Below are 144,179 nucleotides of genomic sequence, written 5' to 3'. Positions count from 1 at the left end.
GGGGGGGCTAGTTGCCCTCCAATCCCTTTCGACTATTAAAAAGGGCACTAGCCCTTTGAATTTCTAATCGAATGAGCCTTTTTTAAAGTTTCTACGACAACACCTTCTACAAAAACCTTATATGCCCCAGGGCATAACTTAAAACCCTTGCCTTGAGGGTTGTGGGGGATTGTCCTCCTCAAAAACATATTTTCTATCTGGAAATCAACTACGCTGAACAAAATGGCTATCTCAAAATTTTGATCGGATGTGTTTGGGGGAATGATGGGCGTGGGGGGGGCAGTTGCTCTCCAATCCCTTTCGACTATTAAAAATGGCACTAGCTCTTTGAATTTCTAATCGAAGGAGCTTTTTTTGAAGTTTATACGAAAACGCCTTCTATAAAAACCTTATATGCCCCCAGGGCATAACTTAAAACCCTTGCCCTGAGGGTTGCGGGGAATTGTCCTCCTCAAAAACATATTTTCTACCTGGAAATCAACTACGCTGAACAAAATGGCTATCTCAGAATTTTGATTGGATGTGTTTGGGGGAATTATGGGCGTGGGGGGGGGCTAGTTACCCTCCAATCACTTTCGACTATTAAAAAGGGCACTATAATTTTGAATGTCCTATTGAATGACCCTTTTTTGAAGTTTCTATGACAATGCCTTCTATAAAAAACCTTAAACGCACTCAGGGCATAATTTGCAACCCATACTCCCAAAGTGTTGTGGAAGTGTCCTACTCAAAAGCATTTTTTCTATCATTTAATCAACTGTGCTTAACAAATTAGCTATATCAAAATTTTGTCTGAGTGGGTTGGGGAGAATGATGGGCGTGGGGAGGGGCTAGTTGCCCTCCAATCACTTTCGACCATTAAAAATGGCACTAGCTCTTTGAATTTCTAATCGAAGGAGCCTTTTTTGAAGTTTCTACGACAATGCCTTCTATAAAAACCTTATAAGCCCCCAGGGCATAACTTAAACCCCTTGCCCTGAGGGTTTTGGGGGAGTGTCCTCCTCAAATAGCTATTTTCTATCTGGAAATCAACTACGCTCAACAAAATGGTTGTATCAGAGTGTTGATTGGATGTGTTGGGGGGAATTATGGGCGTGGGGGGGTAGTTACCCTCCAATCACTTTCGACTATTAAAAAGGGCACTATAATTTTGAATTTCCAATCGAATGAGCCTTTTTTGAAGTTTCTATGACAATGCCTTCTAAAAAAACCTTATATGCCCCCAGGGCATAACTTAAAACCCTTGCCCTGAGGGTTGTGGGGGAGTGTTCTCCTCAAAAACATATTTTTTACCTGGAAATCAACTACGCTGAACAAAATGGCTATTTCAAAATTTTGATTGGGTGTGTTGGGGGGCATGAGGGGCGGGGGGGGGGGAGAGGTGCCCTCCAATCACTTTCCACTATTCAAAAGGGCACTAGCCCTTTGAATTTCCAATCGAATGAGCCTTTATTGAAGTTTCTACGACAACGCCTTCTATAAAAACATTATATGCCCTCGGTGCATAAGTTAAAACCCTTGCCCTGAGGGCTTTGGGGGAGTTTCCTCTTCAAAAACACATTTTTTACCAGGAAATTAGCTAAGCTGAACAAAGTGGATATCTCAAGATTTTGATTGATTGTGTGTGGGGGAATGAAGGGTGTGTGGGGGGGCTAGTTGCCCTCTAATCACTTTCGACTATTAAAATGGGCACTAGCAATTTGAATTTCCAATCGAATGAGCCTGTTTTGAAGTTTCTACGACAACGCCTTCGATAAAAACCTTATATGCCCCCAGGGCATAACTTAAAACACTTGCCCCGAGGGTTGTGGGGGAGTATCCTTCTAAAAAACATATTTTCTATCTGGAAATCAACTAAGTTGAACAAAATGTCTATCTCAAACTTTTGATTGGATATGTTTGGGGGAATGATGGGCGTGGGGGGCTAGTTGCCCTCCAATCAATTTCGACTATTAAAAAGGGCACTAGAACTCTCGATTTCCAATCGAATGAGCCCCCTTTAAAGCTTCTACGACGACCCCTTTCATATGAAGTACCTCTGGAAAAAAAAATAAATAATAAACATTGGAGCCGTATGGCCTTTACTATAGGCAATGTTACAGCGTTGCCTCTGATCTGAATGCTAAGGGGTGGGCGGGCAGGGCTGGCTGTATACAACAAAATGAGGAGTTTTTAGAAAAAGACCCAATAAAGCATTAAAACCTTATGGTCTTTTTAACCTTTTGTTTTCTATTGTCTAAAACTTAGTAACAGAAAAAAAATAATTAAAAAAACTAAAATAACTTTACAAAAGAGATAACAATTTACAAGCACTATATAAGGGTATCCTCTCATTTGCGCTACAAATGGGAGGATATTAGGGGGTCGGGTTTAATCCTAAAGGGTGGGCGAACGGGGCTGGCTGTGCACAACCTTCCCGTTGGTGGCCCTGTTTCACGAGGGTTGTGGGGGAGTGTTCTCCTCAAAAACATATTTTCTATCTGGAAATCAACTACGCTGAATAAAATGACTACCTTAAAATGTTGATTGGATGTGTTTGGGGGAATGATGGGTGTGGGGGTGGCTAGTTGCCCTCCAATCACTTTCGACTATTAAAAAGGGCACTAGCCCTTTGAATTTCCAATCGAATGAGCCTTTTTTGAAGTTTCTACGACTATAATAGTCGAAAATAATTGGAGGGCAACTAGGCAAGAGTTTTAAGTTATGCCCTGGGGGCATATAAGGTTTTTATAGAAGGCGCTGTCATAGGAACTTCAAAAAAGGCTCATTCGATCGGAAATTCAAAGGGATAGTGCCCTTTTTAATAGTCGAAAGTGATTGGAGGGCAACTATCCCCCCCACGTCCCATCATTCCCCCAAACACATCCAATCAAAATTTTGAGATAGCAATTTTGTTCAACGTAGTTTATTTTCATAAAGAAAATATGTTTTTGAGGAGGACACTCCCCCACAACCCTCAGGGCAAGGGTTTTAAAATATGCCCTTGAGGCATATAAGGTTTTTATAGAAGGCGTTGTCGTATAAACTTCAAAATTCGATTCGATTGGAAATTCAAACGTATAGTGCCCTTTTTATAGTCTTTTTCTCATAGTCTTTTTATTGGGTCTTTTTCTAAAAACTCCTCATTTTGTTGTATACAGCCAGCCCTGTCCACACACCCCTCAGCATTCAGATCAGAGGCAACGCTGTAGCATTGCCTAGAGTAAAGGCCATACGGCTCGAATGTTTTATCATTTATTAATTAAAAAAAAACATAGAATGTTTTCATAACAAACTAACACGATTAGTTACAAAAAATGGCAGAGTTAAGAAAAATGGCAAAACTATATGAGTCTTGAACAGTCTTGGAAAGTATAAACAAAATCAAATTGAATATTAGATATATAATGATATTAATTGTTGAAAGATCCATCAGTTCAAGACTTTTTTTCACTGGAAAATAATAAATTTGTAATATACGAGTAATTCGTTTTCAGTGAAGCACCAATGACGCAGAAGGCTTTAGGTTTTTACAGTTAAAGAAGGGGGCAGTATCCAAATTTTGCTTGTAGTGAAACTATATTTGTCTTGACCGATCTTGAAAAGAACTAATAAATTAAACGGAATATTTGATGCATAATGATATCAATTGCTAAAAGCTCATCAGTTCAAGATTTTACTGTAATTTTAATATTTATTTTCAATATTAAGTATAAAAGAAAACGTTTGTACTATAATTCGCTTTCAGTAAAGCGCCAATGACGCAGTAGGTTTTAGGCTTTTGCAGTGAGGCGATACCCAAACTCATGTTTGTAGTTATTTTTATTCGATTCAAACTTGATTTGCATATTCAATTTAAGTTTCACTCGTTTTAAGATTTATTTATTCATTTACATTAATATATATTGTATGCTTGTTCGCATTGATTGTTTATTTAATTTATGTTCGTTTTAAGTTTCATTTATACTTAAAACGAGTTATACTTAAAACGTCATTTATACTTTAATTTATGTTTCATTTATAAGGGCACTAGAACTCTCGATTTCCAATCGAATGAGCCCTCTGAAGTTTCTACGACGACCTCTTTCGTGTGAAGTACTTCTGGAAAAAAAAATAATAATAATAAAACTTTGGAGCCGTTTGGCTTTTACTATAGGCAACGCTACCGCGTTGCCTGTGACGTATTATTTTTTTTTCCCAGAGGCACTTCATACGGAAGGGGTCGTCTTAGAAACTTCAAAGGGGGCTCATTCAATTGGAAATAGAGAGTTCTAGTGCCCTTTTTAATAGTCGAAAGTGATTGGAGGGTAGCTAGCCCCCACCCACGCCCATCATTCCCCCACACACATCCAATCAAAAGTTTGAGATGGCCATTTTGTTCAGCGTAGTTGATTTCCAGATAGAAAATATATTTATGAGGAGGACACTCCCCCACAACCCTCAGGGCAAGAGTTTTAAGTTATGCCCTGGGGCCATATATGGTTTTTATAGAAGGCGTTATCATAGGAACTTCAAAAAAGGCTCATTCGATTGGAAATTCAAAGGGATAGTGCCCTTTTTAATAGTCAAAGTGATTGGAGGGCAATTAGCCCCCCCCCCCACGCTCATCATTCCCCCAAACACATCCAATCAAAATTTTGAGATAGCCATTTTGTTCAGCGTAGTTGATTTCCAGATAGAAAATATATTTTTGAGGAGGGTACTCCCCATCAACCCTCAGGGCAAGGGTTTGATGTTATGCCCTGGGGCATATAAGGTTTTTATAGAAGGCGTTGTCGTAGAAACTTCAAAAAAGGCTCATTCGATTAGAAATTCAAAGAGCTAGTTCCCTTGTTAATAGTCGAAAGTGATTGGAGGGCAACTAGCCCCCCCCCCCCGCAAGCCCATCATTACCCCAAACACAACCAATCAAAATTTTGATATAGCCAATTTTTTAAGTGTAGTTGATTTCCAGATAGAAAATATGTTTTTAGGAGGACAATCCCCCACAATCCTTAGGGCAAGGGTTTTTAGTTATGCCCTGGGGGCATATAAGGTTTTTATAGAAGGTGTTGTTGTAGAAACTTCAAAAAAGGCTCATTCGATTTGAAATTCAAAGGGTTAGTGCATTTTTTAATAGTCGAAAGTGATTTGAGGGCAACTAACCCCCTCTCACGCCCACCCTTTCCCCAAACACATCCAAAAAAAAATTTGAGACAGCCATTTTATAAAACGTAGTTTTAAGTTCTGGAAATTAGGTCTTTGAGGATGACAACTCCCCCACATCCCTCAGGGTAAGGGTTGTAATTTAACGATTCTCCGTATCCTTCATATTATTTCTTATGGAAGGGAGGTTCGTATAAACTTTAGAGAGGGCTCATTTGATTGGAAATTGAAAGTTCTTGTTCACTTTTTAAGAGTCAAAAGAGATTGGAGGGCAACTAACCCCCCCCCCCCCTAACGTAGTCTAAAGTAATTTATTTTACTTAATTAACGCAAGATTGCGTTAATTAAACTTGCTCCTAACGCAAGTTTATCGGATCAACCTATTTTGCCCCCCCCCTTAAAAAAATCCTGAATCCGGCCCAGGTGTAAGGGCACTATAACTTTTAATTTGTAATTCAATGAACCCCATTCCAAAGTTTATGCGACCACCTCTTCCACATTAAGTGCCCCTGGAAAAATAAATAAGTATTAATTCATTGAACCTTTATGGCTCTTTACTTGGGTAACGCTATAGCATTGCTTCTGACCTAAAAAGTTGAGTAGAAATTTCACATTCCATTTTTATGAATATCCGAAATTATCTGAGGGGAATATGTTTGGGGGAGCTTATTCCACGGCTGGGAAATTTCTGCTGGGTGGAATTTAACGTGGGGGAATCATCAGCAGGAAAAGAAAATGTTCTTGGAGGGGGGAGGAATTTCCCAGGGGGTGAGTTTTCCAAATGTGAATTATTCAGGGAGGGGACGACTCAACCCAGTCGATAATATTTTAGATTTTACATCTGAAAGTAACGGGAATGAAAAATCAACGGGAATGTCAGTGATAGCACTGCAGGTACCTTTAGACAAATATTTTCGTGGCTTTTGAAAAAAGAAATTTTCAAAAGATAGATTATTTTCATTTGTATTGCTTTGTTTGTAACTGCCCAATTAGGCATGTGAGGGAGAGACTTCCCCCCACCACTGTCTACGATAAGGTTTCAGTTTCTATATCAAGGATTAAAAATAAACGCAATGCGATAAAAGTATAACTCAAAATAACATATATAGAATAATATATGCACATAACACGGAACAATGAATCAAAATTGCATATTTTGAGTGTAGGCTCACCCAAATGATAGACCAGGGGGCTCACCAGTCCACAATCTATGAAAGCAATCCTGCAATAACTAAAAATATAAAGTATTTTTGAGTATTTTAGCGTCTTCCACAACTCAAACGGTCCAACATTCTACAGCCCAAAGAGTCTCTCTAATCTTCTAAATTAGGAACGGAGGAGATAAGTGAAGTTCAGCCCCATATTGGATGAGTCTTCAACGTCATACTCCCCCTCTCCTACAGTCTACGCTAAAGTTTTCTTCTTTATGCCAACTATGCTGCCCCCACTCGAAAGACTTTAATAAGGTATAGTTGTATATGGGAAGAACAAATAGTAAATCTTTTAAAAAATAATTAAAATTACAGCCATAATTAAAATATGGTTAAAATAAATACTTTTTGATAAATGATAAATTATTGTTGCAAAAAAAAAACCGAAAAATGGTCTAATCAACACGACCCTGTTCTTTCTACATCAACAAATGGAATTACCTAGCTACTGTTTTTAGAAGCTATTATTTTGATCCATTCATTTTTGCGTGAAAAAATCAGATTTGATTTTTCAGAGGCATGTAATTAAGCTGTCTATAGCAAAGGCCATAAGGCTTCAATGTTTTATTATTATTAATTTAAAAAAAAAAACTTACATAAAAATAAGTTTTCTAAGAAGAGTAAAGAGCCATATTGAACTCAGGACCAGAAGAAATTAAATCCTATTATTGTTAGAACTCAAAAAGACCAGAAATTACTGTTAAAGAATTAACAAAACCCCGAACGAACAGAAATTAACATAAACTCTCTTACAAACATAAAGATAACCGGTGCAAACATAAATAAATGAATAAATCTTATATTGCTTCAATATTTTTATTATTTTCCCCCCAGAGCTGCTTTATATGCAAGGGTTAAAAATACCATTTTGTCAAAAATAGTTGAAAGGTTAAGTAACAAAACTCTGGCGTCGACAAAACCTCCCAGGGCCCGGGGACAGGAAGGGATTCTCGTATAAACTTCAGAGAGGGCTCATTTGATTAGAAATTGGAAGTTCTAGTCCAGCTCTTAAGTCAAAATTGATCGAAGGGCAAATAACCCCCCACGCCCTTTTTCCCCACCCCTTCTTTTGAACTAATTCTGTTTATACCTGAAGCCCCACTGAGAGTTACAATGTTTTGTTACTAACACACACCTATTAGACGTCTTCTCTCCTCCCTAACAAGAAAAGAAACAGAGTGTAAGGCAGCGGCGGATCTAGGGGAGGGGTGAGGGGGCACCCCCCCCCCTTACGTAGTGTAAAGTAATGTAATTTACTTAATTAGCGCAAGGTTGCGTTAATTGAACTTGAACTATTTTTTCAATCCATTCATTGTTGTCAATCGCTGTTCACAAGTTATGCAAGCTGTCTATTGTTCGTATATAAGGTTTTTATCAAAGAGGTAATCGTATAGACTTTGAAAAAAGCCTAATTCGATTTCAATTGAAAGTTTTAGATCCGTTTTTTAAAGTCAAGAATAATCGGACAGTAAGCACCCTAACCCCCCCCCCCCACCCCACCCCCTATGCCATAAAAACTTGAAACTTTTGCAATCAAAAACGAACAAAAATTAATTAAAAAAACTTTCCGAAAAATAAGTTTTTCAAAGAAAAGTAAAGGCTATTTTAGACTTAAGCTCAGGTGATACAAATACCTGTTAAAATTCAAACTCAAAATGACCAGAAATTGCTGTTAAAGAATAAATGAAACCTAAAACGAACAGAAATTAAATAAACAATCATAGGAAAAAACATACAACAAGTAATAATATAAATGAATAAATAGATCTTAAAGCGAGTAATGCTTAGACTGAATATGAAAATCAAGCTTAAAATGAAAACAAATATTTTGCTATTAAAATATAAATGAAACTTAAAACGAACAGAAATTAAATAACAATCAATGCAAACAAACATACAATATTTATTAATGTAAATGAATAAATAAACCTAAAAACGAGTGAAACTTAAATTGGATATGAAAATAAAGTTTGAATCGAATAAAAATAGCGACAAACAAGAATATGGAAATCGCAACACTGTAGAAGCCTAAAATCTACTGCGTCATTGGTGCTTTACAGAAAATGTATTACATTATAAATGCTTTCTTTTCTACTTAATATTTAAAATAAATATTAAAATTACAGTAAAATTTTGAACTGATGAGCTTTTAGCAATTAATATCATTATGCATCAAATATTCAGTTTAATTTATTAGTTCTTTTCAAGATTAGTCAAGACAAATATAGTTTGGGTATCGCCTCACTGCAACAAGAGTTTGGGTATCGCCTCACTAAAGAAGCCTAAAACCTACTGCGTCATTGGCGCTTTACTGAAAACAATTCTTTCATTAATTAAGATTTTAGGGAATAAATATCAGCATATGTATATTAAATTGACAATGCACATTTTTTTTCAGTAAACTCATTTGAATTTTTTTTTTTCAGTAAAGTACAAATTATATTCTGGCTCTTAGAAAGCATAGGGGTTTTGAACCCTACTCACATTAATTTATGGTCGTTTTGAGTTTGACTCTAATATTTATTTTAATATTTTTGTGTTTTGGGTTTCATTTATATATTGATACTGATTTGGGATAGTTGTATGCTTGGTAGATTATATGATAGTCCGGACGCCAGGTGTTGAAAGTGTGAATCACAACACGACGGAATGGGGCTGCTACGAGAATTAACCTACCCTCCACCCCCTAAATTGACCATGCGGATTCAAAAATACCAATGGCACTTGCTTGCAAGTGGTGGAACACTCCGAAACTTGACATTTTATTATGTTTTGGTGTTTCATGCAAGAAAATGCATGTTCCTCAAGGTTTGAGGAGCAGTTCCCCGCTCAAATAGAAATGCTTAGAAACCAGAATGTTTTCACGACAAACCAACACGATTAGTTACAAAACATGGCAGAGTTAAAAACGAATGCCAAAACTATATGAGTCTTGAACAGTCTTGGAAAGTATAAACAAAATCAAATTGAATATTAGATATATAATGATATTAATTGTTGAAAGATCCATCAGTTCAAGATATGTTTTTCACTGTAATTTTATTTTCATTTTCAATGCTGTAAGAACTGGAAAATAATAAATTTGTAATATACGAGTAATTCGTTTTCAGTGAAGCACCAATGACGCAGAAGGCTTTACGTTTTTACAGTTAAAGAAGGGGGTAGTATCCAAATTTTGCTTGTAGTGAAACTATATTTGTCTTGACTAATCTTGAAAAGAACTAATAAATTAAACTGAATATTTGATGTATAATGGTATTAATTGCTAAAAGCTCATCAGTTCAAAATTTTACTGTAATTTTAATATTTATATTCAATATTAAGTACCACAGAAAACATTTGTAATATAAATCGTTTTCAGTAAAGCGCCAATGACGCAGTAGGTTTTAGGCTTCAGCAGTGAGAAGATACCCAAACTCTTGTTTGCAGTTATTTTTATTCGATTCAAACTTAAGCTGCATATTCAACTTAAGTTTCAATCGTTTTAAGATTTATTTATTTATTTACATTAATAAATATTGTATGTTTATTTGCATTGATTGTTATTTAATTTCTGTTCATTTTAAGTTTCATTTATACTTTAAAAGCAAAATATTTGTTTTCGTTTTAAGCTTGATTTTCATATTCTATCTAAGCATTAATTGCTTTAAGATCTATTTATTCATTTATGTTATTACTTGTTGTATGTTATTTGCTATGATTGTCTATTTAATTTCCTGTTCGTAATGGGTTTCATTTATTCTTTAATAGTAATTTCTGGTCGTTTTGAGTTTGGATTTTTACAGGTATTTGTATCTACTGAGCTTAAGTTTAAAATGGCCCTTTACTTTTCTTTGAAAAACTTATTTTTCGGAAAGTTTTTTTTAATTAATTTTAGTTCGTTTTTGATTGCAAAAAGTTTCAAGTTTTTATGGCATGGGGGGGGGGTGCTTACTGTCCGATTATTCTTGACGTTAAAAAACGGATCTAGAACTTTCAGTTTAAATCGAATGAGGCTTTTTTCAAAAGCCTCATTCAGCGATTGACAACAATGAATGAATTGAAAAAATAGCTCCAATAAGGGGGTTTAGACCATTTCACTTGCTGACACAAAGGCATCACGACTGTTTGGAATTGACCTTAATAGGATTTTGTTTGTCAAAGCAATTTTACATCTATCTCAGAGTGTATATTTTAACCTTATAATTTGATAATTATAATAGATTTTCTATGTGTTCTTCCCATAAAAACCCCTTCGCATAAGTTATAAACCCCCTTTAATAAGTTATGCCCCACGGCATAACTTACAATGCCTACCCCCGGGCCCTGGTGGGCTGTATCGACACCGGAGTTTTTTGTTATCAGAACTTTGAACTATTTTAACAAAAGTCTATCTCAAAATTTTTATCTGATGCATTTAGGGCGTGGAGGAGGGGGGGATAGTCACCCTCCAATCTCTTTTGAATCTTAAAAAGTGAACAAGAACTTTAAATTTTCAGTCAAATGAGACCTCTCCAAAGTTTATACGAGCATCCCTTCCATAAGAAATAATGGGAAGGATCCGGAGAATCCTTAAATTACAACTCTTGCCCTGACGGCTGTGGGGGAGTTATCATCCACAAAGACCTAATTTCCAGAACTTTAAACTACGTTTAATAAAATGGCTGTCTCAAAATTTTGATTGGATGTGTTTGGGGAAAAGGCGAGCGTGAGAGGGGGGTTAGTTGCCCTCAAATCACTTTCGATTATTAAAAAGGGCACTAGCCCTTTGAATTTCTAATCGAATGAGCCTTTTTTAAGTTTCTACGACACCGCCTTCTATAAAAGCCTTATATGCCCCCAGGGCATAAATTAAAACTCTTGCCCTGAGGGATGTGGGAGATTGTCCTCCTGAAAAACATATTTTCTATCTGGAAATCAACTACGCTAAACAAAATGGCTATCTCAAAATTTTGATTGGATATGTTTTGGGGAATGATGAGCGGGGTGGGGGGGTGCTAGTTGCCCTCCAATCACTTTCGACTATTAAAAAGGGCAGTATCCCTTTGACTTTCTAATCGAATGAGCCTTTTTTGAAGTTTCTATGACAACGCCTTCTATAAAGACCTTATATGCCCCCAGGTCATATCTTAAAACCATTGCCCTGAGGGTTGTGGGGGAGTGTCCTCCTCAAAAACATATTTTCTATCTGGAAATCAACTACGCTGAACAAAATGGCTATCTCAAAACTTTGATAGGATGGGTTTGGGGAAATGATCGGCGTGGGGGGGGGGGGAAGGGGCTAGTTACACTCCAATCACTTTTGACTATTAAAAAGGGCACTAGCCATTTAATTTACAATCGAATGAGCCTGTTTTGAAGTTTCTAACGCCTTCTATGAAAACTTTATATGACCCCAGGGTATAACTTAAAAACCTTGTCCCTACTTTTGTTGGGGGTTGTCATCCTCAAAAATATTTTTTCTATCGGGAAATGAGCTACGCTCAACAAACTAGCTCTCTGAAAATTTTGATTGCATGTGTTTGAGGGACTAATGGGCGTGGGGGGTCTAGATGCCCTCCAATCACTTTCGACTACTAAAAAGGGCACTAGCCCTTTAATTTCCAATCGAATGAGCCTGTTTTGAAGTTTCTACGACGACGCCTTCTATAAAAACCTTATATGCCCCCAGTGCATATATTAAAAGCCTTGCCCTCAGGGTTGTGGGGGAGTGTACTCGTCAAAAACATATTTTCAATCTGGAAATCAACTATACTGAACAAAATAGCTATCTGAAAAGTTTGATTTGATGTGTTTGGGGAAATGATGGGCGTGGGGGTGGGGGGAGGGGGGCTAGTTACACTCCAATCATTTTCGACTATTAAAAAGGGCACTAGCTCTTTAATTTCCAATCGAATGAGCCGGTTTTGAAGTTTATACGACAACGCCTTCTATAAAAACCTTATATGCCCCCAGGGCATAACTTAAAACCCTTGCCCTGAGGGTTGTGGGGGAGTATCCTCCTCAAAAAAATATTTTCTATCTGTAAATCAACTACTCTGAACAAAATGGCTATCTGAAAATTTTGATTGGATGTGTTTGGGGAACTGATGGGCGGGGGGGGGGGGGCTAGTTACGCTCCAATCACTTTCGACTATTAAAAAGGGCACTAGCTCTTTAATTTCCAATCGAATGAGCCTGTTTTGAAGTATCTACGACAACGCCTTCTATAAAAACCTTATATGTCCCCAGGTCATATCTTAAAACCCTTGCCCTGAAGGTTGTGGGGGAATTTCCTCCTTAAAAACATATTTTCTATCTGGAAATCAACTATGCTGAACAAAATGGTTATCTCAAAATTTTGATTGGATGTGGTTGGGGAAATGATTGGCGTGGGGGGGGAGGGGGGCTAGTTACACTCCGATCACTTTTGACTATTAAAAAGGGCTCTAGCTCTTTAATTTCCAATCAAATGAGCGTTTTTTGAAGGTTCTATGACAACTCCTTCTATAAAAACCTTATATGCCCCCAGGGCATAACTTAAAACCCTGGCCCTGAGGGTTGTGGGGAAGTATCCTCCTCAAAAATATATTTTATATCTGGAAATCAACTACGCTGAACAAAATGGCTATCCTAAAATTTTGATGGGCTGGGTTTGGGGGACGGATGGGCGTGGGGGGGGCTAGTTGCCCTCCAATCAGTTTCGACCTTTAAAAAGGGCAATAGCCCTTTAATTTCGAATCGAATGAGCCTTTTTTGAAGTTACTACGACAACGCCTTCTATGAAAATCTTATATGCCCCAGGGCATAACTTAAAACCCTCGCCCTGAGGGTTTCGGGGGAGTTTCCTCCTCAAAAATATAATTTCTAATTGGAAATCAACTACGCTGAACAAAATGGCTATCTGAAAATTTTGATTTGATTTGTTTGGGGAAATGATGGGCGTGGGAGGGGGGCTAGCTACACTCTAATCAATTTCGACTATTAAGAGGGTCACTGGCGCTTTAATTTCCAATCGAATGAGCCTGTTTTGAAGTTTCTACGACAACACCTTCTACAAAAACTTTATATGCCCCCAGGGCATAACTTAAAACCCTTGCCCTGAGGGTTGTGGGGGAGTGTCCTCCTCAAAAATATATTTTCTATCTGGAAATCAACTACGCTGAACAAAATGGCTATCTCAAAATTTTGATTGGAGGTTTTTGGGGGAATCATGGGCGTGGGGGGGGGGGCGAGTATCCCTCCAATAAATTTCGAATATAAAAAAGGTCAATATCCCTTTAATTTCAAATCGAAATAGCCTGTTTTGAAGTTTCTACGACAACGCCTTCTATAAAAACCTTATATGCCCCCAGGGCATAACTTGAAACCCTTGCCCTGAGGGTTGTGGGGGGGGTATCCTCCTCAAAAATATTTTTTCTATCTGAAAATGAACTACGCTGAACAAAATGGCTATCTCAAAATTTTGATTGGATGTGTTTGGGGGAATGATGGGCGTGGGGGGGGGGGCTAGTTGCCCTCCAATCATTTTCGTATATTAAAAAGGGCAATAGAACTCTCAATATTCAATCGAATGAGCCCCCTTTGAAGCTTCTACGACGACCCCTTCCATATTAAGTGCCTCTGGAACAAAAATAAATAATAATAAAACATTGGAGCCGTATGGTCTTTACTATAAGCAACGCTACAGCGTTGCCTCTGATGTCATAGAGAGTGGTTTCAGGAAAGAAGAAAAGGTTGACATCCATATAGTAGGGTACAAAGAGGCGTAACGCTGAATTAAGCAAAGAAACTGAATTTTTAAAACTAGTCCCAAAAAAATGTACATGGTACCTAAAAACTCTGAAACTCCTCAATGTATTTATTTTATTTAGGCTAAAATGATGTACGAAGGAGAAATTTTCATCAAGATCAGTACCAAGGAATTTTTTACACACTTGTTGGTGATTCGTTTGCTGTTGACAACCGATAATATGAATTACGTTGCTCTGATCCATCTTTATTCTAATATACTACAAGAATAAAGGATATGCGGATCTTAAATATATAATTTCTATTTATTTCCTAAATTTCTAGACAATCCTTGACATATTTACTCTCATCTACTATACCACCTAAAAACAATAGCAAATGCAATTTTTGATATCTTACTGTATTCCATTGGTGCCTCTGTAATACAAAGGTAGTAAATAGTTGATCAAGTAAAAACAACGAGTTTTCGTTAATTTAATAACATTTAATACGAGCTTATTGGCCCGTAGCCGAGAATTTTTTAGCTATTGAGAATTAACGGATTTTTCCATAGTAATGTTACTGTCTTAGGTGTGGACAAAATTGTGGCATTATCAGAGAATGAGGGCATAGAACGTTGGTTTAAATTGTTTTGCCATATCAATAACTGAGAAGCTATTACCTGATATTAACCTGTACAAATGATTTAGAAACAACATCAAAATTATAGAACTAACTACTGATCCCTGTGGAACACCACAAAATGTATCACCACCAGGAAAAAATTGTTGGCTCCTATCAGATAGAAAGCCATTCAAAACTGAAAATTATTTCTACAGATTCTATAGACAGAAAGTTAACTAGAATAACGCCATTGTCAACCACATCAAGGCCTTCATTAAACCTCGGAAATTGGTCCTACTCATTGCCAAACCGATTAAAAACAGTAGCAGTCTGGTAGTTCAATGCCTATTCTGTTTTCAATTCCTTCATGGAATAAAATTCAGTGACACATATTAAAGTATGGTTTAAAATTTCATGAGTATTACTGTAATCACATTTTGCTATTAGCCCAGACATCTCTGATAATACTGATTTAAGTCTATGGCTATCATATCTATTATTATAACCCATTAAAAATCGAGCGCCGTGCTCGTAACTTGAATTTTTTTGTAAAATTCTCATGAGGGAAACAATTTTTTTGACGTTAAGAAGGAAGCCCAACTCTATGAAAATTACACAGAGCATTGTCTCAGGAATTTTTGTATTTATATGGTCAGATTCTACGGAATTATTGCTCATATTAAAAAAAATTACTTATAAGTGACGCAGGTGATTAAGCTTCTAAATTGGAGTTATGATCCTTGGGCTTCATTGACTCTGTAGAATGAAAATAATCATAAAATTCCATATTTAATCAAAATAATTTTTAGCAATCGTTAGACACTAGCTCCTCTAATAATAACTTCTTCGGAACATCAATATTGCTATAAACTATTCTCTGTATTTTAGTTGCTTTTGTTTTCTTTACTCCAATATCACTACGAACCATTCTTCGGATTCTAGTTCGAAGTTTCCGGAATCTCCGGAAACTAAATTTCTTCAAATTCTTCTTCGTGTCCTCAGATTCCTAGTGAAATATGTCTGTTTTGCCTCCGGAAGATTCTTTTCAAATTTGTAGGGTTAAATTCTTTAATCTTCCACATCTTCATATCTGGGAGCTTCTACTCGGATTTTGAACAGATGGTCACTTTCTCTACTTTGATCGAGTAGATTATTATCAATCCAAGGTTTTTTACTTTCCGATTCCTTCTTTTTTGAGAGATAGACCATTAAGTGTCTGAAAGCCTAATCGAAAATTTATAAAATGACACCAACTTTACGCCTAAATGATGTGGGCCCCGCCCCTAATGAATATTCCACCTAGTTTTTTTTTGTTAAGTCTGTAGGCATTGCTATCACTATACAACCAGCAACTCTGGTTTGTTTTATTTAGTTGTGGCATTCATTGTAAAAAATACGAAGAGGTGGCAAAATGATCTGAAACAACGCCCATCATATGAAGGATGTCCCCAGAGAGACGTTAGAAGCTGCGAAACCGACAATAGTTAGAGTATTGCTAATCACTGTTTTTTATGTTGAACATATTCTAACGAGAACATCAAAGCAAGGGTACATACCACACTACCCACAAATATGAGAAAGCTGCAATTTATCAGAACTGATTTGATTGGTTAAATCGATATTGACATCACCTGTAATAATAACAGGCTCTTATGTAACAGCCAACTTAATAATGATCGTTAACGGAAATAGAGCTAGATGGAAGGTGATAAAACACTCAGTTTTCTCTATTAGAATTGCAAAAATAACGTTTAGAATTCGTTAAATAACATACTAATTGATGTTCGTTAATAATTGCTTGAAAAACTTACTGTACATATCGGACTAGGCCAACAAGCCTGATACCTCCTGTTGTCTACACCAACGCTGTAGACAACCAGAGAAATATTTGTGTTAGCTATTTTGTTTATTCAATCAAACAAAGAATTGACTCCCTGACAAATTAAAGGAGAGCCCACAATATCATTTTTTATGCTCTAACTATAATGTGGTCTGATACCTTATTCCAAAATCTACTGTTAACAAAATTCGGATGGGAGGATAGTGTGATGGACCTAACGGTTGTCTACAATTTTATACCCTAATTTGATGATTTCTTTATTTTATGCCCTGATCCTGCGACAACTTGTAAAGTTATTTTGCGGTTTCTTTCTTCTTTTCTTGTAGTACCAGGGTTACATCTCAAATATGTAATTAATATCACACAAAGGCCTGTAAGTTTTACAAGTTAGGCTCGTTTTGCTATGTTTTTTTTAGTCATCACAGCTAGCCATGTGGCTAATTGAGGACTAATAGTTTCATGTTACTTAATTGTTTATTAATAAAAGTACTCAGTATTCAACTTCTACTGTGGAAACCCTGTATGTTTTTTGTTTCTTTTTCAGTCGTTAGCTTCATGGATAAAAGAATGTGAAGATAGTGTCTTGGATCCAGCAGCTATTAAAATTATTGTTGGGAATAAATTAGACAAAGGAGATCCCATGGTGCCAACACCCATTGCTCAACAGTTTGCTGATCAATATAATTTGCCTGTAAGTCTAACTATAGTAACTTAAATTTAATAGGTTAAAAAATGACCATTAACTCTGAGATTCATGTGTAGCACCTATTGGGGTGGATGCGTCATAAATATAGCTATAGCAGCGAGCGTGAATAAATACAAAAACTATGCTCCATTTTTATAACGATAACTGGGAGAATCTGGAAGTTAAAATTTTGTTTAGGTTTATGTGAACTTTTCTGTTTACATTCTATGATTTATTTTATTGGTTTCCAGTTTTGGGGTTTATTGAATTAAAATCAAATTGGTGGACTGATAAAAAACTTGAGAGCCATGACTAGTTGGAGAAAAAGCCAAGACAGACTGAGCGAGAGGCAAAGATGGCATAACCTTTTTTTGGAATTGTTTGAAAATTTTGTTATTTCATTTGTTGTTGATAGATTGTATTATATTGAATTTGTTCTCAAGGCCTAATCGGTACTATTCTTCCTTTTTTTCTTTCAGTGATGATGATGATGGCAGTTAGTTTAAGTACTTATGATCATGGGCGTAGGCAGCATATTGTCTAGGAAGGGGCAGTCGATAGTGTGATTTAGGGGGATATGAAGTTATGTCGGCATGGACGTACGTAGCTTCTTGCCTAGGGGAGAGGGCCGCTGCCCCCTACCCATTATTTATGTATTTCTATAATTGCCTTTATATATAAATGTAAAGGCAATGTGGCCTATGGAGTTATTAGCCTGAATGAAGGCATTTGTGAGATCAAAAATATTAGATGGATCGAAATATTGATTCTGCTTCTGCAAGTAAAGGGAAGGTATAGGGGGGGGGGCAGCTGCCCCCTCCCCTGCCTCCCCCTCCCTACGCCCATGCTTTTGATATCTGAATTAAACGATTTGTCGTCCTTTAGATTGTAAAATCACTGTTTCTGAATTATTCTGGTTTGAGCTAAATGATTCCTTGATTAAGAGAATGAATTGACATGACCGGTTGACATGATTCCCATCAGTTCTTTTGGGGGCCTCTTATTTTGCTGGAATATTGATGCCAATAAAATGGAGATGTAAATATATACATAAGAGAAGCAGATCGAGTCCTTGTATCAAAACCGGATACTCGCATTTACTAGCATTAATATATTAGCATTATGTCCTATCTCACCGTAAGAGCGATACAACTGGCACACACTGAAAGGCTAGGCTTTGATCTACTAATCATTGTGAATAGTGTTCATTTATGTCCATGATTCCATTCATGATCCTTGGGGACTTTAACATAGACCTAATGAGATGTTTACCTTTAGACCATCATGGGATTGATAATTATGCATTACAGTTTTTAGAATGTTCTCTTTCTTGTAATTTATATCTGGCTTGTTTTGTCCCGTCACGTATAGCCGACTCATCTACTTCGCTTGTTGACAATATTCTCTCGCCTTATACATGTGAGGCTACGTCTGTGATTATGGATGAACCATCAGATCATTGTATGATTATGTCGGATTATAAGATTCAAAAGACTTTGATTAGGGAGATCATTACAAGAAAAAGAAATATTTTACTTAAAAATATACATAATTTAAAAGTAGCCCTTGGTGACGTAGATTGGAGTGAAGTTTTAGAAGAGAGAGATCCTAATAGATCGTTGGATATTTTTTATACAGTATTAAATGAACGATTAGACCGTCATTGTCATTATGAAAAAATACATCTTAAAAAAAAAAAATTCCACGAAAACCATGGATTAATGAGTCACTCCTGAGATCAGTTAATGAAAAAAATCGTCTATCAAACAGTTCGTAAGGAGCGACCCGGCTCAATGGTAACCGAAACTCTAAAAAACGGAATTTTGATACCAATAGATAAATCAAAAGAATCAGATTTTAATTCTGGTTTCAAATATAGAAGTTTCATCAAGTTTAATCTTACCCATCAAAAGTTACGTGCCTGAGAAAAGTTGGCTGATTTTCGAAAAAAGGGGGAAAGACCCCCTAAAAGCTATAGAACCCTAATGAAAATCATACCATCGTATTCAGCGTATCAGAGAACCATACTGTAAAGGTTTCAAGCTCCTATCTACAAAAATGTGGAATTTCCCATTTTTTGCCAGAAGAAAGATCACGGATGCTTGTTCATTTGTTTTCTTTTTGTTTTTGTTTTTCCAGGGGTAATCCTATTGACCCAGTGATCCTAGAATATCGTAGGAGGGCTCATTGGAACGGAAATTAAAAGTTCTAGTGCCCTTTTTAAGTGACCAAAAAAATGGAAGGCAACTAGGCCCCCTCCCACGCTCATTTTTTCTCAAAATCACTCAACTAAAGTTTTGAGATAGCCAATTCGTTCAACATAGTCGAAAATCTGATAAATATGTCTTTTAGAATGACTTAATCCCCCATAGTTTCCAGGGGAAGGGATGCAAGTTATGAACTTCGCCCATTGTTTACATATTGTATTGGTTATTGGGAAGTATACGGACATTTTCAGGAAGGATTTTTTCGGGTGGGGGGGAGGGGGCTGGAGGAGGGGATTACTCGGGAGAATCTTTCCGTGGAGGACGTTTCTTTGGGGTAAGGAACATTTCTATGAAGAGGGCACCGGATTTCCAAGCATTATTAAAAAAACGATCAGAAATTAAATTTTTTAAAAACAAGTTTTTTCAATTGAAAGTAAGAAGCAACATTAGAACTTAAAACGAACAGAAATTATTGCGTATATGAGGGGGTTAGCCCCCTAGTCAATAACTCGCTCTTTACGCTACAGTCTTTTTTTAGTGCTTTCAAAAGATCTATATATTCTAATTAAAAGGCCGTTGTGATTCAGGGGTTTGTGAATTAAAAAAAAATTTTACTTTCAACGTAACCATGTGTGTGGCGAATAAAGAGACAAACCCCTCATGCACTAAATAACAGATGTAATAAAAAAAACAAGTAATACGACTGTGTAGCGATCGAAACATTTAAAAACGGTAATTTGATGTAAATATAGGTCGTAAAGGAAAGGGTTGGCAATACTAATACTAAATATATAAATTTTATTATGTTTGTTATCGATCATCAAAGATTATGGGTCTGAGAGAATTTACCAAGTTTTTGAAAGAGGGGAGAAACATTCCCTACAAGTGAAAGAATTTTAATTAAAATCACAGCGTCAGATGCAGTATATCAAAAAACCCTATTACATAGGTTTCAAGCTCATATCTGCAAAAAACTGCAACTTTGTTTTTTTTTTGCCAGAAGAAAAATATACGAATATAGAAGTTCGTTACGTAAGTTAATTTGTAAATTACGTCACAACGAAATTTAAAGATTGCCATTTAGCAAAAGAAAAGTAAAATTTTTATGCAAATTTTGTTTACTTATTCAATGACGGTGAGCCAAAATAAATGCTGCATTAACTAAAAAACGATCAGAAATTAAATAAAAAACAAGTTTTTTAAGCTGAAAGTAAGGAGCGACATTAAAACTTAAACAGAAATTATTCTGTATATGAAAGGGGCTGTCCCCTCGTCAACGCCTCGCTCTTTACGCTAAAGTTTTTCATTGTTTGAAAAAAAATATAGTTGTGAGAAAGTCAAACTTGAGCGTAAAGAGCGAGGCGTTGAGGAGGGGACAACCTCTTTCATATACGGAATAATTTCTGTTCGTTTTAAGTTTTAATGTCGCTCCTTACTTTCAGTTAAAAAAACTTGTTTTTTTTTATTTAATATAAGATAAGAATGAAATATCCATCACCTGATAATATAATACGATTTAAAAATTATAAAAATTTGTTGGTGAAAACTCTTGGAACGAGTGAGAAAAGGTATTTTGAAAATTCTTTTAGGAATGCTGATTCACCGAAAAAAACATGGGATCTAATTAAACAAAAGATAGGAAACAATTGGAATAATTTTACCCAGAATTATTAATAGATAAAAATAGTCTTGAATCAAAGAGAAATGGAGCTATTGCAGAATCTTTCAGTGCTCATTTTGCTAGTATTGGTTGTGATGTTACTCGTGGTCTTGGCTCGACTCAGCTCATTCATATAAAGAATACCTTCGTGAATCAGACGATACAAGTATGTTTTTGACCCCAGTTAGTCTTGATGAATTCTAAAAAAACTTAGTAGATTTAAATAGAGGTAATTCATTAAGTTTGGATGGACTTTCAACTAATCTTTTGAAACACCTTGCATCTGTAATTCATACACCTCTTGTTTATATTTTTAATTTGTGTTTAACTTCTGGGGTATTCCCTACTAAATGAAAAATTGCCCGAATTATTCCATGACATAAAAAAGGTGATAAAACTAATATTGATAATTACTAACCTATTACAATATTTTATCATTTGTAAAAGATTTTGGAAAAGTTATTTCACAAAAGAATTTTGTCTTATTTAGATAAAAAAAAAATTAACAAAAGCCAGTTTGGGTTTAGACCAGGTCGTTCTACTGAACAAGCAGTTGCAGGCCTTTTGCTTAAAACTAATGATTCACTGAATAATGGTAATTATGTATCATGCGTTTTCTACGATATAAAAAAAAGCATTTGATACTCTAAAACATTCCATTTCGTTTGAAAAATTGAATAACCCTGGATTTCGTGGAAAGGCATTGGATTTAATAAAGTGATGTCTACGTAATCGCGGATTCCAGGTAGACCTACGAGGCCATCTGTCTCAGCCTAACTCCCTGGATGATATTGGAGTGCCCCAGTAACTTGGTAACCAATATCAGTAACTTGGACTGTTACTATCAGTAACTTGGACCGTTAGTATTTTTGATATATATTAACGATCTCCCTAATTGTCTATCCTATATGGATAGCCTTACACTTATGTGTGCAGATGATACAGTGGTATCTGTTGAAGCTAAAACCCTTTCATTATTGATCAAGAATATGGCGTCTTAAATGAATTCAGTTATCCAGTGGTTTTCTTGTAATCGTCTAGTTCTCAATTTGTCTAAGACAGAATTTATGGTTTTCGGGAGATCTAAGCAAGGAGTTGCTAAAGTTGGGATTGATGAGTTAGTTGTTTCTGGGTGTAGAATTAGACGGGTTAAGAAATATAGATATTTGGGGATTATTCTTGAGGAGCTTTTATGTTTCCGTAGTCATTCTGACCATCTCCGTATAAAATTAGCATGTTTTTCCTTTTTCAATTATTAAAATCCTTTATCATTCTTCAATAGAATCATACCTTAGATATTGTCCCATTATTTACCTAAATACATTTCCTAATCATCTTAAACACCTCCAGACATTGCAAAATAAAGCCGTAAGAATCCTTGGTACTTTATTTCATCGTCCTGCACGACTTCAAAATCTTTCTGAAACAAAAACTTTATTTTTATTTCTTCATATATTAAATCTTAATCAACTTAGAGAATTGCAATTATCGTTCTGGCGTTATGATATTCAGTCTCCGGCGAGTTATTTTTATGAATCACAAATTGTTGTTACCCCTATTCGCTCACTCGCTTCTTCGTCGGCTCGTTTTTGAGCGAATCCCTTTGGTTAATTGTGAAAAAGACAGATTCTCAATGAAATATAAAATCCGTTATATAGCATATAGGCTAAAACCGAACACGAAATATAATGATCTCAATGGCCGATCATCTTTAAAGATTAAATTAGTATTATATGCCGTTAACATTAGATGGTGGGGTGATTCAACTTGATCATTTGTTTTTTAGCATTATTTTTAGATTTTGTCGTGCTGGGGTAGCCTTTTTTGTCCTTCTTCTTCTATATGGTATGACTTTTTTTTGTTGATCTTCGTTATATTGATTTTTGGCGTACTTGAACTAATTGTAATAATTGGAAGCCTTCCTTTCGAGTTTAGCTCCCTGTTGGCTTTATTTAATTATTTACGTTGTTTATATTTGTATGAAATACAATTTATCTATCTACCTATGTCTACCCTCACACTTTTAAAAATAATATTAAGAGAATGTGTTATGTCATGAGTGATCATTAGTTGCTCTCCAGATCAAATCTTTTTTTCTCTTTTTTGATGGTTTAAGGCTGTTTTTTTTTTGTTTTGTTTTTTATCCTCTTGTGAATGTTAATTATGTATTTGCCAGGCCTAGAATGATTATGATAATTATATAAATCTGTGTGTGTTTGTTCATGCTAGCAGTTTCTTTTTCTATTTTTTTCCATTGGTTGTTTTGTGGAGGAGATTATTGCATAGGCTCATAGGCTCCCTAGATCTTAATGGCTAATCTTTTTTATTTAATTTGTTCTTTACTTTTCTTCCCCTAATAAATAAGTTATTCTTCTTCTTCTAATAATGGCTATCCCCCCTAGAGGTTGGCGATGACTAAAAGATAACCCACTTAAGTTTTATGTCCGTAAGCCCCATAAAACACAGTGCAGTATATACACATCTAAAATGCGGGGAAAGAAATCTCCTTGTGCCTAACGCCTAACCTGACATTTGTTTTCCGAAACGGTGGAAAAAAATAGTGAGGGAAAAAAAAATGTAATATGCGTAGTAATAAAAATGCTGTTATTCAACGAAAACAAAGAACAATAAAACAGGACTAAACAGCTAACATATACCAGAAATAAACACAAAGAGATGAAAAAATGCTATACAACATGAAAAAAAGTGAAAAAAACTAAAGAACACTTCTAAGAAGCTACAATTGTTGCTTTGAACTTCTGCTATACTGACAAATTGTTTATTACCGTTCTAGGCGTTTACCCCCCCCCCCTGGCGATTACCCCTCCCCCCCCCGGAAAATACCCCCCCCCCGTGCAAAATGAGGCTTTCCAAATTTGAGAATTTCATTTGAGTGTTATGTTTTTGAATTTCCGTAGGGGGAAGGAATTTTGGTACTTGTGTATTATGCGCCACTCACTCAAGTTTACGTTGTTTAAAATTCGAGAACACATCGTTTCTTCGTTTCTTTAGAAATAAACTTGGGTTATAGCTTTGCACATTAGGGGGGGGGGGGTAAAGTAAAGCCGGTCTGCAAGCAAAAAGTTTTAGGTACAATTATTCTGCATATTAGATAGATTGATAAATAAGCGTATCTTAAAGCCAAACATACGGCCATGAACACAGTAAAATGACATAAATTAAAGGCACAAATAACATAAACTTTGATCAGCGATCATCATAGAACACTTTAAAACACTTAACACTTTGAAAAAAACACTAAAATGAAACATTACAAATGAAATGAATGAAATAATTAAATTAATGTCCCCTTAGATACTTTTGAGTTGACTTAGTTCTAATATAACTTTTCAGCTATTTGAAACTTCTGCCAAAGATGATAGTGTTACCAACCATGTAGAATCTATATTTTTAACTTTGGCCCATAAGCTGGCTAAATCTAGACCTATGATACCAACACCAAATAAATGGGAACCTCGACCTCTCATTAGCCGTTCATCGAAACAACAACATATAGCACATCAAGATGCAAATAATGAGTCAGATAGTTGCTGTTGGGGCAGTTAATTGTAAGTCTTCTTTTCTGTTGTTTTGGGAAATAAGTAGTTTTAGAATCCTAAATAGTATGCAAAAACAGTGCAGTTTGATAGTAATGTGAATCAATGGCTGCTTTCAAGCGTGAAAAATCAACAGCTGTAAATATATTCTGATTGGAAGTTAGACCTCAGTTGACTCTCAATGCTACTAGATGAACTTGGTCCACACAATTCACCTTGTGGTCAGAGTGCCTTTTCGAAAGGGGCTTTGCTGACCCTTGTATTTCTTATACAAACGTTTTTTCTTTTCATATCAAACTTCAAGAAATTTTGAGATATGTTAACCTTTTCATGCTATTTCACTGTATAAAAATTTAGCTTTTATTTTCAAAATTATATTCCATAGTTTTTGTCCAACTAGGATTTTTGCCCCGTCCTCTTAAACTTCGCATATTCTATCGACTGGTCTAATCTATCATTCTGTACTACTTGAACTTCTTTGTCTTTTTTTAAAGTGTAATCTCCCCTGTTTCCGCTCGCAGGAATAATCGGAAATTGATGCTTGTGATATCAAAATCGTCTTTTTTTTATATTTTGATGGCTAAAAATTTGTCAACTGGTTGTTGACAACAGTTAAAAAATAGGAAACCTTTTTTTTCCATTCCGCTCATAATAACATGTTTCGAATTACCACAGCTAAAACCTTAGCTTGTCAAGTCAAGCGGAAATTGTGTGCTCTTTAATATATCTGTAAATTAATTCACACATATTGTTTTTATCTAAAATCCCCCGGGCTTTCGAAAAAAGAAGATAAAATAATTATTTACTAGAGCCAAATTATCTAGTGAATTGAAATCTAAGGAGGTAAATACCGGATTTTAGCATTCTGAAAAAAAACACGCATTTGTGATCTTTCTTCTGGCAAAAAATACAAAATTCTACATTTTTGTAGAAGGGAGCTTGAAACATCTGAATCTGATGGTGCAATTTTCATTAAGATTGCTTGACTGTTTGGGGATTCTCCCCCTCCCTTTTCCAAAGTCATGCGTTTTTTCTCTGGCTCGTAACTTTTGATGGGTAACATTAAACTTAATCGATTTTTTTATATTTGGAATAAGTTTAAAAGCTAATTCTTTCAATGTATTAATTGTTGTCAAAACTCTTTTTTAGAGTTTCGGTTACTATTGGACCAAGTCACTTCTTACTGACAGTTTGTTACCATGAACTGTTTGATTTAGCTACAAAGCATGCCTCTGTGTTGAGTATGAATTTTGACTTAAACCAAAAAATTCATGTTACTATCCTACAAATGTCTGTAAAATCAAGGTTTCAGCAATATCATTTCTATATAAATGTGAAAGAATATCCATTTGTCACTAAGTCATGAACTGTAACTATTATCTATGTTAAACCTAAAGTAAAAAGTAATGCCAAAAACTAATTTTCAAGCTTTTGAAAACAAGCTTGAAAATCCTCGAGAACGGTGGTAGATAGAAATAAAAGGTATGCCATCGAAATCATCGTGCCCTAAAACAATTGTGTGGAAATTCTGAAACCTTTCTCCTGAAAACACGAGAAAATCATGTTTCAGTCTGTGTATCATTCACGTGTTCTGTTTTTTCTGGTGTTAACGGAGTTCCAGATCATTGTAGAGGGCTTCTTAAGGCTCATTTGAATAATGCTAAAGTCAAATCCAATTTTTCACTAAAAAACTCCACTTTTGGGTATCATCGTCCTTTCGTAAAGTCACCTAGATAGATTTGACGTTATGCGTTGCTTCATAACGTCATGCTAAAATGCTTTATTTTTATTGAAGGGATTTCAATTGATAATTTTAGTTGCATTAACAAAACTGAGATGACTAATGGAGTAATAATTATTCACATTATGTATATATATATATATATATATATATATATATATATATATATATATATATATATATATATATATATATATATATATATATATATATATATATATATATATATATATATATTCTTTTATTATTATATGATTTTGCATTTATCTTTTCTTTATAAGTTGTTAGTTTTTAGGTTAATTCTGTCTCAACATTGAGGACTCCTTGTTAGACACTAGTGAAATATCCGTTTGAAGATTTTCTTCTTTGTATTGGCTGTTTTGACAGCCAGTGAGAGCCTGTAAAATTTTATATGCCAATTGATACAATTACAATTTAGTATTAATGAATAACAAGCATAGGCTAGAATATCATCGAATTTTCTCTAATAACTGAAATGCAAAATATTATGAATACGTTCATTTTAAATTTTGTATTAGCTTTTCATAGGTTGCGTAAAGTGAACTTTTTCTCCGAAGAAAAGAAAAGACGTATCGAAAAGACTTAATGCAGCATTTGTTGGTGTCTTGGCTGGAATAATTGGAAATTGGTGCTTTTTAAATAAGCAGTCTTTTTATATATTGGATGACCATCTAATATATAAAAATATTAGATGGCAGTGGAAGTCATAGTTACATTAGAAATTCGAGGCTTGCCAATATATTCTTGGTGGTGTATCTAACGATTTGAAAGAATTTTATTGTCAGGCAGTTTTTATTATGAACAGACACCTAACTTGACTGAGGCGTTTTCCAGCAGCCGTCTAGTGTCGAGGAAGGTTTGAAGAAATTGGCTGAAAGTTAAAAATTCGTGACTTTGGCAATCTTCGGTCTTGCAACAACAGTCTGTCTGTAAAGACAAACTGTTTGAATGTTAATCAGAATGAAAGACTTTCTAAATAAGCAAGAGACTCTCTCATGTTGCTGTTGATCGGCAATGCTGATCAACAATCTGTACAAGTGGGCATTGTTTTATGGAAATGGCTCGTAAATTAAAATGAGAGATCCTGAAGCAAGAGAAACATCTGAATGAAGTTTATGCTGTTCGGATAAATTTCGAAGACTAAATGTAACTTTGCGTTAAAGCTGTTGTATTTATTGCTAAGTAGAATGAAAATGTAACCTAGAGAACAGGAGTGAGGTTTTTCTTTGATAATGAAGTAGATTGATTTTGACTTTGAAAGTATTGGCAGTTCCTTCTAGAAAGCCCAAAAATTGGTCGTTGCCGCCAAATTTTGCCTATTTTTGGGTGACTTTAGTTGTATTTATCTAGTGCATCTTGTGATTATTTTTTGTAGGTCTGCAAATGTATTTGCTTTGGCTTTGAGGCTCTGTATCAGTCGTCAAAAACAAAATTCGAAGCTTGTCACTAAAGTAGTCTTAAAAAATATATATTATAAACACTTTTTTCTGTTTCAATTTAAAAAATTCATATTACCAGGCTGCTAAAAAGTACCCTCGTGCCACTATTCAACTATTTACGTAGTAAGGGCGTAATTTGCTATAGGTCAGGGGGGGCAATTGCCCCTCCCAGACCTCGGTCAATGAGAGGTAGCAAAGATAATATTAAGTCGCATAAAACATTAAATAATAAAACTGGCTGATTCACTCAATTAATTGACTCAAATAGTTAAAAGTGAATTATTTGAGGCTTATTTTGACATGGTAAAGCAGGAGTTACGGGTAAATGCAAAGAAGTTTTAGAGGTTTGGATGAGGTTTGATAAACTTGAAAAATTTAAACTTCTGATTCCACATGGTTATGTGAAGAATTTTTTTTTAAAAAGAGCCACAATCAAAGGCTCAAACTCCAGCTTAAATTGAGAAAATCCAATGGCCATGTTTGATTAAAGCTACATATTTTAAGTAAATAAATGAAATGGAATAATTAATTTTTATTACTTTTCGGCTTTAATTATAATTAACCTTTATAATAATTATATTTATAAATAATATAAATACTAATTAACCTTTTCGGCTACATATTTATTCTCGACTCTCGGTTTCTAATTTTTGCTTTCTTTGGTACAAGTCAACTTCTTTGGCTATGATGCTAATCGCCATAATGAGCCTTATGTATCTCAGCGAGTTTTCTTTAAAATTTGGCATATTGCATAAAAGAGATTTTGTGCTTGACGTCTTAAAAATTTGTTCACAACTGTATTTTGAAGTTATATTACTACTTAATTGTTATGGTGGGTTACTTTGTTGTATTTTCTTTATATATCTATCGATTTATTAGACCATACTTTCTTTCCCTTTATGGGTAAAAGGAAGTTAAAACACGAAGATAAAAGTTTTGGAAGTTCCGCTTTGCATTCATTTATTTTCACTTTACTTTGTTTATTTATTCAGGAACTGATTTAGTTATTTATGTTAACATGCACTTTTGAAAACCTAGTTCACCACTAGCCTTAGTAAGAATGGGGAAGGCAGAAAGACCTCGCGGGGGGAAAGAATAATATTAGTCAAAAGGCCCTTTTTGTGATTTTGAATTTTTGAGAATTAAAAATTAAGTAATTATTTTCTTTTTTCAGATTGAAATCGTCTATGCGTGTTTACCAATCAAATGTTCTGAATGGCTACATTGTTGCATTTCGTTCCGTATCATTCCTGTTTTTAATATTTTAAGTTTTGTGATCGACTCTCCATATGACTTGTGTATTTAATATTTATTCGGGCTGTTTTAATACACCACTTTTTGCTATATGAAATCATACGAATACAACGAATTAATGTATGCGTATGTGCTTTTTAGACAAAATTTGTTATTGTAAGACATAAATATACAAAATAAATAATGAAATAAACGTATTTTTTTAACGAGGGAAACATACTGGTTTGATTTTAGAGTGTCAATCGTGTGGTGAGAAGCTACTAGGATAGATTCGTGTTTGCTTAGGGGTTTAAGCATGGATACTCGGTTGAGCGTATTTCAGTTAACATCTGCCAAAACTTGTATCTGCATATGTCAAGTTTTCGTAAAAGCCGCTAAATAGTGTTTTTTTTTTATTTTCGGAAGGGGGTAACAGGTAGATGCAGAATTCCGTCAATAGATTATTTCTTTCGCCACTTTGTTTTCAATTGGACGTAGATACGAGGTTTCCTAATTGTCGCTTGTCCGCATTATTTTTTGACTTACTTGACTTAACGCTCTTGCTTAGCAGGATCGCCAGCTTAGAGGGAACTGGTTGATAGCGCTGTCAGTCTTCTCCAAGAAGCCCAGTCCAGGGCTAAGGATGGGGCCTCATTTGGTTCGATGTTGTGGTTGAAGGGCGTTGATTTATAACGTCAGCCCATCTGGTGCGCGGCCTCCCTGGAGGACGTTTCCAGACAATCGAGGGTTTTAGGTCCGATATGGTCCTTGCAAGGGTAGTTGGCAGGAGGCGCAGTAAGTGGCCTTACCATCTTAGAGAACGAGCTTCTACTTGGGTGGAGAGGTTCGCTAACTTGAAGGTCTAATGTTAACGTGAAGGCAGCATCATATTCGGCCGTTGAAAGACGGTGAAATTTGTTGTTATCCTTGTAAAATTATAAGATATACTAGGTTGTATCTCAGGAAGTATAACAGATAGAAAAATTTTTACTACGCCATTGGGTGGTGACGATGTTAGGGGATGTCTCTTCTCACCTCAAAATTAAATTTTGGCAATTCTAGATTATAACCGATAGATAAACAACCGATTTCAGTATAGATCTGGGAAATTAAAGGCCCAATTTTTTTTTTTTTTTTTATTTGATGTCAAAATGATTTTGTCAGTGTATGTACTTATGTTGGTTTTTAAGGGATATCCTTTTGAATGTGCGAATTTACGAGTCCATCAGGTCAGTGAACATGTAAAGGTGGACTTGATCGGTGACCTCTGAGTAGCACCGAATTCTAGGGGATTCCTCGAAGTTCCCAAAAAGAAATTGGGCTCTCATAAAATTAACGTGAAGGAATCATGTTAAAATTCGCGAATTTATGTCTTTTAATTTTTTGGGAATTTTTTTTTACAGGCAGATTTTCTTTTGGGGAAATTCAGGAAAGTCCCAAGCAATTTTCTTATCAACAATTCAAAATCTCAGGATTATCCAGTGTGGAAAGAAACTTTCGGTGGTTTTCATGATTTGATGTTCGAGCAGATCTATGAAAGCTTCAATTACCTGGCTCAACTTATCTTGATAATAATAAAGAACATTTGTTCAAAGAGCGATTGTTGACCCTATCCTCCAACTTTTAAGCGATTTTTCTCTTTCGTAGAGTGCTCGGCCTGTTAGTTGTGTCTTTATCATCGCCGATTTGATTGTTTCACGTTTTTAGTTTACTAAAAACAAGGTCTTCACAGCTAATAGACAAGAAAACTGTTGTTTTACGGGAGCACTGAATAGAGAAGGCAGCAAAACGTTGCACACAGACTGCCAGATTAGCAAATGTTTTTTTCGCTACCACGATTTTTATATTCGAAACTTCAATGATCCTAACACTTTGTCAGGGAAGTTTTGGCCAAGATCCGGAAGATTGACTTTGCTTAACCAAAGCTATCCTACGTGACGCTTGTTGTTTTTCTCTTTTGCATGTAATAGCTCCCGAATCTCTTGCCAGGAGTGTAGGGAAAGGTAAGAAAATCCAAATGGAATCATTGCATCCAGTGATCTAAGGTCACATCTAGAAGTGGTACACTTGGAAAAAATTGGAGTAGAGAAAGCAGGTAGAAAAAAGAAATACAAATTTCTAGTTGAAATAAGCACATCATCCTACGACAGCACCACTTTTGCCCCAACTATTTAACCTTTTCTGAAATCTAGTACCTGGTAATATAAAATAACAAATCTGCAGCCCGAACTAACTCGCCAAGACTGCAAAAGATCTAAGTCCTAGTCCATCTTTTCACTAAAAACCTATATATTTTGTCTTCTAGACCCATCTGTCAAAATTGATATTTTTTTTCTGATTTTTCGAAATAGCTAGCATGCGCTAAAAAAAAAGCTTACAATAGGGATCAATTTTTAAACTACAAATATTTTTCTTAAAGTGAAGAACGAAATTGAAACTTAAAATGAACAAAAAAGTATCAAACAGTTCGTGGTAACGAACTGTAAGTAAGGAACGACCCGGCTCAATGGTAACCGAAACTCTAAAAAACGGAATTTTGATACCAATAGATACATCAAAAGAATCAGATTTTAATGCTGATTTCAAATATATAGCAAGGTTTAGTCTTACCCATCAAAAGTTACGCGCCTGAGAAAATTTGGCTGATTTTCAGAAAAAGGGGGAAAGACCCCCTAAAAGTTATAGAACCTTAATGAAAATCCCACCATTATATTCAGCGTATAAGAGAACCCTACTGTAGAAGTTTCAAGCACTTATCTACAAAAAAGTGGAATTTTGCATTTCTTGCCAGAAGAAAGATCACGGATGCGTCTTTATGTTTTTTTTTTCTTTTTCCCAGGGGTGATAGTATCGACCCGGTGGTCCTAGAATATCTCAGGAGGGCTCATTGGAACTGAAATTAAAAGTTCCAGAGCCATTTTTAAATGACCAAAAAAATGGAGGGCACCTAGACCCCCTCCCAAGCTCATTTTTTCCCAAAGTCACCCGATCAAAATTTTTAGATAGCCTTTTCGTTCAGCATGGTCTAAAATATAATAACTATGTCTTTTAGGATGACTCGGTCCCCCGAAGTCCCCGGGGGGAGGGCTGAAAGTTATGAACTTTACCCAATGTTAACATATAGTATTGGTTATTGGGAAGTATACAGACGTTTTCAGGGGGGATCTTTTCTGGTAGGTGGGGGGAGGGTGGGTCGGGGGTTATATGGGAGGATCTTTCCGTGAAGGAAGTTTTCATGGGGGAATGGACATTGCTATGAAGGGGGTGCCTGATTTCCCATCATTATTAAAGAAAAAGATCAGAAATCAAATAAATAAAAAGTTTTTCAACTTAAAGTAAGGAGCAACATCAAAACTTAAAACGAACAGAAAATATTACGTATATGATTGGGTTCACCCCAACACCTCGCTCTTTATGCCAAAGATTTTTTAGTACTTTCATAAGAGCTATTTATTCTAATTAACGGCCTTTGTGGTTAAGGGGTCATTTTTAAAGAATTGGAACAAAATTCGAATTTTAGCTTAAAGAGCAAGGTATTGACTAGGGGGCGAAACCCCCTAATATATGTATTAAAATCTATGAATATAGAAGTTCGTAAAGTAAGTTAATTCGTAAGTTACGTATGTTTATTACTGAATAAAACGTTCGTAAATAAAATTTAACAACTTTCGAGAAAGCCATTTAACCAAACAAAAGTAAAATAAATATGAATATTTTTTTTTAAGTATTCATGTACGGTGACCCAATATCGAAACCTGCATTAATTAAAAAATGTTCAAAAATTAAGTATAAAAAAAACAAGTTTTTTAACTGAAAGTACGAAGCGACATCAATACTAAAAACTACCACAATCTAGACCGTGTGTGGATGGGAGTGCCTCCTCCTCAACGCCACACTATTTATAATGAAATTTTACATTTTCACAACTTAATTTTTTTGAACAATACAAAATTTTAGTGTAAGAAGCATAGCAGAAAGAAGGGCAAAGCCCCTTTCACATACATAATAATTTCTGTTCGTTTTAATTTTTAACGTCGTTCCTTACTTTCAGTTAAAGAAAACTTGTTTTTTTTTTTTTATTTAATTGATTTACAGGTTGCGCAAGATACGTCTACAAATGTATCTCATTACACTGACTGGTTACATTTTCCTGTATTTTTAGAATTCTAAAAACTAGCGCTTTACTGTAAACACAAAACCAAACCCCCAAAAACGGAACGTTCTCTCGGATACGTGTTTTATCTACTATTGGCCGTGGTTTGCTCTTTATTAGGCAGCAGATAATTTCTGTTAGAAGCTAGGTTCACTATATGCCCCATTTTGCTTTTTCTGAGCTATTTTTAATATGTTGTATTGATAAAATTAACCTACTTGCTATAAGTCTGTAGCCTTATATTAAAATAAATGAGATTTGAGTTTTAAATTTTTATGGTAGAAAGTAACAGTGACAATCTTGCTTTTGATAGATAAAACGATCAAATACTACCGGAAGTACGAAAAAAAGGACTTGTAACACTATTTAGAATAAACTTCCTAACAATTCAGACATGATATACGTTTTTTCCCGTAAGAGATTAAGTCTGAATTAGATGAAAATGCGTATGGTTACCTCAAAATGATTATATATGATAGAAACTAAAAATTACCACCAAGCGAGCCTGTCGAACGACAGAAAAAAAAAAAGTAGCTTACTCTTATTGTGTATCCCGGGTAAAAACATTTTGCCCGTCACCAAGACACATAATTCAGTGACACATCTTCCCCAAAGAAAACTGTTCCTAGGAATTTCACCCCCAGCCCTGAGGCAAAATAGGGCATTCTTACCAAAATACGTACAAAAGTCATCACCTTTTAATGATACGGAATTAGAAATCCTCGCTTGCCTTCATGCTTCAGGTATAAATAAAAGAAAAAACGTAGACAACATACACATAAAAACGACACACGCAGAGACGACACACACACAGATACGACACAAACGTAGAGACGACTCTCTTTTGAGCATCTCAAAATGTACTGACTTGCAAAGGACTCCAGACTAATACTCGCTTCAGATACCTATCTTGTAGTATCACGCGATTGCTTTTAGGTTAGTGATTTGTTGGGAGTAACACAAGACACTTAACGATTGCATAGTAAGATTATTTCTTCATTAAATTTCATTTTCATTCTGCTTTTGCTACTGTGCCAGGTGTAATATCGGCTGCATGTATTTATTTCCATGCACTAAAGATTCGTCAGTGACTGAGAAATGCTTCACTTGTCAGAGAAATTATTTTGCTTGTTATATAAACACTTATTTTTACGTGAAAGCGCACCAGTGCGACCCATTGGCAAGAAGTTTGAACAAAAGACGTCATTGGTCTTGTTCGGGCTATTTTTGTTTCAGTCTAACAATCAAAACCTGCACTGGCATGTACAAATATTCATCGTAGTTTTTCCAACTTTAAAAGAGACTTTACGATTATAAAATTTAAAAGAGACTTAACGATTAATATTTGTACATGCCTGCGTTACAGGCATGTACAAATATTTATCGTGATTGTTCCAACTTTACAAGAGAGCAAAAATTTAATTTTTAAGTATTTTACGGAAAGAGGTTTGTCCCAATTGTGGACGGCCTTCCCAACTGTCTATGAAGTAACTACAAAATGGATGGAAACCTGCTAGAAAACGTTCTTGTTTTCTAAAAACATCAAAACCTATGATAAATGATTTTAATACAAAATTATGATCATTTCCTGTAACGGCACAAAATTATTCCTGAACGTTCGACTTCCAATAGCTTAGATCATTGTTTCTCAACCAGGAGATAGCGACCCGCAGCGAGGGTGGTTGATGCCCCATACAAAAGGCCAGAACATTTAATGGCACGAGGTTGGGACGGCTGTGCTACAATTAGTTTATGATTTTAACATGTTTTTAAAACATTAGCATGTTTTGAAAACAAGATCCAAAAATGACTTCTCAAAAGACCTTGCATCACAGAAATAAAAAAAAAACTATTTTGAGAAATCACAGACAATTCCTGTTTTGGTTCAATACTCTTGGGTTTACTTTCGAATCATTTTTTTTCCAAAAATCGAATTCATCGAACTCAATATAACGCCTACACTCAATATAAATCACCACACTCAATATAATGACCACACTCAAATATATCGGACACTAATCTACAACACCAATTACAATGTGCAAATCACAGTTCATATAATTATCCAGTAAGCTTATCGCAGATCATTTCTGGTCTTCGTTCTCGGTGCGAACAAAAAGCTCCTCCCACTTCTTCGTGCAGTTATTAATAGCGGGTTTCCACTTGTTTCCGATTGTTTCGCGTCTGAATTGTCTACCCATGAAAAGATCTGACGTCGCTTATGTTTCTACGTTCTCTGGAGCACTCGCACCCCGGTCCGGGTTTTTATAATGGGTGAGATAGGGAATGATCATACTGGATAATTATATGAACTGTGGTGCAAATAAACAAACTGAGATTGCTTTGAAAAATCTAAGTGAAAAGAGTAGAGAAACATTTATCCCACTAGAGAAATAAACATTTCTAAGGATTTCATATTTTACGTTTTATATACATATACATTTTGTTTGTGATTTTTAGGTGTTTATTTCGTTATTATGGTATTATTTATGCTCACGTGTAAGAATAAAAGTAAAAAAAATGACATGTTTCAATTTTTCGCTCCAAATAATTTCCATAATGGGTCTAACCCTAAAACGTGGATTTATTTTTATGTGCGCCCCGTGGAGTTGATATACATTCCTAAAATGGGCTACAAAATCATCGAGTTGGGGTACCTCTGACTTTAGATTAAAAACATCCTATATCTTTGAAATAAAAGCAGAGTCAAGTAGAATAAAAGGTTTATTTGCATAGATTTCTTTACAGAAATAACAAAAAAGCAACCTCTGATAACAACAGTAGATAATGATTTGGTCTTACCAAATTGTGAGCACTGCTGCGAATTAAAGGTACAGATTCCCATGAGGTTGAATACAAGGAAGTGACTAGCAGAAAACGTAAAAGTCAAACTAATTTTGATTATATTTCACAACACTGGAATCATAGATAACGCATATAAATAATCAAACCCGTAATATGGTACAAAATCAGACCAAAAACCTGAGATTATATACACGTATTTTACCCGTCAGGCCGAACTTGTACGCAAAGAATAGTTACTAAACTAAACCAAGAGGGCTTAAAACACACAAATTTCTTTTAAACGTTTTTAACTTAAAAAAGAAGGTGCAAAAATATGTTTGGCGATCAATTAAAATGGAAAGTTTCAGTTGAGCTAGTGGCTTGTCGATAATTAAATAAAAAATCTCACTCAAAATATGTATTTTTCGGAACTCAAACGGATTATTGCAAATAAAACAATAATGAGAGTATTAAATCCGTTAAAAACAATTGACCATTTCTAAGAAATAGATCACATAGCGTTGACCAATAGACCATACATGAATTTTCACTTTCGAATACCTTTTTTTTCTGTGATTTTTTAATAGATAAAATACACACGTTTTTGGTTTATATAACAAACATTATAAGATCTTTTCAGTTGAACCCCCCATCCCTCCCAAAAAAAGTAAAAAAAAAAAAATTGATCATGACTACACCTTGTGTTTATTGCAGGGATTAGATAATTTATATTAATTTCTGCATTTGAAATTTAAAAAATACCACTATCTATTTCCTCTTTAAGATCAACAGCTAAAGTTCTAGTTTTAAGGTCCACAGGCAAGTAGTAATAAAACACTTCTGAAATTAATAGAAATAACATCATGCACAACTTCTCTTTCTTGGCTTCGTTACATAAAAAACAAAAATAGCACTGAAAGACGACAATAGAATCATTTGAAGCATAATCTCGAACTTAAACTAAGTAATTTAGGATTTATAGTTAATGAACAATTTATTTCCCAGAATAATCTTAGTAGATGAAACAATATAATCGACATTTTAAAGCTTCTAACTTGTCCCCCCCTCCAAAACTCCAAAAAATACCCGTGTATACCATACAATAACGGCTCAAAAGAATAAATACGAACAAATTTACAGCTATTTTCTTTGCTTGGTACAAGGTTATCGCATCACTCAATGTGTCTTTTTAACTAATTAATCTTTTAAAAAATTAACTAATTGGTTCCTTTGCAGGTTCCATTTGAAGCCCTTAAATCTGACAAATTGTTCCTTATTATTTGCCAGTATTAAATGGTAAACAAAAATTCTGAAAACTACTTGAAAACAGTCATACTTATCTAATTCCTAAAACTGCATTGTTTCATTTACCCTCATCTCCTAATGGGGCAACACGCAGCCAATAATAGATATTCCCACTATATTTTAAATATATATTACCCGCTCTATTGTAAAAATACAGTGGAAATATACATCTTTCGTTCCATTGGGGGGAGGGGGAATTTAAGTAGTGCAATTTTAGAAACAAGATAAGTAAGCATTTATGATCGTTTGGCTTTTGATAATCATTTTCTATTGATAAATAATAAGGAACAAGATGTCCCTTTGAGGGCTAAAAATGGAATATGTAAATTAAGCGATTAGCCTGTTTAGAAAGAGCATAAAAAGACGCATTGAACGGTGTTTGCCTTGAATGTAGCGAAGAAATCAACATCTGTAAGTTCACTTAAGTGTGTTTTCTTTAATTTACAAAAAAATGCTAAACTTCCTATTTACTCACGAGGCTAAGAAATTTTTTTTATCATGCTTAAATCAAAATAATTTCGATACGATATATCGATATATTGTCTCATCTACGGTAATATAATTAAAAGGCACGTGGTTCATGATACTGCATTAGTTGTGCTGAGAACGTGCTAAATGTAAGAAAAAAGAAAGTTTGTCCCCTGTCTGATGCCCACACATGTTGCAAGTAAAAGGATCTTGATAACCATGATAGCCCATGTGCATTGTGTACATGATGGCGTCTTTAAAGGCAATATCGCAAAATTGGCATTGGTGGCACGAGTTCCAGTCACAAGGTTGATTTTCTTGGCGACTGCTCTCATTGTCTGGGGAAGGAGTTTCAGCATTTGGTGTTTGATCATCCCACTGGTTAGCTCTCTCCAATTTAACAGCCTTGCCCTTTCGTCTGTTCTTCGATGGTATTCTTTCAATATGAGGACGAGGAGAATCAGTTGATGGATCAGAGACTGGTGAATGGGGCTTTTCACGGACTTCCCTACTAAGGTCTAGTGGAACTGCTCCTAGAGGCTGTTCATCTCCGCTTGGTGCAGGGGAATTTAGATCATGAGAATCCTTTGGAGAATCTTCATGCTCTGATTCTTGTTTTGGTGATTTTTTGAAACCCATAGGGTTAAACATTAAAGGAGCGTTTAAAACTCTTGAGAGATAGTCTTTCATGTTTGGCATCATTGGCAAGTGTAATCCAGGGAATCGTAATAGTGGATTTTCTCCTTCACGCATACCATCAATTTCTTGTTTGGTAGAACTTTCTGATTTTTCTACTGTCGTTACACTAACCTCCTTTGTAGAATGGCTAAGAATATGTTCAGCAAACTGATTGGATGCAAACGTACTAAAGCCACAGAGCTGGCATTTAAGTTCATCTTTCCTTTCCCTGTCTTCAGGTTTACCCATTGACGTACCTAGAAATGGGAATGGAAATCCAAAGGGCATACCAGGAGGAGCTTGCCCTAGACCCATTCCCGGTGGCATACCCATTAGTCCACCTAAAGCTCCAAGCGGATCATCTTTCTTCATGGGTCTTGGACCTCGCCTTGGACTGTAGAGGTCGATCATACTTGGAGCAGGGTTTCCCTCATTCGTCAAAACCATTGCCGGCTTATGGTTATATTTCCTTAAATGTAGCTTTAAGCTATGACAGTATTTAGTTGCATAGGTGCAATCGGCACATCGATATTGATATATGTTAGAGTGTGACTTCATATGGGAATTGAGCATGGATTTATTAACACACGAGTAACTGCACTTGTTACATTTAAATGGCTTTGAGCCAAAGTGATTTCTCATATGATATTCTAAGTGGTGTTTGTACTCTGTTACAAACGGACATTTAGTACACTGTAACATTTTTTCAGGTTTGATATGTGTACGACTGTGTTCCCAAAAGTTTAACTTGGTTACAGCCACAAAGTTACACTGCTTGCATTTAAATGTTTTGACTTTTCCTTGTGCATTCACACGGGGTACTCTAATACTCTCATCATCATTTTCATCAATGCTGGCATTATGAACTTCGACCATGTGCTGGCGTAGTTTACCCTCTGTGCGAGTAGTGAATTCACATTTTCCACATCTATGATAAAATATAAATTATTAGACAGATGTCACAAACAATTAAGAGCTACAATTGAAAAAAAAGAGCAGAAGTTTTTATGTTGGGCAATTCAAATTTATAGCTGTTCTAAAAGAGAAACAACACAAATTAGTTCTTTACTATCATGGAATGAAACAAAATCGCATGTTGGTTAATATACCGTTTATCTGTTTCTCAGTTATTTTTAGTAATTCATTATTTTATTAGATTTTCTAATTTTTTTATTGATTCTCAAAATTTAAATAAGTATAACTATTAATTACATTATAAAATTTTGAATAATGAGTTTTAAAGAATTCTAGCTTTTGGGATTTTTTGAAAATTTGGAATTTTGTGTATTTGAAAGCAAACTTTTGTCATTTTTCAAATGCATTTTTGTTCTGCAAATCAAGGCAAATAAAAGCACTATAAAAGAAAATGTTAATTTTATCCAGACAGCTTGTCAAAATTGCGTTATATGCTCGTGTCTCTTCGGCAACTAAGATGTTTTTCATGTCCTAAGACAGTCTTTAGTGGACACGTTTTGTAGCTAAATATAAATTGTTTTCTGATTTTGCAATATTTTAAAATATTTTCTCTTAAAGGCGTACCCAGGATTTTTTTTTCTAGGCTTATTTTGCTGAAGGATTTTTTAGGGGGGGGGGTACACAAAAAACTCAAAAAACGCATAAAAAATTTGTTTATATTCATTTTTGTTGCGTTTTTACGAGTCAGACAAACATATCGGGGTGGTAGAGGTTCAAACCCCCTAACCCCTCCCCCCTGGGTACGGCCTTACTCTTCTCTATTCCTGAAATGTCCTTTGCCTATGGATTGTTTTGGGTATCTGACTGACAGACCGTTTTTCAAAAGTAGGCTATACGAAAAGTGTGGTTCAGTCCCACTTTCTAGGGCTATAATGAGAGAAAGGTTGAGATGGCTAGGGCACGTTCTATGCATGAAGGATGACAGATTGCCAAAGATAGTCCTTTTTGGCCAACCGTTTAGGGCTATACAGAAAGCAGGTCGTCTTCAGTTGGGGTGGGAGGATGCAGTAAGGAAAGATTTAAGGGAAATACTAACTTCCCGGGAAGGTGTAAAGAGGGACGCTTTGAATAGGTTGGGATGGAGGAGGGTCGTACGTAGTTGTGTTGGCTTCACGTGGCTTGGTGCTGCGGTAGGTTGTTAGTAGTAGTATTATCTCTTAGAGGAATTATCATTCCAGGGTAGCTCCATTTCAAAACTAAATATGTTCACCAATACAGCATGACAATATTAAAGCAACAAAAATGCAGAGGATACCAAAATATAAACAGACTTTGGTGATAAAATACGACTAATATTAAAAGCTTATTAAAGAAGCTGAGCTTATTATTTAAAGTTCTTTATAGGTTTTTACACCCCACAATTCACTCAATAATTCGAGTGGACATAGACATGTTTATAATAAATGGGATACAAGACCTTAGAACACATAATGGGCGTAAAGACCAGACTGGCTTGACAAGGCTTTAAGATAAAGTTTTGAATGAGCATAATGCTTGTAATCACCTATGGTAATTTAAAACGTGACATAGTACACGACATAAATGGTAATTATTTAGCCTTGGCCCCCTCATAAGGAGACATGTTAAGAAAACAATTCTTACTTTAAAATATGTATAATGATCCTAGTTCTTATATTATCCAAGGGGAGAACCTTTATCATCAAGTCTTTCCTCTAAAAATCTTCAAAAAAGAAAAGGTTTCCAAATATCACCACGGTTTTAATTCAATGCTTAAGTCTTTTTAAATTGCTGCTTTAAATTGCCGCCTAATAAGTTCTTTTATGGATGGTACTCATGCCGGACTTTTTATTTTATTTTTATTTTTAAATAGAAGTGTCGAAGGGCGAATAGCAGTGGCGAAGGGAGAATAGCAGTGGCGTTAATACGAAATATTAATAGCAGTTGCAAAAAACAAATAGCAGTGGCGAAGGGCGAATAGCAGTGGCGTAAATACAAAATATTAATAGCAGTGGTTAGGTTAGGATTTAGGTTAACAGAATTCACAATTTCTATAATCTCAATATACCACTACTTTTTCTTTAAACATGTTTTTTGACACAACTGTTAAACACATGCTAAGCGGTATCTTTAAAACAACTTATTTGGCAGCAGTTTACAGCGGCTATTTCAAAAGACTTAATCATTGAATTAAGAACGTGGTGATATTTGGAAACTTTTTCACTTTTGAGGATTTTTAGAGGAAAGACTTGATGATAAAGGTTCTCCCCTTGGATAAGGACTAGGATCATTATACATATTTTAAAGTAAGAATTGTTTTCTTAACATGTCTCCTTATGAGGGGGCCAAGGCGAAATAAATACCATCGATAGTACACGACATAAATTTTACAGGATAGTAGAAATCACAAAATGCGTTTGGATTATTTTACTTTTATTAGAAATCAGATGTTGGTGCAAAGGAGGTTATTTTGGCACACAAGACAAGGCTAATATGAATTTGATATTAAAGATCCAATTTACAATTATTTTAGCACTGGTAAAAGTTAAATTAACATATTTTCAAACAACAAACTTCTGAATATATTGAAAATCCAATTAGGCACGGTAAAATAGATTGGAACCAGTGAAGTAAGGGTTTGGAACATGGTTTCAAATCCCGACTCGGCAAACACGTAAATTATTGCAACTGAAATGGAAATAACCTTGATCTGGCTCGTCTTACAATCATGTTGCTTTGGTTCAATCTCAAAATAGATTCTTTATTTCATTTGATTTTAATTCTTTCTCGTATCTCCAGTCTGTCTAAATATAAACTACAATCATATTCATTGTGTATTAGAAAGTGACTTAATATTAAAAAAGATAGTAAGAGTAAAAAAAGAAAGAGGAAATATAATAGAGCAATAGACGAACAAAATCCTGTTAAAAAGAAGAATCCAAAAGGAAAAAAATTACTTCCTTTATTAATACAATTAAAACATACTGCACTTAAATTTATTTAATCATCGATAGAGTGATAATCAAATCAGAGATAATTAGTTTTAGTTTTATCGAAATATATAAAACAAGCTATTCTTACCATACAGGGGTGTGGGCATACAATACAAAGAGTATAGGTAACTTATAAGACTGGAAACTGACGGTAGTGTCTACAAAAGGAAACTATCAACGTCATCTAGCGCTTGGCGATACTTGGCACTTATTTTCAGTGTAATAATAAGAATAATTAACTTAATTAGTGCAATGGTAAAATTATGGTACTAATAAGGTCTAATCTCAGCTCCTAATAGAAAAATGATTACAGAGCTGAAAACATACCGTGTTGCCAAATACTAGATGGCGTTGATAGCTTTTTTGTCGACCATACATCAGTATCCAGTCTTATAAGTAACCTTTACCTATGCTCTTTGATACAAAATGGAAAGGTGTGTTCAAAAGAAAATTAAAAACTAAAAATATATTTTGCGTCAGCTTATTTTCTAAAGTAGAGGTTTAATCTCCAAAAACTTCCAAAAAAATTAACCTATAAGTTTTTCCAATGAATCTCCAAATCTCTAGCAAGCCCAGTTGACCAACACTATATTAAATCGTTTTCAAACCTTCTCTACTCTCAAAAAGATAAGTAAAAAATAAAAAAATAAAATGCTTCTTCCACAAGATAATTGGCGCAACATGTTCAATGCCAGCAATATCGCTTCTTGTTCAATTTTCTGTGTGGTTTCGTTTCCAGACTTAACCACTTTGATATTTGAGCCATTAAAATTAGTGTATGAAACCATTGCGTGTATATTTGTTATCTCTCGATCTATTTTGTGAGAAAATTTCTTTGAGTTTACCCTATATTGTTGTATGAGGAAGTTTCTTTTTAAAATATTACATTTCATTCTTTTTTTTTTACTCACCTAAAGTCAAAATGCGTGCTCATGTGCGAATTGAAATGGAACCGTGACGTCCCAGCATAGGAGCAGATATGACACTGGAACACTTCGCCATCTGCCTTGTCTTCTGGATGTAATGCTCCGTGTTTCTCTAAAGCTTTTTGTAGTCGGGACAAAGCGTCAACCTGAGATTCACTGTCAGATTCAACAGTAGGGTCTGCATCCATCAAATTTTCCCTAAAAACAAGGAATATCTTGTTAAAAAATGCAATCCAAAAAATAAGGATGCAAGCCATATCAAGGGCTTGAGGACACTCGTATAAATATAAGCAATAAGTAAAAAAAACACTTGAACGAAGAGCCCCCTCTTACCTTTGGTCCTACCACTGGGCAAAGCCGTCGGTCAAAATAATGATTCGACCAGACGATTAACCTAAAATTTGTTCCAATTCCGTACTTTAAATTATCGCTAAAAACCTAAGATTTTTCTTTTTTCGAGTAAATTTCAATCTTTTTGAGTGTCGTCCGTACCGTTAAATTCTGAGTTAGGCCATTCAATTAGAAGGATCCATCATACAGTTATTTAAACTTCTAACAAGCCTATTCTTTAGCCTATTCTTCGGGATGGCGTTGTATAAAAAACATTTTCCTCTTTATGGGGACGGGGGTGAAAAGAAGGTTCATTTTTATGTCAATATTTCTTAGTTAGTCTCTCAAATCAATCTCTGATGTGAATTCCACTCTTTAAGCTGTTTGCAGGTATACTTCAAAAGTTACCGACAATTCTCTGGCAAGAAAAGAGCTCTTTAGCCATCTAGAACTTTAGCGCACAATTTCATACACAAATTGAACGTAGAAGTCTAAACAATATGTTAATGTAAAATAACAGAAAATTCATATGAAACAGGAATTTGTAGTTTTGACGGCATTATCAAGCCTTTGACATGACCGATTAACTAAACTTAGAATTATACCCATTTTTTGGGCGTACGACTACTAGCCAGTAGTAACTTTTTCTGATGTCTATGGGGTGAGTGCAAGTGGACAACGTTAGCATTTTGAATGAGCTGCTTCTGCATAAACTTCCAGTATGTTATCGATTCCGTGGCCACGAAGCACCAGCTAAAACTAAAAATCACAGCATCGTTGTCGAAGTTGGCAAATTTCGGCAACAAGATGTGTATATAAGATTTGTTGCAAATGATCATAAGAAAAGTTGTCTTTTAAGGAGTTTATATTAAATTCAAGGAAACTAACTTCAAGAGATCATATATGAACTGAAAGGATTTATATTCTTAAGAATTCTTAAAATACACTCAATAATTTTAAATATTGTAAAATATTACTTGACAGATGTCGCGATTCCCGTTATATTTAGCTAGCGTGCATGTATGAGGCGTTTCTGGAGATTTTCAGCTGAGAAACAGTTTAAAAAAAAACAAAACTCTGAACTATTTGTGTAATAGCGTGAACATGTCAAATTTGTTATTTTTATATAGCCAGAAAATTCGTAATGGTTGTAAATTCAGTTTATCCTCGGAAAATATTTAAGAAGAATGCGGTTCTAACGAATCTCTATAGTAATCCGTCATGAAAACAAATTGCTCATAGGACATATTGAATGCCTAGTTTATTTGAAATGTTATAAATGTCAAATATTATGTAAAAAAGAACTTACCCATCTTCTTCAATTGCAAGGCAATTAGTGTCTGAATAATGCCCATCATCTGAGTCCATGGGGGAAGCTCTACCATCAGATTCAGTTTTGTCGTGGTACGTTGGGGACTCGCTAGGACCTGGTTCACTTGAGCCAATAGTTCCAGGTGATACACCTGAATCATCTTGAACTGGTCTCTGTCCTGTACTCTGAGGTGACTGAATTTCCCACTGGGCTGACAAAAGAGAATCCTTTTTTGGAGGGGAAATAGGACGTTCTTCCCAGTGAGGGGATTCTCTTGTTGGTTCTACTGTTGAGGGTCGTTCATGGGGTATTTCCCAAGTTTTAGAGACTGAAGGACTGTCCTCTGTAATCGGTTTAGGCAAAGACTGTGGAAAGCTTGTGGGATTTAAGCTCCATTGAGGAGTGGAATTTTTTTGACCTTCTGTGCACTTATCCCATTCTGGTTTTATTTCCCATTCTTTAGGCTCTTCTTTGATAGTAGGAAATGACACAGGTTGTTGAAACGGAAAATTCTGGTACGTAAACTGTTTTTGTAACCGCTGACCAGCTGATTGGAAATTTTGAAAGTTCATCCAATGTTGCTGCTGCATTTGCGGATCTTCTTTTATCTGCCGTAGCATGTTGTAATTAATTTCTTCTTGAGGTCGAGTTGAGAATTCCCCTTGAAAGCTGATATCCCCACTGTTAAAACGAAGTACAGTTTCACTTGATTGCTGATTTCTGGAACAAAAAGAACAAAATTATTTAATGCAGACAATGATTTCTTCTTGCTGAACTAGTAAGCAGGTCATTTTCAAATTTATAACTTGGATTTCAGAATAAGAATTAAGATTTATGATAGTGGTACAGAGGCCCAAGAGCACTAGTCTCCCACTTTCCGACGTCCGGTTTATATCTTGGGGCGCCACGTATACCGCGTAGCTGCACCTACGTGGCACAGTTCCGTCACACTTGATACAGCCCCCCCAACGCTTGTCACAGTTCCACCCCACTTGACACACGTTCACCACACGGTTGGCATGCGTCACCTGCTCTACGTAATTTTTGAATGTCGATAACCGCTTGACACTGGTAATCAGTCAAGACAAATAGAAAAAAAATAAATGATCAAATTGCCTGCTTAAACATTGAAGTTTTTATAAAGCAAATTGATCAACCAGTCTTTTAGCCATTTTAGTTCACGCATTTTTTTTTTTTATTTCATTTGTTTCTTTTTTTATTTTTTTGTACAAAGATGGTCTTTGGTTTTGTTCAAAATAGTTTCTTTTCCATTTTGCCTTAATATCTTTTCACAAACGAAACAAATACAGATCTCATACAGTTTTCATCTTCAGATGAATGAATCTGAATCAACTGTTATTTTTTTACCCTCTCTTAAATTTTGAAAGGAAAACATTTTACATCATCTAAGATTACACCATCTAAGTTTTCTTACTATTTTTTATAATTAGTCCTAAGCAGTTCTGAATTTTTTCGCGTGAGAGCAGTTGACTGACTTAACTTTGAACGTTCTTAAAGATAGTCCCTGAGAACAAAGATTTATATAAAAAGGAACAAAGTACACTATGGCTGCTAAATACTAATCACTGTTTAGAAGCCAATTAGACAGTCATATTAGAATAAAAATAAGCACATTCTCTATGATTGAACGCATAAGAAATCATCAAAACATTCTGGATTTTTTTTCCATAAATAGATGTAACGCGAAGACCAGCAACGTGCTGCCTTTTCAGTTTTCTTCTGGTATTTGTTTTATGTACAACCGACTCGACTACTGAACGGCTCAATTATACGAAGCAAGTTGCGTTTTATGTTCGTAAATACGCACGATAATTGACAGGTTTCTTTGTGCATGGGGGACCTAAGTTTAGAGCAGTACTTGTTTTTAGAATCAACGTGAAATATAAGACATGTTTATATTGCTTGTGTTATTGCTACCAACAGGGCCTTTGTGCGACTCAACTGAGACACTGTATGAGACAAAATAATATTTACTTTGAAGACATGAGCATTTCGAGGGAAGCTAGAGATGAAAACTTTAGAGAGTATACAAGTTTTACTAGAAGCTGGACTACCCTGAAAAATAACTAAGATCTTTGTTCTTAGCCCATCATTGAAAACGGCCTTAAAGTTAAGTCAGAGAAACAGGTGTAAAATTGATGTGATTCAAAACCGTTCGCTCTTTTAGATTGCTTAACAATTTATGCAAAAAAATAAGTTTTCTGTCCGTTTTAATGGTTCAAACGACATTGTAACAACAGGAAAAATATAACAAGAGTAAAAAAGGTGGGGTCATTTGTTCCCCTTTAAAGCGTCCCTTATTTGTCTTTTCCATTATTATTTTTGTTTGTTTGGATCCTGGATCCCGCCGCGCTACATAGCTTTATCTTAGTAAATATTTTAACTAACCTGGGCAGAAGACTTGTAAATGAGCCGAAATCTCCTCAGTACCCAAAGGGTTATTTTTCAGATTTAGGGACCAATAGCTGGCCTAAAAATTGACTGAGTTTTCCTCTGGGTCGGCTACTTTTGGGCCAGCCCAAAGAAATTTATTAGTTACGCTACCCTTTACTTTCCTTTTTAGCATCCCTAGCTCCAAGCTCCTCCTTTTTTGTTGTCGTGATGCATAAGACATCTAAGTTTATCGTCAAAAGAATAACCAGAGCCAGGTCGTGCTTGACGAGTGTAAACATTAAACATATTCTAAGTTAAAATTAGTACCCCACACAAAAGGATATTTAACTCAAGAAGAATATAAACTCGAATAAAAGAAACGACAGATAATAAGAATAAGTGGATAAACAAACCAAATGACCAAACTTGACCTTTTCTAAGAATGACTTCACATCCAGTTTTATATGATAGAATTTTATTTCAATTCAAAAATTCTTATTATCAAAAACAAAACTCAATGTGACAACAAGTGCACTAAAACAAAAACAAAACGCATCTGAGAAAAACAGATGAAAAAGAAAGATTACTTACAAACTCACTTCAGTAAGCAAAGAACTCTTTCTTTAGGGATGGAGCATTGAATGATTTTTCCTAGGAGAGGGGGGTCAAAACATTTTCAGTTCATTTTTAGGCCACGTTTGTTTGTTTCCCGCTGTGTCGAGGGGATGGTGGTGCCTTTTAGGGAGTACCAACACATCCCCTTTCACTAGGTGAAGGTTTGTAAAGTCAGGCACGAGATATACGTACAATAGATTGATAGCGCGAAAATTTTATACAGCTAATTATTCAATATATCAATAAACTCATACATTTCTTTTTCGGAAAATATTAAACATGACGTCACCTACTTTAGAAAAATCATCTCCCTATTGGACATGACAAATGCATATTCAATCAATCGCAAAAAAACAGAAAGGCGGGGTTATCCCCTCTCTTTGAAATCGATATCCTTTTGTTGCTGATTAGAAGAGGGTGGAAAAAAGCTTACCGAAAAGAATGTATTCCCACTGAGTTAGGAGGGAGGACACTAACTCTCCCCTCAAAACTGATTGGAGAAGTTTGAGTTCTTCTAATCTCTAAATCTGGATTGGTTGGATGTGTATGAGGCGCTTGAACCATTCCACAAGTTGAATTCATTGCTAATCAAACATGCATTCTAAAAAATGGGAATTAATTATAGTACCGATAAATGGCATTCAAAAGGTTTGTTCTTGCATTATAGCGGACTATATATAGGCTTAACACAATTTTTAACCTTTAACGAGAAGAGGACTCAAACTTAGCCAAAGAGTCCAGTGATGGGTCACGTCAAAATTAACAACTTTTATGAAATCATAACAAATGAAAAGCAGGTTTTTAGTCACGAATAAACACTAGAAGTGACAATTTTGAAACCAATAATAATATTTTTATATGGCGCTTGTGTCTTTTGATAAATGTTTTTAATTCAAAGAATTTTTAGCAAATATTCAATAAAATCATGGGGGTGAAATTTTTTCGAAATTCTAACAAATTTAAAACAGGCTTTCAGTCGCGAATGAAAAATTAAGGTAACAATTTTGAAACTATTGAGTGTTTTTAATTTTACTCGGATCTTTTTATAAATAAATGGCTTTAATTCAATAATCCTTGACAAATAGTCTTGATAATCCCTCATAGCTATTATACCAAGTATTCTAGCAGATCTGGCATGATTTTCAACAATTTTGCGAAAATTTTCTCATGAGAGTATATAGGGGAGGAGTCCTTGTGTCCTCTGTCCCCAGTATGTAGCCAAGGATAAATTGTACAAATCAGTTCTAAAAGTCTTCCCACTTGAGAGTAAAGAGTGACGACAAACTTACAATAATTTTAACATAGTAGGGACACAATAAAAAATTATTTCCAACGGTCAAAATTCTTCCAAATGAAATAGACCTGGATCATGATTCTAATCAAACAAGTTTCATAGCCCTTAAGCATTGATTAAATCTGTCTTATAACACCTAGCCTGTGCCTTTTTTTCTGTAACTCTTTTGCGAAAGAGTCACAGTAAATAAGGTGACGAATACTTGATATTTCAACGACAGAGGGGACTTTCTTTATCTCAAATGTTCATGTCTTTAAGATAGCTACGGATTGCCCATAGGTTATGTCATTAAAACCCATTTTCAAAAAACAAGATAAAATTACAAGTCAATAACAGAGATTCAAAAACAGCTCTTTTGGAGGCAAAGAGCGAAACTAAACTTGCTTTATTGCTTTATATTTTATTAATAGTACTATTAATGTCTATATAAAATGTTGAAACTTTAGCGTAGAGTAGGTCTCCTATTAATGAGGGGAACGGGTATCCCCCCTCTTATGTAAGACAGCATGTTTATTTTAAGTGTTATATTTATTTGAATGTCACTACTTTAACTTGAAATAAAACCCGCTTATATATTTAATTTCTGTCTATTTTGTATATCATACTCAGGGTTATCTTAACTATGGGAGGCTGCCAGACCCTCTCGTAATCCTCTAATCTTTGTGTTTGTTTAACTTTTGCACGAAAATGCTTCGAAAGGGATTATCTCCTGTAGAACAAATTTCTGGGAGGGGGTTCTAAAATGCTGAAAATGATTTTGAGATATTCATTTTCAATTTTTAAATACAGGAGGGTTCAACCGACAAATCTTGTCTCTGGGCCATCCCCCGGTCATTTCACCTCATTAATCTGCTTGTTCCACAGTCAAAACATTTCTTCAATAGGAGAGGTTCTAAACCCATCTGTCTCCATATTGAACGCTCAACCTAAATATATTCCTCAAACGCATGGGAAGGGATAAATCTCCGTCATATTGACGTGAAGGATCTCTTATGAAATTGAAAACTTTAGACCTAAAATACAGATTTTGAGGATTCAAGCAAAATGATCAACTAGCCTCTCCTCTAACAGTTGGTTGGCAACCGTGCAATTCAGTCAAACCGGTAGATCATTTTTTATGGACTGATTCGCCATCTCAGAATTTTGGCTCGATAATATGCTGGCCCTAGTCCTGCAAAAATTGCTGGTTTGCGCAAAATGGCACAAAATACAACTAAAAGGGATGTTGCCACAACAAGGGCATTAGAATTCTAAATTCCCGTTCGAACAATCTAGTTCTCGATATTCTACTATTACAACTTAGATACGATCCCCTCTCAACCCTTCTCAAAAGAAATGCCAAATTTCGTATTTTTTAACGTATGAGCTTCAAATCTCCAGTTTAGGGCTCTCTGAACATGCTAATTAGATGGTGGGACTTTCATTAGAATCGTCCCTTTGGGAGTATTCCCCCTTCTTCTAAAATTATGAAAGTGTTTGTTTCATAGCTTTGACCACAATCAATTTTACATATTTGCAATCAGCATTAACAATAGATTATTTTTATGTATGGATTGGTATTAAACTTCCGTTTTCTTAGATTTTTTTTCAACATAACATCTTAAATTAGGTATTCATTTCTAGACCACCCTGCCCTTCTATGACGAACAAATAAATTTTCAAATGTGGATACATCCACTTATTTAGACAGTGAAAAAAACAGGTACAAAATCCAGATATTTCTATCACATATACAGCGACAGCGACTGTCATCAGTAGAGTTACATGACCGTCATCAGAGTAATTCTACAGATGACGGTCGCGGAATGTGATCGAAATATCTGGACTTTTGTGCCTGTTTTTTTCTCTTTTTTCACTGTCTGAATAAATGGATTTATCCCCGTTTGAAAATTTATTTAAAGTTTTGGTTTCTACTGATAAAGTTATCTCCTTCAATATCATTCAGTGATAATGAGGCAGCTTTTGGAGGATAAAAAAAATTCAGGCAATAAGCTTTTTTTCATTCCCAATACAAATGACGACTGGACCTACCTTCTTCAAGGGATTCAAATCAAGAAGTGCTTCTGCGTACGACTAAATGTGGCATCAAGTTGTTTTCGTTGGTTATGCACAATTAATAATTGACGTAACTGACAAATTTATTTAAAAAAGTGAAACAACCGAATGGGGCGCCAGGAAAAATCTTGGAGGGGGCCCTGGCCCCCTGGATACACCAGTGAGTAGATTTTATAATATTAAAAAGCTTAACTAAAGAGTTGCGCACAATCACAATCACTACTATTACCTTCTCCAGGCTTACTAAAAGCAAATCCCATAATGTGCAAAAACAAAGCATTGTTTGAATTACTTGACACCGTCTGCGTTTTCACTGTGCGATGCATATTATAAGGCCTGCAACCAACGATACTAGGTTACTGGTACGCATGCCAACTATTTCTTACAAATTGTGCCGTATCCTGCTTATACAATTACCAAGGCCCCCTCCGCAAAAAATGAAATTTGTCTTTACGTGCCTGGTTAGAACGGAAATTGCATGTACATGAGATTGAAATCGATCAAATATTACATAACGGTTTCAGACTTCATCGAGCGATCTTTCAGGACCGATAACCGAAAATATTATATTTAACTCGAAACTCTCAAAAATAGGGTTTTTGCTTGTGAGGAGCACCATGTAAACCCGGTCAATTTCATCTATGGATAAGTGATCAACCCTTATGTAATTATGACAGCGGGCTAACTGCTGTTCGGGTTGAAGATATAGGTTTTGAATTATGTCTCTGTGACATAGTTTCAATGATCGGTGAACGGCCTTTCCAAACCTGCTCTGTTGAAAATGACATCTGAAAGCTCAAATATTTTATGCTAAACATCAGTGTAGATTTCAGGCTAAGACCCAGTATTGTTTTGCACTTTGTTGTTTGTAAAACCAGTATTGTTTTTATTGTTTTGCACTTTGTTGTTTGTAAAACCAGTATTGTTTTTATTGTTTTGCACTTTGTTGTTTGTAAAACAGGTATTGTTTTTATTGTTTTGCACTTTGTTGTTTGTAAAACCAGTATTGTTTTTATTGTTTTACACTTTTATCTACTATTCTAAAATGCGTCCAACAAGAAAGACATTTTGGTGTCACCTCTTTTAAAAATGTTATCCGCTTGATAAAAAAGAAAAAAACCGGGTTAGTGATACTCATGAATGTAAATGTAGGAATTCATTTTAGGGGGCCTAAAATTCATCGAACATATAAAAAAAACATGAAATAATGACATATTGGAAGGCAATAGATTTGAAAAGTAAGTGCATGTGCATTAACACAGGGGGATCAATTGTTAAGATAGTTTGAAAATTAGTATCAGCCATCCCTTGGAATTTTTTGCATGTCTCCCCGCCAAGATATTGTCAGGTGTGCACCCATGGTATTAAATATAAAGTGGAATAATATAAAGATTAGACTGGTCATAAGTCAGGCGCCTAAAATTAGGATAGGTTTTGTGGATTATATTCCCTCCCCCCCCCCCCAAAAAAAAAAAAACTTCACGATATTTCATGATTCTTTCCTGTTTTGACACCCTTTACCTCCCCAAAACGAAATAAATTGCTGTACACTTGCCTGATAACGGACACAACAGTCAAAAACTTGGATTATATCAGGAAGGACTGGGCCAGCCACAAAAGTAGAAGAGGAAGGGGATTTAATGTCTCTCCTACCTGGTTCTTAATATTTTTGAACTAAACTGAATTATGACATCAATCAAACTAAAAATGAACCAAATTGTAAGTTTATTTTTCAAATAACTTGCCAGCTTCACCCATCAAATAATATCGTTTGTGCATGGAGGAAAGGTTTGATACCTCATAACAATATGTCGCCTTTTTTTAGTTCCCGAATTTCGCTGCAAATTTTATCAATTGGCCTAGAATGAAGTGAGGAGGACAAGGTCACCACTGACTGTCTAGGATGTTTACCCTGTTCTCATTGTAACTTTAGGATTTTCTGCCAGTTTAAATCCCACGGAATCAAATTACAGCAGTTTGTCTTTATATTTTGTGTCATTTATGTTGTTCAAGAAATGAGAGTAAAGAATCCCTCAAGTTGTCTTGTTTCTTCATGTACAGTTACTCGGTCTTTTCCTGAGGTTGTTTATCAGAAATTGCAGACGTTGGCAAACAAATCGCGCATGTTTTCGCACAAGGTCAGACCAAGGAGTTCGTCTCTATGCTTGAATCCTTCACAAACAAACAGCAAGAATTTACAAAAACAAAGTACCGCTTTATATGATTTGCAAAGCAGGGCATTTCTTCGAGAAATTATTTGTTAGAAAAGTTGTCTGAAATCAGATTATGATATAACAAAGGTTCTTTTAGCCACAAGAATGGTTCTTTTAGCCACAAGAATTTTGAAATGGTATTTTGGAAAACATATATGTTTTGGAACAGCATTCCAGCCGTAGTCCTAAAAGTTTTCAAGGGTTCAGTTGATCATAAAGTGTTTTTTTTTTATCCATTGTAACCTTAGAAAATAGTCCGAACCATTAACAAAAAAAAATAAAAGAATTTTGATAATTCATTGGTAAATCTAGAAAATGAATTATTAATTTAGAAATGTGAATGACAAAATATATATTCAAGGTAAATCTTGAACTAGAAAAAATGTTAGTTAAATGTCGCCAAATATGGAAAAAAAATATCGAATTTTTAAAAAGATTCTTAGAAATATGAACGGTCCCTGTAATGTTAAACACGCAATTAGATGGTAGTTGAATTGGAAACAAAGTTCTTTAATAACGAGAAGAAATGAGTTGCTAGTAATAGACTATATGTATGTGGCATCAGTATAAAAAGTAGATTCGTTTGATGTAAATGTGGCACTAGAATAATAAAACGTTTGATAAAATTCCTAGATTTTTATCAAGAATACTGCGGGAATTAACCAATCTTGGACAGTTGCTAAGATGGGGGAATACAACTTTCATGAATAGATCTAAAGCCCAAATTAGCTCTAAGCTCTACTTGACATTATCTGCTTTTTATTCTACTATTAATACTTATAATAATAGTTGTCAACAGCCCCTTGCCTCTTAAGGCCAACACAATTTACCCACTCTTCCATCCCATCTATTCAAAACCTTCTTCAAACCATCCCAAGAAGTTCCAATTTCCATTAAATCCTTCCTTAGAACCTCCTCCCACCACTTTTCTAGCTCACCAATATTTTCCGTTAAGGAATGAGAAAATAAATATTATTATGTAAGTTTCGCCCTTTGCTTGGAGCCAATGAACCTTTTTTTTAGTCTATTCTGATGACATTTATATTTTTGTGAAAATTTGAAATTAGCTTTGAGACAGAAAGAGGGTTTAAAGTTACATAAGAATACACACCCTACCTACACGCAGTCACTTGTAAGCAGGAGCGAATCTCCAGCATTTTTTTTGGGGGGGGGGGGGGCCAAGTCGGGTCCACACTTGGATAATCAAAGGGCATGGGATGTATAATATTTTTTCTCCACATAATTGGGGGGGGGCAACTTCCTCCCCCTCTGCCACCCCCAAACGACGCCCCTGCATGTAAGTAAACAATAAATGAAAGAAAAAAGCTAAAACAGAACTATAATATTGATATTTAGTCCTTAAAAGTTAATGGGAGAAAGGAAAGCTCCTCGTGCAAAGAAAAAAGGCATTAAAGAAGCTATAATCTCAGAACCATTTAGCAGAGAACCAACGAGGTTATTGTCACTATAAAAGATTTTTTTTTTTTAGTGTAAAAATGAAAGGACTTCAATACAAAGGGGCTCCCTTTAAAGTCAGATATATTACCAGTACGTGACATCTATCAACGAAGATTTTTCAACGAAAAAGTGAATGCATCATTGGTTGCATTTCACAGACAAACAACCCTGTCGCCCCACTAAAAGCTGTTTCATTACTGGCTTAAAAGACTCGACATTACAAAATATAAGCTCTTTTTATCGCCCCAAAGTAGGTGGCTAAGGAAATCAGTTTTTGACAAAACAATGAAAGAACAGTGGTAGATTCTTGTTTGTGTAAAATATCCTTTTATATCCATTTCTCATAGTTGATGATTGGATATAATGACGGAAATGGAAACAACTCCCTGTCCAGTTGAAGAAAATGTTCTGTTCTTCTGAATTTGGCAGAAAAGACAGGGACTTGACTTTAAAAAGAAATGCCTTTTGTTTTATTTCTATTAATATTCCTACAGTTAACTTCCTAGTTGATGCAAATATAAATGCTTTGCATAATCATAGGCTTACTCAAAACAGCAGGGTATAAATTACGTTAAATTCGAAAGATATTTCTTCTATATTTTACAGCTTTTCACAGGACAGGTGGAAGAATATTCGTTTAAAGGTTTAAATAAAAAGCACTTTCAATATGTAGCTTCTTTTTTTTCGCGTGGGAGGAGGCATGCGTTCGTGCTGTTTCCCTGTAAGACAAGCCAATACTAAATAGAATTCAGTCTGAATAATGGTACAGAATTCATGTGCAGCTTATGATATATTGTTATATACAATGGCACCAGGGTTGTATCCATGATTTTTTCTGGGGGGGGGGGAGGGGGGTACAAACGAAATTTTTTCAGGGGGGTGTTCAAAAATACTTTTAAAAAGGAATACAAAATTTGTTTATATTCATTTTTGTCAGGTTTTTTACGAGTCGGACGAACATTTCGAGGGGGGTTCAAACCCCGCTAACCCCCCTGTATACGGCCTTTGAATGGCACGGTAGCTAAGCCATGGTATTCATTTTTAATAAACTCAATTGGGTACTTGTCGGTTATTGGGAACACGCTCAAGAGTTACGCTTAGGTTATACATATCAGAAAACCTGTTTTACAACTACATAAACAAGTGATGGATGATACAATGCATTGGACTTGTATAATTTGGGCTATATATATGCACATTAGGGGTGGGAGTTAGGTAAGGTTTCCATAATTTGTTTTTAAAGTATCCTTTCATCATCATGTTTGTTATTTTTCATTAGGATTAACCTACTTCACTTTTTGGGTGTTTCCAATAACCGACAAGTACCCTTAATTGTTACGATGTGACAGTTTTGACTTTTTTTTTGTTTGCTTATCTCTTTTTTATTATTTCATCTATGAACTTAATTGAATAGTCATTCATAGATAGCTAGATAGTTTTACTCAACAATTAATTTAAAAATAAAAGCAAATAAATTATCACACACCTCCTCCACCCAGCAAAGCCCCATGGCTGGCAATGCAGGGATTACAAAATAAGATGGCCCTCGAGTAAGATACTAGTTCAGAATCAAGCTATGGAGAACAAATTCTAAGAGTCATATCAACCAATGTAACCACTACTTATTTTTATTGACACTGGTTATTCCAACCTCTCTTTTATTATTCTGCATGTCTGCAAAAACTTGACCACCGATGAGACTGTTTAGAATGACCCTTTTAGGTATTGTTCCACTACCACTTCCACAGAAGAAAAGACCGTGCCTTTTAAAATGTATTTTACTTATGATTCTTTTCTATGAAAAGCGTTCATTATTATTTGTAGTTATGAATTATTATTCAGGCTTTTAATCATAATAAGTGGAGATCTGGTTTCATGTCCAATGGGGGATAGATAAAAGAGTACATCCAAATCCGAAAAACTGTCCCCTTTTTCTATTGATCAAAAGATGTATTCTATGTAATCGGACAGAAACTTTCTGAATGACCCTATTCAGTATTTTATATCAAAAGAAAATGAATCCAGGCAATTTTTAATATAGTAGGATACGCAACTGGAACTATAATAATCCTAAGTTCTTATATAGAAATGGATTAAACAAGAGCAACACAGTAGCTATGACAAACGGAACGCTGAGCAATTGAATCTTAATTACATGGATCTTAATCTGTAGAAGTGTCTGAAAAAAAAAATCCTATAATAAAATGAGGTAAATCCAATAACTTATGAATGTTTTTCTTGACATTCATTTGATATTTTGAGCTGCACAAAACTTCATTGGCTTTTAATTACGTTAAACCTGCGACTAAGCGCAGAAACACGAGATGGAAGAATGGGTGGTGTTGAAACAGAAATTTATTGTGTTGTTCTGACCAATATCCTACAATTCTAATGATGAAACAAATCAAAAAATTTTGCGAGATAATTTTTTTTTTTTTGATTTAACAAAATTTAGTTTTAAGAAGAAATGTTTAGATTTTTTGTAAGGTTTATTTTATGCAAAATTCAGTCGATAAAGCATATTAAATAAAGTAAAATGAAGCAAAGTTAAGAGAATAACGTAAAGTAAATAAAGTAAAAAAAATGCATTAATTTTATGAATAAAAGCAAAATTTTGCCCTTGCGGCACAACGTCGCACCACCAACACAATAAGCTAGTTTCAAAAATTTGAGCGAAAACAATACCTTCAAGTCAGATTGCTAAATAATTCAAAGCACTCAAATCCATATTCATGCTGTTACAAAATTACAAAATTGTTTACTTAAGGAATTAAACAGTGAAATTTAAACTTTAGACGACCAGAAATTAACCTTTATATGCGTGTGTGTGGCGGGGTGATGTTCTTCCCACTCCACAAATTGCGAGGTGCAACAAAAATATCCATTGGTAAGTTATTTAATGAATATCGTTAAACATATTTGAAATAAAAATATACTGTTTAAAGAAAATAAAAATAAATAAGCCATTTTGTCGCCGAGGTATTCAAGAATTTATCCTTGACGTATAGTGGAAGAAATTTCGGTACTTTTGTCTTATAGCCACCACACTCAAGATCTTGTATCGCGAACCAGAGACAATAACCGATTTTCATGGTCTTTCACCATGTCATGGTGAAAACCATGGTCATGGTTTTCATAGATAAACCAGACAATATTAGCTTCAGCTCGGTGGGAAACTACATTGTAGCTATATTTTAATAAAATATTTAGTTGGTATTTTGGTTAGGTTAGGTTCAGATTACGTATTTAATATAATGCGGTCTGGGCAGCCCCCTTCCATAATTCTTTGTTGTAGTTTTCATAATTTTGCTGATAAAGTATTATGCTTTCATCATATTTTATTTTATTTCATTAGCATTAACCAAACTTCAGTTCTCGAAAGAACTTGAGTGTGGTGGCTATAAGACACAAGTACCGAAATTTCTAATTTTGCATGAACAGAGGTGGGATAATACGATGGCAGCCCCCCCCCCCCTCCGTATTCTCAATGCCGCTCCTTCCTTTTATTGTATTTGAAACAGTTTTTATTTATTTCATTTCGTTGCTAACACTGCATTCAAAATTATTCTTACTACGAGGGTTGATATTTCCCCTTCAGCCTTAACCCTCCCATTCAATATAGTAAAGTTTAACTTTAATTTAAAAACGCTTCGAGAACACAGACTCGTTTGCTTCTCAAAATAAAACATGGATTTTCCCGAATAACAGGGAGGCTTGTGCACTACATCAAACCTGCATTCTTTAAACTAGAATGCAGAAATAATGTTCAACTTTCCATCACAGTGATCGCTTTGATATTCAAAACACTAGCCTGTTCTGTTTAAAAACTATCGTATCCAAAATAAAAGGAGCTACATACCCCTCAACAACTAAATTGCGCCGTTCGTCCAAAATACATTCCTTTAAATGAAGGCTGATCAGGAGTCAGGGGCGTCGTTTGGGAGGGTCAAGGGGAGGGGGCAGTGGCCCCTCCAATAAAGTAGAGAAAAAATTATTATATAGCCCAAGCTCCTTGAATATTAGTGTATGGACCCCTCTTGCCCCCCCCCCCCAATGAAAATACTGTAGATTCGCCCCTGTCAGGGGTTGAATTCTCCCCCATCACATATTCATCTGAACTACCCCTCAGGGATAGCCCGAAAATGGTGTTATATAAAAGCACTGTTACTTTAAGTATCCCTCCCCCAACCAAAAGATCCACTGGTTTTTTCGCCTAATGATGGGGTGCAGCTGGAGCTGTCGTGTCTTGTGATTGTGTGATCGTGTGTGTATGTGTGTGATATCGTGTCTTTGTCAACTGTCCTTTGCACAATGCAATTTTCAATTCAAATGTTTGAAATGGTAATTGGAAAATTGCTATTACAACCAAATTATTGCTATTGCTTATTACCAACCCGCTATGTATGTTGCTGTAAAAAATGCATCCAGGGAATCAATTTGTTTATATACATTTTTTCAAACTTTTTTTTGGGGGGGGGGGGCAAACCCCTAATACCACATCCCTGTTTACCTTGCCCTTCCTCCATTGAGGTGCCCGTAGCCCTGGAATCAATTTGTTTATATGCATTTTTTCAAACTTTTTTTTTTGGGGGGGGGGGGTCAAACCCCTAATACCACATCCCTGTTTACCTTGCCCTTCCTCCATTGAGGTGCCCGTAGCCCTCTCATATGCATTTAGCATCTCCGTTTTTCTTAGGCTTCAATCACACTCTTAATTTTCATTTTAAAAAAAATTTGCTTTTTACTTAATTCTAAAAGAATCCTCACAACTTCACCAACGTGTATATTCTAAAATGTTTAAACATTTACGTTATCATGGGACAAAAATGCATGTATTGGTTCAACGAACTAAGACTGTATTTTCCCTCTGCAGCTTCAGATGTATAAAAATTCTCAACATAAATAATCGTCCCTGAACAAATAAACAGCTTCTCCAACACAGGAAATACTTAATCACACAAGTGAGTTTTTCCTTAATTTCCTCCCCGTCTTTTAGCGCACAACTGATCATTTCCATTTGCGCACGAGAAACCAATCAGACTTCTCGTTTCATTCCCCTATTATACCTCTTTATTGGCCCCCTTGGAGATTTAAAATGGTTTTAGACTTCCCCTCTCTCATTTGTTTAGCGTCCCTCACATAAATAAAAGGGATATATAATGTAAGTCTATGAGTGATTCACATTCTAAAAAATAGAACAGAAATAGACTAGCATCTTTAGATATCCCGTCCACAACTAAAAGTCCAAAAATTTTGATTCACTGAGTCCAATGAGTTTTGAGCAACTAGAGTTAGAACGTAGTATGTTACAAGGCAAATTACTGAACACGTCAAGTTTTAGATCATCACCGAAAGGACAGACCCGTCCAGATTTCTCAGGCCTTACTAGTTGATATAATCAATAGGGTCAATAATTATATGGTACAGCTAACCAGAAAATAGAAAAATGTCAAGATTGCATTGAGTTCAGATGGTCGAGTACAATGTAAATTTTCGTAGATAAAAATGTGCGGACAAATGATTATACACAAAAATTAATGCAGCTGTAATATGTTTATGGTAAGAATTAAGTCTTCTGGAACATATTGGTGCTTCGGAGGGGAGATTCCCTTCCCCTACATTGGGTCCAAATACCCCTTTCCCCATACAACTGAAATAAAAACACTTCCCTATAACGACCCTCCCTTTACGGTGTTTAATCTAGCTCCCCCCCTCACATTAAGGGCTGGGTCTGTATCAGAAAGGATCTGGAAATTCGTAAAAAAAAAAATGGTAATTTGATAATGCTAGATGGATACGAATATAATCAGGTTTATTTTTGTAAAAAAAAAAAAAGTTTTCAATGAGCCTTTATGTTAATGAATATGTGAATTTACGAGCTTTTGATAACCAATACAGGCAATCTATTTCATATTTTCGCTGAAGAAAAGTGTCATTGATACTGAGAAATGTGGAAAAATGTCCCTTCTAAAAATCAATAGTCACAATCAAAGCGAAATAGCATTTAACAAAAGATATGCAGGGGTCATCCGCCCAAGTATTTTTCGTCCAATGGTCAGCAAAAACATCTGCTGAAGGCAGGTGATAGCACGTGCTAAATGGAAAGAAAACAGGAGTTCCAGGTCAGAGTAGGTCAATTATAGTGAGCCATGCTGGGCAGAAATAAACAAGTGACCACACTCAAACTGACGAACTCATATTACCCACACAAACAAAGATAGAAAACACCAGGTTTCAGTGATAACCAGCTGAACATCATGGCTATTTTTCTCTAAGCCTTACACCTTTCAAAATGAAACAAGCCTTGTTCTGTACGACCCTCTTATGCCTACTACGGGTATGTCAACAAAATGAATTTGTTAATTATCATTTTATTAGATAATCTACAACCTAATGTAGCCTATATTTAAATATTGGTATCATTTTATCCATTTGTATATATCTGTAATAATATAACATAATTAACGAAAAATAAAATATTTTGTGGTTGGAAAATATTTGAGGAAAAGCTTAAGAAAGGTTGAAATACTTTCCGTAAGGTTAAACGAGTGATTTAAGTCCAATTTTCATATCAATAACAAGCTAAATATTAAACATGTTCTAAGACCACACCGGCTATACATGACGTTCGACAAAAAGAAAAAAAGGTATACTTAAAAAAAAACCGTGAAAACGAAGATAATATCCAGGAGGTAATATCGTGAAATCAGTCACTGGCGGATCCAGCGGGGGGGCCGATTTCTTTTGGCGCCCTCATCCTGTTTCACCTTTGTCACATTGACCTCCCCCCCCCCGAGATTTTGTTCATTGGCCCCCTTGTCACATTGGGTCTCCCCCAAGATTTTGCTCTAGATCCGCCTCTGAAACCAGTTGACAAAAACGAAGCGAAAACACAAAAGCAGATATTTCGGTAAGGACCTTCACGAAGTCGTCTTCAGTGTTCAAAAAAAGAAAACAAACCTTTTGAAATGAACCCTAACTGAGCAGAAGAAACACTCAAATGTTCTTCTTCTGCTCTGTTAGAGTTCACTTCAAAAGGTTCTTTGTACGTGTGTATTTTTTTTTTTTTTTGCTTTTTGAGCTCTGAAAACGGCTTCCCAGAGGTCCTAGCCTAGCCAAAATATTTGCTTTTGTCTTTCTTTTCTGTCTACTGGCTGATATTACCGTCGTTTTCTCGGTTATTTTGTAATTAGTTTTTTCTTCTTTTTGTCAAACGGGCTAATTATTAGCGTTAAACACGGATTGGGAAGGGGGAGGAGAGTGGCTGCTCGAGCAGACCACTGACCCTCACCTAGTTTTTACGGGATAACAAAAAAAAAAAAATCGGCACCCTTTCCATAATTGGTTCAAAAGACCCACGGCTTCATATTGACCAGAAAAAAAACGGGATTTGAACGTATTAGTTCGCAATCCCCCGAAGAATATTCAGGCCTTCCCAAAAATGATTTCACTGATCCCCCCCCCCCGTATAAATATTATCTACCCTATCCCCAAAAATTTTGGCGGCGTCCACCAATGCTTAGAGCCAATATGTCCGACGAAAAAGCGTAAATGACTTTTATATCTTTCTTCCAAGAATATATCAGGTCTCCAAGGTATGCATACGATCATATACGGATCGCATACAGCAGATATGCCAGAATGTATTTATTTATACTTATTTTTATGCCTAGCTTCAACGGAAGGGGGCAAAGGCCCTTCCCCCGACTAAAACCACGAGACTATCAAGACTGTTCCTATAATTTATTCTTTTATATTTAATTTGTTAGCTTTTAGTGTTTTTTCTCAGATTTGCCACCTTCGAAAAAAAAAAACTTTTGTCCATGGCCAACAATGGCACACACTTTCTATGCAGCTTAAGATTGAACGCAATGCTTAACAACGTCAAGTTATACTGCACAAAAATTAAAGGATATGCTGCACATAATGTTGTTGCATAAAAGGATATGCTGCACAAAAATATAAGATATGCTGCACAAAACGTAAAAACTTTAATAGCCAGTTATTACTGCCCTTTTCACCTGTCATATTGTTTTAATCATTTAAGACACATTTTGGCTTTACTTAAAATCTATTGTAGACGTTTTTATTTTTTGAGAAAACAAAGATTCAGAATCTTTTTCGACAAAAAAGGGCCCGGTTCACTTGACAACTGGAGTAATTCTCCCCGAGTATATGCTCTCTATAGGTTGCTTTATTTCTATTTAACTTAACTCATTGGACTTTAAATACAGCATCAAACGTTAAGTTTGATGGGTAAACCTAAAATTAACAAATATTATACATTAAAAATCAGTAATAAAAAGTGAAGTATTTATGTTTAGGTTAGGCTTAATATGAGCTGTTGATCAATTCCTGATACTTTCATTCATCTAGCTTAAAAAAATTCTTAGATTTTGTCGTCCACTTAGTATAAACTGGAAAACTATTAAGAATAAACTGGGTATTTCATGAAATCAATGACTTGGTCATTTCTCTGCAACAACAACATCATCATTTTATTTTGATTGCGAAAATAACCAATTTCTAAAATTAGAGCAAGGGCACAAAAAAAGTTCGTTCACCTTTTCACTTTCTTTTCCCTAGTTGGTGGTGTGCCAGTGTAATCGACATGTTTCCAACTCCTTACTGACAGAAGCACAAAAACAAATGCAAAAAGAGTATTCATTTAACAACTTGTTTACAAGTAGTATCATATCCAGGGAGAGTTTGGGGGCTATCTTTGCTCAAAACTTGAATATTCAGATCAAAATATATAGCTTTACATAATGACTAAAACATCATAGCTCGATTACTCCCAAAATGGGATGGACTCTTCAGAATCACAATTCCGGCTGCATTTCAGGTGACAAGGGCTTAAGGGCAGATAATAAGGCCTGAAAATACGGAATGAAGCTTCTGTAAACCACAGTAGTCCCAATGAGCATAAAGATGACCATAAAAGATGAACCACCATGAAAAACACATTTTAAAGGTGCTTACTGTGTCATTGAAATTTTATGGACTTTGGTGGGAAGACCTCTGTCAATCAAGCCTCATCAATTTGAGAGTAGCAATTCAAAAGGTATTATGTTGCGAGACAAACTACAGGACTTAGTAAAAAAAAACTCGAAAATATATTTTGATTGTTATAACTTTTACTAACAATCAGTTCTCTGCGGATATTTTTTGTAGGTCTCCATTATGCGACAAAATTTTGATACAATCAATTCAAGCGATTTCTGGAAGGGAGAAAACACAATATAAAATTTCGGAAATAATTTGAAACCGGTATTAAGAGCCAAAGTAGATTAGACAGAAAATTAGCCCTATCAATTGAAAGGTTTCATAAGCGATTCCTGCTTTTCAGTTTTTCAATTGGTAAATTGTATCAAACACTGAAGCCATGTACCAAAAACCAGGGTATTTTGATCAAACGACAGGTCGACTGACCGTAAAAGCGAACGAAGGGAACGATCCTGAGCTTAAAGGAACCAGAATGACACATAAGTTTCACTTTGACCAAAAATGTCACATAAATCCTTTTGAACTATCAAAGTCGTATTTAGACAGGGAAGTCGTATTTAGACAGGGAAGTCGTATCTAGGAAGAATACAGCAAAACTTCAGCGCTTAAATCGTCATTTAGTAAAGTCAGACAGCAAAGTAGGACATCAGTCATGAATGTCCTTAAGTACTTTTCGAGAGCCATGTAAAGAACTTGGTTCTAATGAGGTCGTGACGCTTGCTAAAGGTTACGAGCAGCGAACATTAATTAATTCTAATCGCCAAGTCGATTGGCGATTAGAATAACAAAAGCAATCATCCAAAAACTATACAAAAGTTTACATCATTCTTTCAAATATTAAAAAATCATGAACCTAAACTCTTGTGTTAATTGTTTTCAAATAATAAAATAGAGGTAGTGCAGCGTCATTCCCCCGTAACATACTGTGCAAAAACTGTATAGAAGTTAACCCACCTGAATCAGAAATAGGCTTCATAAACATACTAAACCCGGAATGATTAAAGCAATGAAATAAAATAGATTATCTAGAGATATATTGCAAACAATGATGGCGTGACATGGGTGTTAGCTATTATCTCTGAAAAACAGCATGAATTTGTTTGCAGGGTCCAACACCCCTTTCCGGTAAAAACTGAATGGTTTGTTGACAAATCTTGTCATATTTGTTGCCACATGAGATTACCCGTTTGATTGCATCTATTGCTAGATTAATTCCTCATTATAGGAGTGATATTAGGGGGTTGTAACAGCGCAAAGGTGGCTTGTGTTTTTTCATCCTAATTCACTATGATTTGACAGCGGTAATAATTTCTTACACGGCTCGTAAAAGAACTACATAGAAGTTTTGCGGAGTCTAGTAAATAATTATGCAAATCTGACAGAGAAATTTCAAACCAGAAGATATTTAAAAAGCAAAACTTGGTAAAATTTAGAAGTTCATATTAGTTCATTTATCTAGGAACAATATAAAGAAATTAAGGAGCTGTGTGGTGGGTAAGTCGCAAACATGATAATTTAAATACGAGGGTAAGGGCTAAAGTGCTGGCACAAGGTCAAACACTAACTGGTTGAATCATTATTGAATTAAGAAACGGTACTTACGATGGCAATTGACCTTAAAACCTAAAAAGTTTCAGTATTAGATGGAAACCCTTCCTCTAAACACTATAAAATTTATACTTATATCCACTTGTATAACATATTTTACTTATAACAAAGTCACTTACAAATTTATATATATATATATATATATATATATATATATATATATATATATATATATATATATATATATATATATATATATATATATATATATATATATATATATATATATATATATATATATATATATATATATATATATATATATATATATATATATACATATATAATATATATTCAGTGGGATTCATTGACGATAATCATACAAATATTCATTGCTAACCCGTACAAAGACATCTTTTTTCAGTTTATACCCAAAGACTAAAATTTAATCCATGGTTGCATTTAAAACCTCACAGATTTTGGCTAAGTAATTATGAGTTTTCACTTTTTCCCGGCTATTTTTCCCCGTACTTAGTCAGTTTTCTCTTTCAGTTTTATCTTATCTTATCTTATGATGATGAAATGATACTTTAAAAACAAACTTTAAAAACAGTTTGTTTTATGGTGGTTTTCTCTGCGCTATGACTCCCAGGCCTCCGGTATGATTATCATTTTTTATTGGTGAAACTTGTATAGTTCACTAAGGAGTAGCATTCATGAAGATAGGTTAAATTTTATTGCTTTCGCACCATTTTATTACAGTCTAATAATTACAGTCTGTTTCGACGACAGGAATTCACTTATAGTAATTTTTTTTTTTTTTTTTTTTTTTTTTTTTTTTTTTTGAGTCTATTTAATATAATTAATTAATTTAGTTTATTTATTCTAATTTTTTCTATAGTTTCTATTTTATTTATATTTTCTTTTCTTCTCCTTCATATGTGAGTAAGTGATCATTTTAAATTTTCTTTTGTTTTTTATCCTTGAGTATGTAATTCATATGTCTTCCCTCTTTGTACAGGCCAATGAGCCTTTGAGGGATTTATAACATCTAATATTGTATGTGTATTTAATGAAGAATAAAACTTATCTTATCTTATCTCTTATCTTATCAAATCGTCTGTCGTGTTTCTGTACTTTTTTTTAATTCTAGGCATGTGGAAAATACCTTAAAAAGTATAATTTGAAGCCAGTCTTAACCAGCTCAGCAAAGTCAGATTTAAACATGTTGTCACAGTAACATTTCACATGTAATAGCCGAGTCAGGACATAGGTTGCAATTGTCCCAAATTATAATGGAGTTAGGTTACCAATACAAAATAACAATTTTGTTTTGTTATTTTCTCCAGGAATTCACTCTTGCAATATTTTTAATTGTTCAATAGAAAGAGCCCTGTTCACTTTGGTTTCTTAAAAAAATGTATTTAGTGTTCAACCCATAAGCTTTAAACTTGGTTTTGGCGTCAATCATTGGTTTCAGAGAGTATCCCTGCCACAATACAATACAAAGCCTAGACTCAATTGCCATAATACAAAGCCTAGACTCAAGTGCTTGGACACAAAAAAAAAATAAAATAAATAAAATAAAAGCAGATTTGAATAAATTGGATTCCGACAGGCTCAAGAACCACAAAGCTGTACCAAATAAATATTTCTTATTTCATTCAAACACTGTTTTGACAAAGAAGGGAATACTAGACTATTAAACGAAATTTAAAAGACTTGGCGGGTAGAATCTGAAAGACCTTTTATAGAAAAACTTGGTGCCACCACGAAATATAGGCAACATTACAAGGGGTGTACATTTGATACTCTGCGTCCAGGGCTACATGCTAAAGTTTTTTTGACTTTAAGCGAAGTCAGAACAGTTAAGGTTTATTATAGAGCAAAAAACAGATAGGCTAGGGAATAAAAAACAAATATAGAGCCCGATTAGATTCGCCATTCAATTTTTGGTAAATTTCCAGTCGGCCTTATAATTTAGCTAAGATGAAAGTGAAAACATCATTTGATGTTTTTTTTATGTTCTTTCATAATTCAAGAATCACTTCTGGGGCTAGTTGCATCTTGAACCCTTAAAGGGGCCCAAAAGGTATTTCATTTTTGTAACCACACAAAGAAGTTATCAACACTTGTTAAGTAATTAAAAAGTGGTTAAAAAGATATCACTAGTTTATAAATAGTTTGTTCAATGGTAACATATTCCAAAAATACTTATTTATATCAATTCAAACCTCATTTATTAGGCAACCCAAATAAAACCGTTTTCCACCGTTTCAAGTTTGTCGAATGCTTTCGACAAGAATAGCGCCGAATTTTGCGCGATTCGAAACTTTGATTCAGGGTATATATTTGCACATTAGAAGGGATGGGTTGGATCAATTCCATAGTAAATTTGAAGTGGACCATATAAATTAGCTAGTTTGAAAGTAAAAACATCATTTGATGTTTTTTATGCTCTTTTATTATTCGTATGGAATACATTCGGGGCTCCTTTAAGGGCTGAAGATGTAATTAACCCCACAAGTGATTGTTGAATTATGAAAGAGCACAAAAAAGACATCAAATAAGGTTTTCCTTTTCATCTTAGCCAAATTATAAGGCCCACTGAAAACTTACCCAATTTTCTTTACAAATATAATTATTGTTTTTCTCACAATCCTGTCCCAGCCCCCTCCTACTGGGGTCACAAAAAACCCTAGGCTATTTAGTAGTCATCTTAGGGGGTTTACCATTATCTTTTGAGCTTATTTCTCATCAATATATTAACAAGGCCAAAAGGGGTAATTTGAAAAAAAAATTAATATAGACCAGAACTTAGGGCTAAACTAGACTATATCTTGTCCCATTCGAAGTAGAGGATGGGACGCAATTACGACGTTGGTAAAATTCAAAAGGGCATTGAGTAGTGTGTTCACTTTATTCGTAAGTCAATAATATGAACTGCCGAAAATTTACCCATTTTTCTTTTCTGACAGACATTTACCCTATAAGCAAAATTAACTAACAAAGCTGCATTCGGGCGGGATCTTGAACTACTAAAAAAAAATCTTTCCATCCTGGGCAGGCTAAGTGCCTCTATAAAATGCCGACATCACTCCATGGGCCACGCGTCAAATAAGCTAGCCTGAGTTATCTTCTAAATTTTTTTTTTCAAGTATATATATATATATATATATATATATATATATATATATATATATATATATATATATATATATATATATATATATATATATATATATATATATATATATATATATATATATATACATATATATACGATGAATTTTACGATGTAAGCCTTGGATAAAATAGGAAAACAAAAAAACCTATCAACTTACAAACAAGTCTAGGCTATCACTTTAGTAACTACTTTCCAAAAAATTTCACAAGGCTAAAAAAGGAAAAAATCTCGGAGCTCTTCGAGACATCAAAAATGAGAATATATGATTGCTCGTTTTTCATCCTCGTTAAAACAACTGAAGCTGCTAATATACGACTTCGGACGCAATTCCATTTTTCGTTTTTTCTAAAAGTTTTCATTTCAAAAGAACTGAATGAACTTTTTTTTCTTATAGCCCAAATAGCCAAATCTTTGCATTAGTCTACGGATTTAGCAATAAATACATTTGACAGTTAAGGTCTTGTATTTATTTTCTAAATTATCGTAAAAATCCATAGCCCTACTATAAAAAAACACTTATAGGCTCCTGTGACAGCTAGAATGCAAAAGAATTTCATGCAGTTCTTACCAACTTAAGAATCAAATAAATGCTAATGTATCCTCAGTGTAAATCACAAAAAACTGCAGTAAGCTATTTTTTTAACATTCCTCACACTACCCTCAATAATCACTTTGACGAAGTGAACCCTCTCTTAAAATTGAGCTATCTGCTTTGCAAAAACTGACCCGTAGAGCTGCGGGGGTGAGAGGGTAAAACAGGGAGGGATGTTTTGCGAACAGCCAATCACATTCGAGCTCACCCTGGAAAACAGCTCTGAGAAAATGGACATCGATTCACGAAAGAAACTGTCCAACAAAAATCAATGGGATTAATGCTAGGGCAATTTTTTGGGGACGCTTGGTTATAGCCTGATTTTAGCGTAGAGGGAAAAATATCTTTTCGCCAGAGCTTAATTGTGGGATAGCTTAATAGGGAATTAGGCTTTTTTCTTGGAAAGGTAGAAAAAAACATACAGCAAACATGGAGGGGTAGATCTGGGCTCATTTAAACTCTGGAAACGAACACTTCCATGTTCGGTTAATTGATGCTTAGAAAAATAAAGCGTATAAGAAAATTTGACGTGATCACATTAAGGACACTAGAACTACAGTATTTCTATTTTTACTGATTATTCAGTGGAAATTTGAAAAGTTTCAGAAGACTTATTATAAACATTGAAGATGCAAGGTTTTTAAACGTTATTAAAATAAAAAAAAGTTGTTTTTAACTGAAAGTAAGGAGCGACAATAAAACTTAAAAACGAACAGAAATTATTCCGTATATGAAAGGGATTGTCCCCTCCTCAACGCCTCGCTCTTTACGCTAAAGTTTAAAGTTTTAGTTTTTTTAACTTTCAGTTAAAAAAACTTGTCCTTTTATTTAATTTCTGAACGTTTTTGAATTGCAGCTTTGATTTTGGCTCACATTACATGAATAATTAATACGTTTTAAGTTTCAATATTGCTCATTACTTTCAGTTGAAAAAAAATGTTTTTTTTATTTAATTTCTGATCATTTTTTTTAAATAGTGCTGGGAATCCGACGCCCCCTTCATAGCAATGTCTCTTCCCCCATGAAAACTTCCTCCATGGAAAAATCCTCCCACGTAATCCCCGACCCATCCTCCCCAACTACCAGAAAAAATACCCCCTGAAAAGTTCTGTATACTTCCCAATAACCATTACTATATGTAAACATTGGGCAAAGTTCATAACTTGTGGACCTTCTCCCGGGAACTGTGGAGGATTAAGTCATCCTCAAAGACATAGTTATTGTATTTTTCGACCCTGTTGAACAAAATGGCTGTCTCAAAGTTTTGATTGGGTGACTTTTGGAAAAATGAGCATGGGAGGGGTTCAAGTTGCCCTTCATTTTTTTGTCACTTAAAAAGGCCACTAGAACTTTTAATTTCGGTTCGAATGAGCTTGAAACTTCTATAGTAGGGTTCTCTGATACGCCGAATCTGATGGTGTGATTTTCATTAACGTTCTATGACTTTCAGGGGGTGTTACCCCTTTTTTCGAAAATAAGGCAAATTTTCTCAGGCGCATAACTTTTGATGGGTAACAGTAAACTTGATAAAACTTATATATTTGAAATCAGCATAAAAATCTGATTCTTTTGATGCATCTATTGTTTTCAAAATTCCGTTTTTTAGAGTTTCGGTTACTATTGAGCAGGGTCGCTCCTTACTTACAGTTCGTTACCACGAACTGTTTGATAGAGAAATACATTAAAGGAATTCCCATAATAATAAGTTACGGATACTAAATTTCTGCTTTCGGCTGCAATATAAGGAATGTTAATATTTCACGGGTGGACTTTAAAGGCCTTTAGGAGATAAGAAGATTCTTCAAAGAGAGACAGAAACGTATATACGTTTTTGGGCCAGAAGAGTCTTCTGACCCAGGCCCCTGAAATCTTGTGTAGTTCCACATTCTGTTTTAATATTCGTCGATCCTTCTGTTTTGCGGTCTTGACAAATTTACACTCAATTCCTAGTACCCGGGGCGTAATTTGCTATGGGACAGGGGGGGGGGCAACTAATCCTTCCAGATCTTGGTTCCCCCTCCCCCAGCTGAAATTTAGTTTCTTCAAAATCTTTCCAAAACTAACATAAGCCTGCATAATTCAAGCATCAACGGAAACGGATCAGTTTTCTTTATTATATATTTACCTTTATAGTACTATAAAGTATCTTTATAGTGCTTTCATAGTACTATGTAGTACTTTCATGGTAACAAATGGCTCATTTTTCAGTTTTTACTGTCATTTTCACTTGATTTGGGAAAATTTGCTCCAACTTTGCCCACCCCCTCCCCCCATTATTTTGACGAAATTACACCACTGCCCAGTACTAAGTAATATCCTATGGACGGGCCTGGCTGCGTTTGATGCTTAAAACCGTACGTTCTTTTTTTTGAAAATTTTTGCTTGCATATACATATATTTACTTTTTATTGACCAAATGAGGAACAAGTGCCGTGGTATGTTTCAAAATTGTTGCATGGTATTCTTCTGGAGGGTACGAAGAACGGGAGGGATTTTGGCTGGCACAACCTCTGAATATCTGAAGACTTTCATTTTGTCATTATTTTCCTATATTTTTCCAATAATATGTGTCTGTTCTCCGCCTATTCAAACCCCCCCCCCCATCCCCGCCTGTCCGAAAATAAATTCCTGTGTAAGTACCTGGTTTTACTTATAATTTTGGTAAGCGATTTGATGTTTTATTCAATAAAATGTAGGAGCTTCTAAGATATTTTGCGTGAATTTCTGTGGATTAGCTTTGCGATGCCGCTTGGGGTCGTTAAACAGTGAAAAATTGTTTGAAATTCAACAAATTTTTTTTGTAACATTCATTAAAAACGTCTAAAATATGGTAATATTCCATCAGGGCTACGTCAAGGGTTAGTTACACCAGAATCAAAATTAAAACCACAACTCCCCCTGAAAAATATTCTGTGAAATAGAAAATAACTAAAGTAATTGCAAAAAAAGTTACTTGTTAAGAAAACGGTAAGTGTATTGCGAAAACAGATACGTAGCCTATTACCCGCTACTTTTATGAGACGCTAGATAAAGATAGGCATTACAAAGGGTATCTCACTCCGGGAACTATATTTAAACTAGTTTTTTGGGGTTTAGGGGGACTAAAAGGTACCTAGGTTGTGTTGTTTGGTTAGGTTACGTATTTAATATATGTTATGCTTTACCCCCATCCCCCTAATGTGCAAATATATGGCCCAAATTTGTTCATAAACTATTATATTTTCATCCTATTTTGTTTTATTTCATTAGCATTAACGAAACTTCACTTCTCGCGCACTTACCGCTTTCTTAAAAAGTACCAAAAAAATTGGTTGTGCAAACCATCCCAGTCTAAGGGTCTGGAGAAGGTGCCCTGTCGCTCCTCTCTCCTTTAAATGGCCTTGCATTATACATAAGATGCCGTTAAGGGAACTTAAACAGATATTTTGAAGAGCTGGACAGTGGTTATTTTACTAGTAACAACGTAATATCACTCCCTCAAAGTTCTGTTAAGTGCCGTCATTGGTGTAGCCAGAAAGTCTCTTAGAGATGCGCACTCTGCCCTCCCTCCAACTAAGTCGAAGGCATATCTCAAAAACGAAAAGGGTGTTTTTGACATTTTCATGACTTAAAAGAGAGCAAACTAAGGGCTTTAAGCTTTTTGCAAGAACAATTTTTGTTTAAAGATTTGAAATATATGAAGAAATAGTTTAGGTGGCGTCAGCTGATAATTAGTACAGGAAAAGGAGCTGACGTTGGTTGGCTTCAGGCTGTAGAGAATTATTGCTACAAAGAATATTCTTATGGAAATGTAGTTTTTTATTCAAGGGCAGTCACATAACTATTTCCTGGGGGAGGGGAGACCTATAAAATTTCTAAGGTGATGAGTTCGAAATAAAATTGCCACAGAAGCCTTGCGGTAGTTTTGTCCCAAAATTAAAGAAACGAAATTTTACTATATCCTGGTCTTCCAGGTTCCCCTTGGTTTCATTTATGCAAATGTTTTGATTTCAAAAAGTTCTTGACTTCTCTGGTGGTGTACAGTGACCTTGCAGCAGACTATCTGAAATATTTCTGCGACAGGGTAAGCAATGTAAGAGCGTGCTAAAACAAGAGTTTCAAAACTGCTGAAATTCTAACTCCTTTTTGGTACTCAATACATTCTTTAAAAAAAGTAGATATAATTGCAAACATCGCATTTTAAGAAGAATTCTCGGTACTTGTGTCTATAGCCACCACATTCAAGTTCTGTCAAGAAGTGAAGTTTTGTTGATGCTAATGAAATAAACAAAATATAATGAAAATATAATACTTTATCAACATAATTATGAAAACTACAACAAAGAATTATGGAAGGGGGGCCACCCAGACCGCATTATATTAAAGCTAATAAGCTAATGAAAACTACAACAAAGAAACTATAACTACAGCCGAAGCTAATATTGTCTGGTATAAAGACCATGAAAACCGGTTATTGCCTCATGTTCGCGATGCAAGATCTTGAGTGTGGTGGCTATAAGACAAAAGTACCGTATTCTCTACATTTTATCCTTAAAATTTCATATGATCTAAATGAATTAACGTTTTTTTAAAAAGCAACGTCTATCTTCAAAATTGAAAAGGCGAAACAGGTAGGTCGGACGGATGTTTGCTTCAGATTCATAACTCGTCTCTTAAGGTTGCTCTAAAAAGTATAGTAATAGGACTAAGGTTACATATAAATTGAGAACTAATATTTTATACTGAGCAAGAAAGTTTTCATAGGTATCTTGATGCTTAAGGTATTGTCTCGATACCGTAATCTTACTTCAACAAATAATGTTTCAGCTTTAAGAGTAAAAAATCCAAATCACAAGTTTAAAAGGTATTTTTTCGTCAGATTCCTCAAGTTTACCTTTAAAAGCTACGCCAGAGAAATGAGACAAAAGGCGATTTCGCATACCCCTGAATATTAGTGGGATAACATTCGAATCCAGAACTAATACGTACTGGACAAAAAAGTGTTCATAGGCAGTTATAAAATCTAAATTGATCATATTTTATCAAAAGGACAAAATCCAAAACCATTTTGAATGATTTTATGAATTTCTTCTTTGCTGGTGTACCAGCTAGAATCTTTATTGTACCTTTGTACCCTTCTAATCCCACACTATCTTTTTCGAAATACCAAAAATCAACCCTAAAACGAAGCATTAAAGGTCTCAGCCGACAACAGACTTCCGCTGTTCTTGATGAGCATATAAAATACTTTGATAAGTTTTTGACGTACCCTCTTTTCAACTATTTTTAAACTTTTTGTGAAGGGGTTGCTAGTAAAAGAAATAAACCCTTCTGGGTTGAAAGGAACTTTTTTCGCACCCTTCTGATGACCAGACAGGGTTTGACCGACCTTTTATTTGTTAGCAAATTGTTAGTAGTTTTCTCTTTCTTTTTTCGTTAGTCTTAATGTAGAAAAAAAAGTATTGTCGGTTGCCCCAGAAAAGGTAGATCTAGGGTAAGATGGGAACAAAGATATAATTGTCTGCGGTTGTCAGATTGGAATTACGTTGCTCATATCAGCGCACGTTTGCCAAACAGTCTACCTTAATTTCAGAGATCTATAATCTATTGATCCCAGCAGGCACGTAAGCATGTATGCTTTTTGGAAGGACAATTTCGAAAAAACATAAAAATAGGTGGATTAGATAGAAAATATAAAGAAAATTGTAAAAAGAAATAATGAAATTTGAGGGCATGGGCGTAATTTCATCAAAATCCTTTAGGGTTCAAATTTGGAGCTGATTTTCCCAAGTCTTTTTTTAAATGACCCAAGTGAAAAATAAAAAATAAGCCATAGTGTACCATATAGGCAAAGATATTCTAAAGAAAACTGCGTGGATGACTGAATTATGTAGGCATATCTTACTTTGGTGGTTGGCAACCTATCCGAGTGGTTGGCATGCTAGACTTGAAATCCTTTTTCCACGAGGACGAGGATTCGAGTCCTGGTTATTTGGTTTGGAACGGGGGTCAGTGGCGTGACTGTAAGTTCAGTCAGAGTCGATCCAGATCTAAATGGGGTACCTGGAGAAGTCTGGAGAAGGTAAACAGGAAGGATCTGCGAAAGCACAGGGTGTGTGGCCCCTAACCCCCCATTACACTTCCGGGCTGAAGGGCCACGAAACGAAGATCAGCACCGCCGGCAGGGACCATAAAGTCCAGTGCCGTGTTCTTTACATTTATCTTGGTTTTAACAAGATTTTTGAAGACGTTCAATTTCGGCTGGGGACAAACTGGGGTTCTGGGGGCAGCTGCCCCCTTGCTCCGTAGTAAATTATGCCCTTGGGTAGCGGGAGGGGCCTTGAAAACCTGAGTCACGTCATAACTGTACGTGTATGATTCCCAGTGTAAGGTTTGATTGCTTGCTCTGGGTTAGTTTTATCTAAAAGAAAGACTTCGGATACAGAAAAATATAGCATCAGTAAGTTCCAGGTAATGGGTGGCATCATTCTGGCCGAGATGACTCCGTCATGACACCTAATCCGTATGGATAAGCATGAATTGAAACATTTTATAATTCATCCCCTACTCAGGTCAAACTAAGCATAATTAGTGTTCTCAATTCTCTCAAATAGGCTTCAGATAACATATATTTAGGTAAGCGTAGGACACCGTCAGAAATGGGGACAAAGATTAAAAAATAGTATTTGTCATTAAAGAGTTATATTTTTGGTCGAAAATTCATAAAAAAAAGTACACAATGCGTGTATTTTTAGTCTTCCAGGGCTGACTTTGGCCATGCCCTTTCCAATAGACACCTATGGGTCGACAGGATTTTGACTGCACTGAATAGACTTGATTACTCAAGGCCCAATAGGTTTCTGAGTCATAGCCGAAAAAAAAAGTCAAACAAATTTTGTTTTTATAGGGCAGAGCATGCGCAAAATAGGATGAAGTGATAAGAACGTTGTTCAATTATTTACTGTTTCTCCACCCTTGTTCTAGTTTTTCATTTTATGCAATGATAAAAGGTCGTTGTATTTCGTTAAGCAAATACTGTTATCAATGAACTCAATCTACGGAGTTGGATTTGATCTGCAGCAAATAATATTGCGTTATTTTTTTTTTATTTTTTTTTTACTTTGTTTTGAGGGCAATAATCTATGAAGTCCGCTGGAAGCGGACTTTGTAGATTATTTAAATATAGTTTCCTCTAGAGTAAAACTAGATGAAACTAGAAGTGGACCACTTCGAACTACATGTAATCAAACACTGTTTAACAAACAATCGCTAAATATTATTTTGAACCAGTGAAGGAGATTGAGGCACTTACGTGTTATAGTGGCCACACTCACAAAGTGAAGTTAGTTTAATCCTAATGAAATATACGAAAATATGATGAAAATATAATACTTTAGTAAAAAAAAAATTATGGAAACTACAATAAATAATTATGGAAAGCAGGCCGCCCTGGACGCATTATATTAAATACTAGCTTAACTAACTCTATATTAATTATTTAATTAAAATACCCCTGCATAATAGTTTATCTCACTAAGACTAAGCTAATTATCTCTGAATGCAGAAAGAGAAAACGGTTTTACTCAGATCAAGAACTTGAGTATGGTCGTTATAATAGTACCGAGATAGACTTAGAAGGTCCTCGGCAAAACCCTTGTTCATCCACTAACCCCTTCGCCCCTACACAGTTTGGAGACTGCGCATCCTGCTCTGTGCCCATTTTTTAAAGATAGCTAAGTCAGGTACGTGTACGAAGGAGTATATTCCAGAGAGCCAAACATTGCAAAGAAGGGGGCTTTAAATTTGGGAAAAATATTCTGACACAAGAGCTGGCACATTATTCGAAAATGATGGAAATGATCGTATAAGGCCTGAGATCTCAGTGGGACCTACCTGAAGGCAAACCCCACTCCTCTGTACCCCGACGTGTACGTGACTGGGTTAAAGATCTGTCGCCAGAATTTACCACTCAACTGCTTGAGATATGGATTTTATAAAATAAATTTGTTAGTTTGGTTTTAATGAATATAATTGGCTAGCTGCTGAGAAAATACATTCAGTCATAAAAAAAAGTAGCGTATACTCTTGTGAGGACGGAAACCCTTATTCAATAATAAGAAAAGCTCGCTTGACTTCATGCACCCGTTATGTAACACCACGTGATTATTTTCAGATTAGTGATTGTCTGAGAGTTGCCGACACTTACCAATCATATAAAGTTAAGTAGTTAATTTTAAAATTAGAAAAATTCCAAAATCCATTTTTCTACTTTTCATCGTTTTAAAATTAAGGAAAAAAGGCTAACATTTAGAACTATAATCAGGTCTTACGACAATTTCAAGAGTCCTTACCAATTGATATTCAGAAATACAGAGATTTTATAAGCGAAGACGCTAACTGAAAAAAAGGAATAAGTGCTGAATTCATATATTCCAGAGGAAAAATTAAGAGTGCTTTATAAGTTGGTATGGATAAGTCAAATAAAAACTAAATCAAAATGGCGTGCCCCTTAGTACATTTTTTCTCTCTAAAAATTAATTTAAAAAACAGTTTTAAGGAAACGTAAGCTTCCATACGAAATAAAAGAGCGAAGTTGAAACTTATTGCGGATTATACAAGATATATTTACAAAACTAGCCCAAATCAACTGACTAAGTTAGATCGGTACTGGTGCGTTATACGGACATTTTAATATATTGTACAAGGTAACCAGTCACGAAAAACCCGTCAAACACGCTATTCTTAAGAGACCGCTATACATAAATGACTGCAAAGCCGTGATTTCTCAATGAGTTACAATATTTAAACGATATTTTTTGGGGGTTCAAGGGGGGAAAAGGTACCTAGGTTAAGTTAGATTACGTAATTCATATATGCTATGTTTTGCCCCCCCCCCCCGAATGTACAAATATATAGCCCAAATGTGTTTATAAAATATTATATATTCATCCTATTTTATTTTATTTCATTACCATTAACCAAACTTGACTTTTTAGAAGTGTCCGTGTAACGCACCAGTATCATTAGATATATACATTAATTATCATTCCTGAATCTCCTTGAAATGACAAGTTTCCTCACCAGACAGTTTTTTTTTTCAAAAGGCATTTTTAGACATTTTGCAACTATGAGCTATAGATTGCTCTTTGCTACGTTGTAGCCATTTCTGCAGCCACAATACTAAAACGTCATTTAAAAGAGATTAGTCGAGTGGACTTTTTATCTCTTTCAGTTCAAGTACGGGCAGAGCCGTTCCTAGGGTTGGTGATACCCGAGAAAAATTAATTACAGCCCCCCTCCCGTCTAAAATAAAAGCAAAACAGCCAAATCAAAGTGAAAAATATGATCAAAATGGGCACCCCCCCCCCTTTCGTTGCACCCCCCCGCGCCACAACACCTAAGGCAGCTTCTCCCCCCCCCCCACTTGGTTGAATCTAAGTATAGAGCACAAGGACTATAGCTTTATATACAACTTTTTTATTATGACAATAAAAAAACAACAACTGAGACAAAAAGAAAATATGCAAATTAGCTTTCCCACAGAAGTCTGGCCCTCCTATCCAATTTACTGCTGCAAAGTAAACGCCTCGTTCTCAAGTTTTTCCTTTTTTTGCTTTTAGTTAATCATTTCAAAAGTTTTTTTTGTTATTTTTGTGCTGCTATCAAAAGGATTTGTGAATAAATTCAACAAATTAATAGTTTTTCCTTTTTGGTTAGTATTGTGCTTTTGCAAACATATATAAATGCAAATATTCCATGTAAGAACAGAAGAACAGTTAACAGGTACATATAAGGGCCATGGCGTAACTTACTTGTCCTATGTGGCTCATGTTAAAAGCAATAGTAAGTCAAATTGTAAGAGTTTTAAGGATATTCGAACTCCCAGAGGGCTTGAATAGTTATGGAAGGAAGAATATACCGTGAACAAGATTTAGACTCGCAACTCATGATTTGATTCATTCTTTATAACCTGAAAAACCAAAATTCATTTTTTAGTAATGTACAATATTCGAAATTCTAACGATTCGCCTACAGGATACCTGATATAATTGACTTGGAGAATAAATTGAGAGGAACTGGGGCAAGCTCTAAATGAGTCCTTTAAAGGACCTTGTCCCTTGGAAGCGAGGAGCGTAAATCTTAGCGTTTGCCTTATTATTTTTTATATTTTAGTCACCAGCATATGGAATTAAAAACATATTATGAAGTTTTCACTGCATTCGCTTCTGGACAAAAAAATAACGAAAAATCTGTCTTCATAGATTTAAGTACATAGTTGTCAAGTTGTTACTACATTAATTAGTAAGTTTATCTTTATTATCTACATTAAGTTTATTTTAATCGTATATACGTTTTAAAACACATCGAGGATGGTATGTTTAAGCAATGGGGTGGCCAATCAGACTACTGTATAGGATTGATGAACTCCACACTACCTCACTGCATTGCATGCCTCGTTACAAGCCTGATACCACCAACTCTTAATGTATATTTTATGATAAAATTCCCAACTCCAATAAAATTTGGATTTTTTCGACGCGATGGTTCTCTTCAGAGCTAGTGATGTAAATAAACAGAATATCTTCAGTTTTATCGCACTTAGGAGCTACTTCCAGTTTTCAATGTTGAAAACAGGAAGTTATATTGTATTCAAAGATCTTTGGAACGACTTTTAGAGAAAAACATCTTTCTTCTGGCCGCTGCCCGGAACTCGAGGGGACATTGCAAGAAAATTGATACCCCTTCCAATTTATTTTGTTCCTTCCCCAAACCCGGCTGGGTTGAATAAATCCCATCCTTTGGACAACTTTAACATGTGGCTGAACCTTAACATATGTTTTATTCTGTCTTAGACGGTCATTTCTAAAGTGACCGAAGAGGTAATCTACTGCGCCATTTTTCACAGTTCATTTCTATTTTGAAATTCCTTAAGGGTTCCTGGAAAAACCACTTAAAAAGACACCTGGCTGGAAGAAAAAAGTACACGACCTTAGATCTCGCTTCGGTGGCAACCCACAAACCACTTTCATTACAGTCGGACTGTCAGTGCCAATAAGGAGGGACAGTAGAAAAGACAATTTTCAAAGGGAAAAAAATCCTAGAAAAAACATAGAAGATTTTTTTAAAGACAGAGTTGGCTATCATTCAAATTTTGATTTGATTTTTTGAATAAGCAAAAAAAGACATGCAAGGACTTGTAATACATGTAATGTACAATCATGTGAAGTTATTAAATTATGCTACAGGGGCAAAATACACTTATTTTGCTTCCTTTCTTTGTTAAAGAAATCATGGCTGGAGCAGCCGCTGCGACCTAGTAAAGAGCGAAGCCAAAAGAAAAATTTAAAAACCGTTTTTTAAGAAAATTTGTTTTGCATGAAAAGTTTCTAATTGATACTGATTGGGAAGTGGTAACTGTTATTCAGGTTTCAATTTGATAGTAATTTCTAATTGCAAAAATAAGTTTTGAGGTTTATGAAAAGAGCAAGAAACCCCTTCAACATGGAGGCGAGTCGAAATAAGAAACGCATCATTGGATTCTTCTATACCAAAGCCCCTCAGCCGGAGTTTTGAAATGCGTCATTGGATTCTTCTATACCAAAGCCTCTCAGTCGGAGTTTTGCAAACCCCCATTTTGAACCCTAGCAAAGTTGGATCCCTACTGTTGTAGCACTGACCAGTCACTTTCTTCTTTTTCCCTGGGGTGAGTAGTATATAGAGGTAAATAAGGGCTAGTTTGAAAGTATGTGTTTACACCTAGGGCCCTTTTTTTAGTATCAAAAGAGATCACTGTACAGCAAATTACCGTTTGTGGCTATTTTTTGCTTTAAAACAGCGATTTTGGCCCCAAAACGGCAAAATGTCGTTCAATAGAAATTCTGAGATAGTCGTCCGATTAAAAAATTCATATATTTAACTTTAAAGTTCCTTAGGATATACTCTGACGCGGGGATATATTCGTCTCTAAAGGTTTCATCCCAATCAATCGATTAATCAATTTATTCAATTTATTCAACCAATAAATTTACGAAAAAAACACTTCTACACAGAATAGAAGTAAGGCTCTATGGCCTGGAAAAAAAAATAGGGGAAAAACAGAAATAACACAGACACTAAAAAAACGAGAAGAAAAGTAAGAAAAGAGAACGAAAGTACTTTCTTATTCCATGTGCCAGTAACCCTATAAAGACTCTTCTCTCCCCCTTTTCAGTTAAAAGCCCCCTCCTTTCTACCCTGTGGTAGCACAGTGGATTGAGGGTTTGCTTGGCAGTACGGGGCCTGGAGATCGATTCCCACAGCCGCAAGATTGGGCAACAGCCTTGCTACCTGTCCGTGTAATAAAGACCCAGTAACTGAAACGTCACTTCCACGCCCTATGTACCATCAATGACTCTAGTGTCCTGAACCTTTATGCTGTCCCCTCCGTCCACACAATCCCGCATCTGTCACAGAGTATTAGAGGCGGAGTATAAAAGTGTTGTGGAAGAGAAGGATGTATTGCCTGAGTTCTGTTTCTGTCCAGCTCCAGGTTGTTCCAAAATGTCGTGACGGATGGTGGCAGTGGCTCCTAGATCTAGAAGCCAGCTACGGAGATTTGGAAGGTCCAGTGGCAGAGTCGCTGAATCCTGTTCTTCACATAGCCCCTGGAAGCCGAAATCCAACGGAGGACTTGGTAATGAATCCCAAGGCTCACTTTGTTACATTCAGGGTTCTTGAAATACTTCACCCGAATTCTTAACAAATCCAACAACTGTTAAGGAGAAGTCAGAAACGTTTTTTTTTTTTTTTACTTCAAAAATCCAAGCATCGCGCAGCTTTTTTCTTTAAAATACTTAAGAAATGCTATTAACCTGTGCCTTCTAAGATCTCATAATCTGAAAATGTTTCGAAGTGCATTATAACCGTCGTTTAATTTGTCTATTTTTTTCTGTTTTGACAACCCCCCTCCTCGCCCTCTGAAATAAATTATTGCACAAGCCAAAGCTAGGGACCGTCAATCTTAATTTAAAAAATATTTCAATATACCAGAAGAAAGCCATTGAGCCCAATAGGTTTTTTCTTACGGAGGCTTTGCCTTTCAAGCAAGGTTTAGGTATTGGGTCTGGCCTCCCAGTCTTCCTCGTCACAAGTAACAGATACTTAATACAAGGAGCAATGGCTCCAATCCAACGGATTAAAACATGTTTTTACACTTAAAACATCTTGATTTAAGACCCATTCTCGCATTCACTTTGACGTGGGTTATAATGCTCCAATTAAAGAAATGCTTTGCAATTATGAGAATACATCTATTATTGGCAACATCCAAACAGCAGACAACATGGAGGGGTATCTGCTGCAAGGTCCAAGCAGGTGATGACCAAACACCATGTAAGGTTAAGCAAAATACCCCTTTGTTATTATGTTGTGTTTCAAATTTATAGGACATAAACCAAGCGGTCATTCGAAAATCAGCGACTTTCCCCCTTTCGTACAGAAAACAGATGTCCGTGAAAAAATATCATCGACAGGGTATTACTCAAACTGGACTTTAAACGAGTGAAATATTCGAAAAAGGCATAAATTTTCGAAAATATAAAGCACATGTCTTCTCAAATGACAAACTGTGGCGAGGGAAGGTTTCCGGAGTTTAAACTTGGGTTTGACAGACATTTTTTCTTTCCTTTTTTTCCTCAAAGAGCATAGCGTGAAAAGACTTGGTGAGCAAATGATTTAACCCCTGTAATTGATAGCTTAAAAAAATGTCACCCGTATTGTCATTATCCGAAAAAGGGGACTAAAGCAGTTAGATGGATTTTCGGTAGCACCTTAAATTGGACTAACTTGATACTGGAGATTTGGCAATCACTTGGATACTGGAGATTTGGCAGTCTAGGCTATCCCTTTAGTAACTACTCTCCAAAAAATTTCATAAGGCTAAAAAGAGATATATATATATATATATATATATATATATATATATATATATATATATATATATATATATATATATATATATATATATATATATATATATATATATATATATATATTTTCTCTTTTTAGCCTTATGAAATTTTTGGAGAGTAGTTACTAAAGTGATAGCCTAGACTTGTTTGCAAGTTGATAGGTTTTTGTTTTGTTGTCCTAATTTATCCAAGGCCTACATCGTAAAATTCATCGTATATATATATATATATATATATATATATATATATATATATATATATATATATATATATATATATATATATATATATATATATATATATATATATATATATATATATATATATATATATATGTCTATTTATGGAACCGTTCTCAATCAAAACAGAGCAATTACAAAAAACGAGTTTTCGATGATAATATGAAGCTACCAATTTACTAGCTTTATAAGGAAAAGTTAGCAGCAGAGCTCATTGGACGACAGACATCAAAAATAAAATAATAAATGTATATTCTCTTGTGGGGATCACAAACTTACTGACTGACTGATTGCACAATGGTGAAATATTCTCTTTGGATATAAATTATATAACGTCACAGGGTTGCTTTCGGATTAGTGATTGGCTGGAAGTTACCGACATCACGGACGTACTTAGGGGAATCCCCAAGCAAAAATTTTAAATTTTACCCTATTTCTCCACATTTTTATTCAAAATATAAAATAAATTATTATTTTGCATTATTATCCCCCCCATTCTTAAAAAAATCCAGCGAATGAGCCTGACGTATATTATCAATGGTATGTTTAGGATGGCGGTTATATATGAAATTTAAAACAGACCACATCGAGAAGCCGTAGGCTATGTCGGCTCCTAAAACTCCATTTATCGATTTGTAAAGGCTGACAATAATGCAAAGCAGCCTTATTACGAATCAATTACGCCCATTTAAGTTCCTTAGTCCCCAGAAGACTTTTTTACCATCAGATTATGTGCAACCAGGGCTAATATAGGTGGCCAGAGGCTTTAATATAAATTGGGAATTTAAACTGAATAAAGATGACTTAAAAGTTAAATATAAATAGCTTATTTGTATGTCATCGAAATGAAGCATTTGGTCAGGTAGCATTTGGTCAGATAGAGGTTTTCAAAACCATCCCCGTGGTAAACCGTTTGAGTTAACTCCTGAGCACAGAAAGAGTGAGTCTTTTTAGATACAAAATTGAGCTCAAGTGAAATTATATAAAATTACAACTTGCGACCTTTCGGTATAGCACTTTAGATTAGGGTGGACATCTCAAGTGATCCACCACTTTTCCATGGGGATTGATTCTTATGACAGTTTTCTTGCAATTCTATTTATTGATTTTTGTACTGAAAACTGTCTGTTAAGGTCTAATCCATGTTATTTTTCTTTTTTGTTTCCACAGAACCAACAGATTGATCATCCTTTTTTTGTGTTTCACAGGTAGCCTACCCTGCGCAAAAGTAATAAAAATCTAAAAAAAGAAAAATTCTATCATAGACATTAGAAAATCAGAAAATTGTTTCGATGGTTTTGACGATAAAGGTTACAGGAAAACATGACGTTAGTATCTGTGAATACAGTATTCTTCTTTTTTTTATTCTAATCTAGAAATTTTTCACGATTGCCGTGGAAATATTTGTCTTGGGCCAGTGTAGGATCAGCCACCAATATGATGCTTACTTTAACCACCAATAGGATGCTTCTGCTTAATTTACATCCTTATCAGCTTGGCATAAAGGGACTTATTTTTTTGAACAACTGCACGTCAAAAGGGTTAAATTCGCCATATTAAAAACGGGTACTTCTTCAAAGCTTCGGGTTGTGGGTAACTGCTGCAAATTTAATGGGTTTGTTTTCTTCGGTTTTCTTTGCCTTGGGTTCGTACTTTTATGTAAAGGGTTATCGCCCCAATTCTTTGCGTCATGGGTTTTGCTCATAACATAACTGTTCACCTCGAGGTTGCTTTACGAGCATAAAAGTTTCTAACAAACAAGGCGATTATGTAGCGAAATACAATTTTTGCGGTCCAGTTAGCTTTCGAGGCGATTGAATTGAAATTTTGACTTCTAGCAACTCAAACATTTGTAATGGGATAAGTTACGGGTTTATGCCCTATGCATATATATATATATATATATATATATATATATATATATATATATATATATATATATATATATATATATATATATATATATATATATAGATATATATAACTGTATATACTATACAATTAGATATGCTGGTTCTATTATATCAGTAGACTGTACAGAACAAAGACTAATATATTCCTCCCGAAATCTTTCAGCTTCCGTGAAATCGATAACTTTTAGTAGACAATTATAATTTTTTTTTAAACACAAGCAACCTCAGTTTTCAGTAGGGCGCTAGTTTTTAGAAATATACAGATAAAAGAAATTATAAGCCATAATAAGCCTATAAGCCATATGCAGCAGCTTGCTAGTTCTTGTAGAAAAAATTCAAACATAACAAAATATATAATGCTAACAATTTCATAAATATATTGGTTTTTACTTATGGTTAATTGCCACAGTCTGTTTGTGAGTCTTTTTGATAGCAATCCAAATCTAGCGGTAACACCCATAGTCATGCCGATCCCCCTCCCCCAGTCATGATAAAGATTTGCAAACTTCAGTGGCCTCTAATTTCAAAAGATTATAACAGGTTACAGTAAAAAACCTATTTCCTAGTTTTAAAGATAAGGGGGGGGGTGAAAATCTCCTTTGTGTTGCTTTTGTTCATGAAAAATCAACTGTTCTTTTTAGAATTTGTGTTCCCAGGATTTTGAAAATGTTTGGTCAGAAATTGACGTTTTGTGGTGAAGAATCACATAAAACGCTGGTTTGCGGGAGTTTGTCAAGATGGAGAGCTTATAAACTTTTGTTTGGGGTTTTAGACAATGAAAAATTGCTTGAAAATCTTAGAATTTTCATTCTCCAGAAATTCACACTTGGTGGCAAAAAACGCCACTTTGCTTTGGCACGATCTTTTTTGTTATTCAAAGAGCATTAGGTATGACAATTTTCTCTCAAATGAACCCCCTCTCAAAATTTTACAACAATTGACTCGATACGACCATCCCTGGAAAAAGAAAGAAAAGGGAGGAGACATCAGGGGTTCTATGCAAAAAAGTGATTTTACTTGTTGTTGAAGGTGAGGCGCTGTGTTTCTCCTGTATAAATATTTTGGCCCTGGTGATTCAAATAGTGAATTTTCATTTCGATCTGACACCATTTTTGAGGGTTTTCTGGCTCAACTTCAAAATTGCCCAAAAAACGTTCGCATTTTTTTTTCCACAAATTTTAGTTAAAATTAATCGAATAAATTAAATTCATTGAAATAACAGTTACCATCACTTAATCCGCTACGAATGGCGATTCTTCCCATTGTACAGTTTTTTCAAAACGTAATTTTAAACATTTTGGTTACTATGGGCTGGGCTTGACTCTTTAATACATTCCAGCAATCGCTTCACCTATGATTAATTATTCACTTTAATTTCTGTCCGTAGAGGTATTAATTTTAATTTATTATATTACTTTAGTTCTATTCTATTCGGGTTTTGATATCAATCATTACTTTTTAAAAGCTTTTTCTGGAAAGTGTGATTTTTAAATTAATAATTTGATTGTTACTGCAGTGAGCTGTTAGTAGTAGTAGTAGCATGTGCCTTTTCAAGAAGTATATGAAATGGGGAGATTGAACAGAGTGGAATCATCATTTGGACACCAATAGACAATTCGCTTAATCTTCAAGGGTTATCTCCTAACCGCTGTTCCTCTGATTCATTAACTACTCTTGAATTTAATAAATTTAGAATTTACATAGTACTTAAATTACAAATATGGTTTTTGGGTGTATCTTGCGATCAGTTTTTTTAAGTGTACACCGGGTGGCACTCGTCCCCCGAGGTTGAAGCTTACACCTCATACAGGTAGAGCGAAGGGTACTATGCGTGGTGTGGTGCAGCCTAGGGCATAGAATTTGGAGGAAGGGTAATGAATCAGTTCGATGGAAGTCAGAAAGTAATATAACCTACAACTATCTCCATTGGCAATTAAAAAAAATACTTAAAAATCAAAACAATAGCTAGTAAATTCAAAATATAATAATTTCTTTTTTTTAGCACAAGTTATGGTGGCAAAACTGGTGTTATCAACTCAACTGCTTAGTTTAAATGCGAATCTGCCTTGCTTCGAGTAAACCTAAAGCTGAACACTGAACTATTTTGTTTTGTTGCGCAGTTCTGAGATAAATGGCCAAACAGAATGAGACTGTGATAATAACCAGCAAGGAAATACCAACTCAAAATAACATGCACAATCAGTATGTGCATTAAAAGCAAATGGCATTTCGCTAATTCCCAGCACAACATGTAGTAAGTTTGGAGCTACCTGCCTGGGCACTTTTGCTGGAGGGGGCTGCAGGCCCCAACAAGGGGTATACTTTTAAATAATTTCAAACTTTTGAATCCGGAATATGCGCTATTTGACCAGAACTTAAACGCGTCGTAGATTCAATGGTGTTCACGTTACCAGATATTACTATACGCAACAAATGTGACAATACGGAAGGACTGATTAGAAGATGATTAGAAATTAGCCATAGACAGAGTTTTCTACCCGCATGAATTAATTATTGACAACACCAGCAATCACTAGTCTCTCAATTAATTCCACTTTGATTCATTCTTTGTCGATCTGTCGACTGGGCTCTGTGGAATGTTCATACTGCTATGCAACGAACTATCGACAATAATGCAGAAAAAGGCGTTGGTCATCGGAAAAACGTTCTTTTTTGCGCAAAAGTGTATCAGTCTGGGAAAGATGGTAGAGATTTTTTTCCAGGTAGTGAATTTATCTTTTGACCATCTACATTAGTTTGAGCATGTACTATGAAGAAGGGAAAGTTTATAACTTTGCCAATAAAATATTTATGCATATAAAAAACAGATGTTAAGAAATGAAGATTTAAGGCTCTATGACTCAACTTAAATAAATTATTGGTATTGGCAACTATAAGTGATTGGATAAAGAATTAATAATAAGAGTTTTATCTATAGTACTGGTGAATTGAATTTTTAAGTCTATTCAAAATTTGCAAGATAATTCCCTGCTGATGATTTTCACAAAGAAACCATCACAAAACTGTTTTGAACTTTAAATTCCAATCTGCATTAGAAACAACAAAAAGGCCCAAAACACTATTGTCTAAAGTGCTCTCCCCAACCCAACCTGAGGGGTTGTGAACTATATGTGATGTACCTGAATTTACACCTACGACAATGTCTTGTGTGAACTCAACCCTGCCTCTTGTATCGCCAAAGCCTTTCTCTAACACAGTTCCAATCCCCATGCTTGTCTCCGAGCCTCTACGCTTTTAGTGTGTGCGAAAAATTTAGTGCTTAGCCCCTTGAACTAACCATAAAATTTGTCGAATTCCCACAACCTCGTAAACAGGTGAATGGATTACGACCTTCAATTTTTGCTGAAAAACAACCCTGCAAAGCTTTTGAACGAAAACACTACGGAATAAGATCAGTCAAACATTGCCAAAAGTCTTGGCTCATGGGTTCTGCTAAGAATTTGGTAAACAAATTTAAGTAACGGGTTAGGCTGTTGTTCAAGTGTGAATTTTTTTTCGAACTTCCAGTTCAACTCTCATACATCCGTTATAAGCTTAAAACATAGATGTTGTTTTTGAAAAAAAATTTAGCACTTAAAAGTATTAGATATTTTTTAAAAACGTGAAGCTGGCACAGAAATCTATCGGACGCCAATAAAATTAGATACCCCACTCCCTACAACACTTGTTTCAAAAATTCAAGACGCTTTGGTCAAGTACGCTTATGGGGGGGGGGGTGAGATTGTTCCTGGAATTTATTACACGCTCCATAAAATCTGCTGATATTTTTTTTCTCAGTCTCCTCCACCACGATTGTGGGAGATTTTAGTCCCTGCTCCTCACCGTTTATATAGCCTACTATACTACATAGCCTATAGCGTACTATACTACACTTCGAAGTTTTTAGTTTCTCTATAGGCTTAATGCAGGATCTACATAGATTCAGGCAGAAATACGCCTTCGGTTTCTCAGGTCCTATGAAATTCAGATTAGACACCGATGTTTTGTGTTTTCTGACAAGATTTTTGGCTCAGTTTGCACTGCCAGAGACAAGTCCTAGGGCCCGATTTTTCGAGTGCTGGTTCTTGCAAAATTTCAAAGCCGTTTTACGTTTAGGATTTTTATGGGGAAACTTCTGACCGTTTCGAATATTATACAAAATGTATTCCGTTAGAAATTTCTATTCAATTTGGGTTATCTGAGCACCAAATAATGTTCTTGAATAAAATCGAGTTTGAATAAGAACAATGTTCTTGAATAATTTAAATATCAGACTGTTGATTTTGCTTGTTGAGGTGTTCTGTCGTTTTTTCTATGCTTAAGGTATGTTTCTTAGAAATATATACTCCATTAGCACATAGTGCTGCTCATCTCAACGTTCATGATGGGCGGAGCCGTTCCTAGGGTTGGTGGTGCCCGGGGCAAAGTTAATTACAGCTCCCCCTCCCGACTCAATTATAAGCAAAATTTGAATGGCTCTGATGATTGGGTTGCAAAATCTGTTTCGTTTGAAATTTGCCAGCAAATTTCTTTGTCTGAGCAGAACTTCTACTTTTTCAATTATATAGATATTCAGATCAAACTGCTCGTGGTGAATAGCTGCAAGTAACGAGCGACTCCACCCAATAGTAACTGAAACTCTAAAAAACATACTTTTGATAACAATAGATAGGCTACAGCAAAAGAATTGGTTTATTATGTTGGTCCCATTTTAAAAAATGGGAATTTTGTATCTTTTGTCAGAAGAAAAATCACGGATTCGTGTCTATTTTTATTTGCTTTTCTTTGTTCTTCCCTGGGGTAATCGTATTGAACCAATAATATTGGGAGATGACCCATTTGAACGGAAATTAAAGTTCTAGTGCGCTTTTCAAGTGACCAAAAAACTAGAGGGCAACTAGCCCCCTCACTCACCCTCTTCCTCAAAATTTGTCCAATCAAAATTTTGAGATGGCCATTATGTTAAGTATAGTTGAAAGGTCCAAAAACTATGTCCTTGGGGATGACATAACCCACAAAGCCCCGGAGGAAGGGCCGCAAGCTATAAAATTTGCCCATTGTTAACATATAGTATTTGTTATTGGGAAGAATACATGAATTTTTCACTGGGAAGGGGGCGTGGGGATGGATTTTCTACGGCTAGAATTTCCCATTGGGATTGAAATGTCCGTGGTAGACTTTCCAGCGGAAATTTTACACGAGGCAATTTGCCAGAATTCATATACGAAATTCGTTTCATTTCTCTTACTTTCTCGTTGGCGACCCCATTTTACATATGGAGACGCTCTGAGGGAATTTTTTGGGGAAATTTTCAGCGGAGTTGGAATTTCCAGAGGGATTTTGTGTGGGGGAGGGTTTCCCAGGGGAAATATTCTCCATGGGAGAATTATCGCCAGGAGAAATTCTCCATGGGAAAATTTTCCGCGGGAGAAAGTTTTCATTGGTGGTGGTGGGGGGGGGGGTATTCCCGGGGAAGATTTTACCCGCAGGGAGGATTCCGCCATGACCTGAAAAACGACCAGAAGTTGAATAAAAAAGAGGCTTTTTCTCAACTGAAAGTATGCTAAGGAATATTGTTCAGGCGGAATCGTCCGCAAGAAATTACCTGTGGGGAATTCGCAGCGAGGATGGAATGTCGGGGGATAATTTCCCAGGGCGAAGGTTTTTACGTGGGTAAACTTTCTAAGGAGTAATTTTTCGTGGGGGGATTTTCATGGAGGGGAGGTGGATTTTCTAGGATTATTTGAAAAACGATTCTTTTCTACTCAAATTAACTTTTCTACTGAAAAGAACTTCAATATTTAAGTTTTCAGCTTTACTTGATTTTGGCAAAGGGTTGTTAGCTTTAAGACACCAGACTCCAAGGCAATGCCTTTGAGATCCTAATACTCGAACCTTGAAGTATAGGACCTAGAGTCCTTATTCTTGAATCTCTGAGCACCTGGGGTAAAGTTCTAGAACCTCGAGTATGAGCATCTGTAGCCTTAAAGTTAGTGATCTATTTCCAATAACTAGTTTTTAAAATGCACAATTGAAATCGCCACTGTTCAGAACTCAATATAGGAGGTTTGGGGCCACCGAAATTCACCCCCTCCTCCCGAAGGCATAGAATTCATTTAATTTCTGGGCATTTATTATTCAAACTGTAAAATAAAATTTGCTTTCTAGTATTCTCCCTCCCCACAAATAAAATATATGTGTCCCACCCCGTGGAAAAAATTGTGTACGTTCTTAAGAGACCCAACTTTTAATTATTAGGTATGGGTGTTGGAAGAGAGTAATCAGAGTCATGATCTGAGTTCAAAGCCCAAATATCCATAAGAAGTTTGTGAGAAATAGAAAGTAGTCTACAAAAATATGAACAAAACAGGGAATCCTGGCAATCATTTTTTGTTCATATTATTTGAGGCTTAATTTCTTATATCAAACACTTCGTGGTAACAAACTGTAAGCAAGGAGCGACCCGGCTCAATGGTAACCGGAACTCTAGAAAACGGGATTTTGATACCAAGAGATACATCAAAAGAATCAGAATTTAATGCTGATTTCAAATATATAAGTTTCATCAAGTTTAGTCCTACCCATCAAAAGTTACGCGCCTGAGAAAATTTGGTGGATTTTCGAAAAAAGGGGGAGACCCCGTAAAAGTTATAGAACCTGAATGAAAATCACGCCACCATATTCAGCGTATCAGAGAACCCTACTATAGAGGTTTCAAGCTCCTATCTGCAAAAATGTGGAATTTTGCATTTTTTGTCAGAAGAAAGATCACGGATGCGTGTTTATTTGTTTTTTTTCTGTTTTTTTTCCTCAGGGGTGATCGTATCGACCCAGTGGTCCTAGAATGTCGTAGGAGGGCTCATTGGAACGGAAATTAAAAGTTCTAGTGCCCTTTGTAAGTTACCAAAAAATGGAGGGCAACTAGGCCCCCTCCCACGCTCATTTTTTCCCAAAGTAACCCGATCAAAATTTTGAGATAGCCATTTTGTTCAGTATGGTCGAAAATGTGATAACTATGTCTTTTAGGATGACTGAATCCCCCGAAGTTATGAACTTTACCTTATGTTAACATATAGCATTGGTTATTGGGAAGTATACAGACGTTTTCAGGGGGATTTTTTCTGGTAGTGGGGGAGGGGGCGTCGAGGGTTATGTGGGAGGATCTTTCCAGAAGGAAGTTTTCATGAGGGAAGGGAAATTGCTATGAAGGGGGCACCGGATTCCCCAGAATTATTTAAAGAAAAATGAGAAATTAAATATAAAAAAAACAAGTTTTTCAACGGAAAGTAAGAAGTAACATCAAAACTTAAAACAAACAGAAAATCTTAGGCTTATGATTAGGTTCACCCCCTAGTCAATACCTCGCTCTTTAAGCCAGAGATTTGTTAGTACTTTCATAAGAACTATTTATTCTAATAAACGGCCTTTGTGATTAAGCGGTCATTTTAAAAAGAATTGAAACAAAATTCGAACTTTAGAGTAAAGAGCAAGGTATTGACTAGGGGGCGAACCCCCTAATATACATATTAAAATATATGAATTTAGAAGTTCGATACGTATTTTAATTCGTAAGTTACGTATATTTATTACTAATAAAAACGTTCGTAAATAAAATTAAACAAGCTTCGAGAAAGCCATTTAACCAAATAAAAGTAAAATTAATATGCAAATTTTGTTTTAATTATTCGTGTACGGTGAGCCAAAATCAAAACCTGCATTAATTCAAAAACTTTCAAAAACTAAATAAAAAAACAAGTTTTTTTTATCTGAAAGTAAGGAACGACGTTAAAACTTAAAACGAACAGAAATTATTCCGTATATGAAAGGGGCTGTCCCCTCCTCAACGCCTCACTCTTTGCGCTAAAGTTTGACTTTCTCACAATTCTATTTTTTTTAAACAATTTAAAACTTTAGTGTAAAGAGCGAGGCGTTGAGGAGAAGCTTCAATACGGAATAATTTCTGTTCGTTATAAGTTTTAACGTCGTTCCTTACTTTCAGTAAAAAAAAAACTTGTTTTTTTATTTAATCTTAACAGAGGCCCAAGCCTCTTGGGTACAATTCCATTTTATTTTACCACCAAATTTTAGTTTTAAATTCTCCGAACAGAAGCTATCATTTGCACAAATCCATAACAAATCCGTGCTGACTGTAGAGTACCTTCGAGCTGCCTTATCAAAGCCTTTTACTTTTCCTTTGATGAACCATTGGTAGGGGGAAGTATATGATTGTATATATGTATATATATATATATATATATATATATATATATATATATATATATATATATATATATATATATATATATATATATATATATATATATATATATATATATATATATATATATATATATATATATATGATATATATATAGTATATATATATATATATATATATATATATATATATATATATATATATATATATATATATATATATATATATATATATATATATATATATATATATATATGTGTGTGTGTGTGTGTGTGTGTCGCACTGTACTGTATCTATATATATATATATATATATATATATCTATATATATATATATATATATATATATATATATATATATATATATATATATATATATATATATATATATATATATATATATATATATATATATATATGTATATATGTATATAGCTATATTATATATACTATACTATATATATATATATATATATATATATATATATATATATATATATATATATATATATATATATATATATATATATATATATATATATATATATATATATATATATATATATATATATATATATATATATATATATATATTGTTTTGGGAACTATACATTTGGGGGAAGATGGGAAGAGTGTCCAAATTACTTAATTTCTGGCCGGTACCACACCCAAAGCCACCGATTATTTATTATCTGTATATTTCTAGTAGGCATCCTTAGTTGCTATTATTTGACATCCTTAGTTGTTATTATTTCGTGGTCCCTCTCCTCCCAGAAGGATATTTTTGATCTTCCTTGGGATCAAGTCAAATTTAACCTCTTGACTCGCCAAGTCACATTGTAGACTGTTTTACAACAGTTACTGGAGAAGCTCTGATGTGAGTAATATAGATGGAAAGAACGGTAGCGATTAAATCATGTTTAAACACAACCATTTTCTATTCTTGCAAGAGTAGCTATCCTCCATTTATGCTTACTTTATTAAAAGCTAATAAAAAATTGTCCTCTGTTAAAAATTCACATTCAGTTCGAAAAAGTTTAGAACATCAGAATACTAATTAGGTAATTGACTCAATAGAAGGCAAATGGACTTTGAACTGCCGAGTGGAAAATTTCTGGAAGTCCAATGTGGCACACGACGATACTTCCGGGGGTCACCGAAGGGGTAAACTCGGAAATGAATTGAAATGTTATCGAAGAGGAACTTAAAGGGCATAGAAAAGAATGCGGTGGCAACACAGGCGTAAAACACACTGATCTGGTTAAAACACAATTTAGGTCAAAGGTCTGTCACAGGAGAAGGGAGACCTATGGCTTTATTGCCGAAGCGGATCGGGCGCATAAACATAAAATTTCAATTTTATTGAATATATTTTTTAATGGATTCCAACTTCCCCCAAGCTTCAGAAACTTTAGAATATGAGTAAAAAAGGGGGTATAAATTGATTAATGGATGGGTTATCCGTCTTCTTATCCTATCCTCTTAAAATTAGCGAATTGAGGATTCCTCAAAAAGTAAATGGAAATAGCGCCCTCGTTTCGAAATGGGTAAGATATTTGTATTCACACTATTTTCGTGCAAATTAAATTAACAGTTTTGAAAATCAAATGCCTTCTAATACAGTTGTTTTTAAGTCTAAATTTTATCAAAAAATCTTAATTTAAGAAATCTTTTCATGTTCAATTTTATCATAATTATTTATTATTTGACATAAAATCTTGTCGGTGCTACTTACAAAATGAGTCCTGCGTCGTCATTTTCGGAGAAAATAGTCCTGAATATGTGAGATGTGATTGTTTTCATTAGAATATACGAGTTAAATTTTTGCTCGTATTTGCACCAATAAAATGTTACTATCATTAGATAAAATGTAATTATTGCAGATCAATAGACGGCATTGTTTGCCAAGAGAGGGGGGTTCTAAAGAAATTGTTCAAAGAAAAGTAAAGGCCCAGGCCGAGTGATATTAAAGCCCAACCCGAGCAGAAATAATACCGCATAATTGGTCAAACTTAAAACGAAAAGAAATTCCAACAAATGAATTAATGAACCCTAAAATCAAGATACTGCAACTACTACTAACAACCCACTGCATCACCTAGTCGCTGGAGATCAACACAACTACGCACGCTTCTCCTCCATCCCATCTATTCAAAGCCTCCCTCTTTACACCCTCCCAGTAAGTTCTCATTTCCCTTTAATCTTTCCTTGTGACATCATCCCACCCCAACCGAGAACAACCTGTTTTTCGTTTATCCCTTGACGGCTGGCCGAAAAGCACAGTCCTTGGCCATCTGTCATCCGTCATCCGCAGAACATGCCCTAGCCATCTCAGCCTTTCTCTCATTATAGCCTTTAAACAACAGCCTACTGTTGAAAAAACAGTCAGTCAGTCGGGTGCCCAAAACCATCCGTAGGCAATTTTTCTGGAAATAATCTAGTAAATGCTCCTCTGTTTTTTAGACTACCCACGTTTCGGAAGCATATTTAACCACTGTCGTTACTATGGCTTCCAATATTCTAATCTTGGTTCGCAGACTTATCTTCCTATTCTTCTAAACTTTTTTCAACTGTGAAAAATCACCCTGAGCCTTGGCTATTCGACTTTTAATATCTTCACCGCACTCACCATATTTACTAATAATACAACTAAGGTAAGTGAAGCTGTCCACTTGATTGATCTTTTCGTTGCCCCACGTCACCTTTTCATATGCACTTATTCCTAGCCTTAAAGACTTAGTCTTTTTAGCATTAATTTTCAAACCTATTCTAGCACCCTGGACTCGCAAAACCTCTAAAAGATCAGAACGAATAATTAGTCAAACTTTAAAATGACAGAATTTACTATGATTGAATAAAAGAAACCTAAAACGAACAGAAATTAAAACAAAGTTGAAAGCAAAATAAAATAGAAAAACACGTTTTTAATAAGACCTTTAAGATTGAAGAACAAAATACTGTTCAAATTTCAGGGAATTATATTTTTGACAGTAGTGAACTTTAAACGATCAATTTAGTTTCGTTAGTCAGATGTGAAATATATTTTTCAATATTTTCTTCCTTTTAAATACATTCCTACCCTCCCTTTGATTTATTGATTTAATAAAATTGATTTGTTTGTTTCTTTTAACATAAGGGTGAACACGTAGCACCTTCTTAAACTGAAAATGTGAAATTATTTTAAAACTATCCAGTTAGAGCCACAAAATGGCCCTGTGGTTCCTCCAATACCCCCATCCAAGCAAAAAACAAGAAGGTAGAAATGCTGCACCTTATTTAAATGCACCTTCAATGACGGAATAAATTTTCAGTCTGTAAGAATGGAGGACCAAACTGGATTCATGGTCCCTCTGAGAACCCCACCTAATCTTTAACTGTTTAGCAGAAAGCTAGGCATGTCGTAACCTGTTTGAACCAAAATCTTTCAGCGATTTTTGATCAGTAAGATTGTAGGACCAACATGGGCTTGTAGCCACCCCTAAATTCACCCACACAATATTGCTTGTATAAAGAAAAGCATGTTGAGCCTTGTACCAATTATTACGTATATGAGGGGGGTCGCCCCCTCGTCAGTACCTCGCTCTTTACGGTTAAGTTCAAATTTTGTCCCAATTCTTTAAGAATGACTCCTGAATCACAGAAGCCGCTTAATTAGAATAAATAGCTCTTTTAAAAGTACTAAAGCAACCTTAGCGTAGAGAGAGGTGTTGACGAAGGGGAGACCCCCTCATATACGCAACAATTTCTGTTTGTTTCAAGTTTTAATGTTGCTCCTTACTTTCAGTTGAAAACTTTTCTTTTCTGATCGTGTTTTAAATAATGTTGGGAAATCCGGCACCCCTCCATGGAAAATAGTTATTAAATTTTCGACTATGCTGAACAAAATGGCTATCTAAACATTTTGATTGGGTGACTTTGGGGAAAAATGAGCGTGGGAGGGGCTAGCTGCCCTCCAATGTTTTTGGTAACTTTAAAAGAGCTTTTTCACTAGCACTAGCATCAAAAAGCACTAGAGCTTTTGATTATCGATCAAAACTCGATCTTTTACGATCACTGGTTTGATATGATCACCACTGGGAAATAAAGAAAAAATAACAACAATAAACACGCATCCATGATCTTTGTTCTGGCAAAAAATACAAAATTCCACATTTTTGTACATAGGAGCTTGAAAATTCTACAGTAAGGTTCTCTGGTAAGTTTGCTACCATGAACTGTTTGACTGAAATTGTAAAGGCTTTTCCAGTCTGTATGATTGGTTGCATGAAGTGGTGCGGTGGTCCCTCTAACAGAAAATCAACCGTCAATTTTCCTAAAGAGCAGTAAGCATTCTCTTTGTTGTCCAATGGGCTTTAAAGTCATGGGGAAAGCCCATTGGAGAAATGCTAAAGGAAAATTATTATTTTCAAAGGTATGTACCACTCCTGTTACCATGGAATGAAAGTGGTGGGATCCGTTTGCACCTTAAGGTGTGGTACTACAAGTCAATGTATATACCACTTCCAATTTTCACCTAAGTTCCCTATAAAAGCATCCAAATAAATCTTAAATTTGGTCCGTACATGCCAAGTTTCAAAGTTTCAGAAGTGAGAACTTCCCAAAAGTGTATGAAACCTTGAAGTCTTCTAGTGCATATACTGTAAATTTACGCGGTCTAGAATTTCATGTGGAATGCTACCTGGGCTGTAGGAGCTTGCCCACCAAATTTTCATGTGCATTTTAGAGTTTCAGCCACTTCCCCGGCGAGCTACCAAAGAAATTAACACGAATTTCGGCGATTCAATCTAACAATTTAATGTCCCATAAAGTTTTTTATCCACCATGTTTTTTATTTCCCCTGTAGAGCACAGTTTGCTCCCCAGCTGAAATTTAGTATCTTCAAAAATCTTTTCAAAACTAAGATAGGCCTATACAATTCAAGCATTCACAGAAGCAGATCAGGTTTCTCTAGTATACTTTTGCCTTTGGCTCATTTTAGTTTTTCACTTGGTTATTTTCACCTGACTTGGGAAAATTGGCTCCTGCTTTGCACCCTCCCAGGATTTTAACGAAATTACGCCCCTAGTCCTTGATCATTCTCCCTTCCGCCCTTCGTGTCAACAACACCTTTTCTTGACTGACATCACTAAATTAACAACATTTCTGTAATAACAACGACCATAATTCTACAAAATAATCACTACTCGGCCTTTTTCTAAAAACTTGTTTTGTTTGAGACATGAGTAAAACTTAAATGACATTTTGAATAAAATGGCAGCTTTTCACATCTTTAGCAAAAATAATTTCCGTTGTTAAAATAATTTCAAGGTGGCATTCAAAGAAAGCTTCCTTAAAAAAAAAATGTTTCATGGCAAGACATAAATTTCACTCAATAGAACTCCCTTTATAGAAGAGCTAGATATGCAATAATTTAAACACTTTAAATGTTATATCAAAAGAGGAGTTGAAAGTTTTTCCTAGATTATTAGAACATGGAAGATGCGTTTACATTCAAGGGTGCTCCAAACATGGGGTCACTATGGGCTTAGATCTACAGAAGGTCAAAGATCATGCAAAAATTTTAACCTATGCATCTAAAAATCTACCTCGAATAAAATTTTGTCTGAAATATGAATTACATTTTATAAAAAATTGATCATGCTCTTCTAAAAGGCATCCCCTCCCTTCAAAAAATCAAAGGAAAGTAAAGGATGATAATAATAAAACCTTAAACGAACAGAAACAAATTCAGATAAATACTCAAACGCCAAGTGAAGCGAACAGAAATTCCAATGAATGAATAAATAAAATCTAAAAAGAACGTAGCCTCATTTTAAAATTATTAACCAAGTTAATTTAAAAGTGACATAAGTTTCCTTTAATAAGAAGAAAGGTCCCATCCCATCAAACCCAATGGCTAGATTGTCGTCAGCATTTTACTGTTTTGCTGTTTGTCATTCCAGCATTAAAAATTAATTATTGCTCAAACCTCCGAAATCCATTTTATATGTATATGTGTATTCAAAAAAATTGTTTTATTTCATTTGTGTAACATGGAATAAACTTTCATCAATATTCTCTTCCTTACTATTTTAATACCCATAAAATCTTTTTTTTTAATTTTTACTTTTTAAGATGCTTTTTTTAATGCCTATAAAATTGATGGGTGAAACATTTACGATATGTTGACGTTTTAAAAGTCTAATACAAGTATAAGTTTTTTAAAGTAGGCTAAAATAACAACACTAAGCATTATTTTTTATTATAGCAGAACTAAATTGAAATTCACAAATGTGTATATTCTAAATTATTTGTTTCTCCTGTCTAAACTTTATTAAGCTTTTTTTAGGTTAATTATTAATGAAACATTAATAATACTAAAGAAACACTAATGGAATAATAGTTATTAATGAAACATTAATTAAAAGTATACTTTTAAACTTTGTATCGTTTCAGCAAAGCGCAAGATATTTTTGTGTATAGGGGTTTAAGGGGGTGGCACCCTTAAGCTTGTTTTTGGCAACTTTTTGGTTGTTTAAGTTCAACCTGATTATTCATTGTAATTTCTGTTCTTTGTAGCTTTTATTTTTTCATTCATAATAATTTCTGTCTGTTTAGGTTTGACGATTATTCATTTCTGTCTGTTTTAGTTTTCATTCCTTCGTTCATTGTATTTTATGCCCGTTCTATTTTTCACTTCTTATATAACCTCATTGCTACTCTTTTAGGTTTGATTATTTATGTTGATTATCGTTCTTTGAAAAGCTCTCCTTCCCTTAATTTGTTTTTATGATTAATTCTTTCGTTTATAAACGAGATCTTAAAAAAACTTACTACTTGATTATTTTCCTATTGTTCTCCTATTTTTCAAACACAGGTTACTCAGTTATAATGAGACACTTTTTTTTGCAAATGAGCACTTCCACCCTCGTCAAAAGTCTATGAACCGTATTATAGATAAGGGTAAATTCGCTTGTTTTCTATTGGCTGATAAACTTAATGTTTCTTCGCGTTAGAAAACACGAGCCTAAGGGATGCAAATTATGAATTTTTCGAATTGTTTGTTTTGCGCAATTAATCGCTCTTGTCGATTAGAAAGTTGTACGCTAGAAAATTCAACCAAAGGAGGAAAAGGGGGAAACCCCCGCTCTTAATTTACTGGAAAATTCTAACTACTGCTTGACTGAAGGCAATATAGAATGCAAAAAATATAGCCTGTTGGTGATACCAGAAGTTTCATGAATCGACTGCTTTTCAAGACATTTGAAAAATAAATAAATATTGCTTAAAGCAAATTCAAATTAATGACCCTTTCCATTCTCAAGGTATTATGACAAAAAGGTTGGTATCGCTTTATACTAGGCTTCGGATATCACTGTAGCCATGCCATGATTATGCTCACAGTAAATCATAAGCCAAGCCTTAGAGCAAAGAGTGAGGTGTATTAACCTTCCCATATCTTAGGGAAACCTCAAAGTGAGCTCATTCGATTAGAAATTGAAGGTCCTAACGCCGTTTTTAACAATCGAAAGTGATTGGAGAGCAGCCAGCCCTTTCAGGTGCCCGTCTTTGCTATCTGGCCCTCCGTAGCCCCCTAATACATCACATCAAATTTTGAGATAAACATTTTGTTAAAAATGGTCAAACGGTCCGACAAATATACCCTTAGGGATGGGTTGGTCCCCATAACCCACAGCCCATAATTAATACAAATTGTCAATTGTTTGGCCCTGAATGAGGGAGCCCCGGGTCCTCTAGCTCAAAAGAACTACACAATTCGTCATTTGTCAGAGCAGGAGGGTGTTAGGGAGCCTATAAATGGCCCAAAATGTTTTTGTTTCTTATCAATTTCAAACTTACAATCGTATGGCCTAGGGCCAAGAGGAATGTACCGGAAAAACATTGTTTAAGGGGATGGCTCTCCCTTAATTAGGGCCCAAAAAAGGCAAATTTTGTGTCTCCCTTTTTCCTTAAAACTAAGATACTAAGTCCATGGGCTAAAAGGACCCCCATGCAGAAGAAAACAGAAAAAAAATATTGGTAATACATGAAAACGGGGTCTGAAAAGGACAAAAGAACAGAAATACTTTTTATCCGGTCGCTGTGCGTGGAGAAGGGTTGTTACAGGAGCTTGGAAGAGCGTTAATTCGACTGGAAATTTAAAGTCTTGGGAATCTCCTAAGGACCAGAAGAGTTTGGAGGACAATCAGCCCATTTCTATGCCATTTCTGCTACATGTACCCTCATAAACCCCTCGCGATATCTGATCAAAAATTGGAAATAACCATTTTGCTTAAAAATGTCGAAAGATCTAATAAGTATGCCTCTGCTGCCGATCTCACTGCTACAGCACAAGAACTATGGCCCTTATTTATGTAAACTACCCATTAATTACAAGTACGTTTCATGTTCATTCATGGTAAAGAACTATAAGTAAGGAGTGACTTGATCCAATAGTAACCGAAACTCTAAAAAACAGAATTTTAGTAAGAATTGTTATGTTGATTCCAAATATATAAAATTCATCAAAAGTTACGAGCCTGCAAAAGTTTACTGGATTTTCAGAAAGGAGAGAATCATACCCAAAACGTCAAGGGATCTTAACAAAAACCAAACCATCAGATTCAGCATATCAGAGAACCGCAATGTAGATGTATCAAGCATCAAGCTCCTATCTACAAATCTGTGGAATTTTGTGTTTTTTGCCAGAAGAAATATCACTGATGTGTGTTTATTTGTTTGTTTTTACTTTCCTAGGGGTGGTCGTATCAAACCAATGGACCTAGAAAATCGAGATAGGACTAATTCGGCTGCAAATCATAGGTTCTAGTGCCCTTTTCCAGTGACCAAAAAGATTGGAGGATAACAAGCCCCCCTCCCACGCACCTTTTCCCCCGAGGACATCCGATCTAAACTTTACATGCCCTTTGGATTCAGCATATTTTAAGATTTCAATAATTGTAACTTTGGGGATGAAATGACCCACATAGTTCCCAGGGCAACTGCTGTAAGTCGCACAATTTGCCCATTCCTCACATCCAGTATTTGTTATTGGAAAATGCATAAACATTTTTTTTTTGGGGGGGGGGCATTTTTCAAGGGGAGAATTTTCCGTGGAGAGGAAAGTATCCATGGGGATTTCCAACGAAAATTTAAATAGGGGGGGGGGTTCCTACCATGATTTGAAACATGGTCAGGGATTAAATAAAAAAAAAATCGGCTGAAAATAAGGGGCAACATCAAAACTTAAAAGGAACAGAAATTATTCTGTATATGAGGGGGGCGACAACTTCGCCAACCTTAGCTCTTTAAGTCAAAGTTTGACTTTACTGTTGTTTTTAGAAGACGGTCACATGGGTATTCATTTGTTTTTTTCCTAGGGATGAGTGTATTGAACCAATGGTCCTAGAAAAGAGAAAAAGGGTTCATTGGAAAGTAAATCAAAAGTTCTAGTGCTCTTTCTAAGTGAATAAAAAATTTAAGGATATCTATCCCCCCTCCCACCTCCTTTTTTCTCCAGAGAAATCTGATCGATATTTTGAGATAGCCATTTGATTCAGCATAGCTGAACGATCTAATAAATATGCCTTGTGGGATGGCATGACCCCTCATAGTCCCAAGGGAAAGGTCATAAAGTTTCACATGTTGCCAATTGTTCATTTATAATATTTGTTATTGGGAATTATACGGATATTTTTTTGGGGGGTGGGGGATTACACACAGGGGGGAGAGAGAATTTTCTGATTTGAAAAATGGACAGAAGTTAAAAAAAAAAACGACTGAAACCAAGAGGTAGCATTAAAACCTAAACCAAACAGAAATTCTCCGTATACGATGGGGCTCCCCCTGTCGTAACCTCATTGCGCTAAAGTTTCAATTTTTGTCCCATTCTTTAAGAAAGACTGCTCAAACACAAGGGCTGTTGAATTTGAATGTGAAGTATTTTTAAACAGCTTTAAGAATGTATAGCGTAAAGAGCGAGGGTTGAAGAAGGAGAAGGTCCCCTCATATGTGGAATATTTTCTGTTCGTCTTTAGTTTCAATGCGGCTCCTTACTTTCAGTTATTTTTTTTCATATTTAATAGCGGAAATACAGCAATGTTTGGTATTTGTTGTTCTGTAAGCTAGGAGTACTTAGGGACAGCTCACTAGGTCAATATTCCCAAAGTTTTTGTGGTTTTTTTTTTGGAGGGGAGGAGGGAATGGGATTGAAAAAGGATACTTTAAAAATTTTGTTGGGATGAAAAATTCAAATTCTTCAATTTCGTCTGCACCAGGCAAATTCTTTCAAAACGCCGGTCGTATATTTCAGCTAGCATGGGTTCAGATTCACTGGCTTCTAAAGACCAGAACGTAAATTCTACTTTGTTGAATTGACTTTGTTTCTGCACTTTTCTTTGAAAGACTTCTTTTCTGGAAAAAGTTTTTAGAATTAATTTCTGTTCGGATTTCATTGAAATAGGCTTTTTCAGTAGCTAAAAAAGAAAAAATTAGATATTTTCAGTTTTTCTTTATGGGAATCCAGGTTTTGGCTTATTATGTATATCATGAATAAAATTTTCCAACAATTTTTAACAATATAGCCTACGCCCTTTTGAAAATCCCAATAGGCGTAGTTTCTTTTGCTTTAGCCTCAGACCTCAACTTTCCCTGAAAGAGAAAACTCAATACCGTATTTTGTTCCTAAAACAATGCAACTCTGATATTTTGACAATCTGAATGCACTTATACGCTTTTGATTTAGTTCAATAACAAGAGCTGAAGCAGTAGTAGTAATAGCCGTGAAAGTTTAAAATTGATACCATAAGTCGTTCTTGAGATGTGGCTAAGCCGTCTTACTGACAACCAGCATGCACGTAGTGCCTTTTGGTTTAGTTTCAAAACAACAAAAACTTTCCCTGAAAATTTCTACTTTGCACCCTATCCCAGTGTTAGAATATTTTGCCCGAATATCTTGACAACCTGGTCTATTTTGACAAACTAGATGCTCTGAAAATGTTTTAATTTAATACAACAGCAACAGTAATAGTAGCAGTATTGGTAGTAGTAGAAGCAGTATTAAAAATGGTAGTAATATTGGTAGCTCTGGAAGTTTCAGCTTAATACTCCGAGGCGTTGCTGGAATATTACTAATACTCACCTTTGATAACCCACATGTGCATAGTGTGTTTTGATTAAGTTCAACATCATCCACATCATTCCGTGAAAGTTTTACTACTGCTATTAACATTAGCAATAATAGCAGTTATAGTACCAGAAGCAATAGCGGGACTATTGCGAGCAATAAAATAGAAATAAATAAATAAAGGAAAAATAAAGAATATATAAACAAAATTATATAATTGTTTGAAGGTAATAACCTATAATGGTAATGAGACACGCACTTTTTTGCCCTAGAAGGTTCTTTGAGTTCATGTGCATTTTTTATGCTTAAACTGAACATAGATTCTCTTTTTTCACATCACGTACTACAGTTTTTACTCTATTACTTTTCAATATATTTTTTTTTGCGTTTTGAAATTTGGGCGTTTTGAATTTTAAGAAAATTGCATCATAATTTTTTGAACAGTTTCTGCAGTTTAGTAAGCTTCATAGTGTATAGTCCATATAGTACGTAAGCTCCATAGTATCCTTCAGTGTGTAGGGGCCTTTTTTTCATTAGTTTGCCTTAAATACTATGTTAAAGTTTGATTGAAAAAATTAAATTCAGTTCAAAATTTTTATTAATTAATCAAACAGTTCGTGGTAGCAAATTGTAAGTAAGGAGTGGCCCGGTTCAATAGTAACCGAAACTCTAAAAAACGGAATTTTGATACCAATGTATACAGCAAAAGAATCACATTTTTATGCTAATTTCAAATTTTTACGTTTTTAAGTTTAGTCTTACCCATCAAAAGTTAAGTGCCTGAGAAAATTTGCCTGATTTTCGAAAAAAGGGTGAAAGACCCCCTAAAAGGCATAAAACCTTAATGAAAATCACACCATCAGATTCAACGTATCAGAGAACCCCACTGGAAAGGTGTCAAGCTCCTATCTTCAAAAATGTGGAATTTTGCAGTTTTTACTAGAAGAAAGATCACGGATGCGTGTTTATTTGTTTTTTGTTTTTTTTTGTTTTTCCAGGGGCGATCGTATCGACCCAGTGGTCCTAGAATATCGTGGGAGGACTCATTGAACGGAAATTAAAAGTTCTAGTGCCATTTTTAAGTGACTTAAAAAAATGGAGGGCAACTAGGCCCCTCCAACGCTCATGTTTTTTCCAAAAGTCACCTGATCAAAATTTTGAGATTACTATTTTGTTCAGCATGGTTGAAAATATGATAACTATTTCCTTTAGGATGACTTAATCTCTTGAAGTCCCCGGGGCGAGGGCTGAAAGTTATGAACTTTACGCAATGTTAACATATAGTATTGGTTATTAGGAAGTATACAGACGTTTTCAGGGGGGATTTTTTCTGGCAGTAGGGGGGTGGGTGGGTTGGGTGTTATGTTGGAAGATCTTTCCATGAAGGAAGTTTTTATGGGGGAAGGGACATTGCTATGAAGGGGGCGCCGGATTTCCCAGCATTATTTAAAAAAAAAAGATCAGAAATTAAGTATAAAAAACAAGTTTTCCAACTGAAAATAAGGATTAACATCAAAACTTAAAACGGACAGAAAATATTACGTGTATGATTGGGTTCACCCCCTAGTCAATACCTTGCTCTTTAAGCCAAAGCTTTTTTAGTACTTTCATAAGAGCTATTTATTCTAAATAACGGCCTTTGTGATTAAGCGGTCATTTTTAAAGAATTGGAACAAAATTCGAACTTTAGCTTAAAGAGCGAGGCATTGTCTAGGGGGCGAGCCCCCTAATCTACGTATTAAAAGTATATGAATATAGAAGTTCGTTACGTAAGTTAATTCGTAAGTTACGTATATTTATTACTAATAAAAACGTTCGTAAATAAAATTAAACAACTTTCGAGAAAGCTATTTAACCAAATAAAAGTAAAACTAAAATGCAAACTTTATTTTAGTTATTCATGTACGATGACCAAATATCAAAACCTGCATTAAATAAAAAACGTTCAAAAATGAAAAAAAAAACAAGTTTTTTCAACTGAAAGTAAGGAACGACGTTAAAACTTAAAACGAACAGAAATTATTCCGTATATGAAAGGGGCTGTCCCCTCCTCAACGCCTCGCTCTTTGCGCTAAAGTTTGACTTTCTCACAACTGATATTTTTTTAAACAATAAAAAACTTTAGCTTAAAGAGCGAGGCGTTGTGGAGGGGACAGCCCCGTTCATATACGGAATAAATTCTGTTCGTTTTAAGTTTTAACGTCGTTCCTTACTTTCAGTTAAAAAAAAACTTGTTTTTTTTTATTTAATATTAATAAAAGGAACACCGAATCCACGATGGGAGACTATAAGTACCCAGCTGCTGGAATTCAGCAATAAGGATTTCACCGCTGAAGTTTGTGTGTTTCCTTGTCTTCCCCACTCTGGAAATGGCACCAAAAGTGTCGTTTTGATGGCAGATCATGCTTTATTCTATCAAGACAATTCTATAAGAAAAGAAGTCAGCAAAATCTTTCTTCCGAGTCATTAACTGTCTCTTTATAATCTTCCAGTAGCCTGCTAGAATTCGCAAAAAAAGGTAGGCACAGAACTGCTACCCGTGCAAAAATGCGGTTTTCGTTATTTTTCAAGATGGGGTCTGTAATTTCTAAAGGCTATTGCTTCTTTCGTTTTTGTTGAAAAACCATGTCTTTTAAACAGTGTTGTCTAATTTTCAAAACGTCGACGAAAAATAAAAATAAAATCAGGATAACAATAATCAAGATGACTGGATAGAACTAATGAAATTAATGAAGAACTAATGAAATTAAGTGTCTCAATCTTTAATTCATAGTAATATTTATTCCTGAAAATCCCAGTAGTGAAAGATTCAACATTCTATTTAATAGTATTCTTTAGTTTGTGATGTTGTAATCATTTAAATTTTTTCAGATATATCTGGTTTTTGGTAAAGTACAAATGATGCAGTAGTCCTTAAGAGTTCAGAAGGGGGGAGTAGCCAAGGATGTATCCAGGGGGAAGGGTGCCAGTTTTGAACCTCCTTCCCCTGAAATTTTTGTCCGACTCTCAAAAACGTAAAAAAAACACATAAATAAAGTTTTGATGTGTTTTCAAAATATTTTTTTATCCCCCTTCTCCCCCTGAAAAATATCCCGGCGAACAAGAATCTTGGACACGCCCTTTCAGGTAGATCTACACCTGTATGTATCTAATAATTTCTCTCCGTTGTAAGTTCAACTTAAATATTCATTTTAGTTTTTACTATTTTTAGGATATATCTTTTCATCTACGTCAGTATCTGTTATGTATATGCTATATAAGACTATTTGCTTTAATCAATGTTTGTTTCGTTTATTTATTCGTAGTAATTTCTTGTTTTCTTAAGTTTGAGTGTTTCTTCTCGCCGTAGGTTTTCGTATGACTCTTTGCTTTATTCTTAAATGTCTTTTTTCGGAAAAAGCATTTTTAATATTAAATTTTGTTTGGTTTTATTACTCAAGTTTTATTATTGTCTTATTAATATTAAGGAGGTTTCTCTGTATTTTATAGCCATCTTGACAACCAGAATACACGTAATGTCTTTGAAATTAGTTTAATATCCCTTCAAAACTCACCGGAAGTTTCAACTTAATGCCCTTATCCGTTCCAGGGATATTCTAGATGCGCTATTTTGATCATCTAGTTGCATATAGTGTATTTTGAGTAAGTTAAGCATTCTCTTAAAGTTTCAACTCGATACTCTTAGTTGTTTCTTAGATTTGGTTCCAGTAAAGACATTTTACTGAAAACCAAGTGTACTTTAAACATTGTTTTGTAATTATAAAATTGAACAATGGAAACAAAATTCTGCTCAATAAAACTCTAAATCTTGGATTGCTAAGATTTCAAGGACTTAATATCATTATTTATTAAACAATCAGTTTATTTTCAATATTTTTTTCCCGGTCATATTGATTAATATAGTGATTTTATTTTATTTTTTATTTTTCGTCGATTTTTTGGGAAATAAACCACACTATTTAAAATAAACAGATGTTCAATAGCCTTTAGAAGATTTACGGGTGGGGGAAGTCAGTAGCCAAACTCTTTTTTTTTAGTAATTTCTCTGTTTGTTTTAAATTGGCTTGGGTATTCATTTGAATTTCTACCCGTTGTAGGATTTATTTGTTCACCTATATCAGTATCCGTTATCTTTGTGTTTGATGTGATCATTTATTTCAATTTCTGCTCGTTTTTAGTTTAATTTATTTTTTTAATAGTAATTTCTGGTTATTTTAAGTTCTAATTATTACACAACTTAATTTCTGTTCTCCTTAAGTCTTCATATGCCAAGTTTCTTTTCTTCGAAAAACTTCGTTTTTGGAAAGTTTTTTAAAGTCAAGCTCAGTATCAAGGAGGCACACTTGTGCCTCTATAAAGAGGCGACCCACCACAATGTTAAGCGATTTCAGCAGATTTCAATGTTAAGCGATTAAGCGATTTTGCAGAGAGACGGCGGTGATCGCATTTTTTAGCCCAAGCTCAAACTAAGAAACGTGCAAAATTTCATCCTCCTCCGACTTTATCTTCATGGGGTAAACTGGGCCGGAAGTTTCGACCCTCCCACCACAGCCCCCTTTAACGTTGTCCGATTGGGCTGAAATTTAGAGGTTAAGCTTTCCTAGAGCCCGGGAGCTTATCCTCGAAATTTCAGCTCAATCCGATCACTCCTTCCTTGTTTTCAAAAAAACAAATATAACCACTTAAACTTCATTTCTCTTTTTTTTTTTTGTTATCTAAGCCTACAGGCCACAGTTGGCAACTGATCCGGGTGAATGAGGACTCATTTGAAGCAGAATTCGACCTGTTAGGGCCTTTTGATATTTTCAGACCGAAAAAATTATCCCCCGAATTTACATTTACGAAAAACCTCGTTTTCCTATAATAGCCCATGTTAATTTTTCCCACCACAACCCCCTTTAACGTTGTCTGATCGGGCTGAAATTTAGAAGATAAGCTTTCCTGGGGCCTGGGAGCTTATCCTCGAAATTTCAGCTCAAATCTCATCACTCCTTACCTGTTTTCCAAAAACCAAATATCAAGTTTTTTGGGGATTTGCTTGCGTCAAAAATGGATTCCCCTTACTAAAAAAAATTACAGTTGTATCTCTTTAGTGCAGCGGTCGAGACTCCTGACTGTCAGGCGGAAAACCCGGGCTCGATTCACCGTCAGAGCAAATTTTTTATATACTGAATTTAAAGTTTAAAAAAGAAACTCAGTTTCTTTTTTAAATTTAACTCCTGACACGATAAGCTAACAGTTAGTCAAGCAATAATAAGTAATAAACTGTACAAAAACGTGCAGAAATTATTTGAAAAAAACTACGTTTTCTAAAGAGTTAAAGAGGCTGAGTTACAAGGTCGAACCTTAAAACGTACAGGGATTAGGAGGCACAGTTGGGGGGGGACCGCCCCCCCCACCCCCCGCTTTCGCAGCCTTTAAGTAAAAAAAGTTTTTTAAACTGAAAGTAAGGAGCGACATTAAATCTTAAAACGAACAGAAATTATTCCGTATATGAAAGGGGCTGTGCCCTCCTCAACGCCTCGCTCTTTACGCTAAAGTTTGACTTTCTCACAACTCTTTTTTTTAAACAATAAAAACTTTAGCGTAAAGAGCGAGGCGTTGAGGAGGCACAGCCCCTTTCATATACGGAATAATTTCTGTTCGTTTTAAGATTTAATGTCGCTCCTTACTTTCAGTTTAAAAAACTTTTTTTTTATTTAAAGGCTGCGAAAGCGGGGGGTATGGGGGGCGGCAGCCCCCCCAACTGTGCCTCCTAATCCCTGTACGTTTTAAGGTTCGACCTTGTAACTCAGCCTCTTTAACTCTTTAGAAAACGTAGTTTTTTTCAAATAATAGAGTAAAGTAACACACTCAGGGGCGTATACAGGAAATGGACGTTATTGGGCTCCTGAAACTTCGGGATATTGTACGAGTTTCTCAAAATTTCCTGACGATTAGCTGATTTTTTGTGATTTTTTTTCATTCATACCCCCTTCTCATGGAATAAATCCCCGCGTGCGTGTCTGAACAGATTAGCTTATGAATTGCAGTATTTCTCGGCATTCACGATCCAGTAAATGTATTGTTCTGTTTCATATGAATGTAGATGCGTCATAAAGGGCGTCTTACTGGAAATGCATTTTTGAGATTGCTGATTTCCAAGTAAATTCGTCAACCGATTTATTATTTATTTTATATATAATTTCCTATATGATAAGGGTCGCTATATGTAAACAAAAGGATAAGAAACAATAAAAAAAGTAGGGAAATAAATTTTGATAATGCTTCCATAAATACTCCAATTTCCAAAACGTTTCTTTTTTGTACTAATGATCCCCATCCCCAGCACGAAAAGTCCCTACGAAATTTCTTCGTGCTTCTCATGTTAATAGAGATGGTAAACGTAAAACTGAGCTTGCTGAAAGGAGGTGCAGGAAAAAGTCAAAAGAATCAACAAACAAATATAATTAATTAATAAAACCTTTTCGAAAGGAAGTTTTTCAAAGAAAAGTTAAGAACTATATTAAGGCAAAGACGAGCGGAAGTAAACTCATATAATATTTGAAACTCAAAAAACAGAAAGTGTTATCAATGAATAAATGAGACTCTAAACGAACAAAAATTTGAATGAATAATAAGATAAAACTTAAAATGAACAGAATTACCACCAGGAGTTGTGCCAGCACCCCCTAAGCCTTCTAAAGGCTAGAGTGTGATTTAGGCTTTACTGAAAACAATTTTTATTTCAAGCAGTATTTTAATTTTTCATAACTTCAACAACAGCAGAAATAATATTTCAAGGCTAATCAAGACTTAAAAATAAGAATGATGCTTCTTGTTCCTATCCCTAAATCTAAAAAAAATTAAACAGCTTAACTGTCATTTGCATTTCATTGTCAGCAAAAAGTGTTTTGAACAGTATGGTTATCATTTGTGTAAACCTCAACAACGAAAACAAAAAGAAATAAAGTCACCCAGGCCTCAGGTATGGTCTCTTTTTAATTTTATATGTTGTTTGGCGATTGATTTCTTTTTTATGGTTGTTTGGATATATTGTATTTTCGTTTTTTTTTATCATTACCCCTTGTATACCTGGCCATGGAGCCTTTCGAGGGGGATTAGGAGTGTTGTGGTTGGATTGTATGTATTGATTGGATTTTTCAACGTAGGCCTATTTTAATGTTTTTCTATTGATTTAGTGTTTAAACGGTATGTATTCCCCCCTATTACAGGCTTAGGAGCCTTTGGGGGATTAGCACAATGTGTTTTCTTGTATGATTAATTGATTATGAATAAATCTTATCTAAATCTTATCTTACCAAATTACCCAAAATTGCTGAAAAGAACAAACAAAACTAGTCTGACTGCTTAATACATAATGATTTTCATTCCTGAAAGTCTGAACAATTTTTCATTTATTAACGTTAGGAAAGAGAAAATGTTTAAAATGTACTTTGTTTTCATTAAAGTTCTAATAATTCTCTTACCTTTAGAAGGTTTGGGGGGTGTTGACCCTACTCTACTTTGTGGTTATTTCTGTTCGTTTTGAAGTTTGACTGATTTGTCATTGTATTTTCTGTGTTTTGGGCATCTTTTTTTCATTGGTTCGCTTTCATTTTGAAATTGATTTTCAAACAAATTTCCACAAAACGAGTTTTTCAAAAAAAGTAAAGAGTTCCATTAGGCCAAAAATGAGCAGAAATAAAGGCAAATAATCTTCCAAGCTGTAAAACTACCCCAAATCACTATCAATAGATAAATGAAACTCAAAACGAACAGAAATCACAATAAATAGCCAAGTCAAACTCAAAACGGGCATGAATTAAAATGAGTAGGGCTAATAATCCCTATGCCTTCTCAAGAACAGAACATAATGTGCGCTTTACTGAAACAAATGGCTGTGGATTGTCAGTTTAATTTACATAAACGATGTTTATTCCTTAAAGTTCTAGTAACTTTATATTTACTGAAGTAAAAAAAAGAAAACATTTAAAACGTATTTTGTTTTCAGTAGCAGTAGCATTAAGATGCAAATATTTTCTTTTAATTAGTTCAACATCCCTAACAATCCCTGTTAGTTTCAACGTCTTACCGAAACTGTTCCTAAGATATTGCTGTTGCACACTTTTGACAACCTGCACATAGACGGTGTGTTGTGATTCAGTTCACCTTTTTCCCTCAAAATTCCTTGAAAATGTCACCTTCATACCCTTAGGCATAGTTGTAATAGTAGTCAAAGTATTAGTATTGATATTACTAGTAATAGTGTTAATAGTAATAGCGGTAGTACTAATAGCAGCAGTAATATCACTATATTGCCTGTTGGTCAATAGAACATATCTCTCATCAAGTCCTGGAAGTTTCAACTTAATACAATTAGCCATGGCTATGACATTGCTGATATGTCCTTTTGATAACCTGTATGTTCATATACTTCTTAAAATTTTTATCTGAATGCTCTTAGTTTTACAAGTAGATGCGAAAGAAGTCGTAGTTGGAGCAATAGCAATAGTAGTAGTAGATCTAGTAAATGTAGCAGTGGTAGTAGTAGTAGTGTGCACATATTGCCTTTTGGTCAAATGATCTTCCCCTTGAAGCATTCTCTGAAAGTTCCAACTTAATACCCAAATCAATTCTTGAGATACGCTTTTTTAATAATGGACTTGCCATATAGCGCCTTTTGATTTAGTTTCTCCTATTGATTTGAATTTCTCCTCAACATTTTAAATGGAGTAGTGTGGTAGTAGTAGTGGTGGTAATTGTAGTAGTATTGGTTTCATGCAAATATTGCATTTTTGATCATCTCCCTTATCACTTCCTGAATTTTCCTAATTAATATACTTAGTTATTCTAGAGTTACGCCCTTTTGATAATCGTTATACACATAACATCTTTTGATTTAGTTCAACACTCCCCCCAACATTCTCTGAAAGGCTCACCTGAAGTCTTCTTGGAAAGTACAGTTAAAACAAACTTATATTTCTCAATAACATATACTATATGTAAACAATGAACGAATTGCCTACCTTACAGCGCTTGCTCTGACGACTGTGAGGAGGTTGACATTCTCTAAGACATAATTGCTGGACCTTTCAAGGATGCTGAATAAAATAGCTCTCTTAAAATTTTGATCGGGTGTGTTTTGAGGAATGATAGGCTTAAGGGGGGGGGGGTGATTACCCTCCATTCACTTATGATTCTTAAAAAGGTCACTCAAACTTCCGACTTCCTCTCAAATGAGTCCATCCAAATGTTATGCGACCACCCGTTCCGTAAGGACCTTATATGGCCTGGGGCATAACTTACAACCCTTTCCCCTGAGCTTGGGAGGGTTATATCCACCATACAGAGATTGTAATATGATTTTCGGGCTATAAGTAACAAAATCGCTATCTCCCAATTTCAATTGAATGCGTTTCGGAAAAAGAGGATGTCAGGGAAGGGAGGTGGGATAGTTGCTCTCCGTCACTTTTGACTCTTAAAAGAGAAATAGAACTATACATTTACAATCGAATGAGCCTCTGCTAAAGTTCACACGACCTCCCCTTCCATAAAAGCCTCATATACCCCAAGGGCATAACTTACAACCCTTACCCCCAGACTCTGGGGAATTCCGTCAACCCCAAAGGCCTTGTCATATGATGTTTTGACTATTAAAAAGGGGAAAATATTAATTAAAGGGGAAAATACGATGAGGGGGGTCTACCCTCTGATCATTTTGACTCTTAAAAAGGGCATTGAACTTCTGATTTCCAATCCAAGGAACCCCCTCCAAAGTTTATACGACCACCATTTTCATATAAACCTTATATGACCTTGGGGAATGAATTAAAATCCTTGCGCTGTGGGCTGTGGGGGGGGGGGGGCGTTCATCCTCGAAGACGTAATTCCCAGAACTTTCAAATAAGCTAAACAAAATGGCTATCTCAAATCACTTTGCCCTCCAATAACTTTTGACTATTAAAATGGGCAATAGTCCCTGCAATTTCCAATTGAATGAGCCCTTTTCGAAGTTTTACGACAACAAATGGCCATCTCAAAATTTCTATCAGATGCAGTTCGAGAAAATATGACGTTTTTTTTTTTGGGGGGGGGGGAGGGGGTGTCTTCCCTCCGAGCACTTTGAATCTCATATAGGGCACCAGGACTTCTGATTACCAATCCAATAAGCCCCTTCCGAAGCTTATACGACCACCCTTTCTATAAAAACCTTATATGCCCCCAGGGCATAACTTACAAATTTTGACCTTAGGGCTGTAGGGGGAAGGGGGGCTTGTCATCCTCAAAAACATGATTTCCGGACCTTTCAACTACGTTGAGCAAAATGGCTACCTCAAAATTTTGAATGGATGTGTTTGGGGAAATGATGGGCGTGGGAGGGGAGTTGGTTGCCCTATGATCACATTTGACTATTAAAAAGGACGCCAACTCCTTTGATTTCCAATCGAATGTGCCCTTTTCAAAGAGTCTACGATAAGTCCTTCTATACGAAGTATCCTGGTATAAAAAAATTATACATTGTGCCCACATTTCTTCTTGTCTTTGCCTTAATGTAGTTCTTTGCTTTTCTTTGCAAAACTTCTTTTATGAAAAAAAGAAGTTTTCCAATTTATGTTCATTTTTAATTGACATAATTTTTTTTTAACTGACTAATAGAATGAGTACGGTATTTGTAAAGTGTGTTTCGGTTAGATTTTTTTTTGCTTACAAATTCAGATAATGGCCTCCTATTTATACTTCAGACAAAATTAAGCAAAAAAATTTTTATAATAGTTTTACTATGGAGTTTTTGGTGAATAAGAGGGGAATATCGTTCAAATGGATTGACACTCTGTCTATCCATTTGATTGGGATGAGCCTTCTATAGGGATGAGCCTATCTCGTTACAAACTTGAATAAAGACAAATATTTGTCGACCATTTTATTATAAAAATCTTATTGTTTTATAATTATATGTAAATACTTCTTTGTTTAAATAAATATATTTTGAGCTCATTTATTACAATGAATAGTTTTTGTTGTTAAAAATAAAATAAGACGAAAAGAATCAATGAAGCAAGATTTATTTTCTAATAGAGGTTCCTTTGGCTTCGAAATTTTGATTGAGGTGTTTTCATGGTATCAGCGGGGGAAAAGCCAAATATTAGTAGTATGGGGATTATTAGTAGTAGTATTCCGACTGAAGCCCTCTGACGTCACTGCATCCCTGTTTTTAGCGGTCATCTTGCAAAATTCCCGCTCTCCGACGCCAAGACACACCCTTGCGCTTTAAACGGTCAGATAGGAAAAATAGCACAGGATTTCCATGAGGTCCATAGGAAAAATAGCATGAGATTTCTATGACAGCCCTCTGACGTCATGACAGACCTTTGCTTTTATACGGTCAGATAGGAAAATAAACATAGGATTTCCATGACAGCCCTCTGACTTCATGTCATCCCTGGCGGGCTTCCCGGTGTTTCATGGATTCTATTATTTCTTCAGTACTAAAAAACAGTTCAGCGTGTTACATGGCATTCTATTTTTCGCACCAAAATGTTCAAAGCATTTCTTTTTTTATTCTTTAGTTGTTTGTAGTCCTCGCTGGGACTTGAAAGGTCCATTCCCTTCCAATGGAACAGCACTCCAAGCAAGAGGACTAACAATCTATTCCCAATATTCTGTATTAGGGAAATGATTTCAAGAAATAACACATTCCCGTCACGTCACAAGACAAACCTCTGTCTATTCCATGAAATATCTGGCGGGATTCCAAGCTCATGTTAGTCTTCTCCTGGCCAGGTATAACATTGGAGTTGCCAAACACGCAGAAAGAATATTTATTTTTTAGACAAAATTACTCTAAGTTTATTTCTAGCCATAAAGACTAAGGAGTGCTTAAATTAGTAAAGACCTTAGTCGTCCTAAACATTAAATCTAAAAAACAGAGACTCTGTAAACAAAAGTTTTGTTAAATTAACAAATTTACAACAATATTAAAAACAATGAAAAAAACAGTTAAAAAACACAACAAACAAAAAATAAAAGGTGAAAAAAGCATTAAAAAGGTAAAAAAAAATAACCGTGTATTATGGAACGTCAGGGATCCTAGCATGCAATACCTGGGGATATGACCGATATTAGATGAAAATTTAAGCTCTATTATGAACTTTTTAATGAAAATGCGTCGTTTCTTTGAGTGGGATGTTAGATTTCACACCATCATGACAATACGTCCCAACCTCCTCCTAGCATACATTTCCAGAGAGCACGTTGATATTAGAGTTAAATTTAAGCCATATTAAGAGATTTTAAGGAAAATACCCCGTTTTCTTTGAGCTAAACTTATGAATATTTCACGCCATTGTGATAATATACGGTTGCCCCCCACCTCCCTAGCAATCATTTTTAGAGGGCATGGTTGATATTAGATACAGATTTGTAAGCACTATTGAGGTAGTTCCGAGAGTCCTTAGCAAAACTACAGAGTTTCTTTGAGTACAAGTTAGATTTACCCCTCCCCCTCCACGGTAAAAATTCTTTAATGCGTCCACCTTAACTTTTAAGCAGTAGAACATGATACTCCGTGCGATTCACACCACAACGACATTATTTGACTGCCCCTCTGACATTACATCATCACCTCCAAGACATTTTTTAGACATTTCTTGTTAAAAATTATGCTTCAATCCGATGATTCAAGTTTTTGCAAGCCATGCATATCATAATTAATTCCAAAACACTCCACACCACCGTGACATGACACACCTCTCCCTCCGTCATGCACGAAAATATGTAATAATGTAAAAATATGTAAATATGTAAAAATAGAAAATTCAATACGATAAGATTGGTGTATGTGTGCTAGTGGTAAAACAACTTCTCAATTTCGTGAAGAGTCAGGGGGAAAAATCTTAGAAAATCTTGGATATTCACTGCATCAGTGAAAAATCGTCGAGAATTTTGCCTGTAATCCAAGTTTTGTATTCTATTGAAGCAAATTTGATTTTTGAAAAAAGCGGAAACACTCCAAAAGGCTGTAACGGGTCTTGATAAAAGCTATAGCATCTAATACGTCGTATCAAAGAACCTTAATGTTGAGGCTTCACGCGCCTATCCACAAGAAATATAGTATTTGTTACTTTTTCGATGAAAATATGGAATAAAAATGGAAAATTCAAAGTGGTAAGATTGGTAAATGTATGCTAGTAGTCAAAAAACTCCACAATTTTGTGAAGAGTCAGAGGTAAAATCTTAGAAAATCTTGGTTATTCACTATATCAGAGAAAAATCCTCGACAATTTTGCCTGTAATCAGAGTTTTGTATTCTATTGAAGAAAATTTGATTTTTGAAAAGGGGTGACACTCTCAAAGGGTGTAAAGGGTCTTGATAAAAGTCAGAGCATTAAATACATCGCATTAAAGAACCTTAATGTTGAGGTTTCACGCGCCTATTCACAAGAAAAGTAGAATTTGATCCTTTTCCGATGAAAATATGTAAAAATGAAAAATTCAACGTGGTAAGATTAGTGAATGTGTGCTAGTAGTAAATAAAAGTTCAGAATTTCGTCAAGAGTTAAGGGGAAATCTTAGAAAATCCTGGTTATTCACTGTATCAGTGAAAAATCCTATAAAAGGTTGCCTGTAATCTAATTTTTGTATTCTATTGAAGCAAATTTGGTTTTTGAAAAGTCCAGAAACACTCCCGAACGCTGCAAGGGGTCTTGAAAAGAGTTACAGCATCAAATACAGCACATAAAAAAACCTTGGTAATGAGGTTTCACGCGCCTATGCACAAGAAATGTATAATTTGTTGCTTTTTCAATAAAAATATGTAGAAATGGAATAATGCCACTGTGAATCAGCTTGTTTCGCTTGTGAATCAAGCGAAAACTTGAATCACCAGATTGAGGCATAATTTTTACAACAAATGTCTGAAAAGTGTCTTAGGAATGATGAAGGGGGTGTCAGTCGATGTCACAGAGCAGTAACAGTGTGGCATTGTGGTGTGAATTGCTTGGAGTATCAAACTCTAGTAAAGAAATACCGAGTTCCGTTATTCAAATGAAAAAGTGTTTAATTTAGATTCATAGCCTTATTTTCGGTGGGAAAAGGTTGAAAATATACTATTGGTGATAAGGGGCGGTGCCAAGTGCATGACGGAAGGGACTGGTGTGTAATGCGACGGTTGTGTGGAGGTTATTACGATAAGGTTGGTTTGAGAAGTCTTGAATCAATGGGTTGAAGTATAATTTTTAACAAGATATTTCTGAAAAATGTCTTGGGGGTGATTGAGCAATGTCAGAGGGTGCCATAGAGCAATCATAGTGTGGCATTGTAGCGTGAATTGCTTGGAGTGTCACAATCTAGCAATGGAATGCCGAGTTCTACTGTTAAAGTAAAAACAGGGTTTAATTTAGATTCATAAGCTTATTTTCGGTTGGAAAAGGTTGAAAATGTCCTAGTGGGGGGGGGGGTGATGAGGGGTGGTGCCGGGGGGATGATGGAGGGGAGGTGTGCAATGACAAGATGGTGTGGAGTGTTTCGGAGGTTATTATGATAAGCTTGGCTTGCAAATACTTGAATCATTGGATTGAAGGATAATTCTTAACAAGAAATGTCTGAAAAATGTCTTGGAGGTGATGATGTGATGTCAGAGGGGCAGTTAAATAATTTCGCTGTGGCGTGAATTGCTTGGAGTATCATGATCTACAGCTTAAAAGTTATGGTGGAGGCGTTAAATAATTTTTACCGTGGAGGGGGGGGGCTGAAAATCTAACTTGCATTCAAAGAGATAATGCGTTTTCATTAAAATCCCTTCAAAAATACCTCTTACTACGGTTTAAATTTATCTTTGATATCAACCCTCCCTCTCTGGAATTACCTGCTAGGGGGTGGGGGGCTGCTGCGATTATCACGGTTGTGTGAAATATTCATATTTTGGGCATAAAAACGCTGTATTTTCGGTAAGGCCTCTCGGACATACCTCAATAGAGCCTATAAATCTGTATCTAATATCAATCCTGCCCTCTGGAAATGATCATTAGGGAGGTGGGGCGGGGGTAGCTGTATATTGCCATGATGGTGTGAAACATTCATAAGTTTAGCTCAAAGAAAACGGGGTATTTTCCTTAAAAGCTCTTGATATGGCTTAAATTTAACTCTAATATCAACGCGTCCTCTGGGGATGATTGCTAGGGGGAGGGCGGGTTTTATTGTCACGATGGTGTGAAATCTAACATCCCATTCAAAGAAACGATGCATTTTCGTTAAAAAGTTCTTAATAGGGCTTAAATTTGCAACTAATGTCAGCCATCTCCCCTGGTACTGTGTGCTAGGATCCCTGACTTTCTATAATACACAGTTCGTTTTTTTGCATGGATTACGATAATGCTTTTTCCACCTTTTATTTTTGTTTGTCGTGTTTTTTAACTGCTTTTTTCATATTTTAGTATTGTTTGTAAATTTATTTTAATTGATCAAACTATTGTTTACAGAGTCTGCTAACAGACAGAGTCTGTGTACAGAGTCTGCAAAGAGGGTGTACAGAGTCTGCATTCAAGATCATGGTTGGAGCGGCAGCTGCAACCTAGTAAAGAGCGAATAAAAGCCCATAGTAACCAAAAGCTAACAAACACGTTTTGACAAAAAAATGCCTTGTAAAAAAATTGACATCTGACACTGACTCAGGAATGGTAGCTATTATTGTCGGTTAATCTTAAGAGTACAAGTTTATTGTGAAAAGAAATATATGGTGATTTCGAAAAAGAGCCTGAAACCCCTTGAAAATGGCGCCAGATCAAAATGAACAAGTGTACCATTCCAATCAGCATGGTCCAAAACCTTTTATAGGATAAATACAGTCCCCCACATTGAACACCAAGGAAAATCACTTTTTTGCATGGATAGCACTGCCGTGTCTCCTTTTATTTCTTTTTTTTCTAGCATGGCTAGGGGGTGGCCAGAGCATCATAGAGAGATGTGTAATAGCTCATTAGAATGAAAATTAAATTTTTAAGTACCCTTTTTAAGTGATCAAAAAGATTGGAGGGCAAATAGCCCCCCTCCCTACAGGCTCCCTCCCCCCAAAGTAGTCCTATTAAAATTTTGAGATAGCCATTTTGTTTAACATAGTTCAAAGGTCCAATATATATAGTTTTGATGATGATATGGCCCGCCATAGTTCCTGGGGAAGGGTTGTATGTGGTATTGGGCGTATCGATATCGCGCTTATCGGTTTCGGGCGTATTGGTATCGCATATATCGTATCGGGAATATCGGTATCAATATCCGGTGTTTTTTCAGTCATTTTCTAGGCTCATTTTTCAAAGCATGTCCCGGGAAGGTATCATGATTGCCGCAGTAGCTACAAGCTAGTAAAGAGCGAACCACAGCCCATAGTAACCTAAAGTTAAAAAACACGTTTAAAAAATACTACCTAGTGAAAAACTTGCCATCTTATATCATCGTGGTTGTATCGGTAGCTGCAATCATCATGGTTGCAGCAGCAGCTGCAACCTAGTAAAGAGCGAACTACAGCCCATATTAAAAAAAATTTGAAAAATAAGTTTTGAAAAAAACCGTCTGGTGAAAAATTCCATCTGACTGACTCAGGAAAGGTAACTATTATTTCGGTTCGTCTCAAAAGTAAAAGTTCATTGCGAAAGGGAACTGATAGTGATTTCGAAAATAACTGAAACCCCTCGAAAAGGGCGTCAGATCAAAAAGAAAAGTGTACCATTGGAATCAGCATGGTCAAAAACATTGTACAGGGAAATTACAGCCACCCTCTATGAACAACAAGGAAAATTACTTTTTCGGACATATCGTTACTGGGCGTATTGGTGTCACCGGTATCTTAGACATATTTTTAGTAGCTCACATAAAAGGTATTGCTCATATTTACATCCTTCCTATAAATTCCACCATCAGCAAGTTCCAAATGGCACTAAAAATGGCACTTTCGGTGCCAACTAATGACGTAATTTTTCAAAATCCTGTGGGGGGGTGAAAGCTGGACCCAATTTTCCCAAATAAAGTGAAAATGACAGAGAAAACTGAAAAACGAGCCATATCATGGTTGCAGCGGTAGCTGCAACGTAGTAAAGAGCGAACCACAGCCCATAGTAACCAAAAGTTCAAAATCGTGTTTAGAAAAAAGCTACCATGAAAAAAAATTGCCATCTGACAATGATTCAGGAATGGTGACTATTATTTCCGTTCGTCTTAAAAGCAAAAGTTTATTAGTAGAAAAGGGGGTGCCAGTCCGGGGAGAAGTGACGTCACAGTCAGATTATTGATCTACGAAGGGGTCAGATTTCTGGAAAATTGATTACATAATCGACCGTGAATTTTCGAGTCTAACGGGAACAGGGTCAATGACACCTTTTCCAAGGTCAATCAGGGGATGCTTCTAAGCGTATTGACACGGATCGAAGTTTGCACATGCGCATTGAATACTAAGGGTAAAGGTAAAGGTAAAGGTATTGATCCACTAAGGGGGATCAATGGTATTGATCCACGAAGGGGACTGGATTTCTAGGAAATTGATTTACATAATCGACAATGATGGAAATCTGACGGGGAATTCTAATCTATCATTAGAGGATTAAGAAACAATATGGCTTCTCTACTTTAGAGTCAGAGATAAGTTAATATTCTATTTTTAAATATGGCTTCTCTGGTCTTTAGGTCGGAGAGATAAATTAATATTTTTTCAAAACCTTAATAGTGTAACTAGGAACACCTTAGATTTTTTCAGAAATTCAAACGAGATTCAAGACAGACTGAAAATATTTTACGCAGGAAATGATTTCCTGGGAATTTTAAATGTGACAGCGCAGGGACGCCAAAACCAAAGGAACATTCTGAAATTACTTTTAGGGGATTATTTGGGCAAAACAAATTAATCAACATTTTAGGGATTTTTTTGCGTGAAACAGTTTGAAACATTTTAGAGGATGATTTGGGGTGAAACTCTGTGGTCGTTATAATACACAAGTTCCATTTGAACAGTGTTAAAGGTCCCCTACCCAAACCCCCAAGGACCCCCCCCCCAACTTTTTTGCCCCCCTCCCATTTTTTTACACTTTTTTTGCACCCTTGGGACATAGAAGGGCCCCCCAAGGGACCCCCACAACTTTTTGGCTCCCCCATTTTTTTAAATACTTTTTTTGCGCGTTTGAGACACAGGAGGGCCCCCTCCCTCTAACTTTATGGGTCCCCTCCATTTTTTTAACTTTTTTTTAACATGGTATTTTTTACAACTTTTTTTATTATTATTTTTTTAACATGATATATTTTTCAACTTTTTTTTCTACATGTTTTCGAATGACATGAACCATACTTAAAAAATAAACAATTCATATTTAATATTTGCACAATTTGCTAGAAGTAACATTTTTTTTCTTAGCAGTAACAAATTTCTTCTAATAGCACCAAGTTTTCCATCAAAGGTAACACATTTTTTCATTATGATAACAATTTTTCTGTCAGAAGTAGCAAGATTTCCTTAACACTAAAAATTTTTTTCTTCGAAGTATCAAAATTTTCGCTAAATACTAACAAACTTTTACTTAACACACTCAAATTTCTCTTCGAAGTAACAACTTTTTTCTCAATACTAACAAACTTCTACTTAAAACTGTCAAATTTTCTTAGAATCATAATTTTTTTACTGTTCATGATAAAAAGTTTTCAGTCTCTACTTAAAATTATCAAATTTTTCTTAGAAGTATAATTTTTTTCCGTTCATGATAAAAAGTTTTCAGTTAAAATTAGCAAGTTTTCCTTAACACTAACAAATTTTCTCATCAAAGTAACAGTTTTTTCCTTAACACTAATAGAGTTTTAGTCATAGCTATCAAATTTCTCTTAGAAGTAACAATTTTTTGTCAGTGATAAGTAATTTTCTGGTAGAAATAACAAATTTTCTGTCAACGATACCAAATTTTTCATAGAAGTAACATTTTTTTCGTTTAGAATAGCAAGTTTTCTGTCAGATGTAGCTATTTATCCTTTCACGCTAACAAATTTTCTCTTCGAAGTAACAACTTTTTCCTCAATACTAACAAACTTTTATTTAATGCTATGAAATTTATCTTAGAAGTAACAATTTTTTCGTTTATGATAAAAAGTTTTCTGTCAAAAGTAATAAGTTAACAACTTTTTCGTCTATGATAATAAGTTTTCTGTAAGAGATACCATATTTTTCTTGAAGTAACACTAACAAATTTTCTCATCGAAGTAACAATTTTTCGACTGTGATAACAAGTTTTCAGTTAGGAGTAGCAAATTTTCTGTCAAAGAGACCAGCTTTTTCTTAGAAGTAACAATTTTTCATTTATGATAAGAAGTTTTCTGTTAGAAGTAGCAAGTTTTCCTTAATTCTAAAAAATGTTCTCCTCGAAGTAGCAACTTTTACCTTAATACTAACAAACTTTTACTTAACGCTATCAAATTTATCTTAGAAGTAACAATTTTTCGTCAGCGATAACAAGTTTTCTGTAAGAATTAGCAAGTTTACTGTAAGAAATAGCAAGTTTTATGTCAAAGATACCAAATTATTCTTAGAAGTAACGACTTTTTCGTCTATGATAATAAGTTTTCTGACAAAGATACCATATTTTTCTTAGAAGTAACTCTAACAAATTTTATCACCGAAGTAACAAATTTTTCGACTGTGATAACAAGTTTACTGTTAGAAGTAGCAAGTTTTCTGTCAAAGAGACCAACTTTTTCTTATAAGTAACAATTTCTTCGTTTATGATAACAAGTTTTCTGTTAGAAGTAGTAATTTTTCCTTAGCACTAAAAAATGTTCTCCTTGAAGTAGCAACATTTACCTTAATATTAACAAACTTTTGGTTAACGCTGGCAAATTTCTCTTAGAAGTAACAATTTCTTGTCAGTGATAACAAGTTTTCTGTAAGAAGTAGCAAGTTTTCTGCCAAAGATACCAAATTTTTCTTAGAAATAACAATTTTGTGTTTATGATAACAAGTTTTCTGTAAGAAGTAGCAAGTTTTCCCTACCAATAAAAAAGTTTCTTCTCGAAGTAGCAACTTTTACCTTAATACTAACAAACTTTTACTTAATACTATCACATTTCTCTTAGAAGTAACAACTTTTTATTTTATGATAACAAATTTTTGTCAGAAGTATCAAGTTTTCCTTCACTATAACAAATTTTCTCTTCGGAGTAATAACTTTTTCCGCAATACCAACAAACTTCTACTTAAAACTATCAAATATCTCTTAGAAGTAACAATTTTTTCGTCAGTGATAACAAGCTTTCTGTTAGAAGTAGCAATTTTTCCTTAGCACTAAAATATTTTCTTCTCGAAGTAACAACTTTTACCTTAATACTAACAAACTTTTACTTAGCACTATCAAATTTCTCTTAGAAGTAACAAATTTTCGTCAGTGAGAACAACTTTTCTGTAAGATGTAGCAAGTTTTCTGCCAAAGATACCAGATGTTTCTTAGAAGTAACATTTTTTTCGTTTATGATAACAAGTTTTGTGTGAGAAGTAGAGAGTTTTGCTTAACACTAACAAATTTTCTCTTCAACGTACCAACTTTTCCCTTAATACTAACAAACTTTTACTTAAAACTATCAAATTTTTCTTAGAAGTATAATTTTGTTTTAGTTCATGATAAAAAGTTTTCTGTCAAAAGTAGCAAGCTTTCCTTAACAATAAGAAATTTTCTGATCAAAGTAACAATTTTTTCCTTAACACTAACAGCTTTTTAGTTACAGCTATCAAATTTCTCTTAGAAATAAAAATTTTTCGTCAGTGATAACAAATTTTCTGTTAGAACTAACAAGTTTTCTGTCAAAGATACCAAACTTCTGTTAAAAGTAACAATTTTTTCCTTTAGAAAAGCATCTTTTATGTCAGATGTAGCATGTTTTCCTTTCAGACTAACAGACTATCTCTTTAAGATAAAAAACTGTTCGGTAACAACAATAAACTTTTAGTTAGAACTGTCCAATGTTTCTTTTAATTCACCATTTTCTTAGTCAGCAATAACAATTTTTTTGTATAAGATACCAAACTTTTCTTAGAAGTAACAATTTTTTTCGTTTATGATAACAAGTTTTCTGTCAGAAGTAGCAAGTTTTCTAAAAATTTATCTAAGATACAGGCAATACCAAAACACCCAATAGCAATACACCCATTCTGATACGCGTGATGTCGATACGTCCGATGCCAATAGAACGTACAGCCGTTTCCCCAGGGACTATGGAGGGTCATATTATCACTAAAACCATAGATATTGGACCTTTCAACCATGAGGAACAAAATGGCTATCTCAAAATGTTGATTGGATGTCTTTAGGGGGAGGGGGCCAGTAGGGAGGGGGGGGGGCTATTTACCCTCCAATCTTTTTGGTCATTTAAAAAGGACACTTACAAATTTAATTGCCTTTCGAATGAGCTATTACACATCTCTCTAGGATAATCTGGCGACCCCCTAGCTCTGCCAGAAAAAAAGAAGAATAAAAACGTGAGACAGATCAGTGCTACCGATGCAAAAAAAACTATTTTCTTTGTTGTTGAAGGAGGGGGGCTTTAATTTCCTGTCAAAGGTTTTCGACCATTCTGATTCCAATGGTAAACTTTTCATTTTGATCTAATGCCATTTTTGAGGGGTTTCAGGCTTTTTCGCAATAAACTTTTATATTTAAGACTAGACCCCGGCACCGCGCCGATGAGGGAAGACCGATGGCGGCGGGGCCAAATACAGCACACCGCTCCGCGCCGCGGGTAATATATCTGCGGCGCGCCACCGGTAAGATGTCGGCGGCGCCCCGCTGGCGTGATCAATTTTGACCGCAAACATTAATGTTTTCAGGAATCTTTCTCAAGTCACAGCTTATATTTACAACAGATTTGAGCCTATTCATGAGTTCAAAAATTTACGAGTCGCTGGCTGGAAACTGGTCTTCTTCCTTATTCATCAAGAGAAGTAGAAATGTAGTAGAAATGAAATGGCTGTGCCGTTTCAGAACCCTTGCATAATACGAGTGGTTGAAGTATCTATTAGCTATGTATTCTTAAAATAAATAATTATCAAAATTAGCAGTTTCTTCATCGAGCATTACTGCATGCAAAACTTCAAATACCGTATCACAAAATTCTTCAGTTATCTGGGTAAAAACTTTGAATATAACTTTGAACTTAGAAGCTTAATTTTTTCATAATACCTTTTGCCTATATTTGTTTCGTCACCTTTAAAACAGTTGAAATGGGCAACTTTGATATTGATTATTTTTTCTGCTCTTTTGGGTTCTTAAAAAGACTTCTTGTATTAAAAACTGGTTTTTACTTACAATTTTAAAAAAATGCATTCAAAAGTTTTTTGGCTTCTTTATAGAATATATGTCATGTAGGCTAAGGCTGAACTGCTGCTTTTTTATTGCTTTTGGCTGCTCTTTTGGATATTATTCGTTTTTTTCTTTTGGGGATTCATTCCAAATTATAAATTGATAAATACCTAATATCAGTCAAATTATAAACTGCATCTAAAAGGAGTAAATATATCAAATTGAAAAATACATGATGAACACATCACATGAGAACACTTCAATTACAATGAAACAAAAACACTTAATGGATTACTTGGTATGAAGAAAAAATAAATTTTTTCTGGTAAAAAATGAAAAGCACATCCGTTTTAAATGTAATTAAATGAAATAATATGCAGACTGAAGTAGCTCCAGGAAGATGTTGAGATTTTAATCCTAGTTCGTCACTTTTAATCCAAGCAAAATGTTAGGACACTTAGTATCAGTTATTGAGTTTAAGCTTTGATTTCCAAATGCTCACAGCTTTTATCAATAAGAAATAAAAACGGATTGGACGCAAGTAGTATGCTAAGTATGGATTCTATGGCATTATTCTATGGATTCTATGGGTTTATGTTCCTTACTGTGCTGTTTGCTGACCGCTCTACACCTTTTCAAAGAGAGTGAGTAGCCCCTCACAATGTCGTATGGATTTGCTTGAGGCACTAGGAAACACGTTCTATAGAGGCCCTAGGAATCACAGTGCTAATTGCTTGATGCTCTACACCTTTTCAAAAAAAGTGAGTAGAACCTGTCAAAGAGTTTGATAACCTCTAGCTTAAAGGCATCTCATCGGGTTTGATTAAGAATGCATCGTGTCTAGAATTGATTTGCATATGGTTTTAAGTCATTTTGCCTAAAAGCAAACTCTATTTGTGAAAAAAGGGTATAGAATTTGCAAAATGGACTCTATGAACGATATTATTTTTGATTGAATAATAGGGATGTGAATGATCCTAATTAGTGATCGGATTGTATGAAGGGGGTAAAAAAAGGGTTAAACTAATTACCAGTTAAGGTAAGCCCGAAGGGTTTGTTAACTCAGGCAATTTGTTATAAATTTGGAACAACATCAACCATGTATGATCTATCTCTCTCTTACGGGCTGGAACAACTTGTCGATTTAAACAAGTATCACGGCCCAAACGGATCATCTCGTCTTGACCTATTCCTTACAGATCACCCTGACTTCCTTAAGGTAGACGCTCACGCTTTCACCAGTGACCACGTTGCTGTCGTTGCACGTGGAAACCTACGTATTCCGCCTCCAGTAAAGCATGAAAGAACAATCTGGCTACACAAAAGAGGTGATTGGGACGGTTTGAGAAACACTCTTTTTTTCAGCAGTGGAGAGCCTTTCTCCTGGAAGGCCCAGAGAAAGCTGCAGATGAGTACCAGCAGGCCAAAGTTGACTCTGTCGAAAAGCATATCCCTTCAAAGAGGATCCAGGTGTCCAGTAAGGACAAACCTTGGTTCAACGCCCAGTGTAAGAAGACAATCCGAGCAAAGCAAAAGGCACACAAGCGATGGCTATTTTTGAAGAGCGAAGAGGACAGAATTGCATTCATAAATGCGCGCAAAGATGCAGTTTGTGCGATTCGGCAGTCTCGGGTTCAGTACAAGGAGAAATTCGCCACCAAGTTTCAACTTGCTTCGGCAAAGAGTTGGTGGAAAATTGTCAAGGAGGCTTTACCGTCGTCCAAGGAGACCACAATTCCTTCTCTCCAGAGTAACGGAACAGTGGTACAAGATCCACAGGCAAAGGCTGAAGCTCTTGCTAAGGCTTTTGCCGAATTCTCGAATCTAGACGATGACGGTAGAGAAATGCCAAAATTCTCCGACCGAACCGACAATGTCCTGGAACGCGTGAATTTTTCTGCTCCCAAGATCCTTTGCATTCTGCAAAATCTGGATGTGAAAAAAGCCACCGGTCCTGACAACATACCAAATGTTGTCCTCAAGTCCGGCTGTGCCGAACTAGCTGGACCCTTGTCATTGCTTTTCCGGCTGTGCTTTTGCTCCAGAACCTTCCCACGAACATGGAAGTCCGCCCATGTTATACCTACTCTAAAGCCAGAAGGCGATCCAACGAGCGTGGGCTCCTACAGGCCTATTAGCCTTCTCTCCTGTGTTGGCAAAGTCTACGAGAGTGTCTCCAATAAAATACTACATCAGTACCTGGAATCAAATGACCTTCTAAGCGATCGCCAATATGGATTCCGCCGGAAACGCTCAACATTAGACTGCCTAGGGGCCCAGTATCAGGAGTGGATAGAACTACTGGCAATGGAATACGCCACCAGGCTACTATCCTTCGACATTGCGAAAGCTTTTGACAGAGTATGGCACCGTGGCCTGCTAAGGAAACTCTATGTTTATGGTGTTCGTGGATGTTGGTTAAAAATGATTGAGAGCTTTCTTTCCGATCGTTCACTGCGGGTTGTTCTTGACGGGTTTATTTTCCGCGAATATCCAGTGAAAGCAGGGGTACCCCAGGGCAGTGTCTTGGGACCTACGCTCTTCCTTATCTACATAAACGACATGGGAGACAATCTCGCAAACCCTCTGCCTCACTTTGCCGACGATACCACGGCACACTCAGCCGTCCCTAAACACGAAGACCCATCACAAGCCTCCCTTTCCCTACAGATGGATCTTTTGAAAATTTAAAAGTGGTCTGATGCATGGATGATCAACTTCAATGCATCGAAAACAAAGGAGCTACTAATTACCTGATCAAAGGTGCCACGTGAACACCCCAGTGGCACCACTTCAGAAGATCCAGAATAGGGCAATTAGGGCGGGCTGCGCCTTTACACAAGAATCGCTCCAGCCTCTGAATGAAAGGTTTGATGTAGCGTCGATGGCTGTTTTCTACAAGTACATGAATTCGCCTCCCTCTCTCGCATTGTGTCCTCCTTTGTTCAGTCGTCAAGGCAGACACGAAGGTACACAGCCCGGTCCATCTAAAGGAGGATACGCCGAAAACTGAGTACTTGAGGAACAGCTTCATCCGGCGTTGCACTTCTATCTGGAACGATCTTCCTGGGGATATTATCCCTGGAAATCCCTCTGTTGACACCTTCAAAGGAAGGTTAAATAGACATTAAAAACCTCGAGGCCATTGAAAGAGGTAAATGAATAGCCTCATATCAGATACTTTGAAGTACCTGGCGCCGTGAATATTGGAATAAAAAAAATCTATGAAAATGGTTAACGATGATAAAATGGTCCTGTGACTTAACCTAGCTTTACTTCTTCGATGTGTTCTGTATAATACACAAGTGGCGTTTGAACAGTGTTGTCAATTTAAAATAGGGTCTAACGTTATAGTATACTAAAAAGCTGATACTAATAGAGATGTAGATGTCAAGAAAAGAATTTTAATAAAGAAATTCAGAACAATCCATAGGAATCCTTACAAAAAAAGTAGTGAGGTGTATATGAGTACGAACCGTCAAGGATCATAAGCACCAATGACCCTAACCACCAGGACCCTCAACCCCCACAGGTCTCCTATCCCCAAACACCAAGGGGGTCCCTTCCCCTCCAACTTTTTGCCCCCCCCATTTTTTTCAGTTTTTTTGAAGATTTTTTTTAACTTTTTTTATTTATTTTTTTAACAGGGTATTTTTTTAAACTTTTTTTTACATCTCTAAATCGTATCAGAAAAATAGAATGACACTTGATTTAAATTTTAAAACATATTCTTGTGCATATTCATACTAGTATTAATGAGGACTGATGATTCTAATTCAATATTTTTTCATGAAAAACAAACTATTTTTTTTAACTAAATTTTTCTTTAGAATTCAAAATTATTCAACTTTTTTAACATCGTATTTTTTTCCACTTTTTTTTACATTTCTAAATCATATCAGAAAAATAGAATGACATTTTTGATTTAAATTTTAAAAAAATATTCTTGTGCATACCCATACTCCTATTGATGAGGACTGATGGTTCTAATTCAATTTTTTTCATGAAAAACAAACTATTTTTTTAACTATATTTTTTAGGGACTTCGAAATTATTCAACTTTTTTTTTAACATGGTATTTTTTCATTTTTTTTTACATCTTTAAATCATATCAGAAAAATAGAATGACACTTTTGATTTAAATTTTGAAACATTCTTGTGCATACCCATACTCCTATTGTTGAGGACTGATGGTTCTCATTCAATATTTTTTCATGAAAAACAAACTATACTTATTAAATAAATTTTTTTCGGACTTCGAAATTATTCAACTTTTTATTTACATCTCTAAATCATATCAGAAAAATAGAATGACGCTTTTGATTTAAATTTTAAAACATATTCTTGTGCATACCCATACTCCTATTGATAAGGACTAATGGTTCTCATTCAATATTTTTTCATGAAAAATAAACTATTTTTTTTAACTGATTTGTTTTTGGACTTTGAAATTATTCAACTTTTTTTTTATTTTTTAACATGGTTTTTATCCACTTGGTATGTTTTTTTACATCTCTTAGCATGACATGAAACATTCTTAAAACATAAAAAAATCACATTTAATTGAAATAAGCAAACACCCGCCCAGACACAGTCAAAAAGTGTGAGAGTGACAAAAACACATACAAATACGTAGATTCAGACACACAAACCGAGAAAGACATGCATTGGAATAAGCAAACACCCGCCCAGACACACAGGCAAAAAGAGTGAGAGGGACAAAAACACATACACATAGATTCAGACACACACACCGAGAAAGACATGCATTGGAATAATCAAACACCCGCCCAGACACACAGGCAAAAAAGAGTGATAGAGACAAAAACACATACAAATAAGTAGATTCAGACACACAAACCGAGAAAGATATGCATTTTTGAATAATTAAACACCCGCCCAGACACACAGGCAGAAAGAGCAAGAGAGACAAAAATACATACAAATACGTAGATTCAGACACACAAACCGAGAAAGACATGCATTGGAATAAGCAAACACCCACCCAGACACACAGGCAAAAAAGAGTGAGAGAGACAAAAACACATACAAATACGTTGATTCAGACACAAAAACTGAGAAAGACGTGCATTGGAATAAGCAAACACCCGCCCATACACACAGTCAAAAAGAGTGAGAGAGACAAAAACACATACAAATACGTATATTCAGACACACAAACCGACAAAGACTTGCATTGGAATAAGAAAACACCCGCCCAGACACCCAGCCAAAAACAGTGAGAGAGACAAAAAGACATACAAATACGTAGATTCAAACACACATACCTAGAAAGACATGCTTTGGAATAAGCAAACACCCGCCCAGACACACAGCCAAAAAGAGTGAGGAAGCCAAAAACACATATAAATACGTAGATTCCTACACACAAACCGAGAAAGAAATGCATTGGAATAAGTAAACACCCGCCCAGAAACACAGGTAAAAAGAGTGAGAAAGACAAAAACACATAAAAATACGTAGATCCAGACACAAAAATCGAGAAAGACATACATTGGAATAAGCAAACACCCACCTAGACACACAGGCAAAAAGAGTGAGAGAGACAAAGGCACATACAAATACGTAGATTCAGACACACATACCGAGAAAGACATGCATTGGAATAAGCAAACACCCGCCCAGACACACAGGCAAAAACAGTGAGAGAGACAAAAACGCATACGAATACGTAGATTCAAACACACATACCGAGAAAGACATGCTTTGGAATAAGCAAACACCCGCCCAGACACACAGCCAAAAAGAGTGAGGGAGCCTAAAACGCATACAAATATGTAGATTCCTACACAAAAACCGAGAAAGACATGCATTGGAATAAGCAAACACCCGCCCAAAAACACAGGTAAAAAGAGTGAGAAAGACAAAAACACATAAAAATACGTAGATCCAGACACAAAAAACCGAGAAAGACATACATTGGAATAAGAAAACACCCGCCCAGACACACAGGCAAAAAGAGTGAGAGAGACAAAAGCACATACAAATATGTAGATTCAGACACCCAAACCGAGAAATACATGCATTGGAATAAGCAAACACCCGGCCAGACACAAAGACAAAAGGAATGAGAGGAACTAAAACACATAGACATACGTAGATTCATACAAACAAACCGAGAAAGACATGCATTGCAATAAGCAAGCACCCGCCCAGACACAGAGCCAAAAAGACTGAGAGAGTCAAAAACACATACAAATACATAGATTCAGACACACATACCGAGAAAGACATGCATTGGAATAAACAAACACCCGCCCAGACACACAGGCGAAAAGAGTGAGAGAGACAAAGACACATACAAATGCGTAGATTCAGACACACATACCGAGAAAGACATGCATTGGAATAAGCAAACACCCGCCCAGACACACAGCCAAAAAGTGTGAGAGTGACAAAAACACATACAAATACCTGGATTCAGACACACAAACCGAGAAAGACATGCATTGGAATAAGCAAACACCCGCCCCGACACACAGGCAAAAAGAGTGAGAGGGACAAAAACACATACACGTAGATTCAGACACACATACCGAGAAAGACATGCATTGGAATAAGCAAACACCCGCCCAGACACACAGGCAAAAAAGAGTGATAGAGACAAAAACACATACAAATACGTAGATTCAGACAAACAAACCGAGAAAGATATGCATTGGAATAAGCAAACACCCACCCAGAAAAACAGGCAAAAAAGAGTGAGAGAGACAAAAACACATACAAATACGTAGATTAATACAAACAAAACGAGAAAAAAATGCACTGTAATAAGCAAACCCCCACCCAGCTTCACAGCAAAGAAGAGTGATAGAGATAAAAACATACCCAAATACGTAGAATCAGTCAAACAAACCGAGAAAGATATGCATTGGAATAAGCAAACACCCACCCAGACAAACAGGCAAAAAAGAGTGAGAGAGACAAAAACACATACAAATACGTAGATTCAGACACACATACCGAGAAAGACATGCATTGTAATAAGCAAACACCCGCCCCGACACACAGGCAAAAAGAGTGAGAGAGACAAAAAAAACAAATACGTAGATTCAGACTTAAAAACCAACAAAGACATGCAATGGAATAAGAAAACACCCGCCCAGACACACAGGCAAAAACAGTGAGAGAGACAAAAACGCATACAAATACGTAGATTCAAACACACATACCGAGAAAGACATGCTTTGGAATAAGCAAACACCCGCCCAGACACACAGCCAAAAAGAGTGAGGAAGCCTAAAACACACACAAATATGTAGATTCTGACACACATACCGAGAAAGACATGCATTGGAATAAGCAAACACCCGCCCCGACACACAAGCAAAAAAAGAGGGATTGAGACAAAACACGTACAAATACGTACATTCAGACACACAAACCGAGAAAGATTTGCATTTGGAATAAGAAAACACCCACCCCGACACACAGGCAAAAAGAGTGAGAGAGACAAAAAAAACAAATACGTAGATTCAGACTTAAAAACTAACAAAGACATGCATTGGAATAAGAAAACACCCGCCCAGACACACAGGCAAAAACAGTGAGAGAGACAAAAACGCATACAAATACGTAGATTCAGACACACAAACCGAGAAAGACATGCATTGGAATAAGCAAACACCCGCCCAGACACACAGGCAAAACGAGTGAGAAAGACAAAACACATAAAAATACGTAGATTCAGACACAAAAACAAAGAAAGACATACATTGGAATAAGCAAACACGTGCCCAGGTACACAGGCAAAAAGAGTGAGAGAGACAAGAACACATACAAATACGTAGATTCAGACGCAAAAACCGAGAAAGACATGCATTGGAATAAGCAAACAAATGCCCAGACACACAAGCAAAAAGAATGAGAGGGACAAAAACACATACAAATACGTAGATTTAGACACACATACCGAGAAATACATGCATTGGAATAAGCAAACACCCGCCTAGACAGACAGGCAAAAAAGAGTGAGAGAGACAAAAACATATACAAATACGTAGATTCAGACACACAAACCGAGAAAGACATGCATTTGGAATAAGCAAACACCCGCCCAGACACACAGGCAGAAAGAGTGAGAGAGACTAAAACGCATGCAAATACGTAGATTCAGACACACAAACCGAGAAAGAAATGCATTAGAATAAGCAAACATACGCCCAGAGACAGAGCCAAAAAGAATGAGAGAGTCAAAAACACATACAAATACATAGATTCAGACACACATACCGAGAAAGACATGAATTGGAATAAGCAAACACCCGCCCAGACACACAGGCTAAAAGAGTGAGAGTGACAAATACACATACAAATGCGTAGATTCAGACACACATACCGAGAAAGACATGCATTGGAAAAAGCAAACACCCGGCCAGACACACAGACAAAAAGAGTGAGGAAGACGAAAACACATAAAAATACGTAGATTCAGACACACATACCAAGAAAGCCATGCATTGGAATAAGCAAACATCCGCCCCAACACACAAGCAAAAAAAGAGGGATTGAGACAAAACACGTATAAATACGTACATTCAGACACACAAACCGAGAAAGATTTGCATTTGGAATAAGAAAACACCCACCCAGACACAAAGGCAGAAAGAGTGAGAGAGACAAAAACACATACAAATACGTAGATTCAGACACACAAACCGAGAAAGACATGCATTGGAATAAGCAAACACCCGCCGAGAAACACAAGCAAAAAGAGTAAGATAGACACATACACTTGCACCATAACGCATTCAGTCAAACGAACCTAAAAAGACATTAAATTTAATATGCAAAAAACCAGCCAGTTACAAAGGCAAAAAGTATAAGAAAGACAATAACGGGTTAACAAAGATATATCCAATCACGAACACCGAAAATGTCAGGCATTGGAATAAGCAAACACCCGCCCAGACACAACTTGCAAAAAGAGTGATAGAGACAAAAACACATACAAATACGTAGATTCAGACAGACAAACCGAGAAAGACATGCATTGGAATAAGCCGACACCCGCCCATACACACAGCCAAAAAGAGTGAGGAAGACAAAAACACATACAAATACTTAGATTCAGACACACAAACCAAGAAAGACATGCATTGGAATAAGCAAACACCCGCCCAGACACACAGGCAAAAAGAGTGAGAGAGACAAAAGCACATACAAATACGTAGATTCAGACACACATACCGAGAAAGACATGCATTGGAATAAGCAAACTCCCGCCCAGACACACAGGCTAAAACAGTGAGAGAGACAAAATCACATAAAAATAAGTAAATTCAGACTCACAAACCGAGAAAGACATGCATTGGAATAAGCAAAAACCCGGCTAGACACACATGCAAAAGACAGTGAGAAAGACAAAAATACATACAAATTCGTATATTCATACGCACAAAACTGAGATAAACGCGCATTTAACTAAGCAAACAACCACACAGACACACAGGCAAAAAGAGTGAGAGAGATAAAAACACATACAAATACATAGATTTAGACACAAAAACCGAGAAAGACATGGAGTGTACGCCCTCGACGGCGCATACATAGTGAGAGAGACATGCAAAGTCGACATAGCTTTATGTCGTTTTTAAGGTTAATTTGGACTAGGTTACGCGCGCGCACGTAACCTAGTCTAAATTAACCTTAAAAATGAAATAAAGCTATATCGAGTTTGCATGTCTCTCTCAATATGTATGCGCCGTCGCGGGCGTACACTCCATGTCTTTCTCGGTTTTTGTGTCTAAATCTACGTATTTTTATGTGTTTTTATCTCTCTCACTCTTTTTGCCTGTGTGTCTGGGCGGGTGTTTGCTTATTCCAATGCATGTCTTTCTCGGTTTGTGTGTCTGAATCTACGTACTTGTATGTGCTTTTGTCTCTCTCACTCTTTTTAACTGTGTGTCTGGGTGGGTGTTTGCTTATTCCAGTACATGTCTTTCTCGGTTTGTGTGTCTGAATCTACGTATTTGTATGTGCTTTTGTCTCTCTAACTCTTTTGCCTGAGTGTCTGGGCGGGTGTTTGCTTATTCCAGTACATGTCTTTCTCGGTTTGTGTGTCTAAATCTACGTATCTGTATGTGTTTTTGTCTCTCTCACTCTTTTTGCCTCCGTGTCTGGGCGGGTGTTTGCTCATTCCAATGCATGTCTTTCCCGGTTTATGTGATTGAATCTACGTATTTGTATGTGTTTTTGTCTCTCTCACTCTATTTGCCAGTGTGTCTGGGCGGGTGCTTGCTTATTCCAATGCTTGTCTTTCTTGGTTTGCTTGACTGAATCTACGTATTTGTATGTGTTTTTGTCTCTCTCACTCTTTTTGCCTGTGTTCCAGGGCGGGTGTTTGCTTATTTCAATGCAAGTCTTTATCGGTATGTGTGTCTGAATCTACGTATTTGTATGTGTTTTTGTCTCTCTCACTCTTTTTGCCTGTGTGTCTGGGCGGATGTTTGCTTATTCCAACGCATGTCTTTCTCGGTTTGTGTGTCTGAATCTACGTTTTTGTATGTGTTTTTGTCTTCCTCACTCTTTTTGGCTGTGTGTCTGGGCGGGTGGTTGCTTATTTCAATGCATGTCTTTCTCGGTATGTGTGTCTGAATCTATGTATTTGTATGTGTTTTTGTCTCTCTCATTCTTTTTGCCTGTGTGTATGGGCGGGTGTTTGCTTATTCCAATGCATGTCTTTCTCGGTTTGTGTGTCTGAATCTACGTATTTTTATGTGTTTTTGTCTCTCTCACTCCTTTTGCCTGTGTGTCTGGGTGGGTGTTTGCTTATTCCAATGCATGTCTTTCTCGGTTTATGTGTCTGACTCTACGTATTTGTATGTGTGTTTTGTCTCTCTCACTCTCTCTGCCTGTGTGTCTGGGCGGGTGTTTTCTTATTCCAAATGCATGCCTTTCTCGGTTTGTGTGTCTGAATCTACGTATTTGTATTTGTTTTTGTCTCTCTCACTCTTTTTTGCCTGTGTGTCTGGGCGGGTGTTTGCTTATTCCAATGCATGACTTTCTCGGTTTGTGTGTCTGAATATACGTATTTGTTTTTGTTTTTTTTTCTCTCTTACTCTTTTTGCCTGTGTGTCGGGGTGGGTGTTTGCTTATTCCAATGCATGTCTTTTTAGGTATGTGTGTCTGAATCCACATATTTGTATATGTTTTTGTCTTCCTCACTGTTTTTGGCTGTGTGTCTGGGCGGGTTTTTGTTTATTCCAATGCATGGGTTTCTCGGTATGTGAGTCTGAATCTATGTATTTGTATGTGTTTTTGTCTCTCTCATTCTTTTTGTTTGTGTGTCTGGGCAGGTGTTTGCTTATTCCAATGCATGTCTTTCTCTGTTTGTGTGTCTGAATATACGTATTTGTATGTGCTTTTGTGTCTCTCACTCTTTTGCCTGTGTGTCTTGGCGGGTGTTTGCTTATTCCAATGTATGTCTTTCTCGGTTTTTTTGTCTGAATCTACGTATTTTTATTTGTTTTTGTCTTCCTCACTTTTTTTGCCTGTGTGTCTAGGCGGATGTTTGCTTATTCCAATGCATGTCTTTCTCGGTTTGTGTGTCTGAATCTACGTATTTGTATGTGCTTTCGTCTCTCTCACTCTTTTTGCCTGTGTCTGAGCGGGTGTTTGCTTATTCCAATGCATGTCTTTCTAGGTTTATGTGACTGAATCTACGTATTTGTATGTGTTTTTGTCACTCTCACTCTATTTGCCTGTGTGTCTGGGCGGGTGCTTGCTTATCCCAATGCATGTCTTTCTCGGTTTGCGTGACTGAATCTACGTAATTGTATGTGTCTTTGTCTCTCTCACTCTTTTTGCCTGTGTGTATTGGCGGTTGTTTCCTTATTCCACTGCATGTCTTTCTCGGTTTTTGAGTCTGAATCTACGTATTTGTGTATGTTTTTGTCTGTCTCACTCTTATTGCCAGTATGTCTGGGTGGGTGTTTGCTTATTCAAATGCATGTCTTTCTCGGTTTTTGTGTCTGAATCTACGTATTTGTATGTGTTTTTGTCTCTCTCACTCTTTTTGCCTCTGTGTCGAGGCGGGTGTTTTCTTATTCCAATGCATGTCTTTTTAGGTATGTGTGTCTGAATCTACATATTTGTATTTGTTTTTGTCTTCCTCACTCTTTTTGGCTGTGTGTCTGGGCGGGTGTTTGCTTATTCCAATGCATGGGTTTCTCGGTATTTGTGTCTGAATCTACGTATTTTTATGTGTTTTAGCCTCTCTCAGTCTTTTTGCTTGTTTGTCTGGGCTGGTGTTTGCTTATTCCAATGCATTTCTTTCTCTGTTTGTGTGTCTGAATCTACGTATTTGTATATGTTTTTGTGTCTCTCACTCTTTTTGCCTGTGTGTCTGGGCGGGTGTTTGCTTATTCCAATGTATGTCTTTCTCGGTTTTTTTGTCTGAATCTTCGTATTTTTATTTGTTTTTGTCTTTCTCACTGTTTTTGCCTGTGTGTCTTGGCGGGTGTTTGCTTATTTCAATGCGTGTCTTTCTCGGTATGTCTGTCTGAATCTACGTATTTGTATGCGTTTTTGTCTCTCTCACTGTTTTTGCCTGTGTATCTGGGTGGGTGTTTGCTTATTCCAATGCAAGTGTTTCTCGGTTTGTGTGTCTGAGTCTACGTATTTGTATGTGTTTTTGTCTCTCTCACTCTTTCGGCCTGTGTGTCTGGGCGGGTGTTTTCTTATTCCAAATGCATGTCTTTCTCGGTTTGTGTGTCTGAATCTACGTATTTGTATGTGTTTTTGTCTCTATCACTCTTTTTTGCCTGTGTGTCTGGGCAGGTGTTTGCTTATTCCAATGCATGTCTTTCTCGGTATATGTGTCTGAATCTAGGTATTTGTATGTGTTTTTGTCTCTCAAATTGATTTTGCTTGTGTGTCTGGGCAGGTGTTTGCTTATTCCAATGCATGTCTTTCTCGCTTTCAGTGTCTGAATCTACGTATTTGTATGTGCTGTTGGCTCTCTCACTCTTTTTGCCTGTGTGGCTGGTCGGGTGTTTGCTTATTCCAATGTATGTGTTTCTCGGTTTGTGCGTCTGAATCTACGTATTTTTATGTGTTTTTGTTTCTCTCACTCTTTTTGCCTCTGTATCTGGGCGGGTGTTTGCTTATTCCAGTGCATGTCTTTCTCGGTTTTTGTGTCTGAATCTACGTATTTGTATGTGTTTTTGTCTTCCTCACTCTTGTTGGCTGTGTGTCTGGGTGGTTGTTTTCTTATTCCAATGCATGCCTTTCTCTGTATGTGTGTCTGAATCTACTTATTTGTATGCGTTTTTGTCTCTCTCACTGTTTTTGCCTGTGTGTCTGGGCGGGTGTTTGCTTATTCCAATGCATGTCCTTCTCGGTTTTTGTGTCTGAATCTACATATTTATATGTGTTTTTGTCTCTCTAAGTCTTCTTGCCTGTGTGTCTGGGCGGGTGTTTTTTTATTCCAATGCATGTCTTTCTCGGTTTGTTTGTCTGAATCTACGTATTTGTATGTGTTTTTGTCTCCCTCACCTTTTTTGCCTGTGTGTCTGGGCGGGTGTTTGCTTATTCCAATGCATGTCTTTCTCGATTTTAATGTCTGAATCTACGTATTTGTATGTGTTTTTGTCTCTCTTACTCTTTCTGCCTGTGTTTCTGGGCGGGTGTTTTCTTATTCCAAATGCATGTCTTTCTCGGTATGTGTGTCTGAATCTACGAATTTGTATGTGTTTTTGTCTCCCTCACTGTTTTTGGCTGTGTGTCTGGGCGGGTGTTTGCTTATTCCAATGCATGTCTTTCTCGGTATGTGTGTCTGAATCTACATTTTTGTATGTGTTTTTGTCTTTCTCACTCTTTTTGCCTGTGTGTCTGGGCGGGTGTTTGCTTATTCCAATGAGTGTCTTTCTCGGTATGTGTGTCTGAATCTACTTCTCTGTATGTTTTTTAGCCTCTCTCATTCTTTTTGGTTGTTTGTCTGGGCAGGTGTTTGTTTATTCCAATGATTGTCTTTCTCGGTTTGTGTGTCTGAATTTACGGATTTGTATGTGTTTTTGTCTCTCTCACTCTTCTTGCCTATGTGTCTGGGCGGGTGTTTGCTTATTCCAATGTATATCTTTCTTGGTTTGTGTGTCTGAATCTAAGTATTTGTATGTGTTTTTGTCTTCCTCACTCTTTTTGGCTGTGTGTATGGGCGGCTGCTTGCTTATTCCAATGTATGTTTTTCTCGGTTTTTGTGGCTGAATCTTTGTATTTGTATGTGTTTTTGTCTTCCTCACTCTTTTTGCCTGTGTGTCTGGACGGGTGTATGCTTATTCCAATGCATGTCTATCTCGATTTGTGTGTCTGAATCTACGTATTTGTATGTGTTTTTGTCTCTCTCACTCTTTTTTGCATGTGTGTCTGGGCGGGTGTTTGCTTATTCCAGTGCATGTCTTTCTTAGTTTGTGTATCATAATCTACGCATTTTTATATGTTTTTTTCTCTCTTACTCTTTTTGCCTATGTGTATGGGCGGGTGTTTGCTTATTCCGAATATATATTTCTGTCGGTTTGTGTTTCTTAATCTAAGTATTTGTATGTGTTTTTGTCTCTCTCACTCTTTTTGCCTGTATGTCTGGGTGGGTGTTTGCTTATTCCAATGCATGTCTTACTCGGTTTGTGTGTCTGAATGTACGTATTATGTGTTTTTTGTCTCTTTCACTCTTTTTGCCTGTGTGTCGAGGCGGGTGTTTGCTTATTTCAATGCATGTCTTTTTAGGTATGTGTGTCTGAATCTACATATTTGTATATGTTTTTGTCTTCCTCACTGTTTTTGGCTGTGTGTCTGGGCGGGTTTTTGTTTTTTCCAATGCTTGGGTTTCTCGGTATGTGAGTCTGAATCTACGTATCTGTATGTGTTTTTGTCCCTCTCATTCTTTTTGTTTGTGTGTTTGGGCAGGTGTTTGCTTATTCCAATGCATGTCTTTCTCTGTTTATGTATCTGAATCTACGTATTTGTATATGCTTTTGTGTCTCTCACTCTTTTTGCCTGTGTGTCTGGGCGGGTGTTTGCTTATTCCAATGTATGTCTTTCTCGGTTTTTGTGTCTGAATCTACGTATTTTTATGTGTTTTTGTCTTTCTCACTCTTTTTGCCTGAATGTCTTGGCGGGTGTTTGCTTATTTCAATGCATGTCTCTCTCGGTTTCTATGTTTGAATCTACGTATTTGTATGTGTTTTTGTCTCTCTCAATATTTTTGCCTCTGTATCTGGGTGGGTGTTTGCTTATTCCAATGCAAGTCTTTCTCGGTTTGTGTGTCTGAATCTACGTATTTGCATGTGCTTTTGTCTCTCTTACTCTTTCTGCCTTTGTTTCTTGGGGGGTGTTTCCTTATTCCAAATGCATGTCTTTCCTGATTTGTTTTTTTGAATCTAAGTATTCGTATGTGTTTATGTCTCTCTCACTCTTTTTTGCCTGTGTGTCTGGGCAGGTGTTTGCTTATTCCAATGCATGTCTTTCTCGGTATATGTGTCTGAATCTATGTATTTGTATGTGTTTTTGTCTCTCTCATTGATTTTGTTTGTGTGTCTGGGCAGGTGTTTGCTTATTCCAATGCATGTCTTTCTCGCTTTGTATGTCTGAATCTACGTATTTGTATGTGCTGTTGTCTCTCTCATTCTTTTTGCCTGTGTGGCTGGTCGGGTGTTTGCTTATTCCAATGTATGTCTTTCTCGGTTTGTGTGTCTGAATCTACGTATTTTTATGTGTTTTTGTCTTTCTCAGGCTTTTTGCCTCTGTTTCTGGGCGGGTATTTGCTTATTCCAATGCATGTCTTTCTCGGTTTTTGTGTCTGAATCTACGTATTTGTATGTGTTTTTGTCTTCCTCACTCTTGTTGGCTGTGTATCTGGGTGGTTTTTTGCTTATTCCAATGCATGTCTTTCTCGGTATGTGGTCTGAATCTACGTATTTGTATGCGTTTCTGTCTCTCTCACTGTTTTTGCCTGTGTGTCTGGGCGGGTGTTTGCTTATTCCAATGCATGTCTTTCTCGGTTTTTGTGTCTGAATCTACATATTTCTATGTGTTTTTGTCTCTCTAAGTCTTTTTGCCTATGTGTCGGGGCGGGTGTTATTTTATTCCAATGCATGTCTTTCTCGGTATGTGTGTCTGAATCTACGTATTTGTATGTGTTTTTGTCTCTCTCACTCTTTTTTGCCTGTGTGTCTGGGTGGGTGTTTGCTTATTCCAATGCATGTCTTTCTCGGTTTGTGTGTCTGAATCTACGTATTTTTATGTGTTTTTGTCTCTCTTACTCTTTTTGCCTGTGTGTACTGGGTGGGTGTTTCCTTATTCCAAATGCATGTCTTTCTCGGTTTGTGCGTCCGAATCTACGTATTTGTATGTGTTTTTGTCTCTATCACTTTTTTTTGCCTGTTTGTCTGGGAAGTTGTTTGCTTATTCCAATGCAAGTCTTTCTCAGTATGTGTGTCTGAATCTACGTATTTGTTTGTGTTTTTGTGTCTCTCACTCTTTTTGCCTGTGTGTCAGGACGGGTGTTTGCTTATTCCAATTAAATGTGAATTTTTTATGTTTTAAGAATGTTTCATGTCATTCTAAGAGATGCAAAAAAAAGTTGAAAAAAATACCATGTTGAAAAATAGAAAAAAAAGTTGAATAATTTTGAATTCCGAAAAAAATTTAGTTAAAAAAAACAATTGTTTGTTTTTCATGAAAAAATATTGAATGAGAACCATCAGTCCTCATCAATAGGAGTATGGGTATGCACAAGAATATGTTTTAAAATTTAAATCAAAAGTGTCATTATATTTTTCTGATATGATTTAGAGATGTAAAAAAAAAGTTGAAAAAAATACCATGTTAAAAAAAAATGTTGAATAATTTCGAAGTCCAAAAAAATTTAGTTAAAAAAATAGTTTGTTTTTCATGAAAAAATATTGAATGAGAACCATCAGTCCTCATCAATAGGAGTATGGGTATGCACAATAATATGTTTTGAAATTGAAATCAAAAATGTCATTCTATTTTTCTGATATGATTTAGAGATGTAAAAAAAAAGTTGAAAAAATACCATGTTAAAAAAAAAAGTTGAATAATTTCGAAGTCCAAAAAAAAATTTAGTTCAAAAACAATAGTCTGTTTTTCATGAAAAAATATTGAATTAGAATCATCAGTCCTCATCAGTAGGAGTATGGGTATGCACAAGAATATGTATCAAGTGTCATTCT

General features: G+C 35.6%; 2 protein-coding genes across 8 annotated transcripts in view; one reads left to right on the top strand and one right to left on the bottom strand.

The window, feature by feature from the left end:
- LOC148945145 (ras-related protein Rab-33B-like) overlaps nucleotides 1–29,249 on the top strand; it is a 70,530-nt gene extending 41,281 nt beyond the window's left edge. For 5 of the 6 annotated variants that reach the window (XM_089099600.1, XM_089099599.1, XM_089099602.1 and 2 more), the window contains exons 4-6: nucleotides 17,033–17,179; nucleotides 24,395–24,609; nucleotides 28,973–29,112. In XM_089099600.1, coding sequence (XP_088955726.1) covers nucleotides 17,033–17,179; nucleotides 24,395–24,607 — 360 coding nt within the window. In that variant the 3' untranslated portion in view covers nucleotides 24,608–24,609; nucleotides 28,973–29,112. Of the gene's footprint in view, nucleotides 1–17,032; nucleotides 17,180–24,394; nucleotides 24,610–28,972 lie in introns of all 6 variants that reach the window. The other variant, XM_089099604.1, reaches the window with a different exon arrangement.
- A 6,646-nt stretch (nucleotides 29,250–35,895) lies between these two features.
- On the bottom strand, nucleotides 35,896–100,491 carry hb (zinc finger protein hunchback). 2 transcript variants are annotated; one of them, XM_089099530.1, is made up of 5 exons: nucleotides 100,387–100,491; nucleotides 48,356–48,523; nucleotides 44,911–45,633; nucleotides 43,257–43,469; nucleotides 35,896–39,347 (listed from the first exon to the last, which is right to left on the bottom strand). In XM_089099530.1, exons 2-5 carry the CDS (start codon nucleotides 48,502–48,504, stop codon nucleotides 37,865–37,867), a joined length of 2,568 nt encoding a protein of 855 aa, XP_088955656.1. In that variant the 5' UTR covers nucleotides 48,505–48,523; nucleotides 100,387–100,491; the 3' UTR covers nucleotides 35,896–37,864. The 2 variants fall into 2 exon arrangements, with proteins under 2 accessions (XP_088955656.1, XP_088955655.1); XM_089099529.1 differs by lacking the exon at nucleotides 100,387–100,491 and adding an exon at nucleotides 69,252–69,379.
- Nucleotides 100,492–144,179: the final 43,688 nt, after the last annotated feature.

Source organism: Artemia sp. Qi Xiang Cuo, chromosome 13 (genome assembly GCF_049724085.1).
Source record: "Artemia sp. Qi Xiang Cuo chromosome 13, ASM4972408v1, whole genome shotgun sequence".
NCBI lineage: Eukaryota > Metazoa > Arthropoda > Branchiopoda > Anostraca > Artemiidae > Artemia > Artemia sp. Qi Xiang Cuo.
The sequence above is the reverse complement of the archived record's forward strand: the minus strand, read 5'-3'. Positions and strand labels throughout refer to the sequence as shown.

Bases quoted from the DNA above. Each gene is read 5' to 3' on its own strand.
- hb (XM_089099530.1), bottom strand. From the start codon at position 48,504: ATGAATTCAACTTGTGGAATGGTTCAAGCGCCTCATACACATCCAACC. The intron at 45,634-48,355 runs GTAAGCTTTTTT...TTTTTGTTCCAG, and splicing joins GTGGGAATACATTCTTTTCG to AAATCAGCAATCAAGTGAAA. The intron at 39,348-43,256 runs GTGAGTAAAAAA...ATTTTATCATAG, and splicing joins AGCACGCATTTTGACTTTAG to ATGTGGAAAATGTGAATTCA.